This window comes from Dipteris shenzhenensis, chromosome 29 (genome assembly GCF_047967505.1).
Source record: "Dipteris shenzhenensis isolate YYH24624 ecotype China chromosome 29, Dip_SZ_1.0, whole genome shotgun sequence".
Classification (NCBI taxonomy): domain Eukaryota; kingdom Viridiplantae; phylum Streptophyta; class Polypodiopsida; order Gleicheniales; family Dipteridaceae; genus Dipteris; species Dipteris shenzhenensis.
The window spans coordinates 49,813,097-49,957,275 of NC_141624.1; the positions used below are offsets into that span (position 1 = coordinate 49,813,097).

The 144,179-nt window shown below is 43.6% G+C and overlaps 1 protein-coding gene across 10 annotated transcripts; it reads right to left on the bottom strand.

Annotated features, from left to right (window-relative positions):
* Positions 1-16,593: 16,593 nt before the first annotated feature.
* On the bottom strand, positions 16,594-118,591 carry LOC147882977 (Pseudouridine synthase family protein). Of its 10 annotated transcripts, XM_087401068.1 has the most exons (14): positions 118,317-118,587; positions 99,483-99,526; positions 96,819-96,896; positions 86,262-86,362; positions 78,782-78,869; positions 60,879-60,957; positions 60,585-60,667; positions 28,278-28,343; positions 27,814-27,870; positions 18,158-18,358; positions 17,452-17,572; positions 17,301-17,375; positions 17,133-17,252; positions 16,594-16,962 (listed from the first exon to the last, which is right to left on the bottom strand). In XM_087401068.1, exons 1-14 carry the CDS (start codon positions 118,402-118,404, stop codon positions 16,805-16,807), a joined length of 1,359 nt encoding a protein of 452 aa, XP_087257194.1. In that variant the 5' UTR covers positions 118,405-118,587; the 3' UTR covers positions 16,594-16,804. The 10 variants fall into 10 exon arrangements, with proteins under 10 accessions (XP_087257194.1, XP_087257195.1, XP_087257191.1 ...); XM_087401069.1 differs by having other exon boundaries at positions 17,133-17,325; XM_087401065.1 differs by having other exon boundaries at positions 17,133-17,375.
* Positions 118,592-144,179: the final 25,588 nt, after the last annotated feature.

Sequence of the window (144,179 nt, forward strand, 5' to 3'; positions counted from 1 at the left end):
TTTCCTCACCTTTTTGGAGTATAGAGAGTCACCTCCTGAAGTTGCAACCTAAATTTGCTTGGAAGGAGTGAGAAAAGCAGGTGTTCTATCATTTTCGGATCTTTCTCTACCTTTTTGGAGTATATAGAGTCAACTCCAAAAGAAGGAACACATACTTTCCAGGTGATGAAGTGATTTTGCCTTGAAAGTTTTATTTGTATTAAAAGTAGATACGTTTTTGTATCACACTTTGTCTATATGTTTGTTACAAGAGACAGGGAAGAGGGAGAGATTGAGGTAGATGATATGTAAAACTACAAGATGATTTTTGACATTTTTTTCTTCACTGGTATAGGAGGGATAGATAGAGGAAGGTAGAGAGAGAGAGAGAGAGAGAGAGAGAGAGAGACATTATTTTAAACTGCTATGTTGTTTTCTATTTGAGGGGATGAGTGAGGGAGAGAGAGACATAAAATAGTCATTTTTTTCTTCATTAGTATAGGAGGGATAGATATAGGAAGGGAAAGAGAGAAAGAGAGAGAGAGAGAGAGAGAGAGAGAGAGAGAGAGATTATATTATCTGTTTGAGGGGATGAGTGAGGGAGAGACATAGAAAATAGTCATTTTTTAATTTGCTAGTATAGGAGGGGTAGATAGAGAAAGGGAAAAGAGAGATAGAGATTATATTTCAAACTGCTATGTTTTCTTCTGTTGAGGGGATGATTGAGGGAGAGAGACAGAGATTGTATTTCAAACTGCTAGGTTTTAGAAGTATTTGAGAAAGAAGGAAGAAAAAGAGATCCTAATCAAAGAGTTTTGGGAGGGAGGGAGAGAGTGATATGATATTGATAATGTTTTCTTTGTTTGTGGAGAAACAAAGTAGGAAGAGAGGGAAGGAGGGGGAGAGAGAGAGAGAGAGAGAGAGACTTGCAAAGAAAGAGAAAGAGAGGGATAGAGAAAGAGAGAATAGACGACATAAATTTCGAGGGTCTTCGGAAGTAGAAAGAGCTAATTTTAATCATATGGTACAGAGGCAGAAACTATGGAAGTAGAAAATGATAGATACAGAAGTAGTTTACAGTCTGTTGTATTGAAGAATGTTAAGGATGAGCATGGGGAATGGATTCCTCAACTCTACATGAAATATTCTTGGATCACAATGCAACCCACTAATCATGGGTGCTACAAAGTGGGTCGGAAGGATGCAATGGACATCTTCATTAGTATAGGAGGAATAGATATAGGAAGGGAAAGAGAGAGAGAGAGAGAGAGAGAGAGAGAGAGAGAGAGAGAGAGAGAGATTATATTATCTGTTTGAGGGGATGAGTGAGGGAAAGACATAGAAAATAGTCGTTTTTTAATTTGCTAGTATAGGAGGGGTAGATAGAGAAAGGGAAAAGAGAGATAGAGATTATATTTCAAACTGCTATGTTTTCTTCTTTTGAGGGGATGATTGAGGGAGAGAGACAGAGATTGTATTTCAAACTGCTAGGTTTTAGAAGTATTTGAGAAAGAGGGAAGAAAAAGAGATCCTAATCAAAGAGTTTTGGGAGGGAGAGAGAGACAGTGATATGATATTGATAATGTTTTCTTTGTTTGTGGAGAAATAGAGTAGGAAGAGAGCATATCATAAACTTAGTATTTCAAAAAAATTTGATGTTTGTTTGTGTGAGGGATACCTTGGAAGACAGTTTGAGAGAGAGAGAAGTATTCTATGTTTTTTGTAATAATATTTTGTTTGTTTTTGTGAGAGGTTTAGTTAAAGTAGAGAGGGAAGGAGGGCGCGAGAGAGAGAGAGAGTTGCAAAGAAAGAGAAAGAGAGGGATAGAGAAAGAGAGAATAGAAGACATAAATTTGGAGGGTCTTCGGAAGTAGAAAGAGCTAATTTTAATCATATGGTACAGGGGCAGAAACTATGGAAGTAGAAAATGATAGATACAGAAGTAGTTTACAGTCTGTTGTATTGAAGAATGTTAAGGATGAGTATGGGGAATGGATTCCTCAACTCTGCACGAAATATTCTTAGATCACAATGCAACCCACTAATCGTGGGTGCTACAAAGTGGGTCGGAAGGGTGCAATGGACATCTCCAAACATTGGAAGGGAAGGATCTTAGATTTTAAAATTTCTCTTGGCAGTAACAGAGTGACACAGGTATATATTCAGCATGTCTTTACCCATGCAAACATATATGTGCATCCGAATGCAGGACTTCCATATCATAGGCCCAATTGTAAGTTTTTCAAAGTGTACTAGTACTTCATTTGCTTTTTAGAGTATTTGCATTTATCTAGGGACTTTGACACAACTATCTTATGCCTTGTATTTGTTTTACAGACTTATATCCATCTACTTACAAAGAGTGGGAGCTTGCAACATGCGTAACTGGGGTGTTGCATGTCCTCCATGTTGAGATTGGGAGTCTTCAGTATGAAGGTCGCACACCATCAAAATTAAAAAAGGACGGGATCTTCTTCTATGACTCAATGTTCATTGTGCTAGATGAAGAAGGACAGTATGGTAGATTAGAATCTCTTCCCTTGCTCTCTTTTGATAGTCCAGAATGGCTACTTCCAAGCATGGAGATAAGTGAATCATATAGAAATAGAATGTTTAATGATGTGAGAAATGCTATGAAGCCAACTACTGGTGGAAGAAATACTAGGTTGAGCTGGTTTCTTCTATTTACATGCTTTGTTGATTTCTTTGTAAATTGTGGGCAATTAAGGAAAATAAAAATTACTTACACTTGCAAGAGCTTAGAAATGGACTGGCTATATGAGCTATTTGACAACGGATGGACAACAAGAACATGTCATGCTAAAGATTTAGTACAATATCGATTGAACACTTCAGATATAACATTTTGGTGAGCAAATCTTACAATTCTTGGTTGTACAAAAAATGATCAGGATACTATGTATTAACAAATCCCAAATTTTGCAGGTATTTCATTGGAAGGCAAAATCTCTACATGACTTTCACATATAGATGGTTTAGATGGAAGAACCTTCAATGGGAAGAAATGGATGATGATCTGCGTGATGGGACTCAGAGTCCTGTTGTCAAGGTATCAATTTATCAGCAAGGACATCTTAATCTAATGTTGGAATTGGAAGAGGAGTGGACCATGTGATTTATAATGAAAGAATTGCAGTTGGTTGCCCTCCCCAAGACTATTATTTTAGACTTGATAATCACAAAGTTAGATATAGGGATGAGACAAGTATCCTTTGTAAGAATTGTTGCCCCCCCCATACTCTAGAGATAGTAGAGACATGATGGCACGTATTTCATATGATATCCAATTTCTTGGATCCTTAGTGCTTCAACAATGCACTTGGCAATGAGGCATTGTTACATGTATGAACAAAAATCATATATAATACAAAGGGTTGTTTCATTTATTGTTAATATTTTTTAAATTAAGTCTGCACCTCTAGATTGATGGCTCTCTATGATCTATGAATGATAAAGCGATAAATATTTGTAATTTTAAATTTGTGTGGGTATTTGTATATCTGTATTGTGCAAGAGAGAGAGTGTAAGAGAGAGATAGATAGCAATTAGAGCGTGCAAGAGAGAGAGAGAGAGAGAGAGAGAGAGAAGTTGAGAGTGCAATAAGCATCACAAATAATGCACCTGGACATGAGATAGAGTTAGATGTATGAATAGAGAGAGAGAGAGAGAGAGCAGTCAAGGACACAAATAATGCACCTGGCCATGAGACATTGTTAGATGTATGAATAGAGAGACATATATACTATGAGAGACAGAGAGAGAGAGAGCAGTTAGGGACACAAACGGAGGGAAAGAGACAGAGGGAGGGGGAGGGACACAAAGGGAGACAGAGAGAGTTAAGATTTCATTTATTCATTTGCACCTCTAAGTTGAGAAAGAGAAAAATATAAAAGTTATTTAAGGTCTTTGAGAGACTATGAGATTGAAAAAAAACCCAGATACAACTGATCCAAAGAGTGGATCCGCTAACAAAATACAAAAAGTGTATATGTAAAATCAATGTCCATGACAATGGAGACAGGGACAGAAAGAGGGAGATGGAGAGTGGGATAGAGAGAGAGAGAGGTAGAGAATGGGAAGAGAGAGAGAGTTAAGATTGCATTTATTCATTTGCACCTCTAAATTGAGAAAGAGAAAAATAAGAAAGTTAATTAGGTCTTTGAGAGACTATGAGATTGAAAAAAAACCTAGATACAACTGATCCAAAGGGTGGAGCCGCTAGCAAAATACAAAAAGTGTATACGTAAAATCAATGTCCATGACATAAATAGCTAAGGACAACATGGAAACAAGATGATCATCGGGTGAGAGAGAGAGAGAGAGAGAGAGAGAGAGAGAGAGAGAGAGAGAGCAAATAGGGACACAAAGAGAGAGAGCGTAAGGGAGAGAGGGGGAGGGAGAGAGAGAGAGAGAGAGAGAGCACAATGAGGGACACAAAGGAAGGGAAAGAAAGAAAGATATATTAACATCCTCGAAAGACCTTGCGGGTCTATGAGAGAGAGAGAGAGAGAGAGAGAGAGAGAGAGAGAGATAGCTAAGGACAACGAGAGAGAGAGAGAGAAACAAAGAGAGAGAGAGAGAGAGAGAGAGAGGAGAGGGAGATAGCTAAGGAGAGAGAGTAGAGAGAGAGAGAGAGACACTTTCCAAAGAAAAAACAATAAATATAAAAATATTGTAATTAAGAGCATTTTTAAGGGCAATGTCTATTTATAAAGTACACTTCTAAGGTCATTTTCACATTTTTAGTTTCCCACTCGAGTAACCTTGCATTCCACAGCCTCCTCTTTTGTCTTCTCGAGCATCCTCCTACACTCATGGCTTTCCCTAGAGAGGCTTTTGACCCGTGGATTCATCCATTGATTCCCATACCTCTGCAAATCAAGTTTATCCTATCTTCTGCAAGGCATTCCATCTTGAGTCACACTTGAGAGCTCTCCTTCCTGCTGATAATCCCTCTCTTCAATTTTTTGATAGACTTATCCATGGGCAATCTGTCGCGGTTGCTAACTCCCTCACCAATGGGTTTCATTGGATATTTTGAGCTCTTTTTACTAGAGTGCTAACTTCAAGAAGACACTAGGTAGGCCATGGATAATGTCCCTATCTCTCTCCGTGAGTACACTATTCCCATCGAGGATGATTCATCTTCCCCAATTCATTTGATTGAGAGAGATACAGCCCTTAGCAAGTTTGATGAGGATATTGGTGAGGAGCCCGAGGGTCCTGCATCCACAAGTGGTGGAGCAGTCCATCAACAAGTGGTGGAGCAGATGGCCTAAACCTAGACCTAGAGCTTGAGGAGCATACTATTAGCCTAGCTGAGGAGCTAGTTGAAAGCGAGGTCATCTTATCTTCATATCCGACTCGTGCATATCCATCCTCTACCTATAATCTAGATGAGGCAGCAACCAAGCCACACCTTGCTTCGGTTGATCCAATTAGGATTGAGGGTGAGGAATACCTTACCCTATTGGAAGTGATGGAGGATAACCTTGATATGTCGGCTCTCAAATGACACTTTTGATGATGTCATTGACTTTGATGCTCCAGTCAATCCAGCAATCGATGAGATTGCACACTTTGATGACTCGAGCCTCATTGATCTAGAGGCAATCCAACTAACACAAAAGGCAATCGAGGATGCCTCACTAGAGTACGACATGTCTGAAGAGCAGTTCATGAATTTGCAGAGGGAATTGTTTGGGGAGAGAGATGAAGAAGCTGGCACCTCAAGCCAACATGAAGTTCAAGACCAACCACAAAAGGGAGTCTAGTTGGACACTGTAGCTGATGCACTCCGCGATGAGGCAAAAAAGATATGTAGCTTTGCCAGCTTCACCTATGCCATAGAGTTTGTGGATGGCTCCCTCATAGCCTGAAGGTTGAAGTAGGGAAAGGGATGTTTAGCATGGCAGTGCTGCCAATCTAGTTAACATGGAGGTTTCTCTAAAATCTAACCTTCAGTGGCCACTGATGTGATCCTCTATGTGATGATTATCACAAATGAGATTGGCACCTGTGCCATTCTTAATCCATTAGAGTTTGTGAATGGCTCCCTCATAGCCTGAAGGTTGAAGTAGCTAAAGGAATGTTTAGCATGGCACTACTACCACCAATCTAGTTAACATGGAGATTTCTCTAAAATCTAACCTTCAGTGGGCACTAATGTGATCCTCTTTGTGATGACTGTCACAAAGGAGATTGGCACCACTGCCATTCTCATTGAGAATAGCACTTGTGCCATTCTTAATCCATGAGAGTTTGTGAATGGCTTCCTCATAGTCTGAAGGTTGAAGTAGCTAAAGGGATGTTTAGCATGGCACTGCTGCCAATCTAGTTAACATGGAGATTTCTCTAAAATCTAACCTTCAGTGGGCACTCATGTGACGCTCTTTGTGACTGTCACAAATGAGCTTGGCACCAATGCCATTCTGATAGAGAATGGCACCTGTGCCATTCTTAATCCATGAGAGTTTGTTGATGGCTCCCTCATAGCCTGAAGGTTGAAGTAGCTAAAGGGAGGTTTAGTATGGCATTGCTGCCAATCTAGTTAACATGGAGATTTCCCTAAAATCTAACCTTTAGTGGGCACTGATGTGATCCTCTCTGTGACTATCAGAAATGAGATTAGCACCAGTGCTATTGTAATATAGAATGGCACCTGTGCCATTCTTAATCCATGAGAGTTTGTGGATAATGGCACTATGCCATTTTGTACAAACTCACATGGAGAATTCTATACAAACTGATACAAATGAGATTGGCACCAGTGCCATTCTGATATAAAATGGCACCTATGCCATTCTTAATCCATGAGAGTTTGTGGATAATGGCACTGTGCCATTTTGTACTAACTGACATGGAGAATTCTCTAACATCTAACCTTCAGTGGGCACTTATGTGAACCTCTGTGTAGCTGTCACAAATGAGATTGGTACTAGTTCCATTCTGATAGAGAATGGCTCTAGTGCCATTCTAATCCATTAGAGTTTGTGGATAATGGCAGTATGGCCAATCAACACAAACTCACATGGAGTAGGATGGCACAAGTGCCAATCTCTATAAAAAAGATCAATGCATAAATAAATCTTTTAGTTTAGCATGGCACAAGTGCCAATCTACTCCTTGCATCAAAAACATCATGAATAAAGATTTCAGTTTAGCATGAAACCGTTACCAATCCACTCCTTGCATGTTTTAATGAGAATATGTTATTACATGAAATCTTTTTGAAATAAGCGCCAAATTGTCACATTATTTCCCCTTGCAATCTCTATTCTGATATATATCATAACCAACTTGTCACATGGGAGGTAAAAGAAAATGAGAGGTGGTAACCATATAGGGTGATCATATTAAGGCCTTGAGGCATAGGTGCTCATTTAGATGAGGTTGGGAGTTCTATCATGCTTTCCTAACAATTTTCTTAAGAATCTATTTGCTATTCTTATATGTGTTTAGCTAGATATTCTAATTGCTCCATATCCTAACACTAGAGAACAGCACACCTTGATAAGAAAAATATATCTTAATGTATATTCTTTTAAAAATAATCATTAAATTTAGACAACATCAATTGAGGTGTGTCACTCTTCGTGGTTTATATTTTTTAAACATGCATATATTTATATTTATTTATTTATATATACAAATATTTATATTTTTAAATATACATATATTTATATTTATACATACAAATATTTATATTTTTAAATATACATATATTTCTATTTATACATACAAATATTTATATTTTAAAACATATATACTTTAAAATTTTAAAATCTTAAAAATAGAAATTTCTTAAAAGTAAATAAAATAAAAAATGTTGAGTTTCAAATTTGAAAGACATTGGGAAAGGGAGGGAGAGAGAGAGAGAGAGAGAGAGAGAGAGAGAGAGAGAGACATGTTTGTGTGTGGGGGGGGAGAAAGAGAGAGAGAGAGGCACCTGGATAGTGGACTCCTAGTCGTGGAGGAGGCGTGATCACACAGACTCGCATCGGAGCACATGGTCGCTTCGAGATTGACGTAGAGGAGGCGGTGCCCAAAGCCGACGAAGGCAGCGTCAAAGGTCCAAGGAGGCGGTGGCCCTAAGCCCAAAGCATAAGCAGACTCAGGCTTCAGCAGAGAGCTCAGAGCATGGCGCCCAGAGCAGACTCCAGCACAACGCCCAAAGCAGATTCGCGGGCACGACGCCCAGAGCCATCGAACCATGGGCACGACGCCTAAAGCAAGGTGGAGTCGACGAGGAGGCGGTGCACCGGGCGAGGCAATAAAGGGCTTAGGGTGCGACGAGCGAGGCTAGAGGTTCGACGACAGAGCAGAGCCACAGAGGGCGGCGGGCGGCGCGGCTAGGAGCCTCAAGGCTCTGGAGTCAGGGTTGGCTATAGAGGGCGTAGTGCACGGAGCTGGACTGCGGGAGGCTAACATGAGTAGAGGGAGTAGGAGAGGCATGGTGGAGGCACAGTGCAAGACAGAGACTAGTGTGGAGGCACGTAAACAGAGGCATGGGGGCAAAGGCAGAGGCGCAAAGGCAGAGGTAGAGAGGCGCAAAAGGGCATGGAAGGGTTGGAGGGCGTCTACGAGCATAGTAGGTAGGTACTAGGGTTTCAAATGATTCTTTGATTTTATTAGAATAAGCTTTTGTGAGCTTTTGGTCTATTTTTTAATTCGACTTTTGTGATCTCTTCTTTAGAGCCCTTGCAGATCGTTGTTTGCCCCTTTTGCTATTAGAGTTATATAATACATTTTTTTTAAATTTTATTTTTTTCTAAAGTTGAAATCAAAAGAACCTATGCTAAATTTGCCAAATGACTATCATTTACAATGGTTTTTTTGACAAATTTTATAAATGATTTTTTTTTTAAAAAGCATAAAAGCATCAATACAAATTGGCAATATGACTATTGATGTCTCTATCGATGTATTATATATGGATGTTTATATTGACTATCAATATTATTGCTAAAAAACTTTCAAGGTTGTTTGAGTAGCTAAATCAATGCTTTCAACGCTCTCCTTCTTTTGTAATTTTCAAATTTTATAATTTCAAATTTTGGAATTTAAAAATTTTTAAGTAATTATGGATATATATAGTTATATATGTGTGTGTGTGTGTGTGTGTGTGTGTGTGTGTGTGTGTGTGTAAGTATGTATGTATGTATACATATACATATATATGTATATGTATATATATATATATACATATACATATATATGTATATATATACATACATATGTATGTTTAAAAATTATAAAAATATATGCTTAAACCACTTAGAGTGACATGCCTCAATCGATGTTGTTTGAAATTTAATGATAATAGATTTATATAGACTAATCCTAGTTTAATAAACCAAACCTTCGTTTTGACAATGATTTAATAGACTAATCCTAGTTTAGAATTAGCATATTACATCCTTGTTTAACATTAGGATGGAACATAAATTAGTCTATTAAATCCTAGTTTTACCTTATTCTATTAAATCCTAGTTTAACATTAGTCTATTAAATCCTAGTATAACATTAGTCCATTTAATCCTAGTATAACATTAGTCCATTAAATCCTAGTTTAGGATTAGTCTATTAAATCCTAGTTTAACATTCTTATATTAAACCCTAGTTTAATATTAGTCTATTAAATCCTAGTTTAGGGTTAGAATAGAACATTAATCTATTAAATCCTAATTTAACATTAGTCTAATAAAATAGAGTGCATGTAGTGCTTAGAATGACAAAACACCCCAAGATACGATTATTTGAATCTAAGCCCTTGGCCAAAGAATTTGAATCTAGTATTTAGATTAAATAAATATAAGATCAAGATTTGTATCTAAATTTTATAGATCTCAAATGCTAGAGAAGTAAAACTTGGAAAATGGTACATAATGCTTTCATGATTTTGATCCCCATACAATTGACTGGCATATGAGATCTATAGATCTAGCACCTTGAGCTTGACTGTAAAAAGAAGTGCTCTAGAGCCTAAAGTGGATACCACTCAAAACTTGGATGTAAAAAACCCTCATCGAAGGAATAACTGGACTAGAAGCACATATATCTAGGATATATACTAGTTGGATCAGGGTCTACCATCTAGAATGGGCAATCGAAAATTTAGTCAATCATTCATCCACAATCTAGAACCCAAAGAAAATAGCTAAAACTATTATAAACATCAATAAATCCAAATAAATACACTAGACACCTAAAGCACGTAGTTGAAACTATCATAAACATTGAAAATTCAAAATAAATACACTAGAAACCTCTCTCTCTCTCTCTCTCTCTCTCTCTCTCTCTCTCTCTCTTTTATTTTTTATATTTTTTTCAAATTACCAAAAAAAGTAGAAAAATAATTCTTCACGAGGATTTTGCAGATTGGCACCAGTGCCATTCTCCACAATCCCATATGGAGATTGTCACCATTTCCAATCTACTTGTGAGATTGTGGAGCATGACAGTGGTGCCAATCTACACGTGGGTTTTTGGAGCATGGCACTGGTGCCAATCTCCAGAATGTCTCCTATTGCACGGGAGGTTTTCATGAAAATCATTAGAAAATTTTAGAAAAGTAATTTCATGTAAATTTTATCTAGATCCGTTCCCCACAAGGTTTTTGGAGGTTCCACATGGGATTGTGGAGAATGGCACCAGTGCCATCCTTCACAACCCCACATGGAGAATGGCACTGATGCCAATCTCCATGTGGGTCTAGCAAATTTTAAATTTCCCTTTGCATAATAGCTTTGGTGCCACTCTCCATGTTGGTTTATGGAGATTGGCACCAGTGCCATTCTCCACAAACCCAAATCCATTCCACATGGGAAATTCTGAAAATTGCTAGACTCACATGGAGATTGGCACCATTGCCATTATCCATGTGTGATTGTGGAGAATGGCACTGGTGCCAATCTCTACGTTTAGAATTTAGAGAAAGTTTTATCAAATTGCAAAAAATTTTAGGGAAATAATTCATCCTTTCATGGAATTTTTAATTCGAACCATTCATTGATTCTGGAATTTGGCACCAGTGCCATTCTCCAAAAACCCACAATGGAGATTGGCACCAGTGCCATCCTCCGTAAGAAATCTAGGCTTACATGGAGAATGGCACCAGCTCCATTCTCCACAATCCCACTTGTAGAATGGCACTGGTGCCATTCTCTCCATTGCAAGGACAGACTGGCATAACTCTCTGTTAGTCTTATGAAATTCTTTGGTTGTAATTTTTTTTAAATTTCATTTCTTGTAATCATAATGGCAAGGATGACTACCAGACATGGCGACAAGGTCATGATGGTGGTGGGGAATGAAGTGGTTGCGATTGGTGCAGTGTGTAATAGATCCAGAGGGCTACTGTAGTGGTGTGAAGATGGGGTAAAAAATGTATCGGTGATAGTGGAGAAGTCTATCAATAGTGACATGCTCTTTCCATTTCCCACTATGGATGCAGTGCTTATTAATGAGGCACTTTGGAGCGTTGTCAAGTGACCGAAGACCTCTCTAAAACATGTTGTTGATTCTTTAGATGATTCGGTAACTCAAGAAGCCACACCAAGTGAGCCTGAGCAACCTTATGTTGAGGCAATACCAGTTTCTTCATTGAAAACTGACAATTGCATTCGTGAATCTTGGAAAAAGAAAAAGGTTGTCTTGTGGGATGATAGCAAAACAAAGACCATGGGGGAAGGTGTGTGATCTTGTATGTTTTCCTGGGTGACTCTATAAACTTTGATTTATTGGGTAACGATTGCATTGGTGTGGGTATTGAAAAGAAAGAATAAATTATAGGAAGCGACTTAGGCTCTTCAATGCAAGATGTTGAATCTCTCAGCCTAGTTAAGTAGCCCATCAAGTAGATTACCTTACTTGATGGAAGCGTATTGCAACAATATGTGCCCATGAGCCAGGTGGGTGGCACATATGAGGTGGCCAACGATCAAATGTTGAAAAAGGATGCTCCACCTTCCAAGAAAAGAAGGTACACTTTCATTAGCAGGGTGCCTAAGCAAAGGGAGGCTCCAACGCCAATGTACAAAATGTCACTAAAGTCGATGCAACAAGTTTCGTCCATCGATTGTTATGGCAGTAGGTGCTGCTAACATGCTGAGCGAGACCTCTTAATGTCTGTAAGGAAGAATTTTTAGGACAGCTCCTTGGAGTCTCGTACAAACTTTATATACAATGTATTGTCAGCGGCTTGGCATCGTGTGACTGTGCTGGGAGGATACGCTACAACTTCAGGATAAACGATCGAGATGTGTTATAGAGCATGGTACAAGATGCATGGAATCCCAAGGACATCATTTTATCGATATAGGGAGCAATTTGAGAGTGATGTGCAACGATATGTGCATGGGAATTCCGGGATTGTGAGGAGGAGCAAGGTGCGCACAGATATGGGGAGGGCTCTCATTCAACACTTAGTGGATAATAGCACAAATCATATGCCTCACAAGAGTAGAACCATGCAGGATGGTTCTAGAGAGACACAACAATTGACACCTGAAGTGTATAAGAAGATAGACGTCATGCGTGAGGTTAACACTTCGCTTAATCCACATCCACATTTGGCAGGATTTGAAAATCTGACTTCAAACATGTAGCCCTTGCTAAGACAAGTGAATTCTCTAAATGTAGCTTGTGCAGTCGGATCAAGGCGTAATTGGCAACCACAAAGAGTCAAGATGAGTGTAATTCATTGATGGAGGAGAGAGAGATGCATATGATACAGCAACAAAGTTACAGGAACTTGTACTATGCATGGCGTAGGTACTCCGAGATGGATCCAAAAAAAGAATGTATGCATAATCCATGATAAGATGGACAAAAAAAGACGACAATTCCCAGACTTCAAATAAGATCCAAGGACATCGATTCTCCATGGCAATTACAGGTTTCACTCATTGGATTGATTACCCATGGGCATGGACAAGGTCATTATGGACACTTCACCCTCAATGGTTTGTGGCCATCTAATCCCAACCTGACAATTCGATCGCTCTCAATTTGTTTGTGCAACCTAGAGGGGACAGATATGCATGACCTCGGAGACCTTGCTACTGATGGGATTCCAAGAAGCCGTGCTTACCTTCTGAATGCTCTATGCTCAAAGAAACGCTTTCAACTCCTATTACATCTCTAAAGGTGCACATATTTCCACAAGGGGACCTGGCTTGTCTGAAATTGTAGATGCCACAATCACAAATGCAAATCTAGAGATTGTACCGAAGAGTGACTCTAAGTCTTCCACAGATGCCATCACAACTTCCATTGCAAGTGCTACAGACACATGTAGAAATTTGTTGCCATCAACTACTCGTAAAAACCCACCCTCTTTTGATGGATGTGTTGATGTTGAGCCAACATACCAAAAGTTGCCAGAGAACTTGCTACTCCAGCTAGATAACTGTGGGTCTAAGAACAAAAACAGATACTTGTTTGCCTACCTTTCTCTTCTTGTAGCAAGGGGCATTTTCAAGACAGTTCAATTGAGCTTCTTGATGGTAGGGCACACATGAGGACATTGATGCAATGTTCAATAGGTTCTCTCAGAATTTACGAGTGGGACAAACATTCATGTTCCCTCATCTGATGGACACATTCAAAGATGTACATCATCTTCTCTAACACCATTTCTTCTTACACGGGTTCCTAACTTCAAGGATTATGTGGATGTCTACCTATGTGATGTGCAAGAAATGCTAGTTGATCATGCAAAGCCATTACAATTTCAATTTTTCATGCAAGGTGAGAAACCTATGATGCAGTACAAGATGCATCTAAAATCGCCGAACTGCATCACCATTGAAGGAGAAATTGAGCTGTGGAAGAAAGATAGTGAGGGTCGACTATTGTTGCCTACAAGTTGCCCGGATATACTACCAATGGCTGCATTTGTGAGAGATCACTTGCAAGTAATACGAGGGATAAAGAATTACATTAAGTTTTGGGAGAGATGTGCAAGTGGAAAGAATGCATAGTATGAGTCCTACATTAGGCCAATGATAGACTACTAGAAAATCATGATCGGTGAGCTTGAACAGGAAAACATCTCAAAGATAGAAGTGTACACAGATTTTTGACCGAGAACACAATCGCCTGATGACGAGGAGGATATAGATGCTTGCATTAATGAGTCCCAAGGCTATGAGGAATGGAATGATCACTATTGCGGGCCTCTAAAAAGTAAGCCAAGGGAAGAGGTTAGACCAATGGTGGATGTTAAGGAAGGTGACTTTGTCTTGGTGAGACCATCAGACCCTGTATACCCCATATGGCTTGGGGTTGCCATATCAATTACCGAGATGGATTACGCATCTCCTAACTTTAAGAAATTATTAATTCAGTATTGGGCACCATCAGTTAAGAGAAAGAGGCTTAGTGATGCAGATGCCTATGTTGAATGCTGGAACAAGTATTGGACAGAGAATAGGTTGGATCCACAGGTGTGGGAGTGTATTGATGCCTTGTTTAGTCATGGACATCAAAAGCCATAAATAGACCCAAGAAGATTAAGATTCAACAAAATGTATGTATAAAAGCACAAGAGAGCTTGCTTGGTATCAGAGCATAGAAAATGGTAATCATTTTCTCCTTCTTGATCTCCCAAACTTCCATTTTAATATGTGTTCTCATGTGATATTTCTCAATCGTTGTTATCCTATCGATGCATATTTGCATATTATTAATATGACAATTTTCAGAAGCTGTCTTTCACCACTAACTACTTTGTTTCTAGTGGTTCACTTTCCACGGTGTTTGTTAACACCACCAATTGGTGTTTATTAACACCTCAAGTAAAATATACATGTTGTACCCAAACGGTGTTTCTTAACACCACCAAATACATGATTTTCAAACTCTGCCACAAATGCTGTGTTCCAATTGTTATACCCAATGAAACATTTCGCAACAAATGAAGTTTTTCATAATCATTGGCATTTTCAAATAACAGTATATTTCAATATTGGCAAAATTCCCACAATCAATGAAACTTTTCCCAAATTTAATGAAATCCACTCAATTTTGAAATTCCCAAAGTGCAACTTTTGTCTCATTTTATCTAATACGGTGTTATGCAGCAAATGTTTGATGAGGACCCAGTTTTGCAAAGTGTAAGGGAGATAACGATGTAACCTTCTATGACTTTGAAGAGCCATTATCGACTGGTCGGGAACCTTCCAATGACATTGTCAGTTGGTTGGAAACCCTGTGACATTCCCAGGTTAGCAGCTTTCCTCTTCTCAAAGGTCAAAATGCCCATAGCGGCATTGCTACAGGGGAATCCCACCCTCGGGCACGACCTCTAGGATTGGATGAATGGGAAAATCCTGGCTCTCGAGCCTACAAGCCCCACGATAACCTAGGACATGAAGAGTCCCTATATCTTCCCAAGGCTCCCATAAACAAACTCGGCCAATACTTCGAGGGTGACAGCACTGACGCCATGATAACCATATCCTTTCAAAACCAAGAAGGTAAACGTCATACTAGACGGAGGAGCAAGTGTGAGTGTATGTACTAAGGAGTGCCAAGAGAAATGGGGAAGCCTCTTCTAGTATGTACCAACCTAGTGGTGAAACTCACAGACAACGGAACAGCCAAACCCATGGGAGTGCTCAAGGGAATAAGAATCAAAGTATTCAACTCCACGTACCCTGTCAAATTCGTAGTGCTGGATTTCATGCAACAGCCTGGTTACGAGGTGATCCTAGGTGGGTTTGTTGCATGACTGGTGCTCAAGAAATATTTACCTACGCCACAATGAGCAAGTCGTGTGAGTAGACCTTCAAATCTGTAAGGCCCACCCCCTATTGGGATGCCTATTTGCTGCAGAATCTGACACTACTAAGAGGACAGCATCCTTTAAAATGGTCCAAGCATGCAAAGTGGAGAGTGACGGCAAGGAAGAGGATGAGCATTGGTACGCCCCTCTCCTCCAGCCAGAGTTTTCCCATAATAAGATGCATATCCAGGCAACCATAGACGTCCCAGAGAGAATAGGCTTCCAACTAGAAGAACAAGGAGCGGTAGCACCCCTCCGAATGTTCAACATGCTTAAACCCTGTGAGGTGAGCAAGGGGGAAGTCCGAGTAAAGTCAGACCTTCACTGGCTGACGTGTGTAGGAGCAACCACTGCTCACCATGTGTTCTCTAACTGGGGATCTTGGATGAGCTAAGTTACAGATCCTGTGGGCTCCATAACAGCAATGAGGGAGCTGCCTTCAAGTCCGAAACTCCCTAAATCCAAAATCTCCAAGAATCACACCGAGAAAAAGCTTCAAACCATGGTGGAGGAGGAAGATAACGATAAGGAAGACCGGAGAAGGGCAACAATAGGACTGTCATTAAAGGTGTCTAGGAAGACCACAAAAGGTAGGAGTGTTTCTGCAAGGCATGGCCTGTAGGAATTATTTACTCACGGATGGACTCCACTCTAGCAACTGTTTCTGGGATGCTCTACATAGTAAGCTGGGAGAAGTAGGTTGCATAGCAGCGACAAGCGCTCCATGGATTGCAGATTTGTATCATTTTCTCAAGGTTTCTTTAGAAGGTTCTTTTCTTTGGGGATAAAATATAATAAAATGTTCAACTTTCCATAAAAATAGCTGCTCTTCAGGTGCAGAGCTTTCTTGAATGGGTCTGGAAAAGAGACTTTTAAGAAACTTCTGTCACTTGATGATGAGATATACACCCTATAATTTGCATTGATATACCACCGATTTCCAGGGGTTGCAAGCAAGTCACAATTCATACTATTCATAACAAGAGAGTTGTAATATGTAGCCCACAGACAAAGTCAGTGAAACATTATTATGCAACACTGTTTCACGGAGATATCAAGATGTGCATGAAGGTGGTACCACTGCCCAATCTGGAAGGGGGCATTCATACTTCCATCCTTGACCAGAGTAGCACCTACAATATAACCATAAGCCTTGTTCCTCCCCTTCATACCTGAAGAATTAATTACAAAAGAACCATGAGAACATTGATATATAGAGAAACTTTGACTGCTCAGTCGTAGAAAACAGTGAATACAACAGTTGAGGTAAATTCTTAGAGAAGGATGTTATGATGTTATGGCTGGATAGAACATATTTTGAAGAAAAGGCAAAAGAAAATACCCCAAGGGGGACAGACTTGGACAGTGGGTGCACATTGGATCCACAACAAATTCCACATCGTTGCCCTCAATACCAAGTATTGGAACACTCTTTGGTGGAGTGGGGTTCCCCAGCAGCTCCCTACAGCACTCTCGATCTTTCTTGCTTTCAGGCTTCTGCACTGAGGACGACTTTGCACTATGTATGGCAAGGCCTTCCACAGGTTCTTGTAAAGTCTCAATGCTATCTTCACTGATTCTTTGCCTTTTAAAACATGGATTTATTGAGATATCATCAGATCTCATAGTTTCACAAGTCAAAATCAAATCCTTGGAATTACCTCCAGTCCTCACTGCTCGTTCAGCATTAGTTCCCATCTCAGTACGCTTAGGGGGATTGTGTGTTCCATAGAGAGCATCGTTTGCAATAGCATGACCCAAATATTGCAGGTGTACACGGATCTACACAATCAAAACATACAATGTAAGTCCAGGAGTCATGGAAGCCATGCACTCTGTGTTCCAGGTGGCATAGGCATCTGTAGGGAACAAATTTCTGTTGCATGCTTTAAATGTATTTTGTATGTGCTCTGCATGTGTGTGCTTATAGAAAAAGAGAGAGAGAGAGAAGAAGAAGAAGAAGAAGAAGAATATATTATCATCCTCTGAAGACCAAAAATCGGCCTATTACATAAAGACTCCTCCCTCAAAGGGGAGGGTAATAAGAGAAACTACCTTTATGTCTAGGTGAGAAACTAGAGAGAGAGAGAGACCCCACATTTCTCTCTCATAGGTGTGCAGGGTCAATTAACATATGTCTAACCACCATTGTGTATGTGCACGTTTTATAACAAGTGCATGCACACCTGTTAACTATGTATATTAATCAAATACGTTAAACAAAGGCCCTTGCATGGACAGATCATTCTCACTAGTGTGTAGGTTTGAGAAGACTGATGACACTCATATTCAAGGTGTACAATGTTCGAAATGGTCATCAAATCTCCTTCATGGAAAAACAATGGTCATCAAAAATTAAAAAATTACCTGGTGTGTGCGGCCAGTACGAGGTATACATTCAACTATACTAAGAACTCCATCGCTGTAAAGCTTCCGAAACCTGGTACAAGCATGTTTTGCTTTTCTTACATGCAATTGGGCCTTATCTTTCTTTGGCAGATTCTGACTCAAGTTTTTACCTTCTCGACCTTTCTCTGAACTCGTAATTTCTGATAAACTCACTGCTTCCTGCACTCATACAAAGTAAGCACTACATTCTATTCAGTTGCCAGCCCCTCCCTTAATTTACAAAAGAAAGCATCATAACTACAACATGAACAAAAGCATTCACTCGCTATTGCCACCAAGTTGCAGGACTGCGATTCATTCTACAAGCATTCAGTATGGGGGGCATTTTTTCATTTGTAGCAAAAGTAAACAAGAGAGAGGAGGGGGGGAAAAGCTAACAACCAGCAAACAGGCTACAGTAACAGTCTGGGAGGACAGCTCCAGTCTGCGTGGACCAACACCTAGGGACTGCTGCTCCTGCTCCATTTTTTATGTCAGGATCACGCATAGCCTCCCATCTTCCTGGCTGCCAATCTTCTTAGTCCAGCCATACTTCTAGCCGGCTCCTTGCATCTTGCTACCTCCCCCTGCTCCATTGTCTCCCACCCTTGCTGTACCATCCACCCACTTGCAAGCCCCCTCATCAACTCCCCTTCTGGTACTTGTCTTCCCACCTCCTGCTTGGTCACACTCCTCTACTATTCCATTTCGCCTTCTTCTGCTTCATCACTCTCTTTGGATGTTTTACCACTTCCTGAAATCTACCTCCTCCTTACGGTCTTCACCACTTTTTAGGTTTAATGACCCCCCACTTTTCCTGCCCAGCATCCCAAGCAGGCAGGCTTCAGCCTCCTTGAGGTCTGCAGCCGTTCCATGGCCATGCACAGCCCCCACTCATTATGTTGGGCATTTTTTTTGCCTTTTACTTTTTGCAAACATACCTAAGTCCTAACAGATATCTTGCCTCCAACAGTCAATGTCTTTTGAGTCACAGATGCGATAGGTGAATGCTGATATATACTATCATGCCAATGTGTAGGAGCATGATTCGTCTATTGGATTTTTGAGCTAAATTAAATCTGTCCATTAGGTCTCTTGTTCTCGATTGACTCTTTCTAATTCGTCTTAGCTCCATGGAGGAATCCCACCCAATGGTCCCCGAGCACTGCCCCTTCACTTCCGAAGAGCAAATCTCCAAAGCCTTTTTTCATTTTAATCATTGCATGCATACGCTGTATCACATGAACTATGTGGACGGCAACTGCTGTAGAATAGTTAAGCTTCATTTATTTTACAAAGAGAGAATTCTAGTAGGTATGACCAAATACATCAAAACTAAGAACTCCTTTGATAATGAAACATCCCAAGGATAATTACAAATAATCTGGCTGAAAATGAAAGACATGTAGCCAGTCAAGTGCATCAAAATGTGATGAGGATGTGTGTGAATAGTCAAGTCCTCCATGACCCTACTCCCTCATGGAAGCAACTCTCCTACCAGGAGCTACTTGGGAGGAACCTAACCCCCATGAGAGTGTATACAATGTCATGCCAAGTGATACAAAGAGTCCAGGCTAGAGAAGTTCAAGAACCATCAATGCCCTCTAGGCAAATCTGCCACCAAACCTGCTTGATTAAAAAAACATCATCTATTTAATAAGGATTCTTGATGATATTTGTGGCAAGTCCAACCACGAAGATGAGTCCCATTAGGAAGACTAGCTCCTCTGGACAGGCCATGCAGGGAGGTGCAAGTTGCAATGGAAACTACCATTCAGCTTACACACTCTCAGCTAAACTAACATTTTGCTTTTGAGTAGCCAAGCACATTCTTGGTGGATGGTTTTTCCTATTCCATCATTGCATACCTTGTATCACATGAGGTATGCAGCAAGGATCAAATTGATAATCAGAAGGTTCACAAAATCAAGCTTGTTTAATGTAGAAAGAGGATATATTAAGGATTTTGGATCTGTAAAGCAAGGACTAGTGTGCATTCGTAATAAGCCCTACCAAGAAGATATTCTCTAGTAAGAGAGACTAGCTCTTTGGCAAGGCCATGTAAAGAGGTGCAAGTTCGGATGGAAAACTACCATGGGCTACACATATTCCCAAGTAGCATTTGCCTAGCCTTTGAAAAGGCCATGCACATCCTGAGCAAATGCTCCTTGTGTCAAACAACCTCATGGATGAAAGTTACGAGGCATCTCTAATCTGGGTAGGACAAGAAATTAGATAGCAGTTCGAAAGCATCCCTTATGAGTGCAACAAACCAAAGATACTTCCACACAGCAAATATGCATAATCCAAATCAATCCTTGCACGAAAAAATGAACAATCGCAATGGAAAACTGAAATGTCAGCCACTTATCTCATGAACTCGTGATAGATAGAGAGAGAGAGAGAGAGACACACACACACACACACACAGAGTTTACTAAAGTCTTTGGAAGACCAATAAGTCTATGAGACTATGAAAAAAAACATGATACAAATCCAGCTAGAGGGGTGGAACTACTAACCAACCATCCACCCATACAGAAACAGAAAAACCGTATCCTACATAGTCACATCAAACAATAACAATAATCATGTACAACATAACCATCCTCCACTACTATCATAAGACAGAATGAATTGTTCTCCCGGACAATGTGGCCCCTCCCCTCGTCAAGAGATAGCATGAAATCAGATATGGAGTAATGTCGGCCCCCAATGGGTGCAGTCCTACGCCATCTCCTAGTCACAGCTCTGCGTCTGACGAGGGTGGCCATCACACCTATCGGTCTGGCTCCCACTCTGAACATGGAGGGATTGTCCCCAAGTGTAATATGTGCATCAACCCTCTGTCTGAGCTATCGTGTCACTGGCTCTGGGTCACGATCATGTCTAAGACCTGTAGAGCGGGCATCCATGTGATCCGACTGAAAGAACTCAGTGATCATGCTTTGAGATGAGTCCAACTGGGTCTACTCCTCATGTCTCTAAGATCGGAGTAGATACTCACGATGCCTAACTAGAAAGAGAGAGAGAGAGAGAAGCACCACGCACAAAACTAGGTCCCAGAAAATAAGGGCTGGACTGTAGGCCATTCTATGGGCTATCCATAGATGCCACTTATTCCTTGGTATATGCCTTGTAGGCCTAGTTATAGTCAGTTAGGACTATTTGTACAGTTAGTACATGTACCACCTAGGTCAATTAGGATACTTAGTCCAATTAGGGCATTTAGCCCTAGGGTTTTGTCATATTGGCTCCCTCTTGAACCTCCACTTTTTGTATCAGCATTTTCAATACAGCATCTCGTTTTTCTCCTTCTCACCTCCATTTTTGAGCTTCCATTGCTTGCCATAGCCTACAATGGTATCAAAGCAAGTCGGGAATCCATTCCCTTAGCCATTGACAGCTTTTCCAAGCTATTTGGCAGCCTCCTGAGCCCTCATTCCTGCTGGTTTTGCTGGTTTCTACACACCCGTGAGTGTTTGAGGCCTCTCCAAGCACTTCTATCATGGAAACCCTGATTTTGACGCGACAAGACCACATTTTGGAGCATCCACCACGAAGGGAGCTGCATTTTGAGGCGAAGGTTTTTTTCACAAAAATTCCTTCATACGTGTGGCGGCTACCTGCTGTACGGAATCCGTGTAGTTGTACGGCTCATTCAATTCGCAATGTGGCAGCAACTTGCTGTACGGCGCATGTAGGCCATCCGTACATTCCGTACATGCTGTATGGGCTTACTACGCCTGCTTTTAATGCACCGAAAGGTTGTTTGGACCTACCTCAACATTTGTGCCTGCATTTTGGAGGTGTTTCTTGCTGCCTCGTGCTGCGTGCCAGCTGTTGAAGCTCCTTGGAGATTGCTGAAATGATCTGGAGATCTCTCCTTGAGCCCTTTTTTCTTCCATTGGCTATCCTTTGCCTCGGGCTGCGAGTTTCCATCCATTGGATCACCCTTCTCTCATTTTGAAGTGTTCTCCTCCTCGTGGGAGCACTTTCTCTTGCTGTAATTCTCATTTCCAGCCCTCTATTGGCATTTCACATTGCCATTTGCTCTCAGTTTCACCTCTCCTTCAAGGGTGAAACTCTCTGCTCGCATTCAGAGATTTTTCACTACTGTCCTTTCGGGCCACATCATTGGATAAACCGTTGTTGCATTGATTCTTTCCAATTTCTGCTTCATTTACATTTTGGAAAGACCCCGTTTGCCTTGGAAGGCCTCGTGTTGCCTTTTGGGGATTTTTCTTGCAATAGGTACACCTTGGGACAGTAGAGTCTTTTGCAGGGATAAGCTTTGAAGCTTGAGCAGAATTTTGTCACTTGATTTTGAGAGGTTTCCTTCCTCTCATTTGCTTTGCCAGTTGGTACATTTGTCTTGAATTTCAACACCATGACTAGCAGCAAGGATGATTTGTTTGGGATGCTTGGGGTTGATGACAAGCTTGATGGCACCAATTATCCCATGTGGTCATACATGATGGGACATGTTTTGGTTGGCAAGAATATATGGCACATTGTTTCAGGTTCTGAGGCCAGCCCTACACGTAATGACGTTTCTCATGCTACACCTACCGCCTCTGGTTCTACTTCAGGTGATGGTTCTAATGCTACTTCTAGAGCACCTGCAGCTACAGGTACTTTGGCTCCTACACAGGAGCAAATTCAGTGGGATGGTCGTGATGCCAAAGCACATGCCTTGATTGCTCTTTCAGTGAAACGGGTTATTATCCCTCATATCCGGTCTTACAAGACAGCTAAGCAAGCATGGGATCAGCTTGCATCCCCCATCTCCACAAGCAGTTGAAGAACTTGAAGCTTGAAGAGAGTGGTAACATGGATGCCTATCTCACTGATGTGAAGGATTTGAAAGAGCAATTGGCCAACATTGATGAGATTATGCCTAATTCTCAGCTTGTTTCTAATACCCTTGATGAGTTGCCTGATTCTTATCAAGGATTTGCTACGAGATTGAGGTTGGTTGCAGGTGGCAATGCCAACCATTTCTCATTTGACCAGCTGGTTGCTCTTCTTCTTCAGGAGGAGCAACGTCGTGCAAATCGCAATGCTTCTATGACTAGTGATCAAGCCTTTGCTGCCCATCATAAAAACAAAGGCAAAGGTAAGGTTTCAGTTGGTAAACCCCCTCATTCACATGATGATCATTCACATGGTGCCTCTTCTTCAGGGAATAATAAAAAGAAGAAGAGATGTAACTATTGTAGGAAACTTGGACGTGATATTTCTGAATGTAGGAAGCGGATTGCATCTAAAAAGAAGAAGAAAGAGTCTGGTCTTGCAATATCTGGTTCTTCTAGTGCAGAAGATCGACATGAGTTAGCTAATTTTGCGCAAGACCAGCATTGGGCTTTCTTGATTACATGTCAATATAATCCTGATGTTCATGATGCTTCCATGGCAGTTTCAAATGTTCATGATGCCTGGTTTGATAGTGGTGCTAGCAAGCACATCACTTCTTGCACGAAGTTATTCAGCTCATTAGAGCATATATCTCAAGGGAGCAGTGTCACATGTGCCAATAATGCATCATATACCGTGAAAGGTATTGGGCAAGTTGCTCTTACTTTTGTCTCTGGCGGTATTGTCACTCTAGAGAATGTGCTTTATGTTCCAGGCATTCGCAAGAACTTCATTTGTATTTCAGCCATAGCTACATATGGCTTTCAGGTTCTTTTTTAAGGTGTTAGGTGGGGAGTATATGATGCTACACATGCCTTTACCATGATCTTGACTCGCGCGAACATTGACTAGAGGTCTTTATAGACTTGATGCATACGACAAGTGTTTGGATGATGCCACTTTTATTAATGAATTCACCACGTGCACTTGGATTTTCGCCTTGAAATCCAAATCTGAAGTTTCTTCATGCTTCAAGTATTCTATTGCCTTGGCTGAAAATGAGAGTGGGCTGCACATTGCTCACCTTAATACAGATAGGGGGAAATGAGTATGAATCCTAGAATACCAAGCCCGAGGTGACTACTTCAATCCATAAAGGGCTTTCTTCAAGCTGCATGCCTTGCTTTCAAAACCTTCAACCTCAAAGCCAGGAAGTTGGAAAACATAGACCTCTTCCTGCAAATGCCTATGAAGCAAAGCTGTCTTGATATCAAAGATGATGTACCTCTCAGTGAAAGTGGGCAGCAAAGGCAATAACAATGCGAATAGTAGTGATCCAGGAAGTGGGAGCAAAAGTCTCCTCAAAGTGGGAGCAATGAAGAGCCATTATGTCATCAAGATGCCTTTCATAATGATTGTTGGTTGAAGACTATGAAAGCTGAACTGTCAAAAACAGCCCGTTGTTGATACCCAGATATCTTTCATAGCTTGATGCTTTTATTTCCATCCGATGCTCAGGATGATGTTCCATCTAAGATTGTACCTTCTCCATTTGTTGGTCATTCGCAGCCACATGTGCAGCCAAATATTCAGCCTGATATGCCTCTCATTGATCAGGACCATTTGCACAAGGCTCTTGACCAGGAAAGAGCTGAAATCCAGGAGCCCAAAAAGGTCCCCCGTTGGCTCCTTGACACATTAAAAGACAGCAAAAAAGATACTCCTCTGCCAACCCGTACTAGAGCAGCTGTCCGGAAAGAGCATGCTAGTTTTGTTGCTTATGCCTTGGTTGCTACAACATGCAATGAAGAGCCATTATGTCATCAAGATGCCTTTCATAATGATTGTTCGTTGAAGGCTATGCAAGCTGAATTGGATTCTATCCATTAGAATAACACTTGGGAGTTGTGTGATTTGCCTCCCGGCAAGAATGCCATAGGAACTAAGTGGGTTTATAAACTTAAACGAAAAACTGATGGTTCAGTGGACTGTTACAAAGCCCATCTTGTTGCTAAGGGCTATGCTTAGCAGCAAGGCATTGACTTTGAGGAGACTTTTGCTCCCACTTCCAAGATCACTACTATTCGCATTGTTATTGCCTTTGCTGCCCACTTTCATTGGCAGGTACATCAGCTTGATATCAAGACAGCTTTCCTTCATGGGCATTTGCAAGAAGAGGTCTATGTTTCCCAACCTCCTGGCTTTGAGATTAAAGGTTCTGAAAGCAAGGTATGCCGCTTGAAGATAGCCCTTTATGGATTGAAGCACGCACCTTGGGCTTGGTATTCCAGAATTCATACTTATCACACTTGGCTTTCAGAACAGCCCTACAAAGGCTACCCTCTACATCCGCAAGCGTCGGACAGATTTGCTGATTTTAGTCCTTTATGTGGATGGCATGCTTGTGACTGGGACACATGCTAAGCAAATTGCAGATTTTAAGCTTGATTTGCAGTAGACATTTGCTATGTCTGATCTTGGTCTTTTGCACTACTATCTGGCATTCACTTTGCTAGCAATGAAGGGGGCATTTTGATGTCACAATCCAAGTACATTGGACAGCTTTTGCAGTGTTTTCAATTTGAGGATTGCAAGCCAGTATCCACACCATTAGAGCCTCTTCTGAGGATGGCAGCGGTACGTAGGATGTCACTCTATCAGCAAGCAGTTGGTTGTTTGATTTACTTATGCCATACGAGACCTGATCTACAGTATGTTGTCTCACAGTTGAGTTGATATATGCACAACCCATCCATGCACCATTGGCATGCCATGAAGCATGTCCTCAGATATATCAAAGACACTCATCATTTAGGCCTTCTTTATGGGGCTGATACTTCACTTGTCATGCATGGATTCATTGATAGTGATTGGGCTGGTTGTTTAGACACTCATGTGTCAATTGTTTCATGCTTGGTACTTCATGTGTTTCTTGGTTCAATAAGAAGGAGAGTACAGTTGCTACTTCTAGTTGTGTAGCTGAGTACATAGCCTTCACTCAACAATAATGCCACATGATCCTAAAAATCTGCATCTTCATCTAGATGTAAAATTCAAACTATCTCGGCACACCTGGGGGGCAAACTCTTCAGAAGAATGGTTTTCTTGTCATCATCTTCTACTTCGGACGCGAGCTCATGAAGCTGTCTCAATAGAGCTTGCATCTGATTGAGGTAGATTCTTAGTCCTTCAGTTTCACCCATCTGCAAGTGAAACAGTTCCTGCTTCAACAATGCCTTCAAATGTTTCATCTTGATTCCAAAAAGTAAGTGTCTCCAATGTCACCCAGTTGTCCGCAGCAGTCTTTGAAATGTCAAGATGATGGGGAAACTCAGGTCCAAGCACTCATCCCATCATGCCAATAGCACGTTCTTTTTTCTCCTCCCATGCCGGAATCTTCTTTGCATAGTGGACATGTTCTTTGGCTTCTTTTCGGTCCCAGACACCACACCCCACAAATTCATGTGCATGAATCAAATTGGGGCAGGCAATTGCTAACTGGAGAACTTTCTCACGAACCTCGAACAACTTTCCTCAACAGTTATGAATGATCGAGACTCACTTTTAAAATATAAAAAAAAGAAATCCAGACTCACATTAAACACATCAGACCATCGAATATCCTCTCGAGACTCCTACTACTGCTCACAAGCCTTCAGATCAAATGCTCTGATACCAATTCTTAACTTTTATGAACTTCAACACACACAGCTATTGAATGCTCTTGAACCCGAACGACAACTGCATGAAATAATAACACAATCAACTGCAGCAACTCGAAGTCTCATTCTCATAAACCTTCTGATGCTCTCAATTGTAGGAGTAGAAGTAAAACACAGAGATTCGAAAAAACCCAGCAGATAAAGACACAAAGAACTGGCGACCCAACCGGGTTTGTTGCCATTACAAAGACCACACCAGTAACCAGACCATTAAGTCCACAGGAGCTGAATAAAGAGGAAGAAGGGTAAGGGGACACAGATTGAGGCCAAATAGCAAGTAGTGGTCTTCTTCAATAAATATGCAGCAGGTATGAGAAAAAAAAAGGACACATTCAGGGTAGAAGATAGTGGAAGTAGGGTTGGATGGATAGGCAAGAAGAAAAAAATATTTTTCCAGGGGGAAGGAGCAAGGTGGGAAATTAGTGTAGCGAGAACAGAAATAATGGATATATGCATGTTAGAAAATGAAGCAAGATGTGAGAAACTAGCTTCAACATGAGGGTGCCACGGCAGAAAGCAATGGTAACAGCATGTTTGGGAAGAAGGACAAGGAGCGAGGAGGAGGAAAAGACTAGGACAAGAGCACCAACGGAGCAGGTGAAACTGCAAAGGGTGGACAGGAAGAGAAAGGGGCAAGGTAACGGACCTACAGCATGGACGGAGAAGCAAGGGAAGAGAAGCAGCAGCTCAGAGAGAATGGAATGAAGAGAGAGAGGATGCAGAAGAAGCAAAAGCTTTAGCAAATTGAGACAAGGAGAGCGACAGAAAGGGTGCAAGCAGTTCAAGCAACTGGGTGTAAGTAGAAAAACCAGGCTACAATGAGACCAAGATTCGATAAAAGAAGAAACAGTATTGAAACTAAGCAACAAGTAAACACAATTTTCAATCGCAAGGGAGAACACCATTTTACACATCAAAGTATAGCTCTTTCCCAAAGGCAAATTTCTTGACATAGACTGCGAAAAAGGAAATCTTTCAGTATCTTCTGAGAGAAGACATACAATTTTAAAATTCCCTGTACACATGGACTTGAAAGTTATCAGGCATAGAATTTACCTCAACTGTGCTGAACCCTTCCTTAGCATTGTATATGACTCCTGCATTTAACTCTACCTGCAGCGTATGGAGAGCTCTCTGTCAGAGAAAAAAGCGAGGGTACTTTTCTTTGAAAAAAGTCACAAAGAAAAGCATTCCTTTAGACAAAAAGGGCATACACTGCCTAAGCCCTGCCCACCATTCTCAGAATGTGCTCAACAAAATTATTCATTTCCTTTGTGATGCAACCAAACAATCTTCAGTGGTTGTCATTTGACATAGACATGACCTTGACAAGTTACTTATTGCTAGGCCGCCTAAGGAAAGGGAGCTAATACTTGAACATATGAGTTTCCAGATCAAATACAACCTTATATTTCAAGATATTAAGAAGTGAAAGAAATTGAAGATAGCAGATTTAGCCGTGTTAAACAGGAATCCTTTAAAATCAAATAATGTTATTCCTACAAGACATAAGAAGTTACCTCTTCATTTGGGAAGACACCTTGTACTTTTGCAATATAAATTTTTTCGACTGTCCCACCTTCTATCTGCACGATCTTGAAAGTGAGTCTCCCTCCTTGGACCAAAAACTTCATGTAGTACTCCAACAAACTAAGAAAGAAATCTACAACTTACAGATAGGAGTATCAGAAGATGATAACCCCGTCAGCGACATTATCTTTTCAATTATATCAATTATCAAAAGTTTAGAATTTTAGGTGTCCATTCTTCGATTCCATAATGTGCTCAAGTAAGAATATTGATAATGGCGATGTGCTATCAATGATTGCTGGATAAGCACAGGAAGTGCAAGTGAGCAGTCTGCCAATTTTGATGCCTTTTGCTATGATATCTTTTATATCTTTTGGTTTGAAATAATCTCTGGTTGTGCATTGCTTGGTGAAGTTGACTAAGTTGAGCTTACATGAGTAAGAAGCCTTAAGAGACGATTTGTGTTAAATTCTAACTTGTATAACAAAAGCCTCCCATCCTTCACCTGCGGTCCTTCCACTCAATTGCCTATGCCTCACCTTACCTCCATTACACTCATGCACCACCTTCCCACCTCCGATGCTTCCGTCCACTCCACCCTTCATTCTCCCTCACCCACCCAAACTCTAGTTCTTCCTTAATTTCTCTCCCAAGTTCTTGCAGCAGGTGGTGGATTGTCCACTCAAAAGGCTTCAGGTCGGCCTATTCAGATTGGTGTATGGCTTCGCATTTAGCCAATCCTTCTTCCACCTCACTGGCCATGAGAACATACTTTTTTTCCAAAGAAAAGTTGCAGTAGCTCAAGAAGGACATTTTGCACGTATCCATGGGCCTCATCCTTCCAAAAGACAAGCTAGAAACTGGATGTTGGGCAGCCCTTCCCTTAGATCTTTTTGCACATATTCAAGGCGTTTGGATTTTAGGAAAGGGTTTCTTGTAGGTGGTCTTTAATTTGTCCCAGATTGCCTCTTCTCTTTCAGTGGCTACTCCCTTGCCCCTTTAGCTGCAAAAATGTTTTTCTTACTTTACTTTTTTTTGGGTTTAGATCTGGATGTCAGATTCCTTGGACTTCCTTAGGTGTACCAACATTTCTTCCTACCATCGGAGCCCTCCTCGTTCAGTTTTGATCTAGATGAGGAAAACAAGATAATCAACTCCTCTTCATCATATTCCCTAAACTTCCTCAGGTGTACTATCATCTTCTTTCTACCATCGGAGCCCTTTTTGGTGTGGTCAATGAGATACCTCCACTTCCTAGACTGCCTTCTTCAAGCGGTGGAGGCAGTAAGGATGGATGGGGTGCCATGTGTTAGGGTCCTTGTCTCGGAGGACTACATTCTGCTTCAATAACTCCCTTTCTAGACAGAGAATTGACATTGCGCGACGACAAGACTAGTGCCGCATTTCTAAACTTTTCGGGCATTTTATCAAAGAATATCCTAAAAAGAAAAGACGCCAAAGAAGAACACTTCTTCCTCGGATCGATGGGGTCTGTCTCTTGCTCATGCACCTCTATGAACATAGGTAGGTAGTCGTGCAAGATGGCACGTTTGCAGATGCGAAAGGATCCTCTTGATTCTAGGCAATCATAGCCATCACAGTCTCAACAACCACCTCTTTCTTCCATGCACAGCAAGTGCTTCCTCATTAACAACCTCCAGAAGCACAAAGATCCTTTTCATACTGGGCAATTATAGCCATCACAAGCTCAACAACAACCTCTTTCTCCCCCGCACAGCAAGTGCTTCCTCCAAAAAGAGGACCTCCCTTGACCTTGCTCTAGGAGTTAGGCCTACTAATATTCCTACCAAAGAAGAGGCTTTTGATCTAGACAAGGCTGCCACTCCTTCTCATGCTATGGCCTCACTTAGAGAATGGTCACTCCCTTTCAACTTGTGCAGCATAATGCCTTTACCCCCTTAAGGTTCACTTTGACCCCTATAAAAGTTTAAATTTGGGAAACAAAGATAACTAGAGGAAATTCAAAGCCAACCACATGTTTGATAAAGATCCATTTTGAACATTGTCTTCATTTGTGAAAACTTGCTATGGAACAAATTAACAATTTTCAAATTCATCGCTCAACCCAAGCACAAATATTAATCTCGAAGACTAGTTTCGATTTTCTATTACCAATTTTGGGCAAATTGATGGCCTAGTGTTCAACAAATAGTCAACCAAGAGTACCAAGACGTGATCAAATAGTGTTCCCACATCACTTTCATGAGAATAACATTAAAAATAGATATAGAGGTTTTCAAGACAATGATTTTGGTTATAGCAACTACCATATTTGGAATGAGTCAAGAAGTTTCTATTCTCATTGAATCTTCTAATAAAATGTTTTCTTGCATAAGGAATGAACCTAACTTTTGCATTCGACATCTAGAAAAAGCTTATAACAAAGTAAGTCGTCAATATTTTGAATCTAAAAGCATACCTAGCAAATATCATAGTGGGACATGAAACATCTAAAAAGAATCTATACTTTCAAACAAAACATTCAAAGAGCCAAATATTATCGTGGGAGACAGCAAATGTACCATAAAACTTCTAACAAGGATGTCTACTTTCAAATAAAGCATTCAAAGACCCAAAGTTTGAAGACAATATCCTAAGAATCATACCACATCATATGAGAGAATAATATGCTACAAATATTCCACAAGAGAAAATCAAACAACATCTAGTCCACTTATTACACTTTTGCTCAAGAAGAAGACAAAAGACATGGACTGTCACCAATTGGTATTTCTCCCAAGAAATAAAGAAGAGTCTTTATCAAATTGACTATGGTCAAAGAAAACTGACTTTGGTTCACTAGAATAAGTTTAACTACTTTTGTTTTGCATTGGTAAAAGAGAACTGTGGGGATGCCCACAAGGGACTAAGATTAGTCCAAGAACTAGGATGTATACATTTCGCTAACCTTTAATGGGTTAAAGTGTTGGAATTTGTTTGTGCCATGTGTAGGACCTAAGAGAGTGCAAAAAGGACCCAAGACTGGGGAGAAAAGTGTATAAAGCAGGCTCAAAAAGTTAAGACAAGGGGGGTCCTCATTAAAAGGAGGCCCACAAGATTAAAAAGCGCCTAAAAGCTCCAGAGCACTAGATTTAGAAGGAAAATGACTTAAAGCTTGGCTTTTTGTAAAAGTAGCTTTTAGAAAGCAGGCCCTAGCTTTTTGCTAGGCCTACTCTATAAAAGATTGTACTCAGACTTATGCTCTTTCATGAGCCAATTGTACAACGATTATTCTATTGCAATAAAGACCTTCGGGGGGGGGGGGGGGTCGGTCCAGCCCTTATTTATGGGCCCTAGTGTGGTGTCTTATATTCTTTCTCTCCCAGACCCCTCTTCGTGGCATTGTTGCTACGAAGTAAAAAACTCTCTCTCTCACCGTGTATAAGCCATCCTTCCCCATCAAGTTTTGTAAAACCCGCGTGGGTCTTGGTGGTTGAGGCTTTGGTTCATGTCATTGTGTGTGTGTGTTCGATCCTTGTGGTCGACTTCGGATACGCCTACTGTGTGCGTCTTGGCATTGTTGCTACGAAGTAAAAAAACTCTCTCTCTCTCTCTCTCTCTCTCTCTCTCTCTCTCTCTCTCTCTTTCTATTGCTGCGATTCACTTCTACTCCTCCAAGGCTGAGTTGCAATTCATTCCAACACCATATCTTCGACTCTTTGACGCGTCCAAGTGCCCAGACAGAGTGCAGCTGCAGCAATCCAGTTCCCAACCCTTCTGGAAGATCATCTACTTGCTGCGATTAGGGTTTCCAGCCCTACCTAGTGCCCAGAGATGCTGCGGATTGGCTCCAAAGCACCCAGACCTGCTGTGAATTGATTCCAAGGAGCCTCGCATTGCTGCGATTTGGTCAAAGGGTGCCAAGGATCCTCTACAAGCTATTCCAGGGAGTAGAGCCATATTGTGATTTGTTCCAAAAGCTGTTTTGTGTATTGCAAACTGCTCAAAAGTGTCATAATAGCAATGATTTCATTGCTAAAGTATTTTCAAGTACCTTAAGGTTTGGTTACAGTGGTATCATAGCGTGGCTTCATCAACTTCTATGTTGATGACGATCCCAAGTGCAAGTTACTTCTATAAACCTATTGCAAGAGAGAGTTACAGCAGGCAAGTGCTCAGAGAGCAAGTGTTCAAAGATCAAGCGCTCAAAGGTCAAGCACATATGTCTAGCCTAAATCCCAAGATTGGGCACATAGTTTCTAGCATCCATATGCTCTTTGTATTCACCCATTCTCATCAAGTTTTCGCCCCAGTTTTCAGTTTGATTGTAAGCCAACTCCTTCGATTAGACCGCTACAAACATTGGTGAGGAGACAGACAATTTAAGAAAAGAGGCTTCAAGTTACCACCACCTCTTAGTTGAAGCTTGTCCTTGGACAAAGTGGCTTTTGAGATGCTATGGGATATCTAAAGATAAGTATTTCTTTCATGTTTATTAAGCTTGCCTTATTCTGATTTAAAAAGATCTAACCCTTCTATCATATTACAAGGAAAGAAGTGTGTTGTTTCCTTGATTGTTTCAAGGATCAAAAGTTAAGAACACAAGATTTCTTATACAATTATAAGTGTTTCCGAAGTATTCCTTGATAAACAAGCCATTTATCCAGCGATATATTATTTTAGTCTTGGAGGATTCCAAGTTATTTAATATGGGTTATACAGTCTCTAATATGGAACCAATTTTCTACGACCTATGTGGTCAAATTTATAGATAATTTGTTTGGTCATGAGAAACCATAAGAACTCAATGGAAACCATGAGAAAACCATTATTGAATAAACCATGAGAACAAGTATTTCAGTTCTATTATTTCAATAGTTTCTATAATTTCCTAGTGCTCTTAAAGAGCAGGAAATGCCAAAGAAAAGCAAGAATCTCCATGAGGAAAGCAAGTGTTTTAGATGTAGAAAGAGGGGCGTGTGGCTGCTTAGTGCCCTAGAAAGCCAGTCGGCCAAAAGGAGCAGAGAATGCCACAAGACTAATCTAAGTCAATGATCGGAAGTTACCAGATTCCAAGATCCACCTTAGGTAGAAGACATGGACGAGACCCTCCAACAAGAACAGACTGTGTACCGCAGAAGGAAGAAAAGCACCCAGAGGCAATTTTATCTACGGGTATCTTGCCAAGTTCCAGAACTATTAGGCAATTGATGCCAAGAGAGAAGGTATCCCCAAGTTTTACAGATGTATCAAGAAGCTTTTCAATTAAGGACAATAGATTACAAGCCGAGGGGATGTCACCAATTGATATTTCTCCCACGAAATAAAGAAGAGTTTTTATCAAATTGACTATGGTCAAAGAAAACTGACTTGGTTCACTAGAATAAGTTTTACTACTTTTGCTCTACTTTGGTAAAAGAGAACTATGGGGACGCCCACAAGGGACTAGGATTAGTCCAAGAACTAGGAATGCATGCATTTCGCTAACCTTTAATGGGTAAAAGTGTTGGAATTTGTTTGCGCCATGTGTAGAACCTAAGAGAGTGCAAAAAGGACCCAAGACTGGGGAGAAAAGTGTATAAAGCAGGCTCAAAAAGTAAAGACAAGCTGTCTGTCTATCTCCTCTCCGCAGCTGGGGGGAACCTGAGAGAGGCTGTGCCGCAACTTCCTCCAGACCGAGACGAGGCTACGGAGGGGGCGCCTCAGTAAAGGAGGGCCCACAGGATTAAAAGGCGCCTAAAAGCTCCAAAGCACCGGATTTAGAAGGAAAATGACTTAAAGCTTGGCTTTTTGTAAAAGTAGCTTTTAGAAAGCAAGCCCTAGCTTTCTGCTAGGCCTAGTCTATAAAAGAAAGGCCCCCGGCCTCCTAGATTCAATCAAGATTGTACTCAGACTTATGCTCTTTCATGAGCTAGTTTACAAAGATTATTCCATTGCAATAAAGACCTTCGAGGGGGTCCAGCCCTTATTTCTGGGCCCAGTGTGGTGTCTTGTATGGAGCTAGGGTTCCTTGGAAGACCTTGATTCTCCGCACATGTGAAGGAAGCCTTGATATACTTGATCTGGACTTGAAATGCAGGGCCTTGCTTTACAAGGTAGTGTGTCAAGGGGCTCTTGCTAGAACACAAACCTTAGAAAGATTTTTTCATTTGTTGCATACACTTGTGTTCTCCTTCCATGGGTGGGGGTGGGGATTAATGGACAGTACTAGGTGGATTTTTGCTTCAGCTCATCTCAGGGTTCTTCTTCCCCTCTTATGGCTGCAATCCCGAAAGATTGGGGCAGCTTGAAAAGTACTATGCAGAGAGTCCCCCCTTCCTCTCAGGAAGATATTGATAAGCAGCCTATCATGAATGACAACACACGTGATCATCATAGTAGACCTCTTTGTGCTTATCGTCATTGCAACAATCTAGATGGGAGAGAGGTCCCGCTTCCTTAGGAACTCTTGGAAGGATTTTAAAAACCTTTCCAATAATCGTAAATTCCAAATAGTAAGCCACCTTAGAGCAAGTGAAACGAGAATTGAGCAAATTGAAGCAACTATACCATTGGATGGGGTTGTTAACGATGACAAGCCCCACTATTGTTCTACTTGGCTTGCTACTTTTACAAGGTTAGGTATCCAACTTTGGACTACAATGAGATCCAAGAAGGATGCCTTGGTTTTTAAAGTTCGATTGGGGGAAATTTGTCTTGGTCCAGGATGAGGATATCCTTGTGGGCATTGCTTTTGAGCCTGTCAGACTTTTTGGGTTTGTTTTTTTACTTCACGTTGGTATCTAGAACCCAAACTAGATCACATTCATTTGGGATCATGGAGAATTTGGCTCTACAGAGATTCCCCATAACGTATTTGCAATGGGACCCCGAGGAGTAGGAGTGGATTGATCTAGGTAAATAATAGAAGAGCCTCCCCTTCTTTCATTACACAGTTAGCAATGCCATGAGATTTCAGCCCAGCCTTAAGGGATGGAAGCCCACAAGAGCTCTTCATTGGGAGAATTTTCAGATTTCTACTGACTTGCAAAAATCCTTTTGGAAGAGACTCTGAAAATCCCTCGAGAATAGAAATATCTATCTTTTCTCTTGGCTTTCTATTCATGGAGGATTTGCAGTAAACTTCTGGAGGTCCGGGTTCGGGGAAGCCCTACTTGCCCTCTTTGCCTATTTGCTGCTTTCGAGTCCATTCAACATTGTCTATGGGATTGCAAGACGAGAGATTCATCAAGGAGATTGCTAGTCTCTAGAGCACTGTTTTTCCTTAACCCTTATTCACAACTTGGGGTTCGGTGGCTTGGCTCCTCTTTCGAGGCCTCACCTCTTCTATGAAAGGCATGACTCTTCTTGGACTCTCTTAGTTTGATGACACTTAGTTGAGGCTAGATGATGTTTCTTACTTTCAGTACAGACTTGCACATGCCTCACTGGATACATCTTAGGAATTTGTGGCAAGCATTTCAGCAAGCATATTTAGAGATCCAAGAGTACAAAGGCTTTGGATGGCTCCCGGGTCCACCCTTCACACACATTGGCCAACCTTACATGCCCCAATCAACAAAATCATCCACTGTGCTCTGGAGGGCGATGATACCATGTCGGACCACAAGGGGAAGAAAGGAATTTGACACTGAAATGCATGTTCTCCCTTGCAAGAGACCGAAAAGTATGCCTAAAAGTAGTTTACCTCACTTTGGGCATCCAATTTGTGTTCCGAAATTTTAAAAAAGTCCAGGGTCCACCAGTAAGACCTAGATGAAGCTCATTCTCAATCAACTGCCTAAGGCGGCAATGACCCACACCACCAAGACCCTGTATGTTCGTAACAATCCTCATCAATAAAAGGAAGTAGGGTGGAATACCTTACCCAACCTAGTGGCGGAGGAAATTCCCTCATGAGTAGAAGATAATTCAGAGGGGGGAAATCCACAGGGAAATGAGCCACAACACCTATGGAGGATGACGCCCTGTCAACAAGAAATACCAATAGCCGCGTCACCATAAATAGAGAGCACAAACTCCATCCGCCAAGATACACCTAGGAGAGAGAGAGACTTCCTCCAAGCCAAGAATGTCACTCTGGTGCCTAAAATTCATGTCTGTAAGGATGAGGAATAGATAAGAATCGCACCCTTCCCTCGATCAATAGGGGAGACTGAAAAGCTGAAGTGGAAGGAGGCTGTTCACGCATAGGATTAGGGCCTAGGAAGAGCTGCATCACTGGCCTTGTCCAAGGTTGAGAGTAGGGCATCGTTGGCCGTGGCCTGAAAATGCTCCTAGGTATCACTAGCCACGACCAAAACAGGGATACCATTTGTCCTGATAGGTGGAGTTCGAAGCAAGAGAAGTGACCTACTGGTCTACAGGTGGAGGCAGAGGAGCAACTCTAACTGGAAACCATCGTGGGGTGGCTGGTTCAAGACGAGCAACAGGTGGTGGACCTGTTGCTGGTGTCGGATGTATAGAGGGTGCCATAGGGGCTCTCTATCACAGATGAGGAGGGACCGAGCTAGAAGTTTTCTTGAGTCTTTTCTTCCTTTTGGCGAAATCTCTAGCAAAATGCCCAAAGGTCCTGCAAATCCGGTATACTGATCCTATCTACCCGCTATCTCGACTCTCTGCCGAAAGAGAGATCCATTCAGTCACTGAAGCATAATATAGTCATATGAGATGTTAAGGTTAGAAACACTAACTTTGGGTACCCCATCATACTTGATCGCCTCTACTCCGTAAGAAGGAAATCTAGGGAGTAAGAGAATCTATGTAACTTCCTGAAGAATGCTCCAATCATGGCAAGAAATCGATGGTAAACCTGAAGCAGTCCGAAAACCTGATAAAGACTGAAGTAACACTTCTGTCTCCTTTATGGGATCAAAACCCAAGGTAAAGGGGGTGAGAAAGATCCTCCAAGAAGCAAGTAGCAAAGGACTAACCTGTAGTACTATGATGGCGGCCTTAGAAGAGTCAAAAACAACCTAGAAGAAACCTCGTCCCAATAAACGATTGTCTAAAAGGCAAGGTGCGAGATCTAAAGGCAAAGCTGAAAGCATCTAGTCCTTAGCTTGTGACTTGGAAGGCTCGGGTCCATAAATGTGTGAAACGGTCCACATCCTTCTTGAGCTGCAACAGCTCGTACTTTGAAAAAGTGATGGTTCTTGCGGTCGGTTGAAGTTGTTGAGGATTGCCTGAATGGGATCCATTCGACAATAAAAAATGGGAGGCCAACACAGATCCTTCTGTCGTTTTGGAGAGGCTAAGAGGAGGGGGAGAGGGAGGGGACAAGGCAGTGGGGAGTTTAGAGGTCTAAAAGGAGAACTACGCAAGAAGGGACTGAGAGGGAGGAGGAAGAAGGAAGAGGCTGAGTGAGGGCTGAAGAGGGAGAGAGAGGCTAAGAAGGGAGGTGCTGAGTGTTGAGTGTTGGAAGCAATGGAAGCACAAAGGAGAAAAACGAGATGCTGTAATAGATTCCCGCAAAACTGAAGTGTGAAGGCTCAAGGGAGAGCCAACATAACAAAATCCTAGGGCTAACTGCCCTAACTGGACTAAGTGTCCTAACTGACCTAGATGGTACATAAACTAACTGTACCAATAGTCCTAACTCACTGTAACTAGGCCTACAAGGCACATACCAAGGTATAAGTGGCATCTATGGATAGCCCATGAGATGGCCTACAAACCCCCCTCCATGGTATGGGTTGAAGTATCCTAGACATGGCTCAGGATACCTAAATATCTAGTGTCATCGTTGCACATGTTCGTCCTGTAGGGATATAGCAATCTATGACTGTTCAGAGTACAACAGATCAAGTTACAAAAGGTACTAAGTTTAAAACTTGCCGAAAAGCCTCAAACTTAGTTCAAGGTAGAGCCTTTGTAAATAGATCTGCCAAGTTGTCTTCCGTGGGAACATAAGACAACTCAATATCAGCTACTGATAATCGCTCTCTGGCATAGTGATAGTGAACCTCAATGTGCTTCGTGCGAGCATGGAAAACTGGATTCCGTGCAATAGCCAAAGCACTCTAACTATCAGTGAAGATGATGATAGGTGCTGTCTGGCATGCACAAAGATCTGCAAGGAGCTTCCGAAGCCAACACACTCCATTGTAGCTGTAAAAGTTGCTCTGTACTTAGCTTCACAGCTAGAAGTGGCAACTGTACTCTGCTTCTTGCTGAACCAAGAAACACATGAAGTACCAAGCATAAAACAGTTGTCACTATGTGACACACGAGTGTCAAAACAACCAGCCCAATCACTATCAGTGAATCCATGCATGACAAGTGAAGTATCAGCCCATAAAGAAGGCCTAAATGCTGAGTGTCTTTAAGATATCTGAAAACACGCTTCACGGCATGCCAATGGTGCATAGATGCGCTGTGCATATATCTGCTCAACTGTGAGACAGCATACTGTAGATCAGGTCTCGTATGGCATAGGTAAATCAAACAATCAACTGCCTATTGATAGAGAGTGACATCACATGTACCGCTGCCATCCTCAGAAGAGAAGTGAAAACCAGTCTCTAACGGTGTGGATACTGGCTTGCAATCCTCAAACTGAAAACGCTACAAAAGCTGTCCAATGTACTTGGATTATGACATCAAAATGCCCCCTTCACTGCTAGCAAATTGGATGCCCAGATAGTAGTACAGAAGACCAAGATCAGACATAGCAAATGTCTGCTACAAAATCTGCAATTTGCTGAGCATGTGTCCTAGTCACAAGCATGTCATCCACATAAAGGACTAAAATCAGCAAATCTGTCCCACGCTTGCGAATGTAAAGGGTAGCCTCCGTAGGGCTATTCTGAAAGCCAAGTGTGAGCAAATGAATATGAAATCTCGAGTACCAAGCCCGAGGTGCCTACTTCAATCCATAGAGGGCCTTTTTCAAGCGGCATACCTTGCTTTCAAAACCTTCAACCTCAAAGCCAGGAGGTTGGGAAACATAGACCTCTTCCTGCAAATGCCCATGAAGGAAAGCTGTCTTAATATCAAGCTGATGTACCTGCCAATGAAAGTGGGCAGCAAAGGCAATAACAATGCGAATAGTAGTGATCCTAGAAGTGGGAGCAAAAGTCTCCTCAAAGTCAATGCAATGCTGCTAAGCATAGCCCTTAGCAACAAGATGTGGGCTTTGTAACGGTCCATTGAACCATCAGCTTTCTGTTTGATTTTGTAAACCCACTTAGTTCCAATGGAGGCAAATCACACAACTCCCAAGTGTTATTCTGATGGATAGAATCCAATTCAGCTTGCATGGCCTTCATCCAACAACCATTCTGAAAGGCATCTTGATGACATAAGGGCTCTTCATTGCATGCTGTAGCAACCAAAGCATAAGCAACAAAACTAGCATGCTCTTTCCGGAAAGCTGCTCTCGTACAGGCTGGCAGAGGAGTGTCTTGTTTGCTGTCTTTTGATATGTCAAGGAGCCAACAGGGTACCTTTTTAGGCTCCTGAATTTCTACTCTTTCCTGGTCAACAGCCCTGTGCAAAGATCACTTAATTCAATCTCCTCTAAGACGGACTAAGAGCCAACATGAATCTCAGAAAAGGGATAAGATCAAGCTGCTACTGCTCCCCACCTTCCCTACTGCTGCTCTACCTCCCTTCCCCGCCCCTCTCTCCATCCTCCCCTCTCTTTGAGATGCCTACTTCAACGGCAGAGGCAATCAGGTCCAATGGGGTTTCGCATGTTACGGTCATTGTCTCTGACCCTAACATCTCAGATGACCACATTATGCTTCAACGTACAAATGGCTCCTTCAGACAGAGAGTCGAGATTGCAGGGAGACAGGATCAGTGTAGGATTTGCGGGACCCTTAGGCACTTGGCCAGAGATTGCCCAAGGAAAAAGAAAAGACCTAAAAGATCCACGAGTGCACCTCATAGCTTCACCCGACCTAGACCTTCCTCACGACTAGTTCCTACTGCTTCACGTATTGCTAGACCGGCTTCACATCCAAGATCATCAGCCTCTCGTCCTGGTACTTCTACAGCGCGAACAGGACAATCAGCACGTCCTGTTTCGATTGTCCCTCGTTGGGTGCTTGTCAGAGTTGGTGAGCCAGTACCTCAGGCTACCACTAACAAGGCCGCGGACCCGTCTCTTCAGGTAGGAGACATCCCTTTCTTGGTTCCATGTGCAGATGAGACTGCTTGTCATCCTGCTTCAACATGTATCCACTTGCTTGGTACTATTTCTTTTTTTTTTTCAATAGTATGCTTATTAAGAAATGAAATGTTTTCCTACTGTTCAGTTACGGACAATGGGGACTAGGTCTAGCATCTGAGGGTGGACCCCCTTGCTTGGGGTTATGGGCATTAGTGACCCACAAGAGTGATGGCCTCTCTTTGAGAGGGACATCTGGAAACCACACCCCACCTGAGTACCCAAACATGGGACCAATCAAATGCACAGATTGCATACCAACCTAGGAACCATTCAAGAGAATGTTCCCAGGGTCAAGTCACGAAGGGAGCCTGTATTGTCAAGTTTATCTCATTTACAGCACTATTTCATGTTGTTTCTACTATCTTTCTAGAAACTAGTGCTTGTCTCTAATGTTGGATGTAAGTGGTGATTGTTACAGGCTTCTTCCTTGTGGATTGGGCAAGCCAAGAGTTGAAACCTGAGCTTGGAGTCCTCCTTTTTGTTGTCTACCTTGTACATATGCTGTTGAGTCTTGTATCTAGGTCCTAGGTTTTCACTGAGTTCATCAGTTTGGAAGGTGCATTGCACCTTGGTCTTGTATCTCCATTTTCAAGAATAAAGTGAGCCTGGATAAGGGGGGGGGGGCCGTCTTGGCCCCTCAATCATATTGCATTTTCCAATGATGTGACTTTGTGTTTAAGCTGTATAAGTCTTAATTCCAGCTTAATTGCAAACTCTTAAGTTCAAGTATATGTGTTTGGCAACTCGCAATCATCTCATTCAAACGCCTCTGCAAAATCCGTTGTCTGAATTGATAGAAAGCACCGAGTAGTTTACACTGCTCTTGCCCCTGTTCAGATACAGGAGCGCTCACCTAGGGAGAAGGGAGAACCTTTGTGCAAAGACCCGTGCCTTACTTGAAAACGATGCCAAAGTTGTGACTGAGGTCATGCAGTTTCATGCCGAGATCACGCTGCGGCACCCCCATTCTTCTCTTGCACGTCTGTCTACACCTGACAGAGGTAAGGGGGTTATTGGTTCCACTCCTCCTTCCGCAGGGCTCCTTCGCACTCCTGCGCCAAAGGTACTTCGCAGGAATTCATTTTCAGTTCTGACAGACTTGGCTGAGTTTGAGGCAGAGGAGGAGTTTGTACCCTCTACGCTCAGGAAGCACATCTTCCAAACATCGGTGGACAAAGTTTCCCCCTCAACAAGGAGGGTGTGCTTTCCCCAGTTGACTTCCCTCCTCTTGATAGAAGGAATTTTTCGCAAGACAGGGCTTTCTCCGCTACCAGGTCGGGTAGCATCTTCCATCCGGCCTCCTCCTCTTGCAAATGAAGATTGTCAGTTGGAACGTTCAAGGCCTCGGGGGTGTACCTCACCGCCGCCGTAGGCAGCTCATTCGTAACCAACTTCATCCAGGTGTTACAAGGTCTCCAGCTGATTCAGGAACACAAATTGGATGCCAGGGATTGTTCCAAGTCGGGTAAGCTTCTTTCAGGCCACAATTTTTTGTCACCCGCCTTGGGCACGAGGGGAGGTACTTGCATTTTTGTTTCTTCTTCTATACTCCCCTTGGTGATTGGACACGTTCAGGGCCTCGAGGGTGTACCTCACCGCCGCCGCAGGCAGCTGATTCGTAACCAACTTCATCCAGGTGTTACTGGGGGTTCTATGGACATCTTCCTTGGTGATTGGACACGGGATCATAGTCCCTTCTAGAGCTCAATGAATTATACTTTTGATTGGTGGGCATAAGGTTGGTCTCTTAAACCTTTATGCACCCAATTCTAGAGGAGATCGTGTCCTTTTTTGGAAGGAACTGCTCCCTTGGTCACATATTGCAAATGCTTGGATTATAGGAGGCGATTTCAACATGGTTGAAATGCCCTCAGACCAAAGGGGTGGTAGGGAAGGTGGCATTCACTCCCTAGAGAGAGCAACGTGGGATGCCTGCCTTTTTCAATACAATGGCAGGGATGCTTGGCATGATGATGCTTTTCACACTCAGCCATATTCTCTCCTGTTTTCTTGGTCGAACAGGAGATTGCACATGCCTATACATGCACGGATTGACAGATTTTATGTGGATGATTGGGGGCTCTTGACAGAGGTGATACTGTTTGCATTGCAACTGAGGTGTCCACTTCGGATCATTTTTCAATGGTTTTGATGGTCTCAAATCCCCATGTGAGGCACCGCTCTGCCAGTGTTAGGATTCCACATTCCTTTTATGCAGAGGAGGGCCTTACAGAGACAATGTTGCGGACCTGGGTATCTCATTTGCAAGATGGGTAACTTTCTCCTTTAGACTTAGCCGCAGCCCTCTCTGATATCAGTGACTTTTATCTTTCAGTTGCTCGTATCAGAAGGGGTGAGATCCTCAGGCATGAGATATTTATCCGCCTGCAGTTGGCTGCCCTCCAGAGGGAGGAGCAGAAGAGGCCTACAGATGCTTGGATTCAGGAGCGCCTTGCTGCAGCAAGGTCTTAGCAGCAATCACTTTTAGATCAGAGAGCAGAGTATGCCTTTCACGCCAGAGAGTCATTTTAGAAACAAAAGGGAGGTAGGGTTAACAAGCAGTTCTTCTCTACTCTTGGCCCAAGACATACTAGGGAGAGCGTCTCACAGCTTGTTGACTCAGGCGGAGTTCTTCAGACACATCCAGATTCCATCTTGCAGATTGCCACCGATTTCTATGCCTCCCTTCTTACAGCAGATCCAGACACTCAGGCCACAGATGATGCTAGAGTGGTTATTTGGCGACACTTACCAGGGTTGGTGGCAGGGGATATGATTATTTCACTTAATGCACCCTTCACCAACGTAGAGTTCAGGACTGTTCTCTCTACCCTTCACAAGGGCAAGTGTCCTCGTTCAAATGGACTTACCCCCTTATTTTTTATATCAGATTGGGGATCACATTACCTCAGTCCTGCAGGGTGTATGGGACTCAAGTGAGATGCCAAACTTACTTACAGAGGGCCTCATTCATTTGATTCCAAAAGGGGGTTACAGGACTCAAATGCATGGATCAGAGGGGTGTCAGCCCTCTACAGATCAGCCCACAGCCAAGTTCTTATTGGTGGAGTCAGGGGAGATAGGTTTGAGATTACTAGGTCAGTCCGTCAGGGATGCCCCCTTTTCATTCCTTTTTGTGGCTGAGGCTATGAGCTATTATATTAGAGCTCAAGCTAGAATCGTAGGGCTCAAGCTGGAATCGTAGGCAAGAGGATGAGCTCTTAGACAGTGAGTTGGCAAATGACACGACTATTTTTTTGGATGCTACTCCATTCAGGACAGCATTGGATTTGTTTGCATTGCGGCAGGTACACACATTAATTGGAACAAATCCAATGGCTTTTGGATCAGTGATGAGGACACTCCATCTGGGGGATTGACATAGGGTTCACTTGGATTCAAAGGGGAGTCTCCATCAAATATCTGGGATGCCAGGTTGGGTTGGACATCTCTCCAACACAGCAGTTCGCTCCCGTGTTGGAGAGTATCAGGAGCAAACTCATCTTTTGGAGTTCAGCCAGACTTGACCTTGCATCCAGAGTTGTGGTTGTGAACCAGGTATTATTGGCCACTGCTTGGTTTGTTTGCTCATGTTGGTGCAAATCTAGAGGTTGTATCGCTCAACTCATGAGACCTATCAGGAACTTCCTATGGAGCAGTTTAGATGGCACCTCAGATGTTGTAGCCAGGGTGGCTTGGAAGGGATCCTCCAGAGCAGCCACTACTAGGAGAGTTACTTTTTTCAGAGTTTAGACGGGATCTCCTTTCTTCTCTGAGTTTCCTTCAAGGTTGAGACGGCATTTTCAGCCTCTGCCTTGGTTCTTTATTAGCTCCCTTTGAGCTGTCTTTCCTCGTGCATTGCATGATGTACTCCCGCATTTGAGCTTGCTCTCGCGGTTTTCATTCATACTTAATGAAGTAATTTTCTTAGGGAAAAAAAAAAAGAGCCCTGTGCAAATGATCCTGATCAATGATAGGCATATCACGCTGAATTTCTGGCTGCACATGTGGCTGCAAATGACTAATAGATGGAGGAGGTACAACCTCAGATGGAACATCATCCCGAGCATGGGATGGAAACAAAGGCATCAAGCTGTCAAATATGCCAAGGGTATCAACAATGGGCTGTTTTTGACAGTCCAGCAAAGGCATAGTGGAAGATTCATCAAACACAACATCCCAACTAACAAAACACTTGCCCGTGCGGGGCTGATATAGCATATAGCCCTTGCTCTCTGAACTATACCCAAGAAAAATGCACTTAACAGCTTTATCATCCAACTTAGTGCGTTTCTGTGAAGGCACATGAGCATAAGCTAAGCATCCAAAAGTCGTCATGTGAGAAATGCAAGGCTTACGACCCGTCCAAGCCTCATAAGGTGTGATAATCTGCAATGCCTTGGTAGGACATCTATTCAAGATGTAATTTGCACACATGACCGCCTCCAACCACAACTTATTAGGCAAATGTTTGCCTTTCAACATGCATCTGACCATTTCCATCACTGATCTATTCTTCCGCTCAGCCACGGGATTCTGTTGAGGAGTATAAGGCACCGTGCATCGATGATTGATGCCACAGGAAGCCAAAAAAACAGCAAACTCCTTGACGTGTATTCACCCCCCCTGTTTGTATTAAGGTGAGCAATGTACAGCCCACTCTCATTCTCAGCCAAGGCAATAAAGTGCTTGAAGCATGAAGAAACTTCAGATTTGGATTTCAACGCGAAAATCCAAGTGTACCTAGTGAAATCATCGATAAAAGTGACAAAATACTAGAACCCCCCAAGAGCTGCAACCCTGATGGGTCCAGAAACATCACTATGAACCTGATAAAGATTGCGTGAAGCACCAACTCTTTCATCCTTCGGAAACGCAGCACGGTGCATCTTACCAAGCAAGGCATATGCATGTTGCGAAGATCCACAACCATATCTTCCTTATATGACTTCACCAGGGCTCCAAAATTGAGGTGTCCAAACCTCTCATGCCACAAATGAGCCACAAATGAGTATCTGCCATGTAGAATCAAGAGCAAAGGCATGTGCATTGACAAGTGCAGCATCATCATCCAAACATATGTCATAAGCATCAAGTCTATAAAGACCTCTAGATAATGTGCCAGTCAAAACCAGGATAGAGGCATGTGTAACATCATACACTGCACACCTCACACCATAAAAAATAACTTAAAAGCCACATGTAGCAATGGCTGAAATAGAAATGAGGTTCTTACGAATGCCTGGAACATAAAGTACATGCTCTAGAGTGACAATACCACAAGAGACAGAAGTAAGAGCAACTTGCCCAATACCTTTCATGGTATATGATGCATTATTGGCACATGTGACACTACCTCTCTTAGATGTAAGCTCCAATGAGCTAAATAACTTCTTGCAAGAAGTGATGTGCTTGCTAGCACCACTATCAAAGAACCAGTCATCACGAACATCTGAAACTGCCATACAAGCATCATGAACATCAGGATTATACTGACATGTAACCAAGAAAGCCCAATGCTAGTCTTGTGCGAAATTAGCGGACTCATGTCCATCTTCTGTACTAGAAGAACCAGATAGTGCAAGACCAAACTCTTTCTTCTTCTTTTCAGATGCTATGCGCTTCCTGCATTCAGAAATATCATGCCCAGGTTTCCTGCAATAATTACATCTCTTCTTCTTTTTGTTATCCCCAGAAGAAAAGGCACCATGTGAATGATCAGCATGGGAATGAGAGGGTTTTTCAGCTGAAACCTTGCCTTTACCTTTGTGTTTGTGATGGGCAGCAAATGCTTGATCACTAGCCATAGAAGCATTGCGATTCACACGACTTTGCTCCTCCTAAAGTGGGAAGAGCAACCAGCTGGTCAAATGAGAAATAATTAGCATCACCCCCTGCAACCAACTTCAGTGTAGTAGCAAAGCCCTGATATGAATGAGGCAACCCATCAAGGGTATTAGAAACAAGCTGAGAATCAAGCATAATCTCATCAATGTTGGCCAACTGCTCTTTCAAATCCTTCACATTAGCGAGATAGGCATCCATGTTACCACCCTCATCAAGCTTCAAATCTTTCAACTGCTTGCAAAGATAGGCAACCCTCGCCTCATTCCGCACCTGATACAAAGATGCAAGCTGATCTCATGCTTGCTTAGCTGTCTTGCAAGACCGAATATGAGAGATAATAACCCGTTTCACTGAAAGAGCAATCAAGGCATGTACTTTGGCATGACGACCATCCCACTGAATTTGCTCCTATGAAGGAGGCAAAGCACCTGGAGCAGAAGGTGCAGGTGTCCTAGCAGTAGCATTAGAACCATCACCTGGCCTCAGAACTTGAAACAATATGCCATAGATTCTTGGCAACCAACACATGTCCCATCATGTATGACCACATGGGATAATTGGTGCCATCAAGCTTGTCATCAACCCCAATCATCCCAAAAAGATCATCCTTGTGGCTAGCCATTTATGCAAATAGGGGAGCAGTACCACAACGGAGAAGGGCAAAGTAGAAACTCAACTCCCAACTGCAAAGACTGATGATTGTACAAGCCTCAAGGCTTTCACTGCAAAAAGTGCAATAACCAGTCTCAAACAAAGCCCAAACACCAAAGTAGGCAAAAAGAGTTGTCCCCAAATGCTATAGCAGGCTCCAAACTGCTCCAGAAGCTGGCACACTTCACAAAGCAACATTAAACTCCTCCAAAATGAAGAAAAATGCAGAAATACAGCTTCAAAATACTGACACGCAGTTTGAGGCAGACTGAACTGACTTCAAAGCCTACTGCAAATTCCGTACAGGGCCATACACAGGCCGTACAGCATTAAATTCACCTGCCAAAATCCGTACTGCAATAAATGACTTCTGACACAGTCTATACAATAGTTAATGATGATGACGCAGTCCGTGCTGCAGTAAATGATGATGACGCAGTCGGTATTGCAATAAATGCTGCAGTCGCAGTCCCATACTGCACCGTACAGCAGTAAATGCTTGTCATCAGATCCGTACTGCACCGTACAACAGTAAATGCTTCCATACCACAGTTCGTACTATTGTACGGACCACACGTGCGAGCTTTGAAGGAGTAAATGCAGCCATACAGATCTGTGCCAGCCTTAAATGCATCTGTACAAGGCCGTACAGTTGTACGGATTCCGTACAACAGTAATAATTATGTGTGACACCGTACGGTTGCAGAAGAGCTTCGGGCTGGTGCTGCAGGTCCGAAATTCTCCCAAATGCTCCAAATGTGCCTCCCTTTGCAATAGCTGGTCCAAAATGCAATCTTCTTGCATCAGAAAGAGGTTTTAAGTGCTTGGAAAGGTCTCAAACACTCGTGGGAGCGTGAAAACCTGCAAGACCAGCAGGAATGAGGGCTCTAGAGGCTGCCAAACAGCTTGGGAAAGCTGTCAATGGCTGAGGGAAAGGATTCCCCATCTGCTCTATACCACTATTGGGTGTTGGAAGAAATGGAAGCACAAAGGAGACAAACGAGATGCTGTAATAGATTCCTGCAAAACTGAAGTGTGGAGGCTCAAGGGAGAGCCAACATAACCAAACCCTAGGGCTAACTGCCCTAACTGGACTAAGTGTCCTAACTGACCTAGATGGTACATAAACTACTGTACCAATAGTCCTAACTGACTATAACTAGGTCTACAAGGTACATACCAAGGTATAAGTGGCATCTATGGATAGCCCATGAGATGGCCTACACTGAGAGTGAGGAGGGAGAGGATGAGCAAGGAGGGAGGGAGGGGAGCTTGCTACTGCTAGAGAACAGATTGGAGCTTCAACTTGTAGCTTATAACCTTGAAATTGAGCCTGCTAAAATCGCCTTCTTGAAGCTGAGATTTTCTAATGAGTCTTGGAGTAGAACAAACTGAAAAAAGAGCTGAATCTGCAGCTGATACAAAGGTTGAAGATTGCAGTCAATTCTTCCAGCAAATGTCGCAAATCAAAGAAGCTCTGAGGTCGCAATTTCCTTGCAGCTCCAATGGTTATGAAGCTTGAGAGCAGGAGCGAGTGCAGCAAGAGCAAAAGCAGCAGGAAGGTGTCACAAAATACTAGACAGGCTGCAAGTTGGTGTTGCGACCTGATAGATAGGCTGATGGTGTGATGTCAGCAGCAAACGAACGCTGAGAGGAATCAGTGGGTGGATCAGATACTTCCAAACAGATCCAAGGGATCATATATCCTCGCTAGAGAGCGCTGGAGGCAAGGATATAGGGCTGAGGGGGAGGATACCTAGAGGAGAAGAGCTAGGGAGGAGAGAGGAGCCACGACGGGGAGCAGGCTGCAGTTAATTGCTACTTTGCTGCATGTATATCTCTTTTGAAAAAGACCTGTTGGGATGGCATAACCAGCATATCACCTGTAAAACCACATGTGGGGGAGCAGGTTTATCAGTGTCCCACAGCAAACGTGGGGGACAAACCACTCTTCTGCCAAGAATGGCAAAGCAGGCCTGCAATACAATGGTAAGTCCACCACGTCAACCCAAACAGGACATTTTTGCTGAATGAGGCTCTGGTAATCCTTAGTAGGCAACCAAGGGTATACATGCACCAATTGATTCCCAAAAAACAAAGGAGATTTTACTAGTAGACGTTGGTTTATATTGAGCATCTGTGAAAATGACTTACTCTGGCGGCCTTGTAACAGCCCGCAACAAACATCCTTTAAGCAATGATTTTCAGCCATTGTGCTACATCCCTGCATCAGGCATCCGTCTCACAAAGAACAATACAACAGGTTTTTTAGCTTGATTGATTTCAAAGAATCCTTCCTACAAAGTATCTGCAAAAGGCTGCAGTTCAAGATTAACATAGCTCTGCAAACCCTCATCAGCCAAAGCTTGATGATGCTTGGGCTCACCCCTCTTGTATTGAAAAGTATACATTTCGGATTTTAAAAACCCACATAATAGCAACTGTCATCTAGTGTCACAAGAAAACATTACTAGATTTTGCCAAGCGTTTTGCCTAGAAACGAGGTTTTTTAATGTATTTTATATGAATTATATATAAAACATAAATAATTATCTTCAGATTCTCTCTCTCTCTCTCTGGGAAAAGAGCTCTCAAATACACATATGCACATTGAGCACTCTCAAAAGAGTCAAGACACAGGAGACAACCTGCACTAGGGCGTTTCGCCCAATGCACTGGCATTTCGGCGAAACGTTTCGTCTGGAAAAGTTTCTAAGTGTTTCGCATGCAAGAAACACATGTTTTGGTTACACTGAATGCATCGCCAATCCAAAACATCTGGCCGCCAAAGGAAAAGGCAATAAAGTACCGTCATCATAAAGTACATCATCAACAAGAGTAATTCCTTTTGATGAAATAAAATATGAGTGCTTGGGTTGTTGCAAGGCAAGGGGTCAATCAAATGCCTTTGACCAGTGCAGATTCTCAGCTCGCAAGGAATTTCCATCCAGAAAGTCACGACCATGTCATTTATGATAAGAAAGAATCTCCTTCCAGGCCAAGAGCATTTTGGAAACAAGAGGACAGCCTTTAACCGTGCCATCAATATAACCCAGGATGAAATCCCACGAAGTGGGATGCCAATACCCAAAAGCAATAGTCAACTGCGAGAGTAGATGACACATCATAGCAGCCCAAGGCTCATCATTCTGCTGAAATTGCAGCATCACTTTGTAGGCTATCTCATGGGTTATCCATAGATGCCACTTATACCTTGGTATGAGCCTTGTAGGCCTAGTTATAGTCAGTTAGGACTATCGGTACAGTTAGTTTATGTACCATCTAGGTCAGTTAGGACACTTTGCTTCCAACACCCAACACACTTTTCCCTTGTGAATATGAATATTCAATATATTCAAGCCACCATGCATCTTCAAGGAAAAGAATGCTGCATAGAGAGTAATCTAATACTCTTATGGCCATGTTTTGTGCACCAAAGAAGAAATGTCTTTTTTGTAAAATATCATCAAAGGAAAGAAAAACTAAATATAGGCCACCAAAATTGACTGCACAATTCGGAGTGGAACGTGAAGAGGCCAAGTGGCTAGCTTCCAATATTCCAATTTCTCCCTGAGCTTTGCAAGTACCCAATCTGCTTTCTGTCCATGAGTGATATTCCATCCCAATGGACAGCCCAAATGACAAACAAGTTGATTGGGTAAAACAATTTCCCCAGGCCACAGAGAGCTATGCAAATCCTTAGCATGCAAAGGAAGCAGCTTTGACTTGGAAAGTTTACCTGCAAGCCAGCAACTATTCGATACAAAGATAAAGCACTCATGAGTTGCGAAAGATTAGCTTTTGTATTCATTGGAGTGAAGAATGAATAATCAACATAAGCTTGCGCAGTCATGGGCTTTCTTCCATGTATCTCCAGACCATGCAAGACATCAATGGCCACAAGATGATCAATATAAAAAGGCATCGAATGAGTAGCTATTGCATAAAGCAAAGCACTAAGAGGACATCCCTGTCTCACTAAACGAGTCCACTGATCAGAAATATCTCCTGATAAAATGCATGCAACTTTACTATCATTGTAGAGCCAGTAGATAGCATGTTGCATCCGAAGCCCAAATCCAAAGGATTGCATGGTCTGTGACATAAAATCCCACTACACAATATCAAAAGCTTTGGCAATGTCTTCTTGCAGCAAGAGTACATCCTGCTGAGTATATTTTGCATATTCTATCCCAACATAGGCATTTGGAATATTATCAATGATGTGTCTGCGAGGGATTAAACCATATTGGGTAGGATGTAGGCCCTAATGAAGAAAACCTTTTATTCTATCAACCACCATTTTGGCAACCATCTTATAAATGACTGGCATGAGTGTATAAGGCCTCCAATCAGCAATTGATTCTCAAAGATGCTTTTTCGAGATCAACTAAACCAGCCCTTTCTTCCAAGCATCTAGCATTTGCTGATTTTGCTAGGAACTATTAATCATATGCAATAAAACATGCTTAAGGACATCCCAATAAGCCAGAAGAACTCCATCGTAAGAGCATCCCAACCTGGGGACTTCCATGTACCACACGACTTTAGAGCATCAAGAAGCTCCCTTTTCGTGAAAGGTGACTCAAGCTATTGAGCCTGAGCAGGAGCAATAATGAGAGAAACATGCTGCAATAACCTCCGTCTTGCTAACAGAACTTCTTGTGAAGAGGAATCCAAACTCCCAAATTGTTGGGCAAAACGATCAGCGCACTCTTGAGCAAGGTGTGTCCATGAGGAAGTCCAAAGACCATCAGAAGTCAAAACCATGCAAATATTATGAGCCTGCTTTTTATAATGTAAGCTGTTGAAGAACTCTTTAGGAGAGCAACCTTTAACCAAAAAAGCTTTTTGCCTGGATCTGGTTTCCCATTTGACAATTTTCTTATGGTCATTCCTCTGTAGTAATTGCTTAGCATGACACAGACAGTTAAGCTCAGGCTTAGTTAAATATTTGACATGGCTGAGTTCTGTCAACTTTTGACGGATGAATTTAGCATCTGCAACCACTTTCCTTAAGTGATGCAAATAATGCTTCCCATAATCACGAATAACAGAATGTATGCGAGAAGCAAAGGCATTCCAAGCATAGTCAAGATCAATCTGCCAATATTCCAGAAGGTGTGCAATGGCATTACCAACCATATCTCATGAAAAGACAACCTGAGCCATAATGGAGCATGATTGGAATGAGAAAAGGCATAACCACCCACATTTGACACATAAGAGTATCATACTGCTGCATATTTATCATGTACCAACAGTCCAACCTGGCCCGATATGCAGAGTGGGCATTATGCTGAAAAGTGTATCCTGAAAGTGTAGGCTTCAACTCTCTCCAAAGATCTACAAGAGCGAGCTGAGAGGTCAAATGAGACCAATGTTGACGCTCCAAAGCCACTATGTGAGTATTACCTGACGTATTGTCCCCTTGCTGGGGTGCATTATTAGAACCCCCACAAAGAAATGCATGTTGTCTCCAAGAATATTGCTGCATATCCTCCCATATTAAAGCTCTTCGATGAGAAGATTGAGAAGCATAAATAGAGGCAAATTCAAATATTTCACCCTAGATGAGACACTGAATGATGATCCATCAGCCTTCTTTATCATTCAAAGCCACAATTGAGTGAAAAGCATGCTTGACAAAGAAAAGCAACACCTGAAAAGGAGTGTTCTCTAGCATAGAAGATATCATAACCAGCATAATGGCATGTCCTGCCTGCATACATATGCTGATTGTACTCTTGTCGAGCTACTATATCAGGCTGTAACTCATTGACATATGCCCACACAAGCTTCCATTTCCGAATGTCACATAGACCTTGTACATTGAAGGTCAAGCACTTGATTTGTCAAGCAGATGTTTTATACAGCTATATACAGCTGAGAGTCTTCCAAAAAATAAAGCATTAAGTCTGCATGTCCACCTCAGGGTCTGGGCCTTGTCCGGACACAACAGCCTGATGGGAGGACAGCAAACCACCAACTTCTTCCTGGGCTGCTGTAATAGCGCCACACACACACATAACAGCAAGGGAAGAAGGAGGGATTCGACACAGACAGCCGGACAAAACCCACAACAGTGTTGATTGACTAAGTGCAGGACTGAATGTAACATGAGCGAAACCCCTATCTTGGTTAACAAACTAATGACGGATTGCTGGGCAAAGTTTTCTAGGCTAAGGAAAGGGTATGCCAAGGCTGGAATAGGTAACAGAGAGGGCTGGAACCACAAGTGCAGGGAAGGATTGGCTGACTCGACTCCACACTCACTCACACACACCTTTTTTTTTGGAACAAATTTTGCATTAAGAAAGCATTTACATTCATAGCTGTCCAGAGCAGGACAGCTACTACTCACAACTAAAAACAGTAATAAAAAACTTCCAACTGGGCCTGAGGAACGCCTCAAACACACACACATAACAGCAACGGGAGAAGGAGGGATTCGACACAGACAGCCAGACAAAACCCACAACAGTGTTGATTGACTAAGTGCAGGACTGAATGTAACATGAGCGAAACCCCTACCTCGGTTAACGAACTAGCTTGAGCAAATGACGGATTGCTGGGCAAAGTTTTCTAGGCTAAGGAAAGGGTATGCCAAGGCTGGAATAGGTAAAGGAGAGGGCTGGAACTGCTCACAAGTGCAGGGAAGGATTGGCTGGACTCAACTCCACACTCACTCACACACACCTTTTTTTTTTGGAACAAATTTTGCATAAAGAAAGAATTTACATTCATAGCTGTCCAAAGCGGGACAGCTACTACTCACAACTAAAAACAGTAATAAAAAACTTCCAACTGGGCCTCAGGAAGGCCTCAAACGGAATGAGCGTCCTGTAGAGACCAAAGCAAAGAAGCTCAAAAATATGGGAAGACAGTCACTGAAGAGTGCTCATACAGTGGAATGGTACGAGCACGATACAACGATAAAAGAGCCCAATATCGAGAAAATATCATACTCCGGGAGAGAAGTATATCTTCCAAACAACCAAAACTGCTTTCCAAAGGAACTGGATCGAAAACGAGCTCGAAGCCTTGTTGTCAAACAAAAAAAAATCACTCACTCACACACACTTTTTTTTTGGTGGAATCTATAAACTTTATATTATAGTCAGCAGTCCCAGAAAACAAGCATGCTAATATATCAGAAAATGTCATTATGAGACAAGTAAGCATAAGCATCTGACTGAAAAGCACACATCTCTCTCTCTCTCTCTCTCTCTCTCTCTCTCTCTCTATGAACACCAGGAGGAGAAGGGGACAGCAGCAAATGACAGTGTCTGAACAATGTGGCGAGTATGCAAAACAAATTGAGGATGGCAGTGTGGAATTGTAATGGCACCCTATGGTCCAACCCAGGGGGGTTCTTGGAGACATACCATAACAGAGATGTGATCTTCTATACTGAAACACATGAAAGCCCAAAGAGAGGGCTACCCACAGTGACAGGATACACATGGGAGCCTGCCCACAGGAGGGAATTGAGGAGGGATGGTGGGGTACGAGGATCCGGAGGGGTTCAGATCACATTTGAGGCCACTCCTCACTATGGTACGAAAGGAGGAGCATGCACGACACATGTGGATCCGCATCTAGTTACCAGACACACAGCTGACCTTCATTGCACTATGCTATTTTCCCCCAGAAACATCATCCTATGCACGAGAGGTCACCACTGATGGGCACAGCCCATATGAGACTATTCATGATGATATCACGGAAATCTCCAGACATGGGACACTCTCCTCCTTGGTGACTTCAATGCACGAACTAGCAACAGACAGGTGGGCCTATTAGATTTCCTCGTAGTACCGGAGATGGATGCAGCAGAGCTGGGGATCGTGAGATAGTCGGCAGATACAGAAGCACCAGTGACGGCATATGGGAGACATTTACTCGAGCTGGGAGCCATACATGACTCGATCATATATAGTGGTCTTCGTAGATGGCCATCATCTGGTGGGCTCACCTATTTCCCACATGGAGGGGGAAGTAGCATGGTAGACTACCTGCTCGGCCCACTAGCATTGGCCCCACGGATACATGATTTTATGGTGCCACCTCCTCCACTTGGAGCTGACCACTCATATCTCACTTTTTGCATATCGGTCGCCACGCCAGCCATGAGGAGGTCCCCTCCACCACCCGCTTGTGTCCAGATTCATTTTGACCATGCTCTTGACCCGGTGTACATGAGCCACCTAGCTTCCGAGCTTCCAGTACTACTTGGGGATGGGATGGACCTCGCACATGCATCAGACACTCTCACATCGGTGATACAGGAGGTTGCCGCCAGATCCTTTCCCACGACACGATCTACACGTGTTCCACATGGGAAGATGCCCCAAAATCCATGGTTTGATGATGAGTGCAGAGAGATGAGAGCCCACCTCACATGAGATAGCATTGGGACATTTGACTCCGCTAGAGGCACATCGGATATCATGCCAAGTGACACGGCGTAAGAAGCGGGCTTTCCTCATGCGTAGGATGGACGAGGTGATCAGTTCTTTTCATGGAGGAGATCCTACCACTGGATGGGGACTCTTATCAGAAGGGAAGTCACCCATTCCCATCACAGATCCCACAGTCTGGCACACATATGCATGCTCCCTTTATGATGTCCCAAGTCAGGCACCACCTAATATGTCCTCTATGCCCATGCCCACCACATGCCATTTGTTTACTCCGCAGAATGTACGAGCTGCCCTTCTCCGGCTTCATAACCGATGATCATCGAATCATGAGGGACTACGCACTGAACATTTTGCACATGGGCAAGAGATCCTAACCCCGATATTAGCACAGCTGTTCAATCATGCTGTATGCCATGGCTTCCCACCTACCTTAAGCACTACCACCATAGTACCGATACGCAAGGCAGGCGACCCCATGCACACTGGGAACTACCGTACTCTTATGATTGGCCATACTTTGGCTAAGATATACGGGTCGGTACTAGAGAGGGAGATCAGCAGTCACACAGAGGGCCACGGACAACGGGCACTTGGGCAGGCAGGATTCGGAGACAGCACTCCACCCTGGATCACATTTTCACTCTGAGGGCTATTATTGAGGAGGTGAAGTCGAAGCATCAAAAAGTCTACACTTGCTTCGTAGACTTTCGTAAGGCATTTGACACTGTCCCACGCTCTCGACTGATCAGAAGATTACAAGAACTACAGCTCCCAGCCATCATGAGTTTATATGAGTTTATATGAGTCTGTCAGAGGGAGGATACGCGCCCCAGGAGGCTTATCAGACTGGATTGAGAGCACCATCGGAGTAAAGCAAGGCTACCCCCTGTCACCAACTCTCTTCGGGCTCTATATCGACGAGATCACTTCTTTCGTCGATCGATTAGGCGGAGAAGGTTCGCTCCTGGCTGACATGATGGTGAAGATACTGTTGAATGCTGATGACATAGTCCTCATATCATCCTCCGCAGAGGGACTGCAGAAACATCTAGAGGCTTTGGAGATGTTTTGCAAAGAGAGAGACCTGACAGTTAACCTTGGAAAGACCAAGGTTATGATCTTCAACACCTCGCAAGCAATAGTATCCCGTCACCGTAGTTTCACATACCGAGGTGAGCCTATGGAGATAGTGCAGTCCTACACATACTTGGGGATAGTGTTCACTGGGACCAGGTTTCACAATGATCCATGCAGGTACGGCACGACTCACTCGCGGACGGGGTGCTCTGGCCCGACTAGAGAGACGATGCTTCTAGGCACACTTCCAAGACCCCCCGACAAAGGGCTGGCTCTTTGACACACTGGTGAGACCCACTGCCATGTACGCAGCAACTTTCTGGGGGAGTGACATTTCAGTGACAGAATGGAAGAGATTTGAGAGATTACAGGTGACCATGGGATCCAGGATGATTCGAAGTAAATCCTCAGTCCCTCATCAGATTATACAGGCAGAGTTCGCCATGACCCCCCTCCAAGTTGATGCCATCTTCCAGACGGTGACGTTTCTCCACAGAGTTTGGTCCTTACCCCAGTGGAGACTACCGAGACTAGCATTAGAGTCCTCCAGGCGACTAGCGGAGAGTGGTGTCGATATAGCATGGTATGCACGGGTATCCACATGGTTTGGTAGCCATGGCATTCAAATGGACAGACTTCCTCCCTTTCAGTAAATCCTTGACGCACCACCCAAGATGATACCACGAGATGAGATCAACCATATCATACGGTTGAACCTCCTCCAGCTCCATACATCTAGGGCTTGGGGGGGAGAGGATCTCTCCACCAAGATCCAGTTCTACCGTGATCACTTCCTGAGGATCTCAGAGCACCGGTCTTGTCATCAGACCTCAATATCTTGAGGACAGGAGAGTTTCACATTCACTGAGGATCGCCATTGGTCAGCTACAAGTCTCATCACATCAGCTACGGATCGAGGTAGGGAGAGTTGCAAGCATACCCAGAGAGCAGAGGACTTGCACACTATGCTAGATGGGGGAGATCGAGACAGAGGAACACTTTCTATGTGTTTGCCCAGTCTACTATGAGATTCGAGGACGATACCATTGCCTCTTTCAGGAGGGACAGGGCTTTGGCCCACTCACACGATTGATACATTTTCACAATCAGGTCTGTGTTGGGCTCTACCTGCTTGAGGTGCGCCGACAGAGAGACACAGATGCGATAGGCTAGAGAGCAACATGGGCCGATGCCACAGGTCACCATCGACTAATCACAGACTTGTGTCACAGATTTCTATGCATCTGAGTCAGCTGCCAACGTAGCCGAGGGAGAGGAACTTGATGAGATGAGAGCATCATGGATCAGCAGTAGGGGCGCACGAGGATCACACACTCCACGTGCGACGCGGAGAGAGCCCAGAGTACGCATGATCGCGGTCCAGTCTATCTCATCCCTTCTCAGAGGCGACCGCCAGAGAGGAGGCATCACCCTTGACTAGCACACCGGAACCAGAGATCAGGGAGACCACGCCCTCCCCCACATCACGAGACAGCTCGACAGACAGATATACGAGTGCTTCTCACATCTCATCAGAGTGCCACCAGGTTACCTGGATACAGAGCACGTACTAGGAGTGCTAGCCTTGAGCACCTGACACGCTCCTGTTACTTTGCTACTCTAGTATTTTGTTCACTAGCTGAGCATGTTAGTGTTTTAGCTTTTGTTTTCAGTCAGTTTTTTCAGCTTTAGTTCTTAGCAAGGGTCTTAGTGAACCCTTTGCTTCAGCCCTCAATGGCTTGTATGAGGTACTTCTTGGATTCGTACTTTGTCTCATAGGCCCGCGAGGCCTCTTGCAGACGTTAATATATCTTTCTTTCTTTTTTTCTCTCTCTCTCTCACACACACACACAAATTACATGCTGCAGTGCAAAAACCACACATACAAAGAGACTCACTCACAAACACATACACAGCACCAACCCAGACGCAGAGCCAAACATATATCATACATAGAGAGCTAGAAACAGCAGTAGCGAGTGGAAGCAATAGGAAGAACAGCAATGTATCGACAATGACAGATACGAGCAATGGCAAGCACACAGAGTGAAGCAATGAAACAACGGTCAGCACAAAATATATAACAGCTACACATGCACGCGTAAAAGGCGACATGTGAGGGCAGAAAGGGGAGGAAGAAAGCAGCTGCAGCAGAGGGCTGCAAGAGCAGTGAGCGGTAGTGTTGGAAGTATGGTGCCAAGCACGAGGGGGGGGGATAATATTATTTACAGAAGGGAGCTAGGGCTGCAATAGCATCAAGCAGCAGAGAGAAAGGAGGGATATATCACGGAAGGGAAGCAAGGGAGAGTGGACACGATCTGGTCAAGTTGTATTTCAATTCGTCACCATCTTCAGAGACACTCATTCCTGTCACGTTATGAGCTCTATAGGTCATTGGTGTCATGCACCTCATTCATTACGAGCTCATATTCTCTCATGTCATGACATGGAGCCTTAAGTTAGTCATTCAATGAGCCCATCGTGATTAGAGATAAACCCAGCTTGCCCACCATGATAACTCCTTTTAAGCAACTGTCTTCTATCCAAGGGAGCCCCAGAGCCTCATCTCTTATCAAACTTCACTTAGAGGGGAGTTTATCGTTCTTCACTTGTGTATCTGACCTGAGGCTCTAATGTCCCTGCGGGGTCCAGGGGACAGATACAACTCAATGGCAAAGGATCAGAGTCCTTGCTTCCTCTGGTAAGCTATGGGTCATTGATCCATCTTGAATTGACCTTAAGGAGGGTCCCCAATGCAGCACACACATGCTAGAGACTCCAGCACTTCATGGATCTTATTCTCACTCAGCTAAGGTGAGACTTGACCAATTGGAGTTGGCTTTCAATAGAGTGACGAGATTACTGGAAAATCTGCAGTTTTTTTAGTGCACCATGGGGATTGGTTATAAGGTACTATGGAGAGCTTATCAGCATCAGCCTATATTTCTGGATTGAGCAGGGCCTCCCTGAATATCACCTTCACACTGACTGGTGTCATTTTCTATAGAAAATTTAAGAACTTAGCAGACACTGGGCTTCACAGTATATGCAGATCTCAAAAACCAAAAAGCACTGTTCTTCCCAAGCTGAGAGTCCTAAGTATTGTTTATGGGATTGCACTCAGTCTAGGCATATTTGGAGTGGATCTGCTTGATTGCAATTTTCTCTGATTGTCCCTTGACTCTTACTGTGGGTGGAATGTTTTTATTGCTTCATTCCAGTTCTCCCCAATCGTCCCTTCACTCTTACTGGGGATGGAACATTGTTGAGAGCCTCAGCATGGCTTCCTTGATTCTAGTTCTCCCCCATCGCCCCTTGACTCATACTGGGGGTGGAATGTTATTAACTGCTTGATTCAGTTCTCCCCCATCGTGACTCTTAGTCTATTGGGAGCCTCAGCATGGCTTGCTTTACTTTACAAGGCTGAGTCATTTGACTCTAGTCAGAGATCTCGTGTCCACATTGTAGGCAAGTCATTGCAGCCGATTTGGTAGCTGACAGAGATTTCACCCAGATTCGATAAGACAGGGTCACTCAGAGAAGCAGGTGGGACGGATGTTATGGGGATTCACAGCTGCTAGACTTAGAGCATAGACCTTCCTCAAAGTGTGCAATGGCATTATACCCCTCCTTGATGACTCTTTTGGAATACCTCATGTCGTAATTTTGGGAGCTGGGACTAGCCTTCACATTTTGTTTCTATTTCAAAAAGAAATGACGAGAATGCATCCACTGAGAGTATCATGGGCACACAAGTGAAATGATATTCCTTTCTGAGCATTAGTATGAACTATCCAAAGGACCAACATCACAAAGAGTTTGGCCTACTTAACCAAACTGGGCAGTTGATAAGAAAGGTGGCCAAACCTCTCCCTTGTACATGCACAAAGCTGACATGGAGCATGAGTGGCTTGATACCATGTTGGAGGATGAAAGAGAGAGAGAGAGAGAGTGCACAACAAATGACCTTGAAGGTTACAAGAAGCTTCTGGAGCTTAACTTCCATTGAACAGGCTCATAGTCCCATTTAATACGCCACTTATTCAAGAATTTGAATGTTCAGCTAAATTGAAGCATCCAAAAAGAAAATAAAAGCCTCTAATCATGTTTGTCTACTGCTCCGGGAATTTCTGTTGACCCATGTCATGAGAACTCACCTCTTGGCGAAAATGATCAGCAGTACGAGAATTCCTGGCCAAAATAAGCAGCCCAGAAACCAAACGATCGAGCCGATGAATTGCTTGTGTCAACATTAAGGAACACTAAAGATGGCAATTACTGTTTACTCTCAAACATATGGACCAAAATCATACCCATGACACAGTATATTGACTAAGTAAGAAGAGACAGGTGAGAATGTGCCAAGAGAGGCCATTATTGCTATTCTGGTTTCTTCTTCACTTCCCCCAAGGCCTTGTACATGCGACACAGGCACACAAAGTACAGGATACGATAAAGAGTGCCAAAACTATGTTCTGCCTGCAGTATTCCTAAGACAGTGTTTTTACGATACTGTCCACAGGGATGGACCTGCAATCAAAGAAACCATTGAGACAAATTATTGCAAATATGAAGAAACAGTTAAAAGCAGTAATAGCAGAGGTATTGGAGCAAACAAACAACTTTCCATAAAATAGCAAAGCAGCAGTACCGGAGTTAACAAAAAACTTCTTAAAACCTTAGCTGCAGTCAATAGAAAAGCTAATATGATTGACGGCTAGCTTTTAACATTATGTATGTAAGGTGGCCACAATCTAAACAAAGCATCTCATACATATCTTCTGCATAGAATTGTATCTCCTCAAATCGGACAGGCATAAGCAGCACAAAATGCCACAACCTTACATCCTCTAGGTGGGCATGCGCCCTAGGGAGGTGGTTCTATAGTTGCAAGGGCTCGGGCAATGGTCGCTTGTAGAGGGAGAATGGAGGCCTGCAAGATTTGGAGAGAAAGAGGGAAAATGGGAGAGAAGGTGGAGGATGAAGGAAATGGTGAAGAAGATGAGGACGTGGCTCAAGGAGGGTGAAGAGACCCTGATACCAAATGTTGGAGTAGCAATGGAAGCATGATGGAGACAACAATAGGATAAAAGAGCTTGTTTATTCATGAGTAGAAGCCTCCTTAAGTAGACAAGTGATACAATGTAATGAGACCACATGTAGAAGCCACCTAGCTCCTTGATTCTCGCAATCACACCTACTGGAACCTTCTACTACCTAATCTAGTCACACCAACCACACACACAGTGTGGTCACACGCATGTACACATGATCACACTCTCCTGTAGCTATCCTTGACTTTGTAACCGATACAATGACAAATGGCATGGAACATATGTTGTCCCAACACAGAAAACTACATTTTCTCTTTCTAGTACCTACAGATTCCATCTGTTCCACTAGCTCTAAAGTTTGTATGATCTCCTCACACATCTGTGACACAACATCACCCCCAATATTGCCATCAACATATGCGCCAGATCATCCAACAGGTAAGACTGGATATAATCCTTTATTAAGGAAGGATTGGTCTGAACAGCTTGAATGGTTAAAGACAACACAGAGGGGTCAGATATGTCCAGAGTTCAACCTACACTAGAACCCCACACGCACCCCTCTATGTGAGAATAATCAACAGCTGACCACATACCTCAGTTATTTCTACAAAACCATTTCTTGATTCTTTTTGGGTGCTTGCAAGCTATAATTCTGTGTGCAATTTGAAGCTAACGAGTTTTTTTCATGTCTCCTGCTTTGGGAAAACTGAAGACAATGTCTGAAAGGCATTCAAACACTCATGTGAGCTCGTTATGCTCTCTACACAATGGCTCATTGATTCATGAGGCTCTCTTCAAATAATCGATTCACTTTCTTAATGTGTTTCCCCATTGTCTATTGAAAATTTGTAATATTGGGCCATAGATTCCTTTTTCCAAAAAGTGTTATTGTTGAAATTTGAAGTAAATACTATAACCCCCTAGTTGCACCAACATTCAATACCTCAACAAGTAATTCTTAGGGAGGGATCCGTCCCATCTTTGGTACCTTACTTCGTGGGATATTAATCTAATGCCATTAAATCATCATTTTGCAAGTCTCTATTGTTATCATATGGTCTCTTTACCATGACACACCTTGAGGGTGTCATGCACTAAGGACTCCAGGCGCCACACTGATCAATAGAAAAATGATCTAAGCCACTTACATACCCACAACCTCTACAGCTATATTTAGCACGACTTGTATAACCATCCTAGACCTTCTCGTGCCAATTACATCGACCCTTAGCCTTGAGGACTAACTACAAGCATGTGAAGGTTTCACCCGACGCCAAGTGAATGCATCAACCAGGTTAGGCACAAGCTAACTAACAATGGCTCACTATAACATACAAGTCCTTCATTGGCTATGGGGGCAAGCCACTTGCTTTAGTACATTTGGGGTAGGGTCACAAAGAGACCTCTAGACTCATTTTGGATGCACTATGATTGGTACAAGGATACACCTTCATCTTTAAGGCTGGCATCAGGGGTGACTACCTCATTGGGACCCTCACAGACTACTACAGTCATTTCTCATAGCTTAGGAGCAAACCACATGACAGCAAGCACCGTTCATAGATCTTTGTCTTTTCTTTTCGGTTTCAGCTGGGACAGAGACTAGCTGACCCACCAGACATATGGGAGGCACTACTCATAGAGGTACACATACATCAACGAGAGTTGGAGATGACTCGCTTTGCAAGACCAAGCCCGCTACACCCAGGAGTTGGCTCGTGTTATGCAGGAGCAGGCCCGCGCTATTCAGGAGCAGGCTGGCCTCATCCAAGGGCTCAAACATGACATTTCACAGCTTTGGGAGGAGTTCACCAACACCTATACAGTCCCAGGGGGTACACCAATAGTTGAGGCACAAATTGCAAGCATGCAATCTGTCATTGAGAAGACATCTAGATGGGTGGATGTGACCAAACGGGAACTTGCGAAAGCAACTGTTTCAGCCACTCTCATGGAGCTTCATTATCGCACCACTTCCTCCTAGGGCCGACCACACATACCTCTTCTTCCGTATCTTGACACCTCACCTCGCAGTGCCCTTCACTCCACCAATCACTCATAGCACTTATCATGATACACAGTTCAATCGTAGTCTCTCGCCTAGATACTCAGCATGCCTTTATACACTTCTCACATATATTGATTTCATGCCCTTATTAGAGGATCGTGCTACCCTGATCACCCGCTCACTTCGTAAACGGCCCTTCATGCCTGCCCTCACACCATTCACTCACCACCACTTGGGACCATCCCATGCAACAGTTGGTATGATGATGAGTGTAAGGCTCTACGCCCTCAACTCATATTCGAAACCCAACACAACCTTCCAAATGAACCTAAAACAATACACGAGTATCGTCAATTGGTTAATAGAAAGAAACATGATTTTATCCCACCAAAACGAGGAATTGTTGAACACCTTGTTTGGTAACAACTCCAAGGACTTTTGGCGGAGATTTCTCCCCTTCCCCTCTCACCAACACTAAGGTCTGGTATGATTATGCACATATACTATACGACATCCCAAATCAGTCTGCTCCTGACCTCTCACATACACCTTGTCCCACTTCCTATACACTCTTCACTAAAGGGGGTGTTAAGGATGCTGTGATGAAGCTTCATAATGGCCGATGAAAGATCATGAGGGTCTATGCACTAAATTCATTGCATTTGGGATTGATATCCTAGCCCCAATCCTAGCAAAGCTTTTTAATGAAGTTGTTTGCCTTGGCTTCCCACGCACCTGCACTATTAACACTATCTCACCCATCCCACAAGGCAAGGGATCCTATGAGCACGGGGAACTACAGGACCATTATGATCGAGCATGTATGTCCAAGATTTATGCATCAGTGCTTGATTCTGAGGTCAGCCAATTCGCAGAGATGCAGGAGCTTAGAGCATATGGATAGGCCGTATTCCGACATGATCATGGGACCATGGATCACATTCTCACACTCATATGTATTATTGAGGATGCGAGGGCACGGAAGCAACGGGTTTATTGTTGCTTTGTGAATTTCCGCAAAGCCTTTGATACAGCTCCGAGAGCCTGCCTCATCAAGCGCTTGCAAGATTTGGGTTATCACTACGAGATTATTTGGGCTCTCATGGCACTTTACGAGAGAGTCTCAGGCAGATTTTGGACAGGGTCTAGGTGGAAAGATGAGATTTTGAGTACTATTGGGGTCAAATAAGAGTGTCCTCTATCCCCAACCCTATTTGGCCTCTACATCGACGAGATTGAGACAACTATGCAGACACTAGGGGGGGCTGGTTGCTCTCTTGCTAGCAATCTGATTTAGATTTTGCTATATGCAGATGATGTGGTACTCCTATCGTCCTCAGCAGAGCACCTCCAAACAAACTTAGATGCACCACAGTCTTTCTGTGAGTCGCATGATTTGAAGGTCAACCTTGGTAAAACCAAGGTCATGATCTTCAATACATCTCGGATCGCTATGCATCAGGAGCAATTTACTTTTGATGGGTCACCGGTCCGGATTGTCTCATCATACACATACTTGGGGATTATCTTTTCTAGACCTATCTTCACCATGAGACCGGCGATACAGGCTCGTTTGAGCAACGGGTACGATCCCTGGCCAAATTAGAGAGGCGGTGCTTCCGCTTACACTTTCAAGACCCTCAGACCAAATGCTTACTTTTGACTCTCTAGTTCGACCAACGGGGATGTATGGTAGCCCTTGTTAGGGGGCCGTTTTGTCAAATACCAAGTGAGTGTTAGAAATCAACCAACAGAGGGGGTACACACAGTGCAGGACTAATAGAATATCCCAGGAGCTCACACATTGTGTGTGGTGGGGTGGAATCACAAACTTCTTTAACTCATGTGCATCATATAGATGTGCAGACTCATCAATAGACAATGAACAAGCTAGATATAGAAGCTACCAAAAGAATACATATTTCCGTCCAAAGCTATGGACACTATACAAAAGAGATGGATCCAAAGTCCCACCAAAGAGTGGTCCTTTGATCTTACCACCACGTACTTCTACTACCTACCGGATATCTCTAGACTTGAGCCCGCATGCTCCACCTTGAGCATATGTAGACTCCCCTTCCAGATCCTTCTACCGTACTGCCTGTGTACAACCTAGGTAGGCAGCCTTCCAAGCTAGGTCTGCAGCTTCAAGGTTCTCTCCTTCACCTCCACTGATGAGGCTCAAGGAAGGTCTCTTTGGCTGCTCCAAACTGCTGGGCATGTACTGCTCCAAGTGATAAGTTATGAGGGCACAAAGGCCCTCCTTTTGTAGGCCCTAGAGGGCTGGCAAACCTACCGACCCAGCAGGCCCAAAATGGCCGACCTGCTGGTCGGTCAACCTGCCCCCTCTGGCCCATTAAATGGGGCTCAAAACAAGGACTCCTTGGCCCACAAAACTAGGGCAGATGCCCTCCTATATATACAGGGTCCAGCCCCCCTTTGTGCATCCCTGTTCCAGACCTGGTAGGCTGGCTGTGACCAGCCCTTTCATCCTTCCAATCAGGGACCAAGGTGCTGGCTCCCTTCACCAACTGTGTTGCCTCTTCCAATGTGCCCACAGCCCTTGCCTATGCTCCATGCCTGCTCCGCCAGGTTTTGTGCCTCTGCCAGGCCCTTTTCCAACCCCGTACACCCTGCAGATGTTAGCACCATGTCATCGCCTACGGACTGCTAGCTACTACTTTGCCTTTTGCTGCTGCAGATCCATCCCGGGTACCTTCCATGTTGTTTGATGTGAGGTGCTGCCCATGTGGCAGCCCCCTCCATTCCTTTTCTCTTGGGCACATCCTTGCCCTAGGTCTCCCTCCCCCACGCTCTCCTCATATGGGGGCTTACAAATGGGGAGGTGACCTTCCCAACAGTGAGCTCGTGTGGAGCTACGTTCTCGTGAGTTACTCACTACTCAGCTTCCGCAGAGATCATGGCCTACATATCTTAGACGAGGGGTTTATTGACCCACCAGGATATACGCGGATTCATTTACCCCATTCACCGAGGATCTCTATTGGGCAGTTTCGGGTCTCTTCACATAGACTTCGTATTGAGAGTGGCAAGGCAGAGGGTTTATCTAGGGAGAGACGCATATGCACCTTATGTGGCCTACAGGAGATTAAGTCTGAGGAGCATTTCATTTTCAAATGTCCAATGTATTATGAGATTCGAGGGCTTTTCTATTGTCTATTCAAAGATAGCTCCGGGTTGTTATCCTGGTTCCTCTCTTTTCTAGATCAGAGATGCTTGGCCGCATTCATTCACCCAGCAATCAGACATTATGAGCACACTTCAATCACAAAGCCAGGAGGAGCATACCCTAGTAGACTCTTCTCAGAATATGATCACGAAGTTCTTCCAGTAGGACCATACAGACTCCCACCCTATAGGCCCTAGACACGATCGGGACCCAAACCCAGTGACATGATAGCTCAGGCAGAGGGTTGATGCACACAGGGAACATTCCCTCCTTGTTCAAAGTGGAAGCACGACCAACAGGGGTCATGGTCGCCCTTGTTAGACATAGAGCTGTGACCTGGAGACAATGAAGGACTGTGCCCACAAGCAGCCGGTGGCATTCTATCTCTAATTTTATGCTCTCCCTACCCTACCCTTGACAAGGGGGGTTAGAGTGGATCATAGTCGTGACATTCACTTTGTATTTAGATGCCATATGATCTGGTGTTGACGATGATGATAGTGATGATGGAGAGGACTATTATTCTGATATGACTGTAGCATTTAGCTTTTGTTTTTAGCATGGGTGTCGAGGCTCGTTAGGAGCTCCACCTTTCAGCTTGCTTGTATCAGGTTTCTCACAGTCTCATAGATACATCGGTCTTCTGAAGACGTTAATTACTTTCTTTCTTTCTACTTCCATGATAGCATCCGCAATGGGTATTGTAAAGGGACTTCTTGGGCTTTACACCCATTGCTTAAATAATTAGACCCTCACCTTTTTACTATATCCTTCATTCCATAGGTTAGAAATCGTGAAATGTCACATGCACCCCTGCACTTGGGTGCAAGGTGACACACTAGCTACATTGACAAGTGCATTATAGTTCCCAAATAGGAGATTTTGTCGTATGCTGTGACCCCTTTGTGAGCCCTTGTCTAGGGACAGTCAGGCACAAGCTACATAGGTCAGTCTCTCAGCCTTAGGTCAAGTCAGTAGTCAGTTTTTGTTCACTAGTACCGACTAGAGAACAGTAGGTTAAGTGTTTCCATCTTATAGTTTAGGTCTTAGCCTAGGTTAGGAGTCCCTTTAGGGTCCCCAAAGGCTGGACAGGTAAGCAAGGAAGGCAGCCTGCAAAGGCTGCCCAAAAACTCCCCTGGCAAATGAGCCAGGGAGGGCTTTTAATAGCTGGTTGTAGGCCATCCAGTCTGTAAAACAGACTGAGTTGGTCTGTTTACAGACTGGGTTGGCTCAGTCCAGCCCTATAAAAGGGCCCCTTGGCTGCCCTGTTTTCTCATTCAGTTTGCTCCTGCCTTCAGTCCTCCTACAGCTCCACTTCAGCCTCCTGTGCAGCCTCTGAGATCCTCAGATCTGGCCCTGCTCTAGCCTCAGTCCCTTGGCCATCAGTTCAGCTTGATCCGAAGGTGACCACGCAGCACAACAGTCGGAGGTTTGGACCAGCAAACGGAGAGAGGTTTGGACACTGTTTCCTCAGCTTTCTCAGCTCTTTTTTACAGTTTATACAGCTCACTCTCAGCTCTATATTTCAGTCATCTCTCAGTTCTCTCATAGGATCTCTCACTTCTAGTTTTCACTCTCTCGCTCACGCAGTCACCCTGCATTCCGGTAGACAGCACAAGCCTCTTCCTTGCCTTGCAGAAGCGTCCTACATCGTCAGTGTGGACAGCATCAAGGTCTCGGTATTGGTCGGCGTTGCCTCTCAGGTCTTTGGGTCTGCTACACGTGTGCACAGTGAGCTCTTTAGAAGCGTGTTTCGTGCTCTCTTGAAGAGTGTTCTTTGTATTTCTCAATTCTCCAAGTATAAAGCAAATTCTCCCATGATTGGGAGAGGGGGCCCTCAGTGGGTACAGGGACCTAATCGGTTGTCGACTCTACTCTCTCTCTACCCTCATCTCCTCTCTCTCTCTATGGTAAACAACACTCATTCCTCGCTAAAGATTTAAAGAAAATCTTGCTGTGAATTACACGATCAGATAACCGTTGCATGTTACATTGGTATCAGAGCTTCGGTTTGTATCCAGCTTGACTACCACGAGTGTATGGTTGTGTTGAGATTCGTAAAGGACACACAATCAAGCGCCATGGAAGGGTCAGGAAAAGATTTCAACTGCGAAGACTTTGACAAGGAGAAAGACTACCAACAAGATACGCTTCCGCTAAATGCTCAAGAAGTGATGGCGAACCTTCTAGAGCAGAATCGGGTCCTACTGCAGCAACTCGAAGAACATTCATCCCAGCTGGAAGAAAGCAGAAGACAGCTGGACCAGACAAAACGACGTCTGGAGGAAAAAAGAAGCAGGAAAGCCGCTGGAAGAAAGAGGAACCACAGATTTTGAAAAACTGCTTTTGATGATGCATGAGGAACGCAAAAATGAGGAGGCACTATGACGCGCAGAGCTCGCCCAGGCAGAGAGGAAACAACAACTAGCGGCTAACATCTATTTGTGTTAAAGAGGCGATGTGCAGGCAAGTTTGAGCGCAGCAGCCGTCTTCGCCACAGCTTCGCCATCGACAAAGGTAACACCACTCACTCGGTCCACTCCAAATTTTGTTAAATATGATGGTAAGTGTGACCATTCAGCAATTTTATAGTTTATTCATTAGTTTGTAGCTCATTTTCCGTTAGCACAGATTCAAGATGAGCAAGATAAAGTCCACCTTGCAGCCCCTCATCTTACAGGTGAGGCGGTGACTTGGTGGCAACATTGGGCTAGTAAGCATACTGACCCAAAAATGTTTAAGACGAATTTCGTTTGGGCAACGTTTGTGGCCGACCTCAAAGCCCGTTTTCTCCCACCCCAATATATGCTTAACCTGGAGGATGAGTTCGCTCGTCTCTCCCATAATGGTTTGCCTGTGTTGACATACAGTAATAAGGTGGTGCAACAGTTGGGTGTAACGGAGAGCGCCAAGATGAAGCAATTTATTCGAGGTTTGGACACAAACATACGTTTTACCATTCGAAACTTCAACCCACCGGATTACGAGCGGGCGTTGACTCTCGCACATAATCAGGAGATGATGCTGAACGAGGGAAAGCCCAAGCAGGTCCAGAAAGATTCCAAAGCCCCGCAGCAGTCAAACAACATAGAGGGTAAGGATCTGAAGAAGAACAACCAGTTCCAAAAGAAAGACAGCCAGGCTTCTGGTCAAAAGAAGGAGTCCAAGCCAAAGATGACTCCGGATGAGAAGGCTAAAGCGGGTATTACGGGAGGCTATCTATAGCCTGACGAGCTGAAGCGGTACCACCAAGAGCATCGCTGCTTTCATTGCCACCACATCACTGGGCATGGCAAGAGGGATTGCCCGAAGTGGCTCACCGAAAAGGCTGCGAAAGCACCTACTTCGTCCGTCACCAATGTATTGGCTCTTCCAGCCCCGCCTCCATCCTCAGCTACGAATGCTATCTTCCCTGCTTTGAACGCCGTTCCCACGGTGGTCTTTCAAGGTAAGAAGGAGGGCGACTTCAAATCAAAAGAGGGCGCTCATTCGAGCGTACGGCACAGCTAACGGGCATCAGTTTATTGTCATGTTCGATATGGGGAGTTCAAAAGATGCCATCTCCCCTCAACTTGCCAAGATAGTGGGATGCACCTTGGTGCCTCACGAGCTTGCAGTGGACGGGTTCACGCCCGGCTTGCGCACACACATCACGCATAAGGCCATCTAGTTCACTTTTTCAGTTCAGAAGGCCATGTTTAAGCGGGATTTCATATTGACTCCTTTGATGGGGTGCGACATGATCCTCAGGATTCAGTGGTTTTGTGAGCATGTTCTGACACCTGATTGGCGGCAGGACACCTTCACGATTGTGGAAGGTTTACCTGAGCCCACCGTGATACACGGTGATCGGAGCATACCAAGGATTCCATTAATCTCTCATATTCAAGCAGGTCGCGCCGTCCGCAAGGGCGCCATGTGTGCACTTGTCCATGTCTAGTGCCAGATCACTGCAGTTCAAGCTACTCCTCCGATGGGACAAGCAATGGTGGATCTACTCCAAGAGTTCAAAGACATCATGCTCCGAGACGATCTGCCACCCCAGCTACCTCCCAACCGACCGGAAGACCATCACATCGATCTCCTTCCGGACTCGACACCTCCAAGTAAGTTCCCTTATCGACTTTCAAAGTCTATGGAGGGAGAGTTAGAGCAGCAATTGTCTCAATTATTGCGCGCAGGGTTTATTAGACCTTCTTCGCCTTTTGCCGCACCCATTCTATTTGTGGCAAAGAAGGATAAGTCCACACGACTATGCGTCGACTACAGAGTACTCAACAAGTTTACGGTAAGCAACAAGTTTCCTATGCCCCGCATCGAGTACATCTTGGAAAGACTCAATGGTGCAAGATTTTTTTCAAAGATTGACCTCAAGAGTGGCTACCATCAAGTCTGGATTTTTGAAGCTGACATCCCAAAAGACAGCTTTCCGAACTGAGCAAGCTCATTACGAGTTCGTCGTCATGCCCTTTGGTCTAAAGAATGCACCACCAACATTCAACAAGATGATGTCCCGGGTATTCACAGAGTATATTGGGAAGTGCATGTTCATCTTTCTCAATGATATCCTTATCTTTTCCGCGACAGCCGCGCAGCATATTAAGGATGTGCGATGTGCCCTACAGTTATTACGTGATAACCAGCTATATCTCAACGCAAAGAAAAGTGAATTCGGATTGCTGGAAATTTAGTATTTAGGCTACATCATTAGTGCTCAAGGGATTCGGTTGGACCCTAAGAAGATCCAAGCTATCACAAGTTGGGCTGTCCCCACGACGGCCCAGGAGATCCGATCCTTTGTGGGTTTGTGTCAAGCATACAGCTCGCACATGAAGGGTTTCTCAACATACGCAACCCCTCTTGCAGATTTACTCAAGGGGGTAAAGACACGCAGACAAAAAGTTCAAGTCACAGGCAAAGCTTTGCAGGCCTTCCACGACTCGCAACGATTGGCCACGACAACACCAGTTATGAAGATCGCCTCTTGGGATGATCCATTTCTGGTAATCACAGACGCTAGCAATGTTGCCATAGGGGCAGTTTTACAGCAAGAAGATAGGCCCGTGGCATACTATAGCAGAAACCTTAACGATGCCGAAAAGAACTATTCAGTGTATGATAGAGAGCTCCTCGGTGTCATCCAAGCATTAAAACATTGGAAGTCTTTCCTATACGGACGGACTTTCACGGTGAAGACAGATCACCAAGCCCTTAAGTGGCTTCAGACAATGCCTAGTACGCAATGGAGTGATCGGCAACAGCGGTGGAGTGCTCCCACAGGTCCACTATCCTGCTGCGAACCCAAATATTCCAGCAATTTGGGAGAATGATCGAGAACGTTCCCGGCAAAAACAACCCCGTTGCAGATACTCTCAGTCGGAAAGGTTCCATCCAGACCATTGAGCAGGCCACTGTGCTCGAAATCAAAGGAAAGGATCTTGATAGCATGAAGGCACAGTACGCGGAGTCAGCAGAGTTTGGCACGCAGTTCCAGTTAGCCACGACGCTTGCTCCAAGCCATTACTCATTAGAGGACGGTTGGCTTTTCTATAAGAAAAGGTTATGTGTACTCAAAGACAAACGACAGGTGCTTCTTCATGATGCCCATGACGCCCTTACCGGTGGTCACAGAGGTATCAACGGGACTTTGGAGAAGTTGGAGCGCTATTTCTATTGGCCAAAGATGCGGAAGGACGTATACAACTATGTGCAGAATTGTCAAATATGCCAAAAGGTCAAGGCTTCCCACAAGAAAGTGGCAGGCTTACTTATGCCATTGCCAATCCCCGACGGTCCTTTCCAGGACATAGATATGGATTTCGTGGGACCAATTCCAGCATCCGCAGATACTCGTAATACTCAATGTCTTACTATTGTTTGTCGCTTTAGTAAATATTGTATGCTCATTCCCTGCAAACAAACGGCCAGCGATTAAGATGTAGCTCGTTTGTTTATTAAGTATTAGTATCCCGTTGGAGGGTTGCCAAAGACCATAACATCCAACAGGGACTCCAAGTTTACGTCTAACTTTTGGCAAGCCTTGTTTGATAATTTTAATACTAAGCTGCAGATGTCCAGCGCTTTCCATCCACAATCGAACAGCGAGACAGAAAAGTATAATGGTATGGCATTTGATATCATATTGTCATGATGCTCAGGGAAAGTGGGAGCAGTTTCTTCCGCTTGTGCAGGCCATTCTGAACGATACCTATTCTTCAAGTATTGGTCGCATACCTTATGAAGCGGCGTTTGGACGGCGATTTACCTCACTCCTCACCCAGATGGTGTATCCATCTCTTGAAGCCAACAAAACCACCGAATCCATGGCAGAGATTACGGAGTCCGTGAAAAGCTGCATCGCCAAAGCTCAAGCATCGTATACACACCAAGCTAATAAATCCAGACGAGATGTCCAGTATAAAGAGGATCAATGGGTGTATTTACGCATTATCAATCAACGATTGAAGCAGGTGGGCAAGCGATGCCCTAAGCTGTCCTTCAAGAGCTTCGGACCATTCCCTATTATTCAAAAGATCAACGATGTCTCAATGAAGTTACGCCTACAACGTGTTCCATGTAGCTTGGATGAAGCCATATTTTGGACCTCCTCTTTCAGAGATTTCCGACAAGCAACAACCTGAAGTTCTTGATGAAGCCGAAATTTTGCAGCCAGAACAGATCCTTCTTCATAAATTCAAGCATGGGTCAAGACGCAGGATCCAGGAGTTTTACACCAAGTTCCGTGATCGAGGTACCCATGAAGCAGTGTAGTTGGATGAAGATTTTTTCCAGGAGTTTCCCCAGATATTGGCGGACTACTTGGAAGCAATGAACCTACCGCCAAGTTAAGGAGGAGGGAATGTCACATGCACCCCTACACTTGGGTGCAAGGTGACACGCTGGCTACATCGACAACTGCATTATAGTTCCCAGATAGGAGATTTTTTCGTATGCTGTCACCCCCTTGTGAGCCCTTGTCTAGGGACAGTCAGGCACAAGCTACGTAGGTCAGTCTCTCAACCTTAGGTCAAGTCAGTAGTCAGTTCTTGCTCACTGGTACCCACTGAAGAACAGTAGGTTAAGTGTTTCCATCTTATACTTTAGGTCTTAGCCTAGGTTAGGAGTCCCTTTAGGGTCCCCAAAAGCTCGACAGGTAAGCAGGGAAGGCAGCCTGCAAAGGCTGCCCAAAAACTCCCTTGGCAAATGAGCCAGGAAGGGCTTTTTATAGGCTGGTTGTAGGCCAGCCAGTCTGTAAAACAGACTGAGTCTGTCTGTTTACAGACTGGGTTGTGCTCAGCCCAGCCCTATAAAAGGGGGCCCCTTGGCTGCCTTGTTTTCTCATTCAGTTTGCTCCTGCCTTCAGTCCTCCTATAGCTCCACTTCAGCCTCCTGTGCAGCTCCTGAGATCCTCAGATCTGGCCCTGCTCTAACCTCAGTCCCTTGGCCATCAGTTCAGCCTGATCCGAAGGTGACCACACAGCACAACAGTCGGAGGTTTGGACCAGCAAACGGAGAGAGGTTTGGACATTGTTTCCTCAGCTTTCTCAGCTCTCTTTTACAGTTTACACAGCTCACTCTCAGCTCTATATTTCAGTCATCTCTCAGTTCTCTCATAGGATCTATCACTTCTAGTTTTCACTCTCTCACTCACGCAGTAACCCTGCATTCCGGTAGACAAAACAAGCCTCTTCCTTGCCTTGCAGAAGCGTCCTACATCGTCAGTGTGGACAGCATCAAGGTCTCGGTATTGGTCAGCATTGCCTCTCAGGTCTTTGGGTCTACTATACGTGTGCACAGTGAGCTCTTCAAAAGCGTGTTCCGTGCTCTCTTGAAGAGTGTTCTTTGTATTTCTCATTTCTCCAAGTATAAAGCAAATACTCCACGGATTGGGGGAGGGGGCCCTCAGTGGTTACAGGGACCCAATCGGTTGTCGACTCTATTCTCTCTCTACCCTCATCTCCTTTCTCTCTCTATGGTAAACAGCGCTCATTCCTCGCTAAAGATTTAAAGAAGGTCTTGCTGTGAATTACACGATCAAATAACCGTTGCATGTTACATGAAACTTCTACCCCGTTTCACTCAAACTTCCTTATGCATCCCTTAGGAGCTTTACAAGTGTTTCCGCAGGATAAGAGCCTCAGGCTTGCTTCTCACGCAAAGGAGGATGGTCACCACGTCCTGTAAAGATGACATTCACCTCCATGTTGATGAAATCCCAAGGCAATTGCAATGGTACATTTGAAAATCCTTGTTATTACTAGGCTCTTTTGTTTTCTCCCTGGTTAGGTTGTTTTGACTTACACAATCAAGAACTTTGCAAAAGGGACTAAACAAATTACCGTCCTTAGGTTGCTTTGGCCCTTCATAGCGAAAAATCTGCAAACCAGAAGCATGTAGTTTTGTACCATTGCCCACTTAATACTAAGCGTCATTTTGGCAATTTAAAACTCAAAAAAAAAAGAGAAATTTCAGTTCAAGACTAAGAAAACTATCACAGAATATGAAGATGGAGGACAAGCCAGCATGGATTTCATTTTATATCTCCCATTGACAGAGACAGCATAGTGCTTGTCTTGTATTGGTTAGAAACTTCTCCAGCATAGTTCCCACGAGTTTCGTAAACGGGGAAACGGAAATGATCGGAAAACGGTGTTTCGGACTTTCGGTCACCAAAAGAAACGGTGGAAATAGAGTTTCAGTTTTTAAGGGTAATAAAATATACCATATATATATATACATATAATTATTATGAATACATATGTATACAACAAGGCCTAAGAGGACAACAAGGAGAGGAGAGGAGAGGGCAAGGGATCACGAGAGCAAGGAGAAGAGGGCAAGGGCTGAGGAGAGCAAGAAGGATAGGTTGGAGAGCAAGGGCTGAGGAGAGCAAGGAGGAGATGCTGGAGAGGAGAGCAAGGAGGAGTGGCGGTGGGCTGAGAGGGGGGTTGTAGGATGAGAGGAGAGCAAGAGGAGAGGCTGGAGAGGGAGAGCAAAAACTGCCCTACCCGCCAAAGGGGTACTTACTCGATGGTTGAGGCGGGCGTATGTGTGGTGTGTGTGCTGGTACTTTTGCTTCTATAGCTGAGCATTGGTGTCTACAAGCTCTTCCATTGCTGCTCTATATATACGTTTCCCTGGCTAGGCTCCAAAGGCACTGCCCCCCCAAAAAAAAAAAAAACTGACCTGCCGAAATGCTGTTTTCGGTTTTGGAAACGGAGCCGAAACAGCGCACCGCTTCGGGTGCCCAGAAACGCCGTTTCTAGGCACTATGTTCTCCAAGCAAGTTCATTTTATTGCTACATACAAAGTTGCAACAACATCAATGCACCTCAATGAGATTATTTAATTGAGACATAGATTTCAAAGCTTCATGGTTTACCTCAAGCTATTCTAGAAGACTGGGAACGGATGAAGCAGCTTAGTATAGCTTTACAATGCATGTTACAACTTCAGGAGCTGAGGGACGATTGTGACAAAGGGACGATTGTGACAAAGTGGCTAGCTGAGGGACAAGTGTGAGAAAAACATAAATTCAGCATGGAGAGATATGCTTGCAGTAATTTTAAGATAGGAGGGAAGAGGGGACTTTTACCTGACACTTAATCTAAAGAAGTCAATTGAATCTCAATATGTACTTGCACCAGTACATTTCTTCCGATGGAAGGGATAGTATATACTTTTATTCCTATTTGTTTTGGACCATGGAGGTTAATTATCTTCTGTTTATCCATGGATCTAATACACGTGCTCAAGGACCCTACAGACTTGAATTCTACTCTGCTGCTCAGAAATCCAAGATAGATTTGCCTCTAAATGGCTAATACACGTGCTCAAGGGCCCTACAAACTTGACTTCTGCTCTGCCGCTCAGAACTCAACAAGATCAAGGTTACAAGGCTGCCCAAAGGGCCATATTCCAAGGATGCCCATGCTTTTCAGCCTCAAACGTTTCTCCACTCAAGGCAACAACCTGTGGAAATTTCTATGGGCTGCCTGGGAATCTGTAGAGTCTTTCATGAGTTTTGGTTCTCTGACTCCAAAGAGGTTACCCGGTGAGGGACAACCTCCTCACCCTTGCTCCTTGATAAAAAAGGTTTATATTTTTTGGGGGACCTCTAGAACAATGAAGACACGAAGTGGAAGGACTAAAGATGTATCAGACAAGAATTGGCACTTGATAATCATTCCAAGCTTCTTGTGATGGATAAGATTTCCCTCTAGGAGAATGGACACATACAGTGGAAAGGTGAACGCATTTTAAAACCTCTCAAGGAGTTGGGTTGCCAACCGAATTCTAGTCTGCTATATCCTTTATTTTGTAAAGTGTAACAAGATTCTGATAAACACTCTCAATGGAAGATGGAAAAAGCATGATGACCCCTTCACTTGGAAGTTCTTATGGCAAACATCAATTCCAGAAAAAAAAGAAACTCGTCCTTGGCTTATCTTTCCCAAGCTTGGACAAATTCCTATGCCCTTAGGATTCACAAGGCAGGTTGTCTATGCAAGACATGCGGAGGACAGTTTTCATTTGTTTATGGTCTGTCTGCCCTAGACAGATGTGGAAAATTGTTCATGCATTAACTAATATTAGATGCAATAAGATGTTTGACTAATGGGGGATGCTTATGAATTTTAAGAAAAGATGCAATAAAATCAGGGCCCAGGCTTTATGGAAACTATGGATTGCTGTGAATCATCCTGTTTTTTATAATGAAATCACTAATCCTACAATTCTTTGACACTCTTGGTTTGTCAGGACATGAATCTCTAGCCTTTCTGACTGCTTCACTCAGTTGCAGAAGAGTGATATCCCTACAGGCCCAACTACATGATCTATTAAGAATGGACTACCATTAGCACAACTCGGGATTTTAGAAGAGGAAGTCCAACAGATTACTTCAGGTTCAATAGATTATGGAGTTCCCCAAAACAGGGTCCCAGATTTATTTCTTCCAGGTTCGGGGTTCACTTATTCTGAAATTTGGGTTTACTTGCCCCAGGTGCCATGTTCCCAGGTTTGCTTGTTTTGAGCTCAAGGTTCACCTGTTCTGGGTTCCTGGTTTTGGGTTTGGGGCTCCGGATTCACTTGTTCCGGATTTCGGGTCACTTGCTCCAGGTCTACTTTCCAGGTTCATTGTCCTGATTCCGTTCAATTGTCCGGGTTCCGCCACACGTTCCGGATTCCGCATTCTCGGTTGACTTATTCAGGTTTCAGATTCGGGGTTCAATTGTTCCAGGTTCCAGGTTGAATTGTGCCGATTTCCAAGTACACTTGTTATGGGTTTGTTGTTTTCACTTGTTCTCGGTCCTGGGTTCCAGGTTCAATTCTGTACTTTAATATGTTGATACAATATAATATACAAGTCGTTTTCTTCTCACAAAACAAGGGATATGAGACATCATCTTGGGCAGATACAAAAGCATTGGAGATCAAACACAAGCATCATTGAACATTGTACAAGCTGCATTTCCAAATTGGTAAATCATGATTTTACTTCAGATACATTACATTATTCTAATAGATTTCAATTGTCCAGTCCCAGGGATTTTGATATGCTAAAATATGAGCCTGAGACAAAAGAATCTGGAAAAAGAGAGAGAATAAGAGAAAATCCAAACTAACATCAAAGTTCGTTTTTGTTTTTTGATGAAAAATGGAGCAAGTTCATACCAGCCATATTGAACCTTCTGAACCAACAGGAAGCTGTATTCCAGTAGTCTAACAGACTTATAGTTTGATACAGCAGAGCAACTATTAACAAGCTCAAAATGTTTCTGGATTCTACATTAAAACTTCAAAAGTGCCCTGCACTCAACCCTATAATTTTACAACTATTGAGACCATATTGATCCATTCAAGATCACTGTCAAGCAATTGCTTAGATAAGATCTTTATAAAATAGTCTCTATACAAAACTGGAAAACTTTACGAATTAAATAAGATCTTTATAAAACAGTTGATATTTGATCCATTCAAGATCTTTATAAATATTAAGTACGATGCCATTAACAAAATTACAAACAGCTAAAGTTCTTGAGGTTTTTTGAGGTTCAAAAAAAGACCATCAAAAGTTCAAAAGATTTTCAATCTTACAGGAACGGATGAAGGCTTGCAAACAGTGATTATATCAATCCCCACCTCCAAAACTGTTACCGAGTTTGCCATAACAGGGGGTTCATGCCTGGTAACACATCGAAAAATATCAATACTAGCATCCATAAAAAGCTGCACCGTATGTTGCATACATTGCTATAAGCATAGCAAACCAGACACAAAATGAATGGTTATCTCTCACATTTGCATCCTGTAACACAAATACATCAAGACTTTTACTTGACACAGCTCCAGAAGCTGCTGGTCCAGGTTCCCCCTCCCCCATACTATTCTTCTACCTCTTGCTTCTTCTCACTGCTCTCTCCTCTTTTCCACTGCTACCTACCTCTCCTCACCTCCTCTTTGCTGCTTCTCGTCCTACTCATTGCTTCCCCTTGCTCCCTTACCCTTTTTCCTACCAGCCTAGCCCTTCTTGCTCTATCCAAACTGCATTTCCCTTATTTCCGGTACTATCCAGACACCAAAAACCTGATGCCTTGGCTGTATCAGTCTCAATTGTAAGGCCAACAAAGCACCTAAGGGAAAAACAAAGGCCTACTTCCTTCCTCAGGCACAAATCATAGGTCAAAGCAACCTAAGAAGGAAACCAAGAGTAGACCTAGCTAGCCAACAAGTAGACCTAGCTAGCCAACAACCAGGCCGAGTAATGCCAGAAATCCATTGTATAACAATGGGAAAGAGAAAATCTTGTCTTAGTACATTAAAAATTTCTTTGTGGAAATTTGAAGTTGCCAGGAGCAACCCTAGTATTGCTCCTGCAATCCTCTAAGCAATTGAGTGAATTTCGCAGCGAATGTGTCAGGAATAATGGAAGAATGATGCTCAGTATTACTAATGTACCAGCATCAAGTCTTCCAAAAGAATCAAGTTATCAAATCCCCATCGTTTCCAAAATTGTACAAAATCCTCAGAGATATGTGAGTGCTAAAGGCAGCAGCTGATCTAGCCATCTAGCCATGATTGGCTGATTGTGGCTCTGCATAGTGATCACCTGAAACAACCATGCCACAACTACCTAGGAAACAGAAAACAAGGTGCAGTAACGACATACATCCTACTAATCCCAATCACATGGAGTGAACCAATCAAGAAGGTCAATCCTCTCATGTTCTTGTCGGCAAAGTTGTGTGTGTGTGTGTGTGTGTGTGTGCGCGCGCGTGCTGCAGTGGGTGTCGGGAAGATTACTTCTTTTGTGTTCATGGGCAAGGGGTTCTATTTTGCTCATTGTGCCTCTGTGGACACTGTCTTCCACTTGCTTACTCTGGGTGGAGTTCATGGAGCAGGTTACTTTGCAGTTGTTATGCCTTGGGATCCTCTTTTTGATCCAGCCCGCTCCCTCCTCCACTTCTGTCCTGTTTGGGTTACCCTCAAAGATTTGCTGGTCCCGCTTCTTCAGCATGTTCCTTCTCTTGCAGCCCTGCTAGGCCGTGTTCTTTTCATTCCAAAGCAGGACTTCTTGGTCACAAGCAAAGATATTCGGGTATGTGTTCTTTGGGATATGGAGCAGCTTATACCTTCATGTCTGGACGTGGACTTTGGATTGCCTCATCCTCTCCGGATCCTCTTCGCTTCTCCTTTCCTAATGCTTGCAATAAATGTCGCCAGTTAGGCCATTTTGCTAGAGCATGCCCATATTCTTCTTCTCCAGCTCCTTCTGTACTGGTTCTTGCGGTTCCTCTTTCTTCCTCCAGCACGCGGGAAATCCAGCATTTTTTCAAGCCTTCTAAATCTGGAGGAAAGTTCAGGATGCTACGTGGGTTAAGGATTCTAATCCTTTTGCTGTTTTATCAGTTCCAGATCCACTCCCTATAGTGTCAGATTGTCAGGTTTCTTGTCGTCAGGTTCATGTTGCTACTTCGACGCCTGAAGTTGTTCTATTAGATTCATCTTCACTGATGCAAAATGCTGCTGTTATGCAAGATGTGGAAGAAAATCTACACTCTCCTTCAGCTCCGAATACTAGTATTCCTGATACAGATATTTCTCTGGAGTTTCATGTTCCTTCCCCTGAGAAGCTTGTTGATAAGCCTACCCCTTTACAGAGCCTCTCAGTCTCGGATATTGTTGTTCCTTTTTCCCTGGAATCTTTTCATCCTTGGTTGCAGCAGGTTTTTGATCCTGTAGTTCAAAAGTTTCGGCTTCCGGCTTACATTAAGAAGAATCACAAGGGGAAAAAACAACTTTGTTTTATTGATGGGGATGTCACTCCGTTCCATCACTTTTTACAAGTCAATAATTTGAAAGCGGATGATGTTCTGTTGGATTCTCCTCCGACTGATATGTAAATTTTTACTTGGTTGCCTCATGAGTTTTTTTCTCTGAGGTCTTACTTGTAAATTTTATCTTTGTACTTATTGGTGGGTTTTCACCTCTTTTTGAGGTTTCCCACACAGAAATAAAAGATTTCACTAAAAAAGTGTGTGTGTGTGTGTGTGTGTTCGTTCGGGATGCAGAAGTGCCTTTTTTACTGGAATCTTTTCATCCCATGTTACAACAGGTTTTTGACCCTATGATCCAAATTTCCGGTACCAACCTATATCAAGAAGAATCACAAGGGCAAAAAGCAGCTTGTTTTTATTGATGGTGTGGTTTCATCACTGCATCAGTTTTACAGAGCAATAATTTGAAGCTGGAGGATGCTGTGTTTGATCCTCCTCCAGCTTGATATGTAACTTTTTACTTGGCTGCCTCATGACTTTTGCTCTAAGGCTTTACTTGTGAATTTTTTCCTTGCGCATGTGTGTCTCCCACTGTGCTAACGACCTGGCCTCCCATAGCCAGCATCCAAGATAAATCAGTAATGCACTCATCCAACCCTAAATCTACTTTCCACATATGAAACCAATATGGGTAGCATAGCAAAAGTCAAGTAAGCGAGTACCACGTAAGAAAAGTACATACCCCATTGATCTCAATGGACAATCAATGGGTCAGTTATCATTAAGCCCTAATGCTTTCACACTCCTTGCTCCAACAATGGTGTCTCCACCAATGCCATCTCTCCCTAAACTAATGGGACTTGCAAAACGACTTGATTGGAACTTCAATAACAAATAGACAATCAATGCATGCAAAAGAAACTAAATGGGACTTGTGAAACGCCTTTGATTGGGACTTCAACAATGAATTAACTCTCGATAGTAGAATGGTAGAACTCCGCACATGACTACACTAGGCCAGCAATTGGCCTCCCGTGGAGGTTAATACACCTTACTTTCTTTCTTTCTTTCTCTAATGCTTTCACTCCCTGCTCCAACAATGGTGTCTCTTCCTTTCGCCTAATGGAGTCTATCTTCACTCCATTGTCAATTGGGCCCTTACCCATTGGTTGGGTGGATTTCATCCTCTCCTCATTGATTAGGTGTTTTCCCTCCAACTCCTTTGGCTCAGACGTTCAATCCTTTGACAAGGCTCATAAGGCTTCTCATGAACCTCAATCATGCACAGATTTTACTCACCAATCCTCATGAGAATGTGTTTCTATTATGAGGCCAGCCCACAGGCCATGTGGCTTCAATTGGTTGTGATGAAGCCATTAGTGATTATCAAAACTCAATGAGAGTGGACTGTAGTGAGGTAATGATGTAAGCCAAACTGAAGGGATCCTTGCTGGGCTCATAAGGCTTCTCATACCTGCAATCATGCAACAGCTTTCACTCACCAATCCTCATGAGAACGTGTTTCTGTTAGGAGGCCATCCCACAAGCCATGTGGTTTCAATTGGTTGTGATGGAAGCAGATGAAAGTAGACTGTAATGAGGTAGTGATGTAAACCAGGTTGAAGGGAATAATTAGTGAGTTAAGCAGGGAGGTATAATAAGCAATGATGCATGAAGATCACTCTGTAGAGGAGGACAAGTGCCAAATCTATGCACATATTTCACACTCTATGTAAGGTCATGAATAGCTTTTCCTTCTCTATGTCCTCCTTCCTACCCATCATTGCCATCTTCTCCTCAATGAGAATTACTCATTCTTGTATAGCAATGTAGTTTAGCAATGTAGTTTAGGCTCTTCTCCTATCCTTCATGTTTCGCCAACCATGCATACAAGTGGGCAAGGATGAAAGTTAACCTTTTCCAAAATGTTGTGCCTTCCCTTGTTACAGTGGATCCAAAGCAATTTCAAGGACGGATTCTTATGATTTTCATTCGAGGCTGTCAAAGTGTTAAGGCAAGGAAACAGCCGTGCACAAGGTTATCTACCCACGACAACAATAATGGCTATCAACAAGGCACGCTATTAATCCAAAGGATCAGAATTTTTCACAAAGAGTACCTTTATCATACTAGGGAGAACGACAAGGTAACTCTTACCTTTAGGATCCAACAAGTAAAGAAATTGGCCTTGTTTTTATGAAAACAAGACTTTGATTTCTCCGGCTTCAAACACAATCATGATGCGAAAACAACCAAAACAGGTGCCTAACAAGAGAGCTACTTGGGTCCTTGGACGTAGCATTTATGACACCTTTATCATACTAGGGAGAACGACAAGGTAACTCTTACCTTTAGGATCCAACAAGTAAAGAAATTGGCCTTGTTTTTATGAAAACAAGACTTTGATTTCTCCAACTTCAAACACAATCATGATGCGAAAACAACCAAAACAGGTGCCTAACAAGAGAGCTACTTGGGTCCTTGGACGTAGCATTTATGACACACTAAAAAATGCTCGAGCGAGAACTTCAAAAGGTCAGTTTATCTGTTTCACAATTTGGTGTAGCTTTTATGACAGTTAAAAACAAGAGCAGGAACTCCTAATTGTCAATGTGTCGAGTGTCTCTATTTTGATTAGCCTTCTCCTTAGTGCTAGCCTTCGTCATGGCTGAGTCTGCCCTTCACCTCCGGAGTGCCAACAGAAACTCAGTATAATGGATGCTCAAGTATGTGTGGGTGTGTGGGTTTATATGTGTGAGAGCATATGTTTATACTATGGTCTACACCCACTGTTGGGTGTTGATGACATCAGTGGGGATGCCATAGTACCTAGTCCCTACTATGCATGATGGAGTTTATTGTTTTCAACATTATGAGTGACTATCATGAGATTGCAGAGATATAATAAGCTTTTTCTGCTGGCATTCAGAACAAAGCCAGTTTGGGATCTTCAAGAAGGAATTTGTGGTATGTGAAAAAAGGTGGAAATCAAGGGTCAAAGACAGGTCCGTAGAAAAAATGATTCCAACATCCTTTTGATAGGACAGAGCCAGAGGTCAAATATGGCTCTTAAGACCTTTCCTTGTTTGATGAAATTAAGATCACTTACTGAAATTAATGTAGCAGTTAAAGTACAAGAGATTTATTTATTTGTCTTTTAGAATTAATGTTTTGCCATATATAAATAATACACATATGAAGTATTTTCACAAGTAGGTGTAATGAAAACGTGTTTTTTGTCTCAAAAAACAGCAAAGAAGGTACGTTTTCTACTAGTGGGTCTTCATATAAACATGCTTCAGCCATGGCTATGGCTGCCCACTTTGATGCTTCAATGCCGAATGAGCATTGTGCAGATGGAGTACCCATTGCTCAGTATATCTATGATGAAAACCAGCCAGCTGAAGTTTTTGCTCATTCACTGATTTAAAGGACTTACGTTAGAGCACTTGGAGTAATGATTCACTGAAGGCTCAACTAATCTGAGAAACTACGTTTGAATATTCAGACATGGTTTCAAAGGAACGTCCCTTGGAGTATCTCCTAAGAGGAACGTTGGCATAAGCTTGAACTCCTGCCCAGTGCACAGCCTGTTTTCAGGCAGCCATATAGGACAAGCTCGATTGAGGAGGGTGAAATTATGTGGCAACTCAATAATACCTCAGATTGAGTGAGATTCAACCTAGTAATTCACTGTGGGTGGTGCACCCGTGCTTTTGGTTAAGAAGAAAGACACATCTCTGCATTTATGCATAGATTATTAAGGTCTAAATAAATTGATAGTCAAGAACAGATATTTGTTTCCTCAGATGGACTATCTCATTGATTGAATTTGCATAACTAAGTATTTCACAACAATCAGTTTGAGAATGGGCAATCACAAGATAAGATATTTAAAAAGGATCTCTATACAACTCTGTTTCATAGGTGGGTTACTATTTGAAATCACTAATGAGTTAGCAACTTTCGAGCAGATGATGAACGATATCTTTTTTCCATATCTGGGAAAGTTCTTGCAGTCTTTCTTGATGACATCTTGGTTTCTAGAAAGACTCTCGATGAGCATGACACCATCTGTGGATAGTGTTGTGCATCCTGAGGAAAGAGCAACCCTTTCCTAAAGAGGGGAAATGCAAGTTCTTGAAGCATAAACTCACATACCTTGGACATATTCTTTTTGGTATTGACTTTGAGTAAGTCAGAAAGGTATGTGAGGGGCTTGTTTTGAGAACGATTATCGAGGTTGAATCCTTCTTGGGATTTGTAAAATTCTTCCAAACTTTCATCTTGAATCATCATTATCAAACTTGCCTAAGGGTTGGAAATGGAAATTCAATGAGTATCAGCCCATTATACAGACAAATGAGCTTGATGCTTGTTCAAGCGATTGAAACATTAGGTTACATCAGTTCCTATGCTACAGATAGGAAACATGAGGTTACATCAGCTCCTATGTTATATGAAACAAGAGGTTACATCAGCTCATATACTACAAAGTCCAAACAGATATCAAAGAAAAACTCATATACCTTGGACATGGTGTCCATAACGACTTTGAGAATGTCAGAAAGGTATGTTAGGGTTCTGAGAACAATTACCAAAATCAAATCCTCCTTGGCATTTGTAAATTTCTTTCAATCTTTCATCTTGATTTATACTAAGATAGCATTGCCCGTGTGAAGCTTGTCTAAAGGGGTGCAAAAGGAAAGTGCAATAAGTGCTAGCCCATTGTGTAGATAGATGAGCTTGATTGTTCTGTTATCGCATGTCCAGTTTGCTCAACTTGCTGCATGTGGTCCTGATTCCCGTTTGTTGTCAAGAACTGCTCTAGTTTGTTTTCAAGGGAACTAAGAAGAAGACACACACATTGATCCCTAGTTGTGGCCATATATGACATCAAAGACCAAGTCCAGTGGTTCCAAAGGTTCCAGTGGTCGAAAGACGAGTGCCTTGACCACCACCTGTTGGAAGAAGTCATCATGAGCATGTTCACATTGACGACTGCCGACATAAAGATGTATGTCCCAAAAAATATCATCATGCTAACAAAGAATGACCCCAGGGTCCCGAGTTAGCAACTGTCAGGGTAAAGCCAGCTCTGCCTATCAAGGTCAAGTTTTAGGACTTCAAGGTAACAAAAGAAGAAGACCCATACAGGTATTTGTAGAGTTTGCAATGAGTTTGTCACATGAATGGAGTTGTGACCAAAGAAGAGTATATAAATTAGCCAGTCCAGACTCCAATATGTGCCCTTTGCATACAAAAGTCAAAAAATCACGCCAAAAGAAATGTTATGTTACCTGTGAACAAAATGACTAAGAGTTTGCGAAGCTCGTACAACGTATTTATTTGTTACCAACTTTCCATCCACAAGTATGCGGCCTGAATCAACTGCTTGGACCTGGAATGGCAACATCAAAATTTGTAGTACTTACCACAGTACCAGATTTCAGATATGCATTTGCAACCCCAGGCACAAATTTTGAACAATAGTTGAAGCATAGAACAAGACAAATACTCCTTTTAGAGGTAGCTTGAAGCAAAGACTGACCTTTAGCTCTACAAGGTGTTTTATGGTTCTCATGTCCATTTGTTTGGGTTGAGGTTTTTAATCTTCTCAAACACAATATTATGTGCTTGCTCCTCAGACTGTAGCAACTCAACAGCATCAATAAGATTGTTGCTCACAAGTAATAGTTCTATGGAAGTTAACCTTGGTAACTTTGAGATTCACTAAAGCAAGCATGAATGTTCCAAGGAGCAAACACAAAATCATCATAGAATACTGAGTCCTCTTTTATATTTTCAATCTCACATTGCTCCAGATTGGAATCCAAGAAGCACAAAATGTCTGACTGAATTGGCCCAAACCAAGGCTCCTGTGATGCTCCCACCCCCCCCACTCCCGTCTACCTCCCTCGCACTGCGCGGCCCCCTCCCCCCTTCCCCTCCTCCCTCTCCGCCGCCTCTCTGCTTGCAGCCGCCGCGCCTCCCTCCGTCCCCCTCTCCTCCTTCTCCGCCCGCCATCCGCCCCCCCTCTCCTTCCTTCTCCGCCCCTCCATCCTTCCTCGCCTCCCCCCCCTCGCGTTGCGCTACCACCCCCCCGCCCCTTTCCTCCCCCTTCCCCACCTTTGCACTATGCTGCCACCCCCCCCCGTCCCCTCCCTCCTCTCCTCCTTGCTTCCCTGCCCTCCTCGCACCGCGCTGCCACACCCTCGCCTCTCCCCCCTCCCCTTCCCCATCCTGCGCCGCGCTGCCACCCCCCCCTCCCTCCTCCTTTCCTCCCCTCTTCGCCATTCTCTCCCCACTCTAACGCCTCTCCTCCCCCCGCTTCCTCATACATCTCCATCCCTCCCTCTTTCCTCCCCCGCCTCTGCCCCATTCCTCCCTCCCTCGCCTCTGCCACTTCCTTTCCCCCGCGTTTTGGAGCTTTCGCAGTTTGTCGGTGCGGTATGGCGGCCGTAAGTTCGGAACCGGTGGCCCAGATGGACCCCCCCCCTTCCTTCAGCCTACCGCATAACACTAACAGAGCATCAGGTCTCCTTGGTGAAGCAGGCCGCCACTGACTTTTCCCAGACGTCCGTTTATGGGAGAGTCATTGGCTACGCCCCTTCACGAGTAGACATCAGGGACTGGTTGCAGTCCACCCTTTACCTTGAGGACAGCCACATTGAGGAGGTCGCACTCATGGGACGTGGTATCTTCTGGCTCAAGCTCTCCTCAGCACAGGCTGCGAGCGATATGGTCAGACAGTCCCCTACCTCTGTGGGTGGGAAGATCATCCTTATGGTCCCATGGTATAGGGGTTTCAGTGTAGCGGACTTCGATGCCCGCTTCCGCATTCCCCGCCATCCAGTTACCCTCACCTTCCCAAGCCTCGCAACAAAGCTTCGCTAGATCATCAAGGACTTGGGGGCGCACTTTGGCTCGCTCATGCAGGACACCTTCGTTGATGCGGCGGCAGCCCAAGGAGTGCCACGTGTCAAAGTGGCAGTCCTAGATCCGCAGAGTATCCCCTCGGAGTTCGAGATTGAGACAGACACAGGTGTGGTGATGCAGCGCATTATGGTCACTGGTCGCCCAAATCAGTGTCTGAGATGCCACGGCTTCGAGCACCAGGCGCGCTCTTGCCCTCGCTTCACGAGGACAGAACCTCAGATGGCCCCCATCCATGCAACTCAGGATCCCCCCCACCAGGCATCGACACCCCTTCCCGAAGGGGAAGGCTGGACTGAGGTCAAAAGGAAACGGAAAGGAAACAAAACAGTAACAAAAAAGCCCCCCCCTCTCCAGCAAGAGACCCCTGTGGTCACCAGTCAGCAGCAGCCCGGTAAGGGGAAGGAGAAAGGGAAGGAGAAGGTCAGCCACCCTCCCCCTCATCCTTCACCCCGCCCCCCCCTCCTCGGTTCCCCTACCTCCCCCCCCTACGGGACCCCCCCCGGCACCTTTGGTTTCAGCCCCCCCCTCTCTCTCGAGCATGATCCCGCGGGAACCCGCCCATCCGCCTGCGGCCCCAAAGCCAGCACAGACCTCCTCCGCACCTATCCCCCCTGGCCCGGTGGAGGGGAGAGGCCCTTCCCCGCAAACGGCCAGTACCACTCCAACTCTTTCGACAGCCAGCACCCCTCTTTCTGGTTCTGACTCCTCATCTTCGTCCCCCCACCCAAGGGCAGCTCCTAGAGCTCTACCTTTGGAGTTTTACCGAGCAGGACCTTGGGATTACTTGGATGCAGCTGGTATTGGCTCCTTCCCTGCATGCCTAGACATCAGCATCTTCTTCCTCCGAAAGGGGGCAGAGGGTAAGGTGTCCATCCTTGCCCCCCATGATGGTCCTAGCTATTCCTTTACTATCACCAGTGACAGGAATGAGCAATGGACGAATGAAAATGTTTGGGAGACAATTCGTGATCAGTCCCAGGAGCAGGTACAGGACTGGATCGGTAGCAGAGCAGCGCAGCTTCTTCAGCAGCAGTGGAAGGAGAGTGACGTTCGTCTGAGATGGCGCCATAGCGCCAAACGATTCCGCCTTTTGGTCATCATTCGACCGCCTCTGGAGTGGATCTACGCGGAAGGGCTCAGCCCTTGGAGGACCTCAGAGGTAGCGGGCTTCTACAGTATTTCCCTGGCGGAGGCTTCGAGTTGGTTAGAGAGAGCTTACCACCATGGGACGAAGGGCCTTTCCCCTCTACTGAAGGTTTTAGAGGATGGGTCCGATGATCCGGCCTCTCCTTCGAAACCTTCACAGAAGCGCCTTCGTCTGCACACTGGACATCCTCCGACCACCACGACATCGACCGCAAGCAGACAGCTGTTTGTGGCCCATCTCTCCTCTTCATGAGTATACGCATTATCTCTTGGAACGTCAACGGGTTCCACTCATCAGGAACCCGCGGCCCCAGGAAGATGGTGCTCAGACAGGAGCTCCAGCCAGCTTTGGTGGGAAGGGTAGATGTGCTCCTATTGCAGGAACACAAACTTTCGGCTTCTCAGACCAGTACGTGTGGGAAGGTCCTCACAGGACGCTCCCACACCTACTGGGAACCTTCGATTGGCGAGCAGGGGAGGAGCGGGGGTGTCTGTACCTCCATCGACGCTTCTCTAGTTCAGCATGTGTGTGGTTTTGGCACCTTGATCCCAGTACGAGCGCTTTGGGTGGGCTTGAATATTGAGGGATCCCGCATCGGCATCCTCAATATCTATGCCCCGACCGACCTTAGACAGAGAGCCGCATTCTGAAGCTCTTTGACAGACTTATTGCCAGAGATGGATTCTTGGATTGTAGGAGGGGATTTCAATAACCTTGAGGCTTTAGAGGATCAGCAGGGACGGGGCCCAGAGTTCCTCGGTATAGCTCAGGCAGAGCAGGCGGAATGGGACTCCTTGTTCGCTGTGGGAGGTCGGGATAGTTGGAGGGAGCCTTCCTTTTGCAGATGGACAGGGAGCCTGGACTTCTCTTGGGGTTACAGGAGGGAGGGAGGCAGACTTTTGGAGCGGTTGGACCGTTTCTATGTCAGTGATTGGGCGATAGGCAGAGGTGGAGAGTCAAGGGTGGTTCCAGGGACGACCCTCTCTGACCATGCCCCAGTCATCCTAGTCCTGGACTCAGCCTCTCATTCCTTACCTCCCCGCTCGTGCCGGATCCCAGACTCCATCTACTCCGGAGCAGCGGTTCGCAGCAGGATAGTGGACCTGTGGGAGCAGGATTGGGACCCCATGGGGAATATGGCAGCTCAGGTAGCTCAGGTTCTTGCCGAGTCTAGTCTCATATGTCAGCAGGAGGCGATTCTGGTCAGGCAGCAGTGGTGGGCGAAGGAGAGGGGTCTCAGACGAGACCTTGCCTCGATACAGCGGATGCAGCAGTCTTCTCCAGGCTCTGAGGAGCTCAGACGACAAGGGGTTAGAGCCCGAGCCATGTTAGAGGAGATCACCCAGCGACGCTCAGAGTTCTTGTTTCATGCTTCTAAGTCCTTTTGGGCTAGGAAAGGCGACAGGATGTGCAGAGAGTTCTTCAGGACTCATGGCCAGAGGTCAGCAGGGGAACAACTCCGATCTCTTAGAGCGCAGGATGGTAGTGTCAGGACAGATCCAGACGAGGTCAAGGACTTGGCGACAGATTTCTACAGATCCCTGTTCCAGCAGGAGCCCCCAGACCCTCGTGCTCGCCGATGCAGGGAGGAGGTGTGGAGGTATACGCCGTCGCTCGTGCAGCCTAGCATGAGTGAAACGCTTCTCGCCCCATTCACCGTGGCAGAGATGCAGGATGCTGTGAGCGATATTGATGGGCAGAAATGCCCAGGTGAGGATGGGCTCTCTAGAGCTTTCTTCACCACCTTTTGGGAGCAGATCCACCAGCCCTTGCTCGCAGCCTTCCAGCATATCTTCTCCAGTGGACAGATGCCAGCAGAGAGCCTTGCGACAGGCTTGATTTGCCTCATCCCCAAAGGGGGGGGACCGTCAGGAGATCAGACAGTGGCGCCCTATCACCCTCCTCCCGACTGCCTATAAAATCCTCGCCAAGATGATCAGTAGCCGCATCCGACCCCTGCTACATGACTTGATCCATGACACCCAGACTGGTTTTGTCCAAGATCGCAGCATTTTGGACAACATCTTCACATTCTCAGAGGCAACGAAGTGGGCCCAGCATAGTAGCCAGCACCTTGCCATACTCCTTGACTTTGAGAAGGCGTACGACAGGGTAGACTGGTCCTTCTTGGAGGGCACACTTTCTCGGTTCGGTTTCTCGGACGAGTGGATCAGAGGTATTGCTAGCCTCTACAGATCGGCCTCCAGCCAAGTTATCATCAGTGGCAGGATGGGGGAGAGATTCACCCTCGAGCGCTCGGTACGTCAGGGCTGCCCGCTTGCACCCTACCTCTTCCTATTTTTTGCGGAGGCCATGACTCACTTCCTACGAGCCCGCACCACTAGTCTTTGAGGGATGCGCCTCCCTATTCAGGACGATCAAAACTTCTGGACTCCGAGTATGCAGACAACGCGGCCCTGTATGTGCAAGATGATATCGAGTCACTGGAGCGAGTGAGACTGTCTTTAGAGGTTTTTTGCCTAGCCGCTAGGGCGAAAATCAACTGGCATAAGTCAGTTGGTTTTCTCACGAATCCGGGAGCCAGCTCACGGTGGGGTATTTTCCTGGGGTTTCGCTGGATCCCTAGAGGACAGACGCACGTTACCTAGGATTCCAGGTAGGGCTAGATATCACGCCGGCTCAACAGTTCCTACCGGTCCTAGTTTCCATACGACGGAAGCTAGCCTTCTGGAGCATGGCTCGGCTATCTATGGCAGGCACGGCCCTTGTGGTCAATCAGGTCCTTCTAGCCACCACTTGGGACGTGGCATCTTGCTGGTGTTTCTCGAGATCGTGCGTAGCCCAACTGAGGAGATTGGTGCGGAACTTTCTGTGGTCCGGCTCAGATGGTTCCGGCACCACCAGAGCCCGGGTCGCCTAGCAGACGGTCATTCTCCCCCAGACAGAGGGTGGTCTTGGCATCATAGATCCAGAACTGCAGAGTCAGGCATTACTTGGCAAGTTAGTCATCCGCGGTCTGACCCCAGGAGGGCAGACGTGGAAGCTCTTGCTTCAGCATGGTCTCAACGCGTGTATCCCCTAGAGAGGGGGTGATTGGCAGCCGTCTATCCGGTGGATTTTCACTTCAGCCCCGCTGACTCAGCCCCGCTCCCCCTTCCTCCGCAGCCTCGTCTCGGTCTGGAGGAAGTTGCGGCACAGCCTCTCTCAGGTTCCCCCCAGCTGCCGAGAGGAGATAGACAGACAGCCCCTGATCTGGAGCAGCCAGGTGACAGATGATACAGGTCGCCAGCTTGGAGAGAGATCCCATATCCCATGGGCGCTCTGGGCGCGTGGGCCTGCGCGCTCGCTCCGGGTTTGGAGGGACGTCTATAGCCAGTTGGGCCCAGGCGAGCTGGCAGCAGCAGTAGATACAACACGTGGGATCCAGGCTTGGCGAGCGGAGATCGATGCTGCCATTCCTGCAGGTTGGAGGATTCCCATGATCACCAGACAGCTCCTCCCAGGAGATGAGAGGTGGCTAGGACAGTTCACTCCCCGCGGCATTCCTTTGGTGGTTGCAGGCCTTTTCTCGGACTCCTCGATTCACTTCTTCTCCGTCGTTGATGGTAGCCGCCTCCAGAGCAGAGAGGCCGTGATCGACCCCCAGCTTCCCTAGCAGCGCCTTCGCATCATAGGGCTGCAAGGGAAAGCGTGGCATATAGACCCCCTGATTGTTCAGGACCAGGACTGGAGACTCTGGATTTGGGAGGGACGCTCCTTGACAGAGGTGGAGTGGGACCCAGGGGAGTGGCGCTGGCCACCACTGGAGACCTCAGAGAACCCTACCCCCTTCTTCTCATACAGCGCGCGTACCGGTAGGCGTGCTCTGGGGGCTCTCCAGCACAGGCTACCCACCCAGGCACATAGTTGGTATGCCCAAGGGATATCTCTGGTCTTTCTTCGTACATTCTGGAAGACTCTTTGGGCAAGTTGGCGGCCAAGGAAGATCTCTTACTTTCTTTGGATGGTGGTCCACAAGGGGCTACCAGTTGGGAGATGGCTAAGGCAGATGGGGCAGGAGGGGCACTGCCAGATGTGTTTTCAAGAGGAGGAGTCCCTAAAGCACTGCCTTTGGAGCTGTTCGCATGCTCAAACAGTGTGGAAGGGAGTCATGGGGATCTTAGCGAGGGCTGCACCCGAGCTAGGACCGGTCACTTGGGGAGCCGTTTGCTGGTGCAGCACCGAGATGGGACATCACTTGGCTTATGAGTTCTCTCGGCAGGATCCAGTTTTCTTCATCACACAGGCCACCTGGGCATACATGGAAAGCTTCCCTTGGCATCTGACAGAGACAGATGCAGGAGCGATGACTCGGCACCCAGTTGGGGAGATCATAGGGAGTATTGTAGGCTGGCATATCTGGACTTCCAGATGCGCGCAGACCTTAGGAGATCAGGCTTCTTCTGCTACCCAAACCCTAGCGGACATCTGGAGCACGATCACTCACACGCTCAAGGGTCAATGGGATCAGATTCAGGGGGAGTCCCGGGCAAGGAAGGAGAAGCGACGGCGCTTCCTTCGCGACTGGGACCATCAAGAGCTGTTCTTCCAGCACTCTGCTCAGAGTCTTCAGTGGCATTACTCCCCCCCACCGTGGCTGTTTGTCCACACTCAGATGATTGTGCCCTAAGAGGCTTGTAATTATTTTGTTACCACGGACTGTATCCGTTTTGTGATTACAGCCCGCTGGCCTTTAGGCCTTCTTGTACTCTCGTTTTCAAGCAATATAACTAGCACTACTTTTTGCGGAAAAAAAAAATTGGCCCAAACCCACTAAAGAAGCTCAAATTTCTAGTACGCTCAAAAGCCATTAATAAATAAATGGACAAAGTATGACCACTTCCAGTTCAAAGTGTTCACCCTTAAGTTAACCATCTCTTCCACAAGAAGCCCCATCAAACATTCTACCCCCACCTTTCACATCAACCTTTACTGCTGCTGCTCCCCGTCCCTCCTCCTCCCATCTCCCTACTCCGCTAACCTCCTCTCAGCTCTCCCACTCCCCTGCTACCTCCTCGCCCTCTTCCTTCCTTGCCCTAGCCTCCACTCCTGTACGGAGCTGTATGGTAAGCTGTACAGCCTTGTACAGCCATACAGTGGCCCCCATCAGCCCTTCCCCTCTTCTACCTCTCCCTGCTACTCTGGCCTTTCCATCCTTCCTCCATTGCCCGTACAGGTTATATGGCCACCCATGCAATTGTACGGTGATTGTACCGCCTCTAGCTGTTCTTCCCTGCTGCTGCAGAATGTGCCTTGAACCGTACCTGCCCTGTGACATACCTCCTGCCCTCTTCCGTATCTCTACTCCTTCACCTCCTCACACCTACTCACCCACTCTTTTATTTCACCTCACACCTACTCACACACTCTCCTTTTTCACACATGTCAGTCGCAAGCTCCCATGTGACCTGCTATACCTCCTGCCCTCTGCCATACCTCCGCTCCACCTCCTCATACGCTCTGTACGCACACACTCTCCTCTTTCATACATTCCCCTCACAAGCTCACCCCTCTTTTACTCACGAGTCTTCCTCACTTGCATACACTTTCACTCACTCATAATTCACCCCCTCACTCACAATCACTTCCTTTCTCTTTACTTCTCACCCACTTTCACCTCAGCCCTTCAGGGAGCTTTGCATGATCCTCTTCCACCCTTCACTGACCGTGAGAATATGCTTATTTTCTAACAATGAGTTGAATCAGCTAAAGACAAACATTGAAGCTGAGGGCGCAACCACTCTCTTTGTGTGCATTCATGGGTCTGGCCCTTCCAGGGGCCAAGCCAGAGACTAGATGTTTTGCATCCCTTTCCCCTAACCTCTCCCCGCACCTCACAGATGTTAGACTTTTGAGGAGACGCTTCTTTCATGTAGTCTTTGATTCTCCATAGATTGCCTCAAAAGTGCTAGTGGGTAGTCTTCTAGCCCTTAATTTCAAAAAGGTTTTTTCTTTCTCCTTTCACTTTGGGATTTGACCCCTTGGAAGAAGACAAAAGGGTCCACTCTCTTCTCATCAGATTCCAGTCAGTACGAATGCCGTACAGGATCATAGAGCTCTATCCCCCTCTCCCGCCTGCTCCTTCCCTCCCTTCTAAGCCCTCATCCCTTACCCTTGCCTAGCACCCCCACACTCCTTTCCTTCATCCCTCCTTTCCCTCACTAGTAGGTTTCTCTTAGTTCTTCCTCGGGTCTTTTGCAGCATCATGTTTTCTTCATCAGTTTCAAGTCGGCCTCCCATTTCAAGATTGGCTAATGGCTTCACCTTCAGCCAATCCTTCAAATTCACCTCACTGACTGTGAGAATGTGTCTTTTCTCAAAAGACAAGTTGCGGCAGTCACAAAAAGATGTGGAACAAGAAAGTTCCATGACACTCTTTGCTCACACTGATGTATCCCACCCCTCACAAAGTTTGGATGCTCTCTACCTTATCTCCTGACCTCCCAGGGACTTATTCTAGAAAGAGGTTCCTTTCAGGTGGTTATCAAGAAGTTAATTGGTTGGCTTATGTCCTAATAATAGTTTGGTCTGACAATCATAGGTGTGAAGTCATTCTAGCCCTGAATTTCATAAAGGCAGAGCTCTACCAACATATATGGCTTCACCATGCAGCACAAGAGTGAGTTTTTTCTTCAACTATGTATTTCATAAAGCCAACATAGCATTAGATCATGCTTTTTGTTTTTCAATGGCACTTATGTGAAGGCAGACTGCTTTAGTTACTGAAAACGAGACCATGAAGGCAAATCTTGAGGAAGATCCAGTTTGGGGAATTCAAGTTTGCAGCCTAGAGAATTCAGTAATTCCAGCAGCAAATTCATGGAATTGCAGCAGGTTTGGCTCTCTAACTGCAATCATGTGTTCCTTTTTTGAAAAACTTGTTGAATTGCTAGCTGTCAAGTGTTGCTCCAGCACTGAGGATCTCTCACTATGTAAGCATGAGGACGAGAGTCGTAATCTTTGCTTACATCGTGCGGCAAGTCAGCAACTCAATGTAGACAAAAGACAATGGTCATCAACAATTTGCATATCAATGTCAAGCTGTGATCTTGTTCTTCACAACTGCACTATACTTGCAGACAAATCAGATCTTCAAAAGACAACCTCTCTTGCAGTTCTGTTCACGCAATGTTTACTTGGATCAGCATTGGACATAAGCTCTAAAGAGCCCATCGCCCTTTTGGATGGATCGCCACATCAAGCAGATTTTATCTTCTTTTTTTTAATTACCCTACACCAATATTGGTTCTTCCTGACATTAAGTTGCTATGACTCCTCAGAGTCGAGATTTGTGCAACTAAGGTAATGCATGTTGTGCAGTAATTTGTTCAACTTAATAAGAAGGGAATTTTTTAGCGATAAATAAAAGAAACCCAAAACCTGCCAACATAAATTTTCAAACTATAAATGCACTCTGTCACGAAAATATATGTTAACCTTTGAATACTCGTCTGAAAAAAAGAAGGAAATCTGGTTATGAAGGTGTACTACCAACTAGACAGGCGAAATGTAAAGTTAACACATCTTCAGCCAGCAAGATCATCATACAAACCATATATACAAGACACACTTGTTTGACACTTTTTGACAAAGAGCAGCAAGATCATCATTTTCCAGAAAAAGGACCCTTCTATATGAAAACTTGAAAATGCAATACAAGATCAGCCATCCATGAGGCACTGAAAAAACAGAAAGATAGTCAACATACAAGACAACACTTAATATCCACTTTTTTGAACAAAAAACAGTTTTTCGAAGCAGGGGAAAATACATAGTATTCAAGCGGTCGTTGTCTGAATTCTTCCGCAAATAAGGTGGCAATTGTCTTCATATCCCATCTCTCCTTGACCTGCAAGCATTAGATGTGACACATTTCATGGGAAAAGAAAGGATGCTATCATAGCCATGATTGTACCCCACATATAAAAATTGAGTTCAAACCATCTCAAATGGTGACACAAAATGTATTTGCAAAGGTGTTCTAATACTCATGACATCAACTCCAACAAGCATATATCTTTGGAAAAGATAATGGAGGGACTAGGTTTTGTAGCAAAGTACCACATTCATTCGTGAACTGCAGGTCACCCAAAAGGGTCAATAGATGTTTGACAATTTGTTTTGGACCATCAAAATAATTTGCAAAAGCTTCAAGTTGTTGGATTTGGTAGAACATTGCATAAATTGTTCATGTTGTGTTGTATCAGGCTGGGTGGTGATTCGCACTTGCACACCCATGATTGTTTTAGTTCTTGACGAGGAAACACATTGATTGGTAGATCAAAAAGATTTTGGGAATTAACAAGTTGGTGCAAATCGCGATATGTGACACATGGTTTTTCGTGTCAATTGAGTAAGGCAAAGCGGGTGAAGTCACCTAGCTTTTTACAGGCCTTAGATATACCATTAGGTAGATGGGAGTGCATTTCCATGGACTTTATAGTTGGTATGCCTACGATACAAGGTGGATATGAGTCTATCTTTGTGGTGGTTGATTGTCTTACCAAGATGGCTCACTTCTTTCTGACTAGGGAGTATGTTAGTGCCCCGCAAGTAGTGGATTTGTTTATTAAACATATATTTCATCTGCATGGATCCATAGTGTCAAACGAGGACATTAAATTTATCAGTCATCTTTGGACTATAGTATTTGAGGCACTAAGGACTGAGTTGGGAATGAGTAGTGGGGATCATCCTGGAATGGATGCTCAGACGGAAATAGTCAACCAAATTTAGAGGATACGCTTAGAGCATATGTTTCATTAAGGCAACATACGTAGGACAAGTGGTTACCACTAGTGGAATTTGCCTACAATGATAGAAAATATTCCTCTACGGGAATGAGTCCATTCGAGCTGAACTATGGTTATAGGCCAGCAAATCCAACTACGGTTGGAATACCTCAGAAAGTGCCTAGTGCCGCGAACTATGTTGTTCAGATGCGAGAGATGCTAGCACTTGCAAGAGCTAACATCCGCCAACTTATGGATAGAGCTAAAGCGTATGCGGATGAAAATAGATCTTTTAGAGAAATAATTTCTCAGAATTCCTTCACACTCGAAGTCCTGGACTACATGAGAATGTGCTGAATTATCAAACCCCAATAGTGTGGGCTATGGTTAATTCTTAAAAGAATAGGCAAGGTAGCCCATAAGTTGGAATTACCATAGAATTGTAAGGTGCACCCAGTGTTTCATGTTTCTCGTTTAAAGAACCCTGTTGTAAGGTAGCCTATAAGTTGGAATTACCACAGGGTTGTAAGGTGACTCACTAATCGAGGGTGGCGTCTTGTTTCACGAGATAGAGGATAATGCAAGGTGCAAACCAACAAGAATCCTGGACCCAAGGAACAATGCAAGTACGCAATCGGAAGATACCTACGGTGTTTGGTTGCATGGCATGGTCTATCTCTATAAGAGGCTACCTGGGAGGTCCGTGTACCAGATGGGGAGAGCATTACCAAATTTCATCATCAAGGGCACTGATGCCTGAAGAGGGAAGGAATGTTATGCTCTAGATGAGGTAAAATGACCTTGGAAGGGTCAGTCGTCGACATTCTCCATTAGAGGACCGACTTATATAGTATATGTATTGTGCTTTATGCATATGGTCAAAGGAGTCAATGTCAAGGTCTTTGGTGTGGGTGGTTTGGCACTAACTAGATGGTTTTAAAGGTCATGCACCAAAAGTGTATAATTGCCAAGGGGAAACGGAATTAATTCGTACTCCAAGAGAGAGCTAAATGGTGCACTAAAGGATAGTCCTAGAAATGTGACATGAATCATCTAGGGAACTGTGTGAGAAGTACATGCTTCCCATTTTCATACAAGGAGCGTAGGAGAAACAAGATTGCAATGCCATCATACATAATCCATATTTTCATCAAGCATTTCAAGTCTACAATGTGGAATGAATGAAAGTTTACACAAATTGCAGTCTACATCTAACACATTCACGCCTATCATCATTGGTTCAAGAAATCCATCATGGTATGCTATCAAGCTCAATCTGCAGCTCTTGGATGTCAGCTCGTAACATTTGTGTTTGCATGTCTCCACTTCAAGATTGCAATGCCATCATACATAATCCATATTTTCATCAAGCATTTCAAGTCTACAATGTGGAATGAATGAAAGTATACACAAATTGCAGCCTACATCTAGCACATTCACGCCTATTATCATTGGTTCAAGAAATCCATCATGGTATGCTATCAAGCTCAATCTGCAGCCTAGATGTCAGCTCGTAACATTTGTGTTTGCATGTCTCCACTTCAATTGACTACTTCATTTCCAACAACAAAATTATATTCAATCCCGAATCAATATCCTATTGTGATAGCAAGAGCAAGCAAATCCACCTCTATGTCTCATGACCAAAATAATGACAAAAACAAAGTCAAACTCCTGAGGTCATCAAACTAGAACATACTCACATGAGCTATGAACTCGAAAAAATACGGCCTCACAAAGCGCTTACCTACAAAATCAAACACCATGCCAAGTAAATATTAGCACATACAGAGGCTCACGTTACAGCTCTCTCCTCATACTTCATATCTCTTTGTCATAAGTCTCCAGCTATATCTGCCCTGTCTCCCTAGTCTGTTGACCCCTTTCCCTACCCTCGCTAAAGCTGGTCATAGAGTCCTTTGGATGGCCACACAAGTCCACCGAGTCATATCTCTTTGTCATAAATCTCCCAGCTATATCTGCTGTAGGCCATCTTCTCCCAGTCGTATTGATGCCCTTTGGACCCTAGTATGTGCCATGTAGCTTTAGTTATTGGCACTTAGGTCACCTAGTACTTTTAGTATCTTATGACACCTAGTACTAGTGGTACCACTAGGACACTAGGTCCTAGGGTTCTCTTTTATAGTACTTTGTACTTTCATTTTCATTACACTAGTTGATGTGACGGCTTCCACTTCTTGCTCCACTCTTGTGCATCCTTTTGCTTCTGTGAGCCTACAGTGGTATCAGAGCACTTCCTTCCTGAACCTGCTCCCTACTCCTATCTTCCTGCTTCCAGCTCCAGCTCCCGCACAGCTCTGACGCGACCCCCTGACCTGATGTCTGTACGATTCCGTACGACGCGTCAACCGTCGGGGGGAAAAAATTCTCTGTCGATACGATTCCGTACGGCCGTCCGTACAGTGCGTCAAAACCTGTCCATACAGCTGTACGGATTTTTGTACTGTCCGTACAGTTGTACGGATTTCCGTACAGTTTTCAATTTCTGTATATTTTCATACTTCGACGTCCATACAATTTTGTACCAGCCGTACTATTCCGTACCGTCCCCAAAACAAACATTGCAGCAGATCTGCAATTTTTGCTAACATTTGGGGCTTTTGCATTTGGGCTTCGATTTTGCAGTTTTGGGGCTTTTGCAGGACATTGGCAAATTTGGGGTTTTTCAGTTCATTTCCCTTCTTTTGGTTGCAATTTCTTGCAAGACATTGGAGCTTTGGGATTTGGATTGCAATTTCTTCTTCAGATTGCAAGACATTGGGCCGCATTTGCAGGACATTGGGTCACATTTGCAAAATCTCAACAAAATTTGGGGCTTTTCTGAATTTGCCCTCTTTTTGGCTTTTTTGCCCTCATTACATTTGGGGCTTTTGCCAGATTTGCTGATTTTTGCAGTGGTCATTGCCTGACACAGTCACATTTGGGTCAAATTAGCATTTGCACTTTGATTTGGGCTGGAAATTTGCAGGACATTCACTTGCAGACATTTGCTGTCATTTTTGGACACCCAGCTCTTTGCTGTGATAGCCTTGAGGCTTTTGTATTTTCAGGTCTTTTCTTTTCAGGGTATCCCATTTGCAATGGCTGCATGATTTATTTGGCATTCTTCGTGAAGATGATAATGGCACCAACTACCCGATGTGGTCTTAACTCATGAAACATATTCTTGTTGCAAGGCATTTTTGGAACATTGTTTCTCGAGTTGATCTGAGGCCAGCCAATGCTACAGTGACTGCTCCTACTGCTTGTCCCTCTGCAGAGGGTACTCCTCCTGCTGCTTTATCCTCTAGCACCCCTGTTGCTGCTCCTCCAACTAAGGAACAAACAAGATGACATGCAAGAGATGCAAATGCACATTCCTGTATTGCTTTATCATGCAAGAGAATCATTATTCCACACATCCGGTCATGCGGGACAGCAAAGGATGCTTGGGACAGATTGGCTTCTCTTTATTAGATTTGCAATGAGGCACGTGTTGCATATTTCAGAAGGCAATTGCAGGAAGTCAGCATGAATGAAGGTGAAGCTACTATTCCTTATCATGCATTTGCTCTACAGCAGACAGGAAAAGGCAAGGCTTCCAAGCCTATGGGCAAGCCTAAATATGCGCCTCACAGTGGCAATTCCTCCAATGCATCTCAAAATACAGCAGATAAGTCAAAGAAGAAAAGATACAACTATTGTCGCAAGCTAGGGCATGAAATTTCAGAATGCAAGAAGCGCATTGCTTCGGAGAAAAAGAAAGCAGGATTGACACACATGCAATTGAATCCCACGAGCCAACAGATGCCTCACATGCACATGCTCTCCAAGATGATTGGGCATGGGCTGTGCATTGCTCCTTTGATCCCTCCAAAGTTGATGCATTCTTTACTGCTAATGATGCTCAGTCTTGGTATTTTGATAGTGGTGTTTCCAAGCACGTCACATCTTGCAGACAGTTGTTTCATTCCTTAGCTAATGCACCTCGAGGGGGGACTGTCACATGTGCTAATAATGCTTCCTATGCTGTAAAAAGAATTGGAGATGTGCAGCTCACATCCATTTCAAGCCATCCTGTCACTTTGACAAATGTTCTTTTTGTGCCTGGAATTGAAGTCAACTTGATTTCAATTTCAGCAATTGCCACTTCAGGTTTTAGAGTGATTTTTGATGGATACAGATGCCTAGTATATGATCTTCGTGATGACAATACCGTAGTTCTCACTGGCACTTTGCAAAAGGGGCTTTATCACCTTAATCATCACTCAGCTGCACTTTCTATTGAAGCATTTGCTATTTCAGATTCACAGCTTGCTGAAACTCATCTTTGGCATGAGAGAATGGGCCATCTCAATTATAGAGCTCTTGCCAAGTTACATTCACACGGCATGGCAAATGATGTACCTCAAACTCACACAGTTTCCAAACAAGTGTGTGCGGGTTGTCTTTTGGGTAAGATGCATTGGTTTTCTTTTCAAAAGAATTGTCCAAAATTCTCACAAAGGAAATTGCAGCTAGTGCACAGTGATGTCTGTGGCCCAATGAGGACAAATGCCATTGGAGGGTACAAATATTTCACAACTCTAATTGATGACTTCACAAGATATTGCTGGGTATATGCTTTAAAAGCCAAATCTGAAGTGTTCTCATGCTTTCAGAGGTGGCTGAATATGGTTGAGAATGAATCAGGATGCCAGCTTGTCACCCTCAACACAGATAGGGGGGGAGAGTATATGTCAAAGGAGTTTGATGCATTTTTGTCTTCACGGAGCATTGTTCACTCATGCACTACTCCTTACACTCCTCAGCATAATCATGTTCCTGAAAGGAAGAACAGGTCCACGATGGAGATGGCCAGACGCATGCTTAAGGCCAAGTCCTTGCCCAATAAATTTTGGCTTGATGCAGTGATGTGTGCCAACTATGTGCTGAATAGATCACCTACAAGGGCATTGAGGACTATTACACCTTATGAAGCATGGAAAGGCAGGAAGCCTTCACTTTCACACATGAGAGTTTTTGGGTCTCTTGCATATGTTCATGTACCATCTCAGCTGAGACATAAGCTTGATGATAAGGCAATCAGATGCATATTTATTGGTTACAGCCAGGAGAGCAGAGGGTATCGGGAAGATTATTGTCAGTAGAGATGTAATCTTTGCTGAACATTCGGCTTCTCCTCTTGTGGACTACAAAGCTAAGCCAGAAGTTGACATGTTTGATGCCTTTGACTCTTAGTTACCTCTACTTCCCTCAGAGGGGGACTTTGACCAGCAACATGAGCCTCCTGCAGGCCCTCCAACAAGCAATGATCAGCCAGCACCCCATGCTGATTTGTAGGTTCCTCTTCCAACACAAAATAATCCCACTTTTCATGATGGAGTGATTGAAGAAAGAGCTGTCAATAAATAGCAAAGGCAGTTCCCAGATGGCTTCTTGACACATTGAGGGACAGCAAACAAGATCAACCTCTTGCTACCTAGACAAGATCAGGAAATAAACAGATGCATGGTCACTTTCTTCAGTTTGCACTCCTTGCTACAGCTTGCAATGAAGAGCCTTTGTGCCATAAAGATGCTTTTGACAGCAAAGAGTGGATGGATGCAATGAGAGCTGAGCTACAATCTATTACCAAAAATGACACATGGGAATTAGTAGTCTCCCTCCCGGCAAGCATGCCATTGGTACCCAATGGGTCTACAAATTAAAAAGGAAATCTGATGGCAGCATAGATCAACACAAAGCCCGTCTTGTTGCAAAAGGGTATGCCCAACAACAAGGCATTGACTTTGAGGAGACCTTTGCTCCCACTTCCAGGATTACTACTATTAGATGTGTCACTGCCATTGCAGCCCATCACCATTGGCAAGTGCACCAGCTTGACATCAAGACTACCTTTCTTCATGGGGATCTGCAGGAAGAAGTTTATGTGACACAACCTCCTGGCTTTGAGGTTGTTGGCTCTGAAAACAAGGTGTGCCGGCTGAGAAAAGCCCTTTATGGTTAGAAGCAGGCACCCCGCGCATAGTATGCTAAAATTCATGCACACTTACTATCCCTTGGTTTTCAAAATAGCCCCACAGAGCCCACTCTTTATGTCCGTGGGAGTGGATCTGATTTTTTAGTGCTGATTTTATATGTGGATGACATGCTGATCACGGGCCCTGATACTCAGCATATTGCAGCTTTCAAGGCTGATTTGCAGCAAGCTTTTAAAATGTCAGACATGGGACAGCTGCACTATTATTTGGGCATTCAGTTTGCTCATGTTGAGGGGGGTATCATGATGTCACAATCCAAGTATATTGGACAGCTCCTTGATCGTTTTCAGTTTGAGGATTGCAAGCCAATCTCTACTCCTATGGACCTTGGCTTCAAATTTTCAGCTCATGATGGGAGGCCACCATGTGATATCACTCTTTACCAGCAGGCTGTTGGATGTCTCATTTACTTATGCCACACCAGACCTAACTTACAATATGCAGTATCCCAGCTCAGCAGGTTCATGTACATGCCCAGTTCACAGCGTTGGCAGGCAGTGAAGAGAGTCTTCAGATATCTCAAAGGCACTCAGGATTTAGCCCTCTTCTATGGTGATTAGGGTTCACTTACCATGCATGCTTACACGGACAGTGATTAGGCAAGTTGTTCCGACACCAGAGTGTCACATACCGGCAACTGTTTTTTGCTTGGCAATCCATGTATCTCTTGGCTCAGCAAAAAGCAACCAACAGTTGCCACATCCAGCTGTGACGCTGAGTGCAGGGCAGCCTTCACCGCTACAATAGAGTGTGTCTAGCTTCGACAATTACTTACAGATCTTGGTATTCGCCAGACATGATCCACTATGGTCTACACTAACAGCCAGAGTGCTTTGGCCATTACGTGTAATCCAGTGTTTCATGCGCATACCAAGCAAATTGAAGTTCACTATCATTATGTTCGAGAGCGGTTGTCAGCAAGAGACATATAGTTGTCCTAGCTTCCCACAGAGAACAACATAGCAGATATGTTTACAAAGGCACTTTCTCGTCCCGAGTTCGAAGTCTTTCGACAGGCTTTACACTTGGTTCCCTTTGTTACATGATCTGGCATACCTTGTACATTCATAGGTGGCTATATCCTTTTGGATGAACATGTGCCACCATGACCAAAAAATACCAGGTATTGTGAGACGTTTCCAGAATACTTCAGCCCATACCATGGAGGGGGGTTTGTAGGCCATCTTCTCCCGATCGTATTGATGTGCCATGTAGCTTTAGTTATTGGCACTTAGGTCACCTAGTACTTTTAGTGTCTTATAACACCTAGTATTAGTGGTACCACTAGGATACTAGGTCCTAGGGTTCTCTTTTATAGTACTTTGTACTTTCATTTTCATTACACTAGTTGATGTGACGGCTTCCACTTCTTGCTCCACTCTTGTGCATCCTTTTGCTTCCATGAGCCTACATCTGCCATGTCTCCCTTGATTGTTGACCCCCTTGCTAAACTTCAACGTTGCTGGTCATAGAGTCCTTTGGATGGCCACACAAGTCCATTGAGAGTTGAGACCCTGCACACTACACCACATGTAGGAGGTGCAAACTAAGAACCATGTGATGACGAAAAGCCTCAGATACGTGAGATCCCAGGTCGTTATCATTGTCTGATTATTGATGGTTTTGTGGACATGAGACCAATCATCACCAGGATCAGCATTGCCCAGCCCTCTTCATTCATGAGGTGTCTAGGTACAGGAACAAAATCACAGAACAGACTAAAAGACGTGTGACCAGGCCAGTGTACCCACAGGAGACGATTGCAGGCTGCTTCTAGAGAGAGCCCACATAGAAAGGACACCGCAAACTCCCAGGTTGTATGGTTTTCAATGTTATAATAGAAGGTCCTTTTGGGGGGCAAAAAGAAAGAACACCGCAGAGATAGTGAGGCAGAACCAGATACCCTGGTTTGCCAGACCCGTTGGCAAACCTACTCTCCATACCCCCTGTACTTCATTTCACTTCCTCTCCACCCGCACTTCAGCTCACTTCTCACACACACACTCGCCGACACTTCACGCTCACCTCCTTTTTCACTTATCTACCCTCCACCCTTCATCCTTCACACACACGCATTCACCCACACCTCCTCTTCACCCTCCCTGTCCCAGCGGTGCTTGCAAGAGACAGGCATGTTTTAAAAAAATTTAAGTTGGACTTCCACTTACGATCGGCAAACAGCCACCCATACAGCCATTTCTTCTTCTGAGCTGAAACCTTGCATTTGGCCTAGATCAATCTAAATGTCTACCATGTGGTTGCTGGTTGTGTGGTCTTTTCCATATCTCCATTGTTTCCTAGCACATATTATTTAGCGCCACGTGACCACTTTCCTTCTTGAGGCCCAAAGACATAGAGATCAGCTCATACGAGCACAAAGGAGAGCACAAGGGGGATGGGTTCATCCTAGAGCACGATCACGGATTTTTCACTGGAGTCCCAAACCAAGGGACCAAATGTAGCAGAGAGCCCATGTGCACGACTTGACAAACCCACTATTGGAATATAAGTTTGTCACCTTCCCATCTGTGAGCCCCCAAATGAGGAGTGCATGGGAAGGCGCACAGGCAGACCTCAGAGTAGCCACATGGAACACCACGGGGGGAGAAATGAGAGAAGGAAAGAAAGGTGTATTAACGTCTTCAAGAGACCTCGTGAGTCTATGAGACAAGGTACAAAATATATGTAGCCCATACAAGCCACTGTGGGCTGAAGCAAAGGGCTCACTAAGGACCTTGTAGAGTGCTAAGTGACAAGTGCTAAAAATGCAAAAAGCTAGTACAAAATAGTAGGAAAAGAGCAATCAAGTATACTCAGAACCAGAGCTCCAAGTACATGTGCAAGCTCTATATAACCCGGCTCCTTGATGTCCCTCTGATGTGACGCAAAGAGCTCACGTATCTGTGTCTTTCGGGCTGTCTCCCGCGGTGGTGGGGGCGCGCTCTCCTGGATCAGTGATACCATGCCTAGAAGAGCGGGAGTATAAGACACATGGGGAAAACAAGCTTTGGAGACAGCTATGGCAGCCCTGTCAGTAGGGACAGCACATAAAGGTACCACAGATGTACTCGCATGCCTCAACAAAATCTGCCTCGTGCTGATAGAAAAAATAGACAGCTTGGAGGCCACCGATGTGGCCCTATTGGCTGAGAAAGTGCATGTCGACAAAACACTGGCTGAGATTCGGAAACAAGGTGGGAAGATACAAGAAGAATGGAGGAAGGAGAAGGCCAAGAAAGAAGAATGGGAGAAGGAGAGAGGAGAATGGTAAAATGAGCAGACCAAACTACAAGGCCAAGTACACACATTGGGGACTAAGCTACAACAAATGAAGGGCAAGCAAATAACATCAGATGGAGGCAGCAAAGTTATGGATGAGCTCAAAGCAGAAAATGCAGCTCTTAAGAAAGCGATGGAGGCCATGCAGACTACCATGAATGGTAAGCATGCTGAGTTCACACAACAGCTAAACAAGGGGAAAGAAGTGATGCTTGAATGGATAGAAGTTGTTAAAAAGGGATCAGCAGCTCCCAAAAAAGAGTTCATTTCTAAGACACTAGAGGAAGAGAAAAGACGGGCCGGTAAAGCAATGAATGTCCTAGTTAGAGGTTTCGTAGTGGGAGATACCCCAATGGTAAATGCTTAAGCCCTATTTGCCAAGCTAGGAGTCAACCTTACATGTGAGGCAGCTTGGAGGGTAGGGAAGATGAAGATACCAACAAGACCATTAGTGCTGAAACTCCGAACTGCAATCGATAGGTCCAACCTCATGAGCATGCGAGCATCCCTGAAGGGGACCAAAATCTACTTGGATGATGACCTCACCCTTCTACAACAAGAGCATAGACGGGAAGGCATGACACGGGTAATGGCAGCAAGGGAAGCAGGGAAATGGACTGCCTACAGGGATGGCAAAGTGATTATTCGAGAAAGAGCTGATAGAGGTGATAAGGGAGAAGGGGAGAAGGGATAGGGGGAACTATGACGGTGTCAGAGCCGGGAGGGGAGTGCACAAAACAAGCTGAGTATGGCTGTATGGAACTATAATGGTACCCTTTGGTCCGACCCAGGTGGCTTCTCGAAGACATACAACTTGACTTCACATATGAGAGAGACCCCCACATGATGCCAGAGTTAGATGCAGCAGAACTTGGGATTCGGAGACTTTCAGGACATACTTCACATGTGACAGCATACAGGCGACACCTGCTTGAGTTGGGAGCTGTCCATGACCTCATCATCTACAATGGCCTTCAGAGATGGCCATCATCTGTGAGATTCACATGCTTCCCACATGGAAGCAGGACCAGCACAGTGGACTACCTACTGGGCACATTGGCTTTTGTCACACGGATACATGACCTCACCATACCCCCTCCCCCACTTGGAGCCGACCACTCATATCTGGCCTTCGATGTTCTTGCTACTACACCAGGCACAGGGAGAGTTCCTACCGCTACCCGGACCCAAACCCACTTTGACCGTGCCCTTGATCCAGTGTATGTGTGACACTTAGCCAGAGAGCTTCTGGCCTTAGTGGAGGCTGATTTAGACCTCGCCCACGCCTCAGCCACCCTTGTAACAGTGATACACGATGCTGCCACCAAATCCTTTCTTACGACCTGATCTTCACGGGTACCAGATGGGAAGATACCTCAAAACCCCTGGTTTGATGATGAATGCAGAGAGATGCGAGCCCACCTCACACGGGAGCGAGCCTTGGGTCAGTTGACGTCACATGAGGCACACAGATTCTTTCAACGCTTGACACGCCGTAAGAGACGAGCCTTCCTCACACATAGGATGGATGAGATCATCAGATCATTTCGCAGAGGAGACCCAACCACAGGGTGGAGATTCCTCTCGGAGGGAAAGCCACCCATCCCCATCACGGATCCGGGCGTGTGGCACACTTATGCATGCTCCTTATATGATGTCCCGAGGCAGACACCGACAAACATGCGAACTCTGCATGTATGATCGGATGGGGAACTGAAGGCTCACTCCGAACCACCTAGATCCCATGATCACCTGTAGCCTCTCAAATCCCTTCCAGTCGATAGCTGAAAGGTCACTCCCCCAAAAAGGTGCTACATACATGGCAGTCGGTCTCACAAGAGTGTCAAAAAGCCAGCCCTTCATCAGTGGATCCTAGAAATGCGCTGGAAGCACTGTCTCTCTAATCGGGCCAGGGCACCCTTCCCTCGTGTGAGTCGTGCTCTGGCGGCATGGGTCATTGTGAAGACTGGTCCCGTGAATATGTGAGAAAATGTGAGAGAGAAAGAGTGAGCAAGATGGAGAGTCAGCTGAATGTAGTTCACTCCCGAATGTCAACTGAGCTGAAGTGAATGAAGTGTGAGTACAAGGAAAGAGATAAGGATTTTGTCTAAGTGACAAAACCCTATCTAATCACTAACCGTAGTTAGAGATTAGACCGTGGTTAGGGAGAAACACCTCTAAGAGGGAAAAGTGCCCCTAACTCACTTATTACATTACATTGGCAACTGCCTAGAATATATTAATAATTCTAACACCCCCCTACAGTGCCAATGTGGTGTACAAGGTAGTGATCAATCACCTAAAGGAGATAAGTTTAGGGCACTGCGAAATGCCTCAAACTTCTCACGTGGAAGTGCTTTGGTGAAGATGTCTGCAACATTGTCATGTGTTGACACATAGATCATACTGATCTCCCCTGCATGCAACTTCTCTCTGACATAATGATAATGAATCTCAATGTGCTTCGTGCAAGCATGAAACACAGGATTCTTTGCCATTGCAATAGCACTCTAACTATCAGTGAGAATAGGAGAAGGACCCTCCAATATGAGACGAAGATCAACGAACAAACGTCGCAACCAAACACACTCAACTGTCACTGTGAAAGCTGCCTTGTACTCAGCTTAACATGAGGAAGTACCCACTGTAGATTGCTTCCTGCTCAGCCATCCTGCTCAGCCAAGAAATGCAAGCGTTGTCCAAAAAGAAACAATTACCACTAGTGGACTGCCTGGTATCATAGTCTCCAACACAATCTGAATCACTGTAAGCATGCATCTGCAAGTCACCCCCCTTGGGAAACATCAAGCCAAAAGACTTTGTGCCTTGCAAATACCTAAAGATGCGTTTTACAACCTGCCAATGTGTTGTCTTTGGGCTGTGCATATATCTGCTCACCTGAGATACTGCATACTGAATATCAAGCCGTGTATTGCACAAATAGATGAGGCATCCAACAGCCTGGCTGTAAAGTGTGACATCAACTGATTCACCTGCATCATACATAGGAAGCTTCAGCCCTGGCTCCATGGGAGTGGCAATAGGCTTACAATCATGCATGTTGAACCTATCCAAGAGCTTCTGCACATACTTGGATTGAGACATAACAATGCCACGCTTGTCTTGTATAAACTGGATCCCCAAATAAAAATTTAACATACCCAAACCTATCATGTCAAATTCAGCTTTCAACTCAACCTTGAAATCTTATCCTCATTTGACCCCGTGAGCAACATGTCATTTACATAAAGAATGATATACCTTTGTAAGACTAGAATAAGTCCAATTATACAAATTTAGAATTTTTGTTGTTCTAAAGATCAAAAATCTACAAAGAAAATAAAAGAGAAAATGAAAGAGAAGAAAAAAGAGGTAAACAAAAACTTTTATGAAAAACAAAAGCATGTCATCTACATAAAGAATGATGACTAAAATATCCCCCCCATCCTTCTTGATGTAGAGGGTGCTTTCCGTAGGACTATTGTTTGTGTAATCCCTTACTTGCCAGGAATGCATCGATCTTGGCATACCATATACATGGGGCTTGTTTCAGCCCATATAAAGCTTTGTTAAGCTTGCATACCTGAAGTGCATTGCCAGAAAGTTCAAATCTAGGAGGTTGTTTGACATAAACCTCTTCCTGCAAGTCCCCATTATGGAAAGCTGTTTTTATGTCCAACTGATGGACATTCCACACAAAATTTGCAGCCATTGCAATAACTAACCGTATGGTGGTCACCCGGGATGTAGGAGCAAATGTCTCCTCACAATCTGTGCCCTTCTTCTATGCATAGCCTTTGGAAACCAGCCGTGCCTTGTACATGTCAATAGACCCATTTGGTTTCCTTTTTACCTTGAAAACCCAGATGTAGGAGCAAATGTCTCCTCATAATCTGTGCCCTTCTTCTCTGCATAGCCTTTGGAAACCAGCCGTGGCTTATACATGTCAATAGACCCATCTGGTTTCCTTTTTGCCTTGAAAACCCACTTGGTACCAATGGCATGCTTACCTAGTGGCAAATTTACAACATCCCAAGTCTGATTTTTCTCTATGGACTGCAACTCATTGTGCATAGCTTGCATCCAATGCACATTATCCTTTGCTTCTTCAAAAGAGTCAAGCTCCTCTTCATCAAAAAGAGTCCCTGCATAAGCTGTCTCAACTGAAAGGGCCCCCCCTGCGTGCCTTACTGCACTACGAGTCCTGCCAGGCAATGGAGCCTCAAGCCTACTTTCCTTGAGAGTCTGAAGCAACCAATTCGAACTGTTTTGGCTGCGTGTATCTCTTGAATCTCTTGCCTGACAACTTCATCCACACCCTGAGGTGGTACAAAATCAGCTGGTGGCTGAATCGGGGCATGTGGATGTGGAGGAGGTTGCTGTAAATTCTGAGTTTCAGCGGGGGAACCAAATGCTATAGGAAGCATCCCCTCAAACACATCATCTGAAGAAGCTGGAATCTGAAATTCAGCATGTGTATGTGCTGAATTTTCAGAGAATATAACATCTCTACTAACAAAAATCTTGCGTGTAGCAAGATTGTAGAGACGATAGCCTTTGCCTGGTGAACTATATCCCACAAAAATGCATTTGACAATCTGACAACTTGTGTCTAAACTCCACAGGCACGTGGGCATATGCAACACAACCAAAAACTCTGAAATGGTCCACTGAAGGCTTTCTCCCATGCCATGCCTCATAGGGAGTGATTGTCTTCAAAGCCTTTGTAGGAGTCCGATTCAAAATATAGTTGGCACACATGAGGCCTTCAAGCCAAAACCTGTGAGGCAACTTCTTACTTGTGAGCATGCATCTATACATCTCCATGGCAATGCGATTCTTCCGCTCAGCTTTGTCATTCTGTTAAGGTGTAAGCCTCACTGCTATAAGCTGATGCGTGATGCCTTTCTCCTTCAAAAATGCCTCAAATTCATGAGACATATACTCTCCCCCTCCATCTGTACGAAGTGTCTGCACCTTGAGTTCTGTCTCATTCTCAACCATCGGCACAAAGTGTTTGAAATGCATAAACACTTCTGATTTTGCCTTGAGACCATAGACCCAAGTGTAGTTAGTGAAGTCATCTATGAATGTAACAAAATAGAGATAACCCCCAAAAGCAAGTGTCCTCATGGGACCGCAGACATCACTGTGAATAAGCTGTAATTTCCGTGTAGCTTTCACTGTACCATCCTTCTTGAAGGGAAGTCTATGCATCTTGCCAAGGATGCAACCTTCACATGCATGAGGAGGAGGCGACTCCAAAGGAGGCAATGCATCAACCATATCATGCCTCTGAAGTGTCATTAAGCTGCCATAGCTCATGTGCCCATACCTGGCATGCCATAACTCCGCATTCTGTATCGCAGCAATGGGAGTGCTTACTGATAATGCAAGATCGGATCTTTTTTCATATAGATCAAGCTGAAAAAGACCCCGATACAAAGTGCCAAACAACATCAAAGCATAGTCATTCTCTTTGTCTCTGACTGCACACTTGTCATCATCAAAAACAACTTGAAATCCTCCTCTATTGAGTGAGGACACTGAAAGCGAATTCTTCTTTATGCCTGGCACATAGAGAGCATATGAAATTTTGAAATCTATGCCATCAGTGGATGTGAGAATAATGTCTCCCACTCCACACACTGAATAAGAAGAATTATTCGCACAAGTCACCTTCTTTTTGGTGGGTGGAGGATGCACAGATACAAACAGACTCTTCTTGAAAGTGATGTGTTTTGAAGCACCACTGTCAAAATACCAAGTATGAAGTGTCTCATTAACACTAAGAGAGCATGCATCCTTTAAAGGATCATAACTGCAAGTCAAGAAAGCATATGGGTCATCATCATTAGTGGCTGTAGCATCTAAACTACCCACTAAAAAATCTGAAGTGCAAGATAGAAAGGCATAGTGCTCTTCCACAAAGTTGGCTGCAACGTCTCCCCTATCATGAGAATGTGAAGCTGATGCCTCTGACACAGCCATACCGGAATCCCTTTTCGTACAGAATTGTATGGAATCGTACAGACGTTCTGTACAGACTGTATGGACAAAACTAGCGCAAAAGTGTGAAACTGTACTGAAAGCCATACGGAACTGTACAGACAAATTCTGACGCGCCGTACGAAACTATACTGACAAAATCTGACGCGCAATACGAAAATCCGTCCAACTGTACAGACGAGTGGTCGAAAAAATGGCACGGGTGTATGGACAGGAGCAAGTGCTGGTACGAAATCCGTACAGTTGTACAGACTGTACGGACGACATGTCGCGATAAGGCTGTACGGATGAGCGGGAGCTAGAGGCAAGAGACTGGGAGCAGGGAGCAGGTCCGGGAAGGAAGTGCTCTGATACCAAATGTGAGAAAATGCGAGAGAGCAAGAGTGAGCAAGATGGAGAGTGAGCTGAACGTCAACTGAACTGAAGTGAATGAAGTGTGAGTACAAGGAAAGAGATAAGGGTTTTGTCTAAGTGACAAAACCCTATCTAATCACTAACCGTAGTTAAAGATTAGACCGTGGTTAAGGGAAAAAACCTCTAAGAGGGAAAAGTGCCCCTAACTCATTACATTACATTGGCCACTGCCTAGAATATATTAATAATTCTAATAGAATATTGTCCCTAGATACATGTAGTACTACACTATCTCCACTGGCTCCCCTCGGTAAGTCAAATATGTCGACGTCGATGTCGATGAAGCACTGCTTGAGATGTGTTGAAGATCATAACCTTGGTTTTCCCAAGGTTGACAGTCAGGTCCCTCTCTGTGCACAACATTTCCAAGGCCTCCAAGTGTTTCTGCAATCCCTCGGTTGAGGACGAAATGAGGACTATGTCATCTGCATATAGTAGTATTTGTACCATCAAATCAGCCAATAGGGAGCCCTCTCCTCCTAGGCGATCAACAAAGGATGTGATCTCATCAATGTATAGCCCAAAGAGAGTCGGTGAGAGGGGGCAACCCTGCTTCACCCCTATGGTGCTCTCAACCCAATCCGATAGCCCCCCAAGAGCGTGGACTCGCCCTCTAACGGACTCGTATATACTATAGACTCATCACTCCCCACATCATGACCTCTGGGAGATGCAGCTCCTGTAGTCGCTTGATCAAGCAAGAACAAGGGACTGTGTCAAAAGCCTTGCGAAAGTCCACGAAGTAAGTGTAGACCTTTTGATGCCTTGACTTCGCCTCCTCAATGATGGCTCTCAAGGTAAAAATATGGTCCAGTGTGGAGTGTTGTCTCCGGAAGCCTGCCAGCCCAAGAGCCCGCTATCCATGGTCCTTTGTAGTATGGCTATTGATCGCCCTCTCCAGTACTCATCCATCAATCTTAGTCAGAGTGTGGTAGTTCCCTGTATCCATGGGGTCCCCCACCTTATGTATCAGTACAATGGTGGTAGTGCTCCAAGTATGTGGGAAACCGTGGCATATTGCATGGTTGAACAGCTGCGCTAGAACCTAGACCAAGACCTCATGTCCATGTGCGAAGTGCTCTATATGTAGCCCCTCATGGTTTGGTGCTCTCCGGTTATGCAGACGGAGGAGGGCATTCCTTACGTCCTGCGCACTGAACAAGTGACAAGTAGTAGGTTGGGCATAGAGGACATATCAGGTGGCATCTGACCTGGGATGTCGTATAAGGAGCATGCATATCTGTGCCAAATCTCTAGGTCCATGATGGGAATGGGCCGTTTCCTCTCTGATAGGAGTCCCTAGCCGATAGTCGTGTCTCCCCCTCGAAACACTCCGACCACCTCATCAATCCTACGAGTGAGAAAAGTATGCTTCTTCCGTCGTGTCATCCGATGTGAGATGCGATGCACCTCAGATGAGGTCTATATACAAAAACCTCCACTGAGAACTGAACCAAGCCAAGTGTATATAAAAACCTCTGGTGAGAATTGAACCAAGCCAGCTGTATAACAAAAACCGCCACGGAGAAGTGAATCAAGCTAAGCGGCATAGCAAAAAAACAGATGACATGACAACACATCCCTAAGCTAAGAAGGAGGTGCAAAGACTCCAGATAAGTATCATCCTCTTCCTCAATTGTGTCCATGTCGTTCCGGAGATCTTCATACTTCCCCTTGTAGTGATGGTATTTGGATTTTAACTGATCATGCTTTGATTGCAAATTAGCAAGATCGGCCTGTAGGGAAAGTATCTAGGCCTACACTGTGGCATGTGTATGTTCCAAGGCTGAGTGCCGCTCCTAAATGTCCAGACGGTGCTGCTCCCGGGCTTCAAGCTGAGACTCCAAATCAGCCACCCTCTGCTCAGATTTAGCATGTAAGGTCAATAGAGAGTCATGTTTTTCTTGGAGTGGAGTCATCTTCTATTGCAGCTTAGCATGCTCTTCTGTATGATTGCGAAGCATGTCTGTGATGTAGATTCCCATTGCTGCCGCTCAAGGGCATGTTGTGCCTTCAGTGCATCTATCTCCATCTAGCAGGACGACTCCTTCCGTTTTGCAGCTGTGCTCTCCACTGCTGCGCGTGAGCTTCCTGTCTCCTTTTCCATCTCCAACTTCATGTGCTGTTTCTGGGACAGCAGCTTATGGGTATTACTTATCGTGTCGAAGAGGACAGCCCCTAACTGTGCAAATGTATCATCCATGATGCGTTGCTGCAGATGCATCGACTGCTTAGCCCACGCATATCTCCCTAAACTCTTCAAACACGATCTGCAAACCTCGATCTTCCACATCTTCCAAAGCGGCCACAGGTGCAAGATCATCTAGCCCGAGGTAAAAGTGGGCGGCTTGGCTGCACAGTTGTTTTTACCCAAGGTCTCATGCAAAGGAATGGTAAAGATCTCATCTATGTCCTCCTATTCGAGGTTAACGGGAGACCTTTTCCTTTTCAGCGTACTCAGAAGGCATATGTAATCTTCATCTTGCATATGCCATATGTGTATGTCCGACAGTAGAGAAAGATTGCCCCGATGATGAAGCAAGATAATCGGAAAACATATCATTCTCATGAAGAGGGGGACACTCAGCATGCACAAAACCACCAGCAAAGATATAACCTAGAAGAGTATCAACCTGGGTAGCGGCACATGTACATGTGACATTTGAAGCACTGAGACTGGCTACTGCGTAGGTAGTACGCAGTCACCGAGGAGGCGTGACAAACTAAGGGCTGCCGGAGCGATAAGTGTGGGGCTTGTATATCCGAAGAGGGAATCGCTAGGAGAGCCCATACCCAATGTAAGATTTAGATCAAATGTATTGGCAGTCTGTGGGAAACTCTCCAATCTAGGCTCTAGAGAAGTAGACGGTGCTGCGTATGAAGTATGAACCTGCAAAAATTGTGGAGAATCTGTAGCAACCTGTCCCTCATGAATGGAGAGCTGAGTTGCTCAAGAGAATCCTCTCCTCCATGGACTGTAGCAATAATGGAGTCGGTGAGCGTGCTGACCACTAGGGAGATAACTGTAAGATCATCACATGGGGTCACCACAGAAGATGTCAGAGCACCACCAACTGCATCCCAGTAGAGCATGTAGAAGTGGCCCTCTTCGACTCAGAGAGACTGGGAAGCTGGACAAGACAAATTATCCTATCTAGAAGGTAAAGATCCAAAGCCATCTGTGGAAGATCACGACAGGAGTGGATCCAATGTCGCGGACATCAATGATGCATCAGGAAAGGTTATCTTTGCTGTAGATCCTCATGAGCTCGAAGCATGGGAGGATAAAGATGCCTAGGCCCTTGTATAATCATAGGGACGATGGCAAATGCGGTGATTCCTTCCAGATGGCAGACGTCAGTCAAGGGGTGGGCCACTCGGAAGAACTATACAGGTCAGACAACACGTCCCGAATCTTAGCTCTCAAAGAGATCAGTTGGCCTCAGTAGGTCGGAAGGTGGACTCAAGCCAGTTGGCCTTGCTGGTACTTGGGATGTTACCACATAGTTTCAAAGGCTTCGTTGTGACTGACAGCAAGAGAGAGGAACAAACCTCTCGCTTTTGAGGGACTGGGTCCTTGCCAAAAGAGGAGGCTTGGGAGAAGCTCTATAACAATGGCGACGACAAAGGCATTGCTGGCAAAAGACAAAGTCGACAATCGGAAGGCCAAGCCTAGCAGTGGCAAGCCCAAGAAGGACAACTCTAAGGACAAAGCAGACACTCAAAAAACAAGAAAAAAAGGAAGCAAAAGAAGAAGTGCTTCTACTATGATATGCAAGGCCATTTTGCGAAGGATTGCAGAAAGAAGAAGGCAGATCATAAGAACAAGAATTCAGATTCATGGCGGGGAGTCTCTTAAATCTCGGAAGCAAATTGCTGGAAGGTGATCATGGAGAAAGCGTACTAAAGACAATTGAAAGCTCATTAGGAGCTTATGGTCCAGGTTATCTCGAGATAGTGTTGGGATTTCATTTCTCGAGATGGTTATTCGGTTGCGGACCTTGCTAGAGGGAGAATGGGTTGAAACAGACCGAGAGAGCGCGGTGCTTGGAAGACCATGCTGGCCAAGAAGATAAACCTAAAGGAGACTAATCAAATGGAAACCATCGAGCCCAAAAATTTACGGCTTCACTAATGGTAGTTGCAAAATATGGCTTCAGCAAATGGTAGTTGCAAAGGGCATATCAGCAGTAATTATTGGCTTACATGAGGCAATGTCGTATACAGGATCTCAATCATGTCACGTAACATGACGGCTAAAGTAGTTTAGGTTATACCGATCAGTATAAATCCAGTTTATGAAAACAAAACGATTTAACGTGTCTGACATGATCATCCTGCAACTAGTGTGCAAGTGTCTTGACTTCAGTTAAGTGATTTAGGCACAATTTTACATGTCACGATTCGTGGACAGCAACCTGGAGAAGAGGAGAAAAAAGGTTGCTGGAAGAGGAAGCACAATACTGTTCCTACTGTTAACGATAAGTCTAGCAAGGGGCCAGAAGTGGAAAATATGGCAAAAAGCAACCCAATATTTAAAATGTTTTACGAGACCATGGCCATGCTTATGGATGAATGCCATAGACTACTACTTATTCTCTTTCAACACATTACCGGATGATACAAACCCCTTTCAATTTCAAAATCTGTTGAAAAAACGTTTCTAAGACTCTCAAAGCTAACATAAAAATCCTAGTGTACCGTCATAACTTTACATGTTTACGAACTTGAATTCTAATTTGTGACAACTCCGTCCCAGGTAAATATACAGCTAGGTCTTGAGGAGAGTACCGTTTTGGAAAATGTAGTCGTCGATAGTAACTGGCGTGTCTGGGTTTTCCCAGACAATAGTTGCGCTGGCCGGTTGTGGAGATGTCATCCTCGTGGGCTAACAAGTTCTACTTCAGCGTTGTTAGCACTGCCCTTAAGGCAATTGACGTTTGGAGTCTACCGTTAACGGCTCCAGTTCCAATGGAAAGTTGATTGCTTTTCGTTTTGCAATGTATGCAGAGTTGTCGAGAACACTCTTTGGCCTGCCTCAAAGGTATGAAACTCGTTTCAAAATGAAATTACGAATTTTCATTTAGAAAAATTCAAAATGAAATTACGAATTTTCTTTTAGAGAAATTCTTTCCTAGACATATCTCTCTTATCCTTACAACGAAAAAGGGGAGGCTACAAAGTGTGCACTCAAAAGGGGCAATGGAGCAGTAATCTGGTCTATGGCGGGTGATCTTGCTTGTCTGATCTGTACACACCTTTAAGAAAAGCATTGCAACACATAAAAGAGTGACTCTAAGGTGAAAGAAGAGACGCTACACAATGTCTCTGCTTTTTTTTTGTTAGCTTTTAAGCATAGCCTCCTTTTTTTCAGAAAAAAGGGTAGTGCGCCTGACAACTATGACCCCTTATTACGTTAGGATAATATCTAGACAACATAGAGTGCACCTAAATGATATGCCAACTATCAATCATAAGCCCCCTTCTTGTAGTTTGGCGTACTCCACATTGGGGAACCCCAACATGCTTGCCACTCTAACATGGGCCAAGGCAAGGGTATTCACTCGTGAATGTAGGTGTGATGTGAGAAAAGTGTACCACCAATGGATGCTAAAACTCAACACTTGCATACATATATGAGATGTGCACATATGGAATTAGCACAATTCAAAAGTTGTACATTGTTTGCATGAGCACATAAACTCATCATGCTCATTGCAATCTTGGCCTTAAGTAGGAAGCTTTGAAATTTTGCTATAATGGGCTACTTCTAGAACAGCCTTGCAAGAGACCCTCTCGTTATAACTATAGGACATTGCATTTTACACCCTGTAACATTATAAATGTCTCCTTTTGGGATGAAGCCAGTGTCCCTCCCCTCATTGGTGGTGGAATGCCCCATGGTGTTCCCCTGCTCTCTTATGTGAGGGTGTTGTCAATTTCAAAACTTAAAAGCATAATTCTAAGGAGCCTTGAGCATTAATACTCCCTTAAGGTTTATTGGCTATGAATATTTTTATGCATGCTTTACACTTAAGAACCTTATAAAATTTCCTTTCTTTTAAGAAAAAACCATTGAATTCAAACTTGTACCCTTTTTTATCATTTATATTAAATTCTTGCTTAAATATTGGAATGTACAATGCTTTGCTTGTATGCATTTCTATGTATATACATTGGTACTTACCACTAAACTTTTTTCTGGGATGTCACTAGTGCATCTTTAGCTATATAAAACGCGTTCTTTGTTCCTTCGAACAGCTTCATTTCAATAATTTACTCTAATGTCAAGATTCTCAAATTCTTTTTGGGTTAGAAAAAGCTGCACACATATCTCATGTCTCTTTGGATGTTGGATATTTTCATTATAATAATGTGACCAAGTACTTCATCTCATATATTATACTTTATTAGATGATACGCCTATTTATATTTCTTCCCCCATTTTGCTTACTCTTTTGCATGATCCTTTGTAAAAATTATTGTGACTTTTCCCTTAACATCTTTGCAGTGTTCTTAAAGAAGAAGAATCATCTCCACTCTATGTGTTTAGGTACCATACTCGATGTCCTCTAGCTTGGCCAATTGTTCCATGTCGATTTTACGTGCTGATAAAATGCTTCAAAAATCTAAAAATTTATTTGGAAATTTGTCTTTGTCATCTTAAAGTTGCTAGTAATGAATGCAGCATTGACAATGGCATCAAATGATTCAATGTGCCAAGCACTACTTTGTTGGTCAAATTTATTACGGTTGTTGCTAGAGTCTCCTTATGGTCGCTTGAATGTCTATTTTGATATTCCTCTCCCTACTACTCTACCTCTACCTTTATCTCTACTAGTGATTATTATTTTAATGACCTTACTTTTTTGCTTGTATTGCTTTGAGTCCTCAACTCTTCATAAAGTAGTATTGATTTATAGATCGTCTAATGATGGCCTACCTTCTTGAGTTATTCATAACCTTCACCTAATACATTTAAGATTATTGAAACCAATTGTTTTGATTTTACATCCTTCCTGATTTTTGCAAGATAAATGTTGACATATATGATCAATATATAGGCCTCGCTTCATTTCTTGGTCAAAACTTATAATTTGTACAAGTCATTAATGTTATTATTTTAGAATTCTTCTTGAATTATAAAAATTTACACTCATATTTTATGTCTCTTTGGATGTTTTCATTGTGATGATGTGACCAAGCATCTCTTGTCAATAAGCATCAACCACATACAACAAACAAGTTATGGGCTCGAGGTGCAGAATAGTATGCCTACCTATATGTCCTCCCCTGTTCTTCTTACTCTTTTCTCCACGATCCTTCACCAATTTTTATTATGATGGTTTTGTTAAATCTTTGGAATGATCTTGAATAAGAAGAATTGTCTCCACTCTATGGAATTCTCCACTCTATGCTTTTGGGCAACATAATCAATGTCCTCTCCACCTCGGCCACCATTGGTTTACAACCAATTTTTCTTGATGATAAAATGCTTCAAAAATCTAATAATTATTTGGGAATGTTGTCTTAAAGATGTCAATGAATGCAACCTTGACAATGACATTGAAATGGCGTTAAATGGCTAGCAAATGTCCCAAATAATGTTAAGAACTGATGCTATGATGAGGGCTCATAATGATGTAAAGAATGCCCAAAATTTTTGTGTTCCTTGAGGAGTAAGGTCCTTGATTTACTTAAAGTGCCACTAGAAATTGGTTTCTATGTCTAAGAATTGAGGCTCTGATGAGGGCTCATAATGATGTAAAAAATGCCTAGAATTTGTGCATTCCTTATGGATTATGGTCCTTGATTTAGTTAAATTGCCGCTAGAGATAGTATTGAAACCAAGTTTAAGGAGTGAAAAACCATACCTATTTGAATATCACTACAAATTGTGCTTTTGATTTGACTTGCAAAAGAGATGGTTAAGAGACCTTTTGAATATAATGAAATTCTAAAAATTTACTGGCTCATTTTTTCGCATCTCCCAAAGGCCATTTGACCGCCACCGAATCATGAACAATGCCCTCAAGTCAAACATCATTCATAGAGTTTGATCCATGAGGATGGATCTTGAATAGGAAGGGGGGCATGTTAACGAGCATGGTTAACAAACTGACATTTTTGCAAGATAGCACGGAGAATAGGGAGAGGATGAAAGGAAGATAGTAGAAATCTGGCTTGGAGCCATATGGGCTCAGGTGCTTGTAAAAATGAGGAAAAGAGAGAGAGAGGTAAGAAAGAATAGGTTTGGCCCTCCCTTCAAAAGATGGAATGTATAAATAACCAAATGTTGGACTTTGGTCTTCGTTGTTGTATGCACACATTTGGGAATGCAAGCTCTCTTTCTCTCTTGCATGAGTTGTCTTGAACTCTCTTGTTTTCTATCATAGTACCCTTATGATTGCCACTTTCTCTCCCCCCTTCTTCCCTTTGTCAGTCCCCTCCTACCTTCCCCCCCCCTCTCTCCCTTCTCCCCTTGCCCTCTTCCTTTCATCGAGTCACATTGCAACAGTCACAAGTGGATGATGAGCCTTGCATTGCTCCTCATCATGGGAGTCAAGGAGGGAGTGCCCTCATGTTTGGACAGCTCCACATGCCTATAAAAACTCACTGGCAACAAGGCTTCCCAAAACTTTTTGTTGTACTCTTCCAAGTTCTTACAATTAGCAGCATCCAGTTTGTGCCAAGCAGTCACCAGCATAGGTAGCATCAAATTGTTGCACAAAAGTCAATGCTTTCAGCCTGTCTTGTGTCCCATTGAATGTCTCAAATTTAATAGCAGCCCCACCCTCTTTGTAGTCTTTCAATTTGCCCTTGGGTGCAACGCCATGAAAACAAGGACAAATTTTTCAACATTTGCATTTGATTAGATAGAGAATAAAAACCCTACAAGAACAAATAAGTTGCACAAAGTCTTCAAGAGATCATTGAACAAAATCAAACAAGAAAAGTGCCATCCAAACTCGTTGTTAAAATGTCGCATGTGGAGCTTATGCAAAAGAAGAAAATGAAGGCCAAAATTTTTAGTACTAGGTTGTGATAGCAAGCTCTTTTTTAAGGTATAAGTCAATTATTAACTATAGATGAAGGACCCTTCTATAATAAGGAGAAAGATCTCCAAGTGGAATCCTGCTCAAGGTAGAGTGGAACCTATCCACTCATATAAATAAGAATGCTTTTAAATAATTAGGCAAATCTATGTTATAAATAACCAAACTAAGTTAAGTAATAGGGAATACAAAGCTAATGAAGCATTAATTAACAAAAAATATTGAGCACTTCCTATAGCTAAGGCATTAAATCAACATGTATAAATTAAATGTTAAACAAGTACTTGCCAATTGTTATCATGCAATCATCACAATAAATCAAATTGGCTACAAGGTTAAAACCTCTAAGTATATGATTTTGGCTATGTAAGACTTAAAAGCCTGAGCCTCCATCAGTCATCTTAGTCACACTGTGTATCCAAACAACAAATGCATAAAATACAAGGAATAAGACATAGTTTTCTACTAGTAAGGCTTAAGTTATGCTAGTCCTAACTCCTTTGTCAAAAATAAACAAATTGCATAGTAGTTAAAGTGAATGGAAAATTAATCATTAAGGTTGGATGTATAGGGTGATGAAACTTGATCTTGGTTAGATATAGATTAATTGCTCATGTCATTGGGGTTAGTCTAATGCCAAGTAAATGTAGTAACACATAGTTAGTAAAATAACTAAGCATTATACCATAAAGCAATAATGTATTCCATTCAAAATGGCCAAAGGACGATTACAACATAGGTGGGAGAGTAATATCCATCCCACAAACTCTACAAAGAGAGAAAAAATGGGCATGGGTGGGAGAAACCATCAATTCACAACATACCCAAAACCCTATAACCTACTATAAAAGAAGCTAGAGCATGCCTCAAACACTAGAAAATACATCATGACTCCGTCCTCCCTTGAGCTCAATAAAACCCTAACACAGGGTGTAAGAAAATATAACTAGACACAAGGCATGCTCCAAAACATTAGCAACCTTTCTATCTCTCTTGTGCAAAATATTACATGCAGAAATATCATTAAGAAAAATTGAGCCAACATTTTTACACTCTCCACTTTTTAGCTTGTGTACCCTTGTACACAAGCTACACTCCAAAACATTAGCAAGTTCTGTCTCTCTTATGTTGAATATAGAATGCCAAATGGCAAATATCATGCAAAAAAATTGAGCCAACCCTTATACACTCCCCACTTGTTTTGTTTCCCATACCATTGCATCGAGGGTGAAGCTACTCTAGTATCCTTCTGTGACACATCCCTTGAAAAATTCTATGTACCAAAAAATTACATGGAAAAACACTTAAAAGATGACCAATCAAAACATGCCATAAACAAAGTATTTCTATGTCTTGTAGTGATGATGGAAATTTTAATACATAGAAATGCAAATCAATTGTCTATGTATATGATGTGACAATTTTCAAGTGTACAAAGAGATGGTACAACTTGTGTAAATGGAAACTTGATGTTGATCCAAACCCTCACTAATTGAATGTCTCTACATCTATGCATGACTCTTCATCTACAATACCTTGTATGTGCTCATCAACAAAGAAATATATAGAGAACTATTACTAGACCTTGTTGAGGATTGCACTCGATCCTCAAGAGCACCAAGCAAGATGTGTCACAATCATTGAATGGAAGGCAACCTAGAAAGCGGTGATATCTAACTTCAAAGTTGAAATACATGTTAAATGATATGCCATCTCTATGAGAAGATAAGTTGTGTGTGCCTCTGATGATGCCAATGAGTCCCTATTTGAAGTCAAGTTTTTCTCAAGCAAGTGAATTACTTCTCATTGTTCACAATTGCTTGAGCCATGATATCCAAATAGTGTGCCATCTATATAAAACTACTAGAATTCTTGTGCATATGGATCAAAGAGTCAACATAGGAATAAGAGATGTATGAATGGAAGAGGCTTAAGGGATGGAGTAAATGAGTGGTGCAAGTGAAGGAAAGGGAGTGGAGAAATAAGTAGGGATAAGAGAGGGAGTCAAAGGTAAGGATATAAAAGATGGTGCAATTGATGTACAATTACTATAAAAGACGAGGAGAAGTGCCCATCAAAATCCATAAGTGCAAGTCAGTGTGAGTATATTGATTCCATTTTTGGGCACCCCATTGAATTTTAAAGTGGCTTTGATAAGAGGTTAATGGCCTAGTCTAGCAGTCCCCTTGATCTACTAAATCCAATCTTGGCTCCTAAACCTCTTTTGCCATTTCAAAATTTAAGAGATTGTGTGGTAGGAGGGGGAATTTTTTTGGCAATTTCACCAATGAGATCATTATTTAGAGGCAATGATTTGTATTCTAAAGAGGCTTAGAGAACCTTGATTTCAAACTATCTATGTGACTAGATTCTTATGACCAAGTGCCTTGAATGTTGGTTTTTGGATCTACTTTGTACAAGTTTCCAGTATGAGTTATGGATATGTGTGCATGTCTCTACATTGCAATTGACATACATCATGGACTGGAGAGAGTCTTTGTCAAAATACAAGAAATCACTAGTCAACATCATCCATTTGTTGGAGGAGTATATGGGTATGATGTCACCTTAGTGCAATTTATGTCAAGTAGACATTAGACTATGTATTAGGATATGGGTTATAATATGAAGTAATTATACCACGATTAATTGGCACAGTTGTATCAATTTATACCCTAATGTAAAAGAATGAAAAAGTGTTCACATTGCATGTGCACCTGTACTCTCTCTATCGTTTGAGATTTTGATACCATAGTAAAGAGTGCACATTGCATCCATCATGCATTTGCACTTGAACTCTACTACCACTTGAGATTTTGATATCATATTAGAGCTAGTCATTGTTGACACTCAAAAAGGTCCAAGGGACAAAGATCAAATTATGGACAAAAGAACAACGTGGTAATGTGCATGGCACATGGAGGTAGCATTGTGGATTAAAGGCTCTTCTCAATCCTATCTCCATTTGACTATGTTTATGCCTAGGTCATTGTTGCATGCTAATTTGGATAGAATTCACAGTGTTTGTAGAGAATATCTATTTTCTCATATTTCCAGGTTGTTGTTGGACGTTGATTCTAAATTATGATCCTTACTAAAATGGAATTAATTGATTTGACCATATTTTCTACTTATATAAGGATCCAAGGGTTGCACATGCTATCTTTTTTATCTATCATTGGTATGCTAGGGTTGCACAAGCTACGTGCTATTTGTTTGCTCTATGGTTAGTTTGCTAACACAAGAATAGGAGAATTTGAAACATCTAGTGATTCGATGGACACAAAAAGTACTAATTTTTGGATGATGGAACCAGATAGGACGCATGTTAGGCTAGGCTAGATAGCAAACATAAGGAAATGGAAATGGAAAGCAAATGAACAACCAAAGGAAATTACTTACATAACCAAAGAGGCTTTAGTCTTGATTAATTTGACAAGTGAAAGTACAATGCCTTTATAGGATAGGCACACACACTCTAAGTACCAAATGTATATGGAATAGCTCCCAATATGACATGTGGCACCCCTAGATATAAAATAGTCTAGAACTCACTCTAGGACTTAATAAAACACACTAGAAGTCACTTAAATTGACTCCATTTCCTAACACCCTGTGGGGGTTAAAGGTCACTGTGCCTTTACCCCAGTTATGTACAATACTCAAACACATATATAAATGAATGAAAAAAGAAGATTAGGGTGGTTCTGCACCCACCAAAACTTGTGTGGCTCTTTGTCTCCCTCTCTCTCTCTCTCTCCTTCTTCTGTTCTTGCTTCCGTTGAGAGCACTCTCAACTGGTATCAGAGCCCGGGTGATCTAGCTGAGTGTGCGTGAATGCTTGAAGCTCAGCAGCTCTGTGGGAGGAAGGAGAAGCTCTGTAGGAAGCTTTGTGGGCGACTTTACTTGCATCCGAGTGTGCAGAGACCTTGGAGGAACATTTGGAAAAGTCACTTTGGCTTTGCGAAGTGGTTTTGAGAGCCTGTTAAGAGCTTTCAAAGAAAAAGTCGTTTTTTGAGCTTTTTCCTGTTCTGTTCGATGACAGAGACTCCGTATTGACTTGTAGAGGCAACTATTGCTTGCTTTTGGTGTCCACATTACTTCAGGAGCTTGGAAACACCTTCATTCTTGAATCTGGGATCATTTCATTGGATTTCTGACTCACTGTGTCAATTCCTGCGTTTTTGGCCCGGGTGTTGGAACTCAAGTTTGGAGCAACCATTTGCAGATCTGTCAGTTCCGATGGACTCAGGAGGTCCTAAAACTTCTATGTTGCTCATTATTCGCACTCTGGTGGAGTTTACAAACAACTCTGTTTCAAAAAACGTTTTTCAGCCCGTGTGTTGGACCCAGTGATTGAGACCACGGTTTCCAAAACCGTCTGTCCCATTGCGTTCCGGACGCCCAAAAACCCCTACCTATCAGTTCTTGCGTGATTCGGTGGAGGATTTTCAAAGTTATAGATCTTTGTGTATTCGATTTCGTCTCTCTGTTATGCATTTTTCATTCTAAGGTTTTGAAACCTTAGATTTATGCCACATGGCAGTGGATAAGTGTTGACTCCCATTTCTCACTCATCGGTTGGGATTTTGGAGTTCTGGCAGAAGAGAGATATTTGCAAATTTTCTTGCTGAGTCCGATTATGCAATGGCGCCCATGTTTTGAAGCATCTCAGGTTCTATTTTCAATAGCACTCATGGAATCACTATGCAATGTCGGTACACCTGTATGAATCCCCAAATCTCCCACTAGCATATGCATCAATAATGTCTCATCCAAGAGAGCATAGCACTATCAGTGCATCACCTGCAATGTTTCAAAGCTGTCCCTCAGCATAAAATAGCATCCATGTGCAAAGCGTCCATAAAAAATAGCATCCCACAAGGCAATTTGGGCCTATCAGCGCATCCAACAAGGACCACAATGCATCCAGAGCAAAATCCAGTTGCAGAAAAGATGAACCGTACCATTCAAGAAAGGTTGCAATGCATGCTTTCCAATGCAAGTCTTTCTGGTGGTTTTTGGGCTGAGGCAATGAAGACTGCAGTGCATGTGATCAATAGATCACCTAGTAAGAGTTTGGATGGTGGTATTTCTGAAGAGGCATGGAGTGGCAAGAAGCCCTCTTACTCTCATTTGCGTATATTTGGGTGTGAGGCATATGCACATGTGCCAAAAGAGCTTCGAAAGAAGCTAGATCCTAAGTCTAGGAAATGCATCTTTCTGGGTTATGGTGAAAGTGGAGAGATGGGCTATCGTCTCTAGGATCCAGAAGCAAAGAAGATCATACGCAGCCATGATGTGGTCTTCAATGAGAAGAAGATGCATAAGGCACCCATGAGGGATGTGGAAATGAGGAGAATCACTTTCCAGGATGTGAATCCACCTGCATATGTTGATAGACAGCAAGCTGTCCATGCACATAATGTGCAAGAAATGGTACCACCAAGTACTCCCACAGGTATACAATCAAGGGTAAATGATGGATCATCTATTGGTGGAAATGATGAGCCAAATGTGGCTGATATGCAAATGGGACAGCAAGCTGAAATGCCCTTGAGAAGATCATCTAGAGTGTCTAGACCGCCTGATAGGTTTGTTCCAGGGGTAGACTATGTGATGCTTACTGATTGCGGGGAGCCTTTTTGCTACAAAGAGGCTATGATGCGTGAGGATCAACGCAAGTGGGAGTATGCTATGCAATCAGAGATGAGTTCACTTATGAAGAATAAGACTTGGGACTTGGTTTCTTTGCCACATGGAAAGAAAGCATTGCCATGTAAATGGGTCTACAAGATGAAGGTCACAGGTGATGATGTGCCTAGGTACAAGGCCCGTTTGGTTGCTAAAGGGTTCAAGCAAGAGAAGGGTGTGGACTTTGATGAGATATTCTCTCCGGTTATGAAGATGACCACACTTAGATGCATGCTTGGACTAGTGGCAGTAGAGGATATGGAGCTTATGCAAATGGATGTCAAGACAGCTTTCTTGCATGGGGATTTGCATGAGGAAATTTACATGGTGCAGCCGGAAGGCTTTGAAGAAAAGGGCAAAGAGCATTTAGTTTGCAAGCTGAAAAAGAGTCTCTATGGTCTTAAGCAAGCACCTAGAGAATGGTATCAGAAGTTTGATGCTTTCATTCGGTCCCAGGGTTTTAGAAGGAGTGAAATTGATCACTGCCTCTACACTAAAAGGGCTAAGGATAATAGCCTGATAATCTTGGCACTATATGTGGATGATATGCTATTGGCTAGCAAGAATACTTATGAGCTAGATGCATTAAAGGCCAAGTTGCATGAGGCCTTTGATATGAAGGATTTGGGACTTGCAGGTCATATTCTTGGTATGCGCATCACGCGTGATCGGAGTAGGAAACTCCTTTGGCTTTCACAAAAAGAGTATGTTACAAAAGTATTGCAGCGTTTCAATATGGAGGGGGGGAAGGCAGTGAGTACTCCATTGCCTCCATATGTGAAACTGAGTCATACAGATAGTCCCAAATCAGATGAGGAAAGGGCCATGATGGCCAAGGTTCCTTATGCATCAGCAGTTGGGAGTCTTATGTATGCTATGATAGCTACTAGACCAGACATTGCATTTGCAGTGGGAGTTGTTAGCCGGTATATGGCTAATCCAGGAAAGAGGCATTGGGAGGCAGTTAAGTGCATCATGAGGTACATGAAGGGTACCAAGGAGATGTGCATCTGCTTTGGTAAAGGAGACATGCGTGTACTTGGGTACACAGATTCAGACTATGCAGGGCATGTGGATAGTAGGAGATCCACTTCTGGTTATGTGTTCACCTTTGCAGGTGGTGCAGTGTCGTGGATGTCTCGCGCACAAAAGTGCATTGCTTTGTCTACCACAGAGGCTGAGTATGTTGTAGCCACAGAGGGTTGCAAGGAGGCTATATGGCTTGATCGGCTAGTGGGAGATTTGGGGATTCATACAGGTGTACCGACATTGCATAGTGATTCCATGAGTGCTATTCAGCTAGCATGGAATCCGTCTTTCATGCAAAGACCAAACACATTGAGGTCAGGTACCATTTCATCAGGGAGGTACTTGAGGACAAGCGCATAGAGCTTGTCAAGGTTCATACAGATGATAACCCTGCAGATATGCTGACGAAGAGTCTACCTAGTCAGCGGTTTGAGTATTGTCGTGTATTGATGGGCATTGGATAGTATGCTCACTGGTTCTTCTCCCTTAAAGGCACATTGTCCTTTAAGTGGGAGGTTGTGGGGGTTAAAGGTCACTGTGCCTTTACCCCAGTTATGTACAATACTCAAACACATATATAAATGAATGAAAAAAGAAGATTAGGGTGGTTCTGCACCCACCAAAACTTGTGTGGCTCTCTGTCTCCCTCTCTCTCTCTCTCTCCTTCTTCCGTTCTTGCTTCCGTTGAGAGCACTCTCACACCCCCCCATGGAGGAAAGGTGAGGGACTACTAGAATGGAACCAAGAACAAGACATGACAATGATAGGACTACTAATTTGTGCACCCTATGTAACTTAAAGGCTAAAGTATGAGCGTGTTCAGAGGTTGATCCATCACTCTCATGGCTTGAGACTCAACATGCTCGGAGGCTCATGTCTTAGCATGACTACATGACCAGCTCATAAGTCTAGGGAATACACCAACATCTTGGAGACCCTATCAAAGGCAATACATAGCACCACAATACATCCCCCTCCTGGCTCTAGGGACTAATTAGGGACATGGAGCCACACACCATAGATATGAAAAGCAATACATCATTATAGGAGGACTATCCAAGGTAGAGAACCTATATTGACCCAACACACATCATTATTTCACTCATTTTTGGGAAACAACCCAGGGCAGAGTACCCAAATACATCAGGCTCAAAAAATATATGCATCATCCTCATCTACCTCTAGAAGAAGAGATAGGTTGTGGATTTCAGCGATAAGTGCTTGTTCCCAAGTGTCGTCCTCTTTGTCCTCATTGGTGGCATCTTGCACTAAGTGGGCATGCTCCTTTGATTTTTGCTTTACCAGCTTTTGAAAGCAACGGTCTTCCAAATGGCCAAGCTTTTTGTAGTAAGTACATTTGAAGGTTTTGAACTTGCTTTTGCCTTTCAAAAAAAATGCTTGGTCTTCATTGAGTCTTTTTATTGCAATTGTTTCCTTGTTATGGCGATCCTTCTCAAGGAGAAGAACCACCATGTCATCAAAGGTGGTCGTTTGCAAGGCAAAGAACTTCAAGGGTGTTCTCGAAATCAGAGACCCCTTCCATACTTTTCATGAGAACCGCCATTTTGTCCTCATCGTCTGGTGGACATTTTAAACTAGATAGTTGTTGCACAAGCGATTGGAACGATCATGGAGCTCATCATTATCCTCCATTTGCAATTTGTAAAACTGTAATTTCAAAAACTCTTTGGAGTTTGTAATTTTGTTACCGAAAAGACTCCCCAGGCGCTCCTAAATCTCCTTAGCAGTTTTCTTAAAGCCCACATGATGAACAAGTGAGTCGGCCAAGCGTAGACCAATGATAGCAATGGCCTTAGCATTTTGTTGCTTCCATATCTTGCATTGTGGTTGATCAAGTGTGGCCTCATAGTCTTCCTCAACAACATGCCAGACTCCTTCGTGCATAAGAAGAAGGAAATCCCTCCCCTTTGAACTTTTCCATGAGCAATGAGGCGAAAGTAAGAGAAGTCATTGTGGTGCATAGCAAGCAACAACTCCAAGGTGGAAAAAATGTGACATCAGGTGGAGCATAATAGTGGGCAGTAGAGCAGAATCTAAGGTGGAATCAGCAGCATACTGGAGTGGAAAAGGGGCCAGAATATATGAGGCATAGGCAACAGATTATGGGCGGCATTAGATTTTTGCCATTTCTTGCAGGTGATGTATCTTTTGATACGGACTTTGGATTGTGACAAAATGAAAACAAAAAATGTAGAGCTGAATTTCATCTACAACTTTCTTTTAGATCCTAACGTAAGGTTCAGCGTGTATCTCTAGATATCTTTGTCGCACTATCCATAAGTCTCAAAAACCTATGTGTCAATTTGAACAATTGCAAAATAGGCATTTGCAGAGGGTACTTTAATTTTTTCCCTTTCATTCATGTTTGTGGAATGTCTTTAGAATTCTTTTTTAGTGTGTTTTTTAACTAATCCAGTGCTGAAAGTCTTAAAGACGGAAGTAGCAAACGTTAACATTAGAAGCATGATGCATTTTTATGCGAAGCATGTGGTGGAAAATTTGAAGAGCCAGTGTGAGAAGATGATTAATGATGCAGATGGAAACACAGTTACGAAAAGTATACTTCTTTGATGGCACTTCTCAAAGTGAGTACTCTTGATTTCTAAACGTCTAACGTTAAGTGGTAGATGTGTTAAAGTGATAGAGAAGAATCTCTTTCTTTGTTTATCTATCATGGTGAAACTTATCTCGGTGAGACTAAAATTTCCTTCATTTGGAAACACATATTAGATTGCAATTGCAAGTGGTTATTGTACTTGTTGAAGAAACAATTGACATTTTCATGTTGCTTGCTCATGGCAACTCTAACATTAGCATTTGATCACAATTACATTTTACAATACACATTATGATCACTTTAAACCTTGTTATTAAATTGCAATAGCACGTGCCTCATTGGCAATGACAATTATGTTGAACATATTATGTGTACTCGTTATGATTTCATAGCAACTACATGTAAAACATATTGTGTGGATATATTATCATTATATCACATTTCCTTATTTCATTTATGATGGTGCATTCTATCAAGCGCAAGTGCAATGCCTAAAAAAGAGCAACGCAGGCAAGGTGACTATCTCATTGATCTTGCATGATAACCACAACAACGATGACCTCTGTAGTAGCTAGTGTGCCCTTAAGAGCAATCCAAGGATACAAATTAAAAGTACGATACCTACATAATATATGCATAAATTAAGTGTATTGAAAAGGACATCAAGAAGACATGCTACCCTTGGGGGGTCACTCATCATATGTAACCCTATCACATGAGTTTAATAGATGGATCTTTATTAATTCCATTACTTGAGTTCAATAGATGGATCTTTATTGATTCCATTCCTTACAGATTTATATATACATAAGTAAATTAAGGCATAAATGCTAAAATACAAAAGGGTAGTGCAAATTACTAAAGTTTCAAAAGCTTGAGAGAAGCTCCTAGCATGCAACATGGACATTTGTAAACTCTTTCATAAGAGTGGTTTATGTCCTATGATGTAAAATTAGCCCAAAACTTTAAAGAAGAGTTGAAAATTGAAATTCCTACCTTGGATTGTTGTGGTGATATGTAGTCTTTACGTTGTGTCAAATCACATGAAATTTTCCTCTTACATTGTCTCTATAGGAAGGCAACATCCTTTATTAACTAGCCTAAGGTTGAGCAACAAAATTTTATTCCTTATAGGATAGAGGTAGGTGATAGCATTCCTAAGCAAGAGGTAGGTAACATTATTTAGCATTATTTATTAGTAACATAAAGTTGTAAAAAAAGGTTTGAGGTCATACATAGCAGTGGTGGTTTGTTTAATACAATAGAATATTAGTGAGTCGGAGCTTAGGGAAATTACACAAGGAGAAGACAAAGCAAGATGCAAGCAAGTATTCCCCTGGAGTTTAATGGTCATATAAGAGAGGTGGAGAGACTAGATGGTTTGCCATCTTGGGTGGTGGGTGGCTTCTCATTGGTTGGAACGACTCACTTGGATGGTAGTGGACCCTTGTTGGTTAGAGCCAAACACCACTTTCACCGTACATTTATGTAGACTAAATGAGCATTTAACCTTAATGAATGATGGGTTTAAAATACACCATACCCACACCATGATAATGTGGTTTGGACCTAGTTTGGATAATACATAGGCCTTAATGTCACAACTCTTGTTGGGGCCTTTAATATTTATTTGGAAAGGTAGGCTCTAGCAACCAATTAATACACAATCAAAGTGTTGACCTTAGGGTTACTAAATCTTGTTTATGTATTCACGGTGACCTCATGGTGATACTGGGATTAAACAATATTTATCAATGATTTCATGTCCATTTTTGTCCTTCCACTTTGATCATGCATGTAGTCATACACTCATGATCATCTAATTTATATCCATCAAAACCCATGAGCATTTCTCTTTAATTTAAAAGAAAATTTTAGATCAAGAAAATTATCGTCATAAAAAAGAGCTTGATATGATTACCCTATCCTTTAAGAAAATATGAAGAGGGGAGAAGAGAAGAGTGGAGATGAGGAGAGAGGGCACAGCTAGAGAGCACACCCTAACTGTACACTAGATTTAGTTGAAAATGTAGAATATATACAAACCCATTTAGGGTTAGTGCTATGCACATATGATCACATGGTGCTATGCACACATGATCACATGATGTTGAGCATGAACTCTCAACACCTTCCCTCAAGATCAACATCATGAAGTAGGCCTTCCCTCAAGATGATGATTCTTGGGAATCGAAGAAGGACTGAATATTACATTCCATCACACCCCTTTAATGGGAATGTCCTTCCTTTGCGTCAAACCAAGAGCTAGTCGGTGTTTCTCGAAAAGCTCTTTACCAAGTGGTTTGGTAAAGATGTCTGCAACATTTTCTTTGCTATCACAATGCTACAGTGTGATGTCACCAAGTAACACTCTTTCTCTGATGAAGTGCTCTCTGACATCAATGTGCTTTGTCTTGGAGCGATATACTGGATTCTTGGCCAATGCTTGAGCCGATTGATTATCACAATATATTGTTGTTGGCTTTGACTCATCAAAGTAATTTGTTTCTGACAATAGTCTTCTGAGCCATATAGCTTCACATGCACCTATAGTGAGTGTCCTATATTTTGCTTCAGTCAAAGACAAAGAAACAATTGGCTGTTTGTTTGACAACCATGATATAGCACCTTGACCAAGGAAAAATGCATATCCCTGTGTCGATCTCTTGGTCTCATGATCTCTGACATAGTCACTGTCACAGTATCCATGCAACCATGGATGAATTCCTCTGTATTCTATCCCAAACTTTCTTGTACCTTTGATGTATCTCAAGACTCTTTTGGCTGCATTCCAATGAGACTGTTTTGGATTTGCCATAAACTATGCAAGTGAACTTACTGCATAACAAATATCTTAGCCATGTGATAGTCAGATATATAAGAGATCCAATGAGCTGCCTGTAGTACGTGTCATTGGCTGTAGGATTTTTTGAATCTTTAGTAAGTTTCAAACTCTGTTCCATGGGAGTGGCTGCAATCTTGCAATCTGCCATATGAAACTTCTTTAGGATATTGTCAACATACTTGAGTTGACTCATGAATGTGCTATCTGAATCTCTCCAAAACTCAGTTCCAAGACAATAGTGCATAAGTCTAAGATCTTTCATGTCAAACTCTACAGATAAGTCTCGTTTTAGTTTTTTGATAAAGCTATCCTTGCTTCCTGTCACAATTAGATCATCTACATACAAAAGTGCAATAGTAATGTCTTTCCCTTGAACTTTGTAGTAGAGAGTATGATCTACATTGGATTTCATGTATCCTAGATCAACAAAATACTTGTCTATTCACTGTACCAACTTCTAGGTGCTTGCTTTAAGCCATAGAGACTTTTCTTGAGATGGGAAACCTTATTATACTTTCCTAATTCAACATAGCCTGCTGGTTGTTGCAAGTAGACTACCTTGTCTAGGTAACCATTGAGAAATGCATTCTTGACATCAAGCTGGTACACATTTCATCTATTGAGTGTTGCTAGTGATATCAAGAACCATATGGAATCCATCTTTGCTACTACTGGAGCATAAGTCTCATCATAGTCTTGACCATATTGCTGTGCAAATCCTTTTGCAACTAGTTTTGCTTTGTATCTTTGAATACTACCATCATGATTGTACTTCACTTTGTATACCCATTTGTTTGCTATGGCCTTCTTTCCTGGTGGAAGGTCGCATAATTCCCAAGTATTATTCTTATACAAAGCATCCATTTCTTCATTCATAGCAGTTTGCCATTCTAGCTTGTCTACTGCATCTTCAAAGTACAGTGGTTCTTTTGTAGCCATGATGGAAGTCATAAGAGCATAGTTGGTGGTTTCAACCTGAATTGCTTTGCCTTTTTGAGCATATGTTAATCTGGCTGGAGGTTTGCTTTCCCTAGTAGACCGTCTGAGTTGCTGTGGCTCTGCTGGGGGTGTTTCTGGCAATTCTTGCTCTTCTTCATCAACCTTTTATGTAGATGACTGTGAAGTCGATGCTTCCATCTCCTGCATATTTGAGGTTTTCCATTTTGATTCCTCATCAAAGATTACATCTCTGGAGATAATGACCTTGCGGTTGATGGGACCATACAACTTGTATGCTGTGCTTTCTTCACTATAGCCAACCATGATGCATTTGCATGACTTTGCATCTAGTTTCCTGCGGTGATCATCATGTATGTGGGCATATGCTATGCAACCAAATATGCGGAGATGCCTGATGTGTGGCTTGTGTCCAGTGAATGCTTCATAAGGTGTCATACCTTGTATCAGTTTGGTAGGAAGCCGATTAAGCAAATAGTTTGCAGTGGCTATTGCTTCTGCCCAATACTGATTTGGAAGATGCTTCTCACTAGCATTGCTCTAGCACTGTTTGCTAAAGTACCATTCTTCCTTTCAGCTCTTGCATTCTACTGAGGAGTATCTGCACAAGTGAATTGTCTTCGAATGCCGTGATTTCTGCAAAAGTTCATGAATGTTGAAGCCATGTATTCACCTCCTCTGTCTGATCTCATGACTTTGATCTTTTTGCTTGTGTGGTTTTCTTCTATGGCTTTGAATTCTTGAAATTTGGAAAACACTTGAGATTTCTCTTTCAGAAAATAGACCCAACAATATCTGCTATAGTCATCGATGAAAGTCAAGTAGTAAAGTGAACCATTGATGCTGCGGGTCTGGGAATAACCCCATACATCTATATGTATCAAATCAAGAATACCTCGTGCACGAGAGGTACTTCTACCAAAATTGGTTCACTTCTGTGTGCTGAAGCAGCATGCTTCGCAAACTTTTCCAAGAAACTGTAGCTTCGGAATCCCAATTGCCATATTCTAATTCCTTAGATCTAACAAGCTCTTGAAATTGACATGACCATATCTCTTGTGCCATTTTGCAGATAGTGCCATTTGTTGCAGTTGAGCTAACATGGCATGCTTTTCTGGTACTGTAGCTAGCATTCTGTACAATCGTCCTTCCTTGACACCTTTTGCTACTAGGCTGACATCTTCTGGATTTGTCTTTGATAGTGCATTCATCTCCATTGAAGATGACTCGATAGTCGTGTTCTGTCATTTGACCTACTGATAAGAGGTTCTTGTTGAGCTTCGGAACATAGAGCACATCTTTCACCAATCCTTTCATACCAGTGAAATTGTTCATAGGGATAACACCTGTCCCTTGAACTAGATTCGGTGTATTATCTGTTGTGTAGATGACATTCTTTTGACCTTCTAATGTTTTCATCTTTGTGAACCATTCCTGATGATTTGTTATGTGAGATGATGCATTACTGTCGATATACCAAGGATCCTGATCTGCTCGGTTGACTTGATAGCTGAAATTCTCTTTTGTATTGAAATCAGTATCAGTCTACTGCATTTCCTCATTTGCAAGAAACATATTCCCATGTTCATTTGCAAAATGACTATGACTAGAATGTCCACCATGATGATTTCCTATGCCGTCGTGAAGATTCCCTCAATTACTGCTGGATTGACCATCTTGGTCGTACTGCTTCTTGCAGCACTCTCTTTCATAGTGTCCAAACTTGTGACAGTAGTTGCACTGGATGTTTGACACATTGGTGGAAGCATTCCCTCGTCCTTGGAATCTTCCTCAATTGGAATGATTTCCTCTTTGCTGATTCTAATGTTGCTGAGGATGATGTTTATGCTGATGCTGACTTTGCTGATGATGATCACTTTTTTGGAATGATCTACCTCTGCCTCTACTTGTGCCTCTGCTTCTATCTGAAGCTGTGAATGCTTGATCAGTAGAATGACCTTTGCATGCTTGAATGGCTTGCGTCCTAAGTTCTTCACCAAGTAGGACTGTTGACTAAAGTTCTTCCAGTGTCGAAATTTGCTGTTGAATGGCAGTACTCTAGACTAGATTCTCGTATCCCTCTCCTAGTCCATTTAGGATGACTTAAACCATTTTTGCTGGATTCATGGTCTCTCCTACTGCTGCAAGTTCATTGTTGGTCTTTGATCCTGAGTACGTAAGCATGATCGGTTTCGCTGCTACTGCTATAGTATTTCCATGTGCCGTAATTGGAGTTGTCTAGCTTAGCAGATGCCTCCAGATCGAGGTTGCTAGTCATAGACATGGTGCAAGAAATGGACTCAAAGTGTCTTGAAAAAACACTGTCTGAATCAACTGCAAAACACTGACTGATGCAAGTGAAATCTGAAATGTCGGTGAAGATAGAACTGCAATAGATCAAATTTGATCTGTATTACAAGGCTTGTGGCAAATGATGTCGGGAATAGCCAAGAGGCTTTACAAGGCTGAAATGATGTGCGTAATGTTGTGAAATAGCCGAATAGGCTTTATAATGATGGCATGTGTGTGTGAAATCAAATCATGTGCTATCTGCCCACTGAACAATCGGCAATGCCTCTAAACACTCTGAAGTCTACTCACTAAATTGATGAATGTTTCGTTTCAGGTAATGCGATGATGTGAAACCTTATGTGAGCATATGGATTGACTTCGAGTAGGTACTAGTTGGGAAGTTTGGGCATGGCTTAGATTGGCAACTTGGGGAGATTCAAAGCGTCCCCTCTATGGTGATGTAGTCTACTCTGCTCTAGATCTATACCATTCGTCGATCGATGAAAGAATAACAAATGATTTCTTTTCTTTTGTTCTTCTTAAGTGTTGGGTCAAATGTGTCGATGTAGAGGCGGATGTGTGTGCAAGAAGTGGATTTGTCTGCGATGAAGCTCAAAAGTGAGTGATACTTGTGCCAAAATGTGCACGTGATGTGACCAACGTGTATAGCACAAAAAATTGATCGATTTTCCTTTTTGGAGTGCCCTCAAATTCTTCCTCGATCAAGCGATACAACTTGATCTAGGTGGAGGGGCAAAAGGAGTGCAACTGTGCTCAATGATGATTTGGCAGTCACGGGGTCACATGTACTGACTGTGCCTAGTAGGGACTGTGCGTGTGGAGCCCTGTGCTGAGGTGGCAGGAGTGGTCACATGCAGTGACTGTGAAGCACTGTGTGTGCCTGCAGAGGTCAATGCTGACTGTGACTAACCCAGGTCTGGTTGACTAACCTAGGGTCAAGTTGACTAGGGTCAGGTGATGACGTGGCTAAGCTGACATGGTAATTGAGGTGGTTGATGATGTGTCAGCTGATGTGGCAGTGTTGACTGGCCTACTGACATGGCAGTAAGCTGCTGACGTGGTAGATAAGGATGACATGGCAACCTCACGGGGCTGCTGATGTGGCAAGTAGGAGTCTGTGGTAGATAAGGATTTGGATGGAACTACCACATGGCAGAAGGGTGACCAACCCTGTGTGGTCCTGGTGAGGATAAGGTGATGAGGGTTGGCTAAAAGCCATGCCACGTGGCAATTGGAGGGCAGCTGGAATCTTGAAAGAACCGTCGAAATCTACGAAGATTCTATCAACAAGTCGATGAAGGCGTCATTGTGCTTTGTTTGCATGGGCATTGCGAGGAGCTGCATTTTGATGTAGAGGCTGACAAGATGCCTCGTTTGGAGCCGTTTTGGATAGCCTTGGCTATGGTTGTAGGAGCTGTAGACCGGAGGCTTGTTCATTGTAAAATGTAGGCGAGTTGTCGACGGTGGAGCTCGATGGCTGGAGCTCGTGGTTGCAGGGCCTGGAGGCTACCTTTGGAGTGGGTTGTAGGAGTGTGTCTCATGGAGCGGTGGCTTGTGTTGGACCTTTGGAGATCCATCGGTCGGTTAGAGCTTTGGACCTGGCTGAGGCAGTGTTGTAACAATGAGTCTATAGTCCCATGGATGCAGAAGGCGGTGGCAAGGTGCTGGAGAAGCTACAGTTGCGTGTGTGGTTGATGGAGCCTTCGTTGGAGTTGCAAGTCGTATGGTGTAGTCGGTTATGAGTTGTGGAGAGCTCTAAGGAGCCACTGCTCGCATTGCTTGTTGAAGATGTAGCCGTGCTATGGTAGAGAGCCTTAGAGCTCTGTAACATCTAGATCTGTGGCGCTGGAGCATGGGTTGTAAGGTCGATTGCTTTGGGCTTGGGAGCTTTTGTGACCTTGATGGGGCGAGGAAAGAAAAGAACCTCCTCAAAGCTCGCGAAGAACTAATTGAACAAGTCGGTTGTTCTAGCAACCGTATTCCTATTCACGCCGCTCTACCTTCGTTAATGGGAAGTTACACATTGGGTTCTCCAAGAGTCGGTGGACAGCCAGCCATAGAGGGTTGTCTGGAGTAGTCTTGTGCTGAAGGAGTCGTAGGAGCTGGCTATTTCATTGACGGAGCTCTTGGTGGAGAGGTTAGCTCTGAATAGGGCTTGGAGTTTTGTTGACTATTGTAGAGGCTTAGCTAGGTTGAGTCGAGCCTGTTGTGTCGACTGGTCACCTTGCTATAGGGGCTGTAGAAGTTGCCTCTTAGTTGTAGTTTTTGTGTTGTAGAAGGTCGTAGGCCTGTATGAACTTGCCTTTAATCTTGGCAAGAGTCTCAATATGAGACAGTCTCCAACAAGAAACACAGAGTGTGATCTTTGAAAGCAAGGAAGAATTCCAATGAAGACTTCTCACCAATCTCTCTCTCTCACATGGAAAAATACTACATCAGAATCAAGAAATGAAATCTCTCTCTCTCAAACCAGAATTGAACAGAAATCCTTCAACAAAATCCCACAAACTAAAATCTCTCAAACACTCTCAAGGACGGAATTCTCTCAAAGTGGATGGAATTTTTCTCTCACTCTACGGAAGTGAAGGGAACACTCGATCTCTCAAATAATCACACTCTCATACTCTCACATACGGATTGCAGTGCCTCAACAGAAGGCAAGGATGCTCTAATACCATGATAAAATATGAAGATGGGAGAGGAGAAGAGTGGAGATGAGGAGAGAGGGCACATCTAGAGAGCACACCACAAATGACTTACTGTACACTAGATTTAGTTGAAAATGTAGAATATATACAAACCCATTTAGGGTTAGTGCTATGCACATATGATCACATGATGGTGCTATGCACACATGATGTTGAGCATGAACTCTCAACATCCTCTTCTTTATGGCAATTTCATCTTCCACAAAGATGAAGGGAATCTTTGACATGATTCCATGCTTTTCTTTCTCGTTTCTAAAATTTTTAGCAAGCATAAAAAATATACTCATGTATGCCTGGTACAAATTGGGTGGCAAGTCTTTGCCCTCGCTTTGTTGTTGATAAACAAGGTCCATTGAGATTGGAACTCAAGAAGTCATGTAACCTTGGGCCTCTCCACATTCTTGCAACCTCAAATATTGCCTTTGTATTCTCACTATATCTTCGTTTTGAACTTGACCTATTTATGTTTGTAGCAACATCTTGTAAAAGTCCCATAAGGCAGCTTTACCATGAAATCTATCCAACCTATGGGCTTCAATTATGTTGTTGCAAAATCTTTTTACGTCCTTTCGATTGAGAGACACTATGCTAGCTTCTCTTAAAGTCTGGCCAGTTGGTTGAAGATGAGTATTTCATCTTGGAAGTCTTATGCATGTCACCTTTTAAAGACCTCATGGGTGTCAATATTAGAAGGATATAGCAACAGTGCAGCTGAAGCCTTAAGGCCTTAAATGTGAGGATTGAAGATCCCTAGAATGTTAAGGAAGCACAATAACTTTTAAAACTATTTGAGCTTTAATATAGATACTTTGATGAAGGTAATTCTCTCTAAATTGACTCTCTCTCTCTCTCTCTCTCTCTCTTTCTCTCTCTGTGTGTCTCTCTCTCCTTTGTTTTACTCCTCTTTTCTTTTTTCCTTCCCTTCCTCTCCCTTTTACAAATTCTAATTCTTTTCTTTTTTCCTTCCCTTCCTCTACCTTTTACAAATTCTACTTACTTCTCGTACTCCACCAAATCCTCTTGCTTACAATAATGATGAAGTTTTTATAGCCAAACCAAAGCATCATGTGTTATATCTTATTGCAATTATTTATGATTGAAATATTAAAATTACAAATCAAACATATTAGTTATACTACACAAGCATTTTAAAGTAAATAACATATGCAACCATTTCATATCCAAGCTATAATGATACCCAAAGCCTAATAAACCATTAAGTGTCAAAACCTAGATATTTACAATTAAGAGTTGAAAGTACAACACCTAAAGTTGAATAAACGACCAAGTGATGAATGTTAGACTATTATATTTTGTGACCAGCCACATGTAAGAAAACAATACAACGTTTGTGCTCAACAAATAACAGGATCTCGTACGCAAGAGAGAAAACAGATAGTATGGAGAATAAAAAATTTGATTACTGTAGAACTGATACAATAGATGGCGCTGCCTCCCAACCGTACGCTCCTGTGAAAGAAGCTTCGATGGCGTGCTGGAAACAGTAGAGGATGGAGGCTGGATGCTAAGGAATCAGGGTTGCTATAGCCAGTGATGAAATGGGCTTCACGGGCTCGCTCTTATATAGCCACTAGTCGTAGTCGGTTGGACCCAATTGGGTGACCAACCCAGTCTACCCAAAACGGTCGACTGGGGGTCGGTCCCGAAATAGGCCACCGACCACACGATAGAACCATGGCGTAAAATAGAGCAACTGACCTACGGATGCCGTTTGGCCCACAGCCATCCGAGATCATTTGGAACTCCAAACAGGCCCCACAACCTGAGAGTGGGCTGCCCCGAGAAATGCTCTGTCTACCCTCAATGCGGTCAGTCATGGGATGCCTTCCTGCACTTGTATGTAGCCTAGTTGGCAGTGTGCCAACTCCGTCCAGCCATCAGGCCACACATGGCCCCCATCTGGCATCCAAACCAGGTCCTACCGGATAACCGAGCTACTCAAATGCCTTCTCCTCATATGGGGGGCTTACAAGTAGAGTTAGCTGGTTCCTACGTAGTTACACGAGAGTGGAGCATTGATATCTAACACTACAATGATACCACAAGCAAAATAAATGATCATGTGTCAAAGTCTAAACAATTGTTCTATGATGTATACAATGACTTTGAAAGCAAAATGAATGACCAAGTGTCAAACACTAGTTATTTCACAAAATATGTACCTAAGAAAACAACACTACAAACCGAATAAATGACCAAGGGTTGAATCCTATTACCCTTCTATGAGAGGTGAACAACACATGCAACCGAATGGTATAATCAAGTGTTGAGCTGGTTTCAAAACAAGAGGAAAGAGTCCTTAAATTGACATTGAAAGTTGAATATTATGACCAAGTGTCAAAATGCAGACTTACTTATCTAATTGCACCTACAGTCGAGCTGTACGACCCAGTGCAAAGAAATAAGCACCATACAAATGCATGGCCCAAAAGACAACTCAAATATTACATGACAAATCAAGTGATCGATGTATTGTGCTGAAAGGCCAAATACAACACTATGTCAATACCAAATAGTCACATAATATTAAAAAACAAAAGGGCATGTTAAACAACATTGACATATTATTTTAAAATACAACACAACATTGAAGCTTATGCCATAGTATACAAGTGACACATCTAACCAGATAAACATCTATCAAAAGTTACATAAATAAAGTCTAGTACATCTTAGGAAAACTCAAATGGCTATAGGGTAAGCAATGCTAATTAGAACTAATAATGAGAGCCAGATATGTAAAAAGGCTAAAGAGCCTATGCGCTTGAGAAGAGGATCTTCCTTATACTAACTTGCAATAGCAAAAAGAGTGATAGAGAGCAAAAATCCAACACCTAGTCCATGGGTAAAATGGGCTTAGAGAATCTTCGGTAGTTAATCACCTCAGCAAGCCACTCTTCCAGCAAGACGGGATCCCCTAGTCCATTGTACTTTGGCATCTTCAATTTGCCAAAGTGCCTTCTGCCATTGTTGTTGTTGTTGCGGTTGCGTTGTTGACCAAAGTAATCTGCATGTTGCAGATCGTCGTTATCTATCTCTTCTTCAACCCTTAGGTCCTCCATGCTGCTTGTTGATGGTGAGAGGTTGAATTCTTAGAGAGCATCGAGGGTCAAAGAAAGCTAACAAAAGTATGCAGGTGCTAGTCTTCATCTAGATCTGAGGTGCATACACAATGCTTAATTGTATCTTTCAAGTGAGTGCATTTGACTTTGAAATCCGCAAGTGATTTCACCTTTGTAGCTCGAAAATGGCAAAAATAATGCAATCAATGGGTCAAAATCAGTGCCTACATAATGGCAACTAACTGAGACTGAAAATGATGGTAAGAAGGCTTGAAAATTATCGTTTGGTATTGGACTTCATGTGTGTCAATCTTGCTATCATACCGAGTACAATTTGGTCTTCAAAAGGCCAAGATACGGGCCCTCAAAAAAGGGGTAAAATGTTAGGGGG

Bases quoted from the DNA above. Each gene is read 5' to 3' on its own strand.
- LOC147882977 (XM_087401064.1), bottom strand. From the start codon at position 118,404: ATGACATCTCCACAACCGGCCAGCGCAACTATTGTCTGGGAAAACCCA. The intron at 60,958-78,781 runs GTAAGATTGAAA...CTTTGATTGCAG, and splicing joins GCAAGCCTTCATCCGTTCCT to GTCCATCCCTGTGGACAGTA. The intron at 27,871-28,277 runs GTAACTTCTTAT...CATACGCTGCAG, and splicing joins GTGTCTTCCCAAATGAAGAG to GTAGAGTTAAATGCAGGAGT.